Source organism: Pteronotus mesoamericanus, unplaced genomic scaffold (genome assembly GCF_021234165.1).
Source record: "Pteronotus mesoamericanus isolate MK-2021 breed Mesoamerican mustached bat unplaced genomic scaffold, CSHL_Meso_final contig_221, whole genome shotgun sequence".
Lineage (NCBI taxonomy): Eukaryota > Metazoa > Chordata > Mammalia > Chiroptera > Mormoopidae > Pteronotus > Pteronotus mesoamericanus.
In genome coordinates, this window is record NW_026555092.1 from 5,516,168 (window position 1) to 5,641,918 (window position 125,751).

Sequence of the window (125,751 nt, forward strand, 5' to 3'; positions counted from 1 at the left end):
AGGATTTTCTGGTTTCAAATTAAACAGAAAACTAAATTAGCAAATTAATTGTTAGATGTATTTTCCTTGGCCTTCATCAGCTGCTGCAGGACCAGTAGCCAATCAAAGAAGAATTCTGGCTGCCCTGGAGAGGGGGCAGTGTTCAGAATCAGGTTCTGCTAGCTACCAAGTGTCAGACATGTTAATTTTAAATTACTTTTGTACAGCTTGGTGTCAAAATGATTAAAGCATGAAGGGAAAAACAGGACCAAAGGAGAGAGAAGGGAAATCATTTACCTTGCATCTGGAGCAAGGACACATACAATTCCCTTTCAGTGGTATATCTCCTATAAGTTATGGATGTCCTAAGCTTTAAGCTCTTTAGTGACCAAAGGTGGGAAGGTTTTGTGATCATCATGGCTCTCCATTCCCTTTGTTTAATGTCACTATGTCTATACAGCAGAATCTATATCACAAACACTAATATGGCCACACTTTCTTCCCTCTTCCCCAATAAAACTTAATTCTGATATTAGCCACTGTCATAAGTATATTTTACATGTAATATATCATATAATTCTCTCAACAATATTATTATATTGGTGTTATCATTTCTAGTCCACAGATCAGAAAACTTTGGCTAGCAGAGGCAGAGATAGAATTCTAGCCCCAGGTTTGTTCTATTTTACAGCCGCAGTGCCTTCTCTCCATTTTCCCTTTTGGGTTGAAGGAACCAAGATAGGTTGTTAAGACAATTTCATTGTCCCTTTTAACAGTTGTGCATGCTTTCTTTTTGTTTAAAGATGCTGCTGAGGTCAGTCTTATCTCCATGAAATAGCAAAATCTTTACAGAACTAGTTTCACCAGTTGGCTTTTCTTTGTCTTTGTACCGAGCTTTACCCAGTTCATTCCATGGGCTTCATGACAACTTTTGCCTAAGATGAGAGCCATCTCATCTGAATATTGTATGTGAAATATAAGGCTGACCTCCTCTGCTATTGCTTTTCAAACTTCAACACAAAGCTGTACTGCTTGAGTTCTCTCAGTCTGCCACTGATTTTTAAGTATAGAATTCACAATATTGAGCTCTGGATGCTGTAAATAAGTTTTAGTTACACCAGAATATCCAAAGGGTGCCAAATGATACCCAAACTACCAGTCAGGATAATATATTTTTTTAAAGATTGTATTTATTTATTTTTAGATAGAGGGGAAGGGAGGGAGAAAGAGAGGGAGAGAAACATCAATGTGCAAGAGATGCATTGATCAGTTTGCCTCTCACATGCCCCCCACTTGTGACCTGGCCCACAACCCAGGCCTGTGTCCTCACTGGGAATTGAACTGGCGACCTTTTGGTTCACAGGCTGGCTCTCAATCACTGAGCCACACCAGCCAGGGCTAGGATAATATTGATAATGCCAAAACAGTTATCTGTAAACACAAGACTTATATAATTGCTCACTGACAAATTTAGAAATACCAAATCTTAGAACTTCAGAATGTTACTATCAGTTGACTTTTAGTGAGTGCAAATTGCTTTTCAACAACCTAATGTGGTGGTTTATATTGTTTTCCCCTGTTTTAATGTCCAAATGAATGAAAGAATGAGGATGAAGGGTACATTAAACATTAGTCCATCCACCATGGGCATTTTGAATGCTTATAGCAATGGATGTGGAGCATGTTACATTTAAGACAGTATTTCATATTTACATGACTTTTTCCATATTCTAAGGTAAGGTGTATATCTCTGAAACTCCTAACCATCAGTTTTGGGGAGCCTCTTAGGACAAATCTAATTATTTTTTTTTTTACAGAATAGCCTTTCAGATATTTCAAGATGGCCCTTCAATCACTCATAACTTCTTTAAATATTTCTTACCAGCCAGGGTTTCAAGTCTCTTCACTATTTTGGTTCGTTGCTCTTAATTACATCCCTCTGAAAGTGAACATGTTACTTAGTTGTGGTCTAACAGAATGAAGTGGAGCTCTTTCTTTCCTTGTTCCAAATGCTGTATTTCTATTAATCCAGCCTAAAATTGTATTTATCTAAAGCTCTATATGGGAGAAAAAAACCAACCTGATTCCCCACCACCTCCCCTTGCCATGTACTTGGTTTTTATGTTTATGTTCCTTTTCTAATTCTGTCATAACACGCCCACATGCTTCTTTTCTGCATGACCTTGATCATGTTTTGCTTTTTGTACAGTAGTACTATCTATGTGCACATGTGTTACATTTATTTTCTCTAGGCTTCCATCACCTTATTTCTTCCCACTTCAACTTCTCATTTCTACCTAGTTCAGCATCAGAGAATGCAAATCATTTTCTAACCATTTTGTTTCTTTATAATGTCAGGTAGGCACGTTCTGAATTTGGTGAGGCTGGATGTGTCTGTCCTGGTTAGCTTTTACAATGCAAATGCGGACAGTTTGAGGCTGGCTTCCAAGAGAGTAATCTGATTTGGGAATGCTTTTCCTAAGCAAATCTCAACAAACTTCACTTTACTGAACTTCCAGAGGAATAAACATGGCCCAGGACTTGGTCATATCTAAATGTAAAAGATAGCAAATTAATGGCGACTCCTCAATCTATGATAGTCAAGCTGATAACCAGCTTGGATAATAAGAAGCATAATGGATGCAGCCTGGGTTCAAGATCCAAGTTCAGTAGGTTCCAGCTTGGGTTATCTTGTATTAGTTACTTAACTCCTTTGTTGCCTCATTTTCCTCATCTGTAAAATAGTGGCAACAATTGTACCCACATTTTAGGCCCTTCGTGAGTTCATTCATTCATGCCAAGAACTTTGAATAGTGCCTGGCTTACATATAGCAAAGGACAGATATTTTTATTATATTATTATTATTATTACTACTATTATTATTATTATTATTCCTGCCTGTTGGAAGACAATTTATAGGTAAAACAGGAGAGAGTATTTCTCCCAGGCACTTAGGTTTTCTGCCTGCATCTTTACAAGCCTCAATTCATTGAGCCAATGTACTGAGGTTTTGGCTTTATAAGGATGCAAACATTCAGGAGGCTCCTAGTTATTTGTGAATGAATGCCCCTCAATCTAGGGCTGGTGAGAAGCTGGGTAGAATAGTTACTTAAAGGGAGAGTACAGGTTAGAAGATTGGAATCTATCGGGGGAAGAGATCCTTTTCTCCCTACTGCGGGGAGTGTGGGGGGAAGCTTTCAGACAAAAATGAGTAAATGTTGGTCCTAGTGAGGGTTGTGGAGTTACAAATTCTACTAAAAGAATTAAGTGGTCTACAGTGGCCAATCTTTTAAAATCTTTATTTTAAAAAATGAAAACAGGTCTTCTTCCACCCCTCACCAACACCCTCCAAAGGACCCACTTTTTAAAAAATTTTATTTATTGATTTTAGAAAGAGGAGAGTGGGGAGAGACATCAATTGGTTGTTCCACTTTATTTATGCATTCAATGGTCCATCCTTTTATGTGCTCTGCCCAGGGATGGAACCCGCACTCTGGCACATAGGGAAGGTCCTTCAACCAACAGAGCTACCCAGCCAGGGAACAAAGCCATTTTTTTAGTCTTGGTTATAGGGCAGTTTAGTATGGAATTCTACAAAATGTCAAGGGTTCCACAGAAACTTAAGTTTGGTTGTTTGTATCGTTTACAGTTTAGACGCTACACTAACAGAAGGAATTAGTTTAGGTTGTGTCAAATTGCGTTAAAATACATTAAATAAATACAAAGAGCCCAGAACAAAGAAAATGATTAAGAGCTGATTTAACTGCATTCAACCCACTATGCTAAATCCCTGCAGGGGACTCGAATTAAACAAATTTGGTTTCTTGGCCTAAATTTTTCTTCGAGAGAAATTTTTCTTGTAATTCTGATCAGTTTGTTTTCATCTTCCTCATTTCTTAGTCCCTAGAGAAGCTGGGGTGAAAATAATCTCACTGATTGGGTGTTAGGAAGACATCCACTGTGAGGACTGGAATAAAGGGCACTTGGTGATAAAGCAGAAGCGTTGGACAACCTGAGGCAAGGGAGGTGCGTGATTGTTCAGTCCCAGAAAAAGGCTCCGGCAGTGAATCAAATAAGGCTGCGAGGGAGATAATAAGGTGTAATTATAGAAGTGATGTTAGTGCCTGTTTATGGGGTCTGGCAGCAATTTGGTCGAACACCCCTCATTTTGAGAAATTTGTAATTTTGGCAGTAAAAATTCTTGCCTTAAAATTTGGCACGAACCCTCACAGTTTAATGTTGCAAAATCTGGGAACTGTTGAAATGTGGCTGCTATTCTAATTGGACTTTTTCAGGCTTTCTTTTTTCTTTTTTTCTGTTGGATTCAGAAACAAGCGCTTATCTTTTTAAAAATTCACAAAGGTTTTTTTTTTTTGGGGGGGGGGGGGTGAACCACAAACTCGTCAGCTTACCAGCAGATGTACTTCTGTAATAAACTTCCATGACTTAAACCTTTATATACTTGCGGGGAGGAAAAAAGCCTTAACTTGAAAAACCCGAGTTGCTTCTGCTAGTAGCCCTTTAAAACTCCTTACAATCAGTATTTTAATTTCGAATCAGAGCGATACAACGTGCTGTTGCACTTGGTTTTTATCAAACAACTGCTTCCCCCAAGTTTATTCCCCGTCGTTTTAAAGTAGAAGGATCACCAGGCTGTAATGAAATGTGGCCAACTCCGGCTGGGACTAAGTCCAACGAGCTTCTCTAAAGTAACTGCAAGTTTTCTGACAGATTTTATTAAAAGTTTCCTCTCCGGTTCCCACGGCCCCAACGGCTGTGGTGCCCCTGACCCCCCCACCCCTCGCCCGCCTTCCCCCCGGCTCGCAGACCGGCCAGGGCGCGGGGTACCCGGCGCTGTGGGCGGCAGGGGGCAGCAGCGGGAACCCGTTGTTCTCCAAGCAGGGGGTGGGGCGGGAAGCCGCTACTCCCGTTTCCGCGCCCGTTCCCTCGCCGCCTCCTTTCACGCCTTCCCTCCCCTCCCCACCGGGAGGGTGGGGGAGCGGAACCTTCCCCCGGGACTGAGGGGCGTGTGCGTCCCCTTCACTCCCCTCCCCCCGGCCGGGCTCTCCTGGCTCCCCGAGGCGGGAGTTTCCAGGAAGAGCTTAGAGAGTGTCGCACCACCGAGCGCACGGAGACATCAAGTAGTCCCTCAGAGGGACCTTATTAGAGAATTCTAGCTGCCAGGAGCTGTCGAGGTTGGAAACCCGAGAAGACAGGGAGTAACAGCCTGACCGAGAAAATCAGGGAGAGAGGTCGAGCTCGCACTTTCCTTTCCTAGGGAAAGATGTGTGGGGGGAGGCGGAACGAGTTCCGGCGGAGGGCTCGGGCGCGCCCGGTGAAACGCCGCGCGGTCGAAGTGCTCACAGAGTTAAAGTGGGCGGGAAAACCCGGAGCGGACTCTCCCCGACACGCCCAGGACCTCCCACCCCATTCTTCGTGGGAGAGGAGAACGGAAAGAGCAAGGGGGAAAAAGTTGCTACTGTTCCCTTCTTCCTAAATCAGCGCTGGAGAAACAAGTGTCGACCCGCCACCGCGAGGGAAGCGCGGCCGGACGTGGGCCCCAGCAGGATGGGAAGGGGCCACCTAGCTCCTCCTCCTCTAACGTCCGCACCGTCGGCACTGGGTGTGCGGTCCAGAGGCGCAGGCCTGCGAACTGCAGGAGCTGGGCGCGCGCATGCGTGCGGTGGGCGCGCGCTTCCCGCCCCTTTCCTGAGCGCGTTCGCTTTCCCCCCTCCCCCCAGTTCCTCTGCTGCCACCTCCGGGCCTCCCCGCTCCCAGCCCTCTCCTTTTGGGGGGAGGTAGCCCGTCTTGCCCGTCTACTGACTAACCCCTTCACCCCAGCTTCGCCCCGCCTCTTCTGAGCTTCGGTACAAACTCCGCAGCTAGGGCTCGGCTTTCACATTCCCGCCTCCGCCCTCTATCTCCCCTCCCAACCCCAAAGCACTTCCTGCAAATTGCTCAGTTCTCACTCCTCTCAGTGCTGCCTCCTACGTGCCCTAACTAGATGGCTGCTTTCACGTTGGCGGGGTCGCCGGTTGTAATCCAGTATTCTTCCTTCCTCCGAGTAGTGCTCGCCGGCTCCGTTTTACAGATGGAGAAGTTAAGGTTCACAACGCTAACATGCTTGACTCTAGCTGTTTCTCGAGTCGTTCTCAAATTCGGACCTCCTGACACTGAGACGATCAGCCCTCGACCTCCGTCCTGCAATTTAAGTAGCCTCGCAGGGCCAGTCCCCAAATCTTTGTCTCGGAACCCTCAATCCCTCAAGCCAAACCACAGCAGACCAGTCAGCAAAAGCCTCGGAAGAAGTTTACTACAAATAGACTACGTAGCGATTTTTACGTTAGAAGGGCTCATTGGAGATCTTAGTCGGCTTTTAGAGGTGATTGCAGGTGATTTGCTCACAATGTAAAGTCACTTTTTAACACGATGTGTAATGTTTTCTCTTAGGTTTTGTACTTTTATTATTCCTTTTCCCGTTCGAGGTCATTCTCTACGTTTTGAAAATATTTTACAGAATTTGTCTCCTTGATTTAAAAAATATTTATTTTAAAAGATAACTTTGTTGTTGTTAAAATGATTGGTTATTTTTATTATTTTGAATCCCCCCTCAACCCCAACTTCCAAAGGCAGTTCTTCCCTGGGCTTCAACTCTGATTAAAGTTATCTTGAGTCCACGAGAGGCTTGCAAGAGAAGTCACACAGAATCTTAAAGCACTGCCTCTAACCTTTTTGCATACCACAAATTTTGAATCTACACCTGGGAATTAAAGGAAACAGGAGACTTGTGTAATTTTATGTACATCCAGAGAGTCATTATTTCAGGTTTAAATGTTTAAAGAGTCTAATTTCAAGTATCATAAATATAGGTGTTTTATTTAAAAAAAAAGATTTATTAATTTTAGAGAGAGAGAGAGGAAGGGAGAGAGAAACATTGACTTGTTGCTCCACTTATTTATGCATTCATTGGTTGATTGTTATATGTGCCTTGACCAGAGATCAAACTCACAAACTTGTCATATCAAGATGATGCTCTAGAACCAACTGAGCTACCTGGTGAGGGCAAGTTTCATTTTGTTTTAAATGACAGTTTTATAAAGATTTCCCCCTGTTGCAAGTATTTCTAGATTATTTATTAAACTGATGTCTTACAAGCATAGATGATCTGAAGAACCAGTCCAGGTTTGTTACCATTTTTGTTGTTTTTTGTTTGTTTGTTTTGTTAAGCAGGCTGAGAGGGTTGCATGCTAACACTTTCTGAACCATTTGTTGAGTAAATGAATGCCTTCTCTGTGCATAGCACTATGTTAGCTCTTTTTGTGAAATATAAAGTTGGACAAGACAGAGCTATTTTTAAGAAGTAATCTAGCCCTGGCTGGTGTGGCTCAGTGGATTGAGCACAGGCCTGGGAACCAAACAGTTGCCAGTTCAGCTGCCAGTCAGGACATGTCCCTGGGTTGGGGGTCAGGTCCCTGGTTAGGGGCATGCAAGAGGCAACCACACATAGATGTATCACTCACTCTTTCTCTCTCCCTTCCCCTCCCTCTAAAAATAAATTAAAAAAAAAAAATCAACCTAGTAGTGGAGATAAAACTCTCCACCACAGGCTCAGATCAGTAAAAATCCATTATTTTCCAGATTATTTCCATTTTAAAATCATTTAAGTTATGTATTATTTGAGGTTTCCAAAAATTTTCCTCCCTGTTCATGTGCAGTTCTCAGGTTCTGAACATGTAGATGAAGAGATGGGAGCAATGAATAGTTAAGCATCTCAACAGAAAGGAGCAGGAACAGGCAGTGATTTAAAGGCAATATGAATAATGACACAGACCAATATTGAAAAATAAGAGTGTAGGAATGACAGGAAAGAGAAATTTAAGTGTAAAGATATCCAGGTCTTCGGATGTTAAATACCGAAGAAAAATGAGAAAGCTTTAGGAATTATCTACTGTTTAACTTTGCATAAGTGTTCACAAACACAGCTTTTATTTCAGGAAGTATAAAATAGTCTTGCATTGAAGCACTAGCCTACATACATAGATTTGATGAGGAGTTTTAAAGAAGGCCAGTGGTAGAGAAGTAAAATCTGGTTGGCTGTGGAATTCCAACTTCCTAAAGTAGTAGGGGGTGGGGAGGGGGAGAATCTTTTGATTTAGGTTAGAACCAAAACCCTTACCCACTCACCCACTCCCGAAGAAAAATCACTTACAGTCAAGAGATTTAATATGTAACTTAAATCTAAATACTTTTTGAGCAATTTAGAAAGCATTGCATTTGAAATTGATTATTCAGATTTACCCTTCTATAGTGATTTCATACGTTTTAGCGTCATTCAGCTATTCTAACTGTTTTTGCTGAGCTCTTGCTTCTACTTGGAGAATTCACTGCAACTTCAACCTTTGCTGTTTCATCCTGGGCTGCAAACTGAAGCCTCTCATGGGGTTGGTGCTATAAGATAATATAACTAGGTTTTCTAGCTCAATCCTATTTTATTTCTGACATTTAAATTCAGAAGTTAAATTGTAAGAACCACAGGAACATGGTCTTTCTTAAGTAAAATGAAAAAAAATTACATGAGAAAATATTACTAAAACTAGGGATAATTTTCAGAACTCTTCTATGTGAATGTATTCATGTTCATAACCTGTAACAGTGCCTCACAGACATTATAGTCAAGAATCTATGGTTTCTCATCACTGAACTGGAAGAACAGTGGCACTATCTGATTTCTTAAGGGAAAATCACATTGTACTAAAAGCTAGAAAAATTGACACAACTCATCAGCTTCATAATAATGGAATTGAGCCCTTGTTTTCCCCTTTATTTTCAACCTTTGTGCCATATAGTATAAACAGATCCTTATTGTTGGTCTTGCACCCAAGCTGGAATTCATAAGGCTTTCTATTTCTTCAGTCACTTTAGACTCGACAGTTTGAATAGATACTCATTAATTAAGTCTTTTCATCACCAAGCCTTCTAAAGATGACTTTTCTGGCCATTCTTTATCAGATCCTGAGTAAGTCATTACTTTTCTATGGACTTCAGTTTCTCGCCTTGGGTCTTGCTGGACCCACAGCAGCTCTAGACCACTCTTCATAGGGCTACATCTTTCCCTTAGTGCTATGGGACCCTGGATTCTTAAAGTAGTTTCTTCTTTTATGCAAATCTGTGTCCTTTTGAGTCTTATTTAGGTGTTTTTTTTTTTTAAGATTTTATTTATTTTTAGAGAGGGTGAAAGGGAGGGAGGAAGAGAGGTAGAGAAATATCTATGTGTGAGAAACATCAATGGGTTGCCTATTGTACATCCCTAACCGGGGTCCCAGCCCACAACCCAGGCATGTGCCCTGACTGGAAATCAAACGGGCAAACTTTAGGTTTACAGGCCAGCACCCAGTCCACTGAACCACACCAGCCAGGGCTTACTTAGTTTTTATAGATTGATGAGAGAACTTTTATATTGAGGGATTGAAATTTTGGGCTTGAAAATAATGTGGTCCTAAGGTAGGGCCTTAGCGAGGTTAGGGGCACACCTGACATCCAGAATAGAATTCACTGAGCCCATGATAGAACATAAATAGAACATAGATAGGGGGAAATTACATCTTTATTTTCACTAATTCATAATTGAAATTTTGCTTTTCCTTTTAGTATAAATGTTAGTAACAAAATCACAGCAGTATTAGCAGTATCTTACTTGTGACTGCCAGATAGCAATCACTGATAATTTCATATTACTTTGCAGTTATTGCACACACATTGAGTTATGTAGTTTACACTCATTTCTAGGTCTTGTTATTTAATGTGTTGTTAAACACATCTATTACTGTATCATACATTTTTAATATTTCGGTATAATAGAAAATCTATTGTAAACCTGTGTAATATCCTTATAATTATTTTGTGCATTAAAAAACATTACTCTGAGAAGAGGTCTACAGGCTTCTTGACACTGCAGACAGGCCCATGGTACAAAAAAGGACTAAGAACCCCTACTTTAATCAAAATAAATACTATTAGCAATGGGCTATAAAGCATTGAATAAAATAAGAATCCACAAGTCTACACCGATATAGATAAGTAGGTGAATCATATAAATGAAGGAAAAGTGAAAGCTTTTCCTTTTAGTAGGATGATAACTAATACATGTAGATGGGATGATAGAGTAAAAAACTCGTTCATAGTGGGGGGAGGTAGAAGAGGGTATGGGGGGATAAATGACGATGGAAGGAGACTTGACTTGGTGTGGTGAACACACAATACAATATACAGATGATGTATTATAGAATTGTACACCTGAAACCTATATAATTTTATTAACCAATGTCACCCCAATAAATTAAATTAAAAAACCGCATTCGTGGATGCTTAAACTGATGGGTGAAAGTTTGATGAACAGTAGGATATTTATATGGTGAAGTGTCTCTTCATAAATTACTTAATAGTTACAAAGGGAAAATAATGGAGGAACCTCATTAATCACCACTTCAACCAAGTCATTAAACCTACATCACTAATACTGGGACAAATTGATTTTATGTGCTTCAATAAAAAGCACTGGGGACGTATCTCTTCAGTGGTAATCCTGCCCAAAATGCACACAATAAATCCACTTATAAAGAAATGTCCAGCAAATCCAAATTGAGAATCATTTTGTAGAATAACTGGCCTGTGCTCTTCAAAAATGCCAAAGTCAGGAAATAAAAAGAGGTTGAGGAACTGATCCAGATCAAAAGAGACAAAATGGACAGGACAACTAAATGTAATGTGTGATCTTAGATTTGATCCTGAACCAGAAAAAAAAAAATAGTCCTAAATAATGTTTTTAGGACAATTGACAAAATTTAATATGGACTGTGAATTACATAATAGTGTTGTATCAATGTTAAATGTCCTAATTTTTATATCTATACAGTGGTTATATAAGAGAATGGCTCTATGAGTCTTTCCAATGTGGTTCAGTTGGTTGGAGCATCATCTTGTGCACACAAAGGTTGTGGGTTCCACTCCCCATCAGGTCATGTGCTTAGGTTGCAGGTTTGGTCCTGGTTGGGGCATATGGGAGAGGCAACCAATTGATGTTTCCCTGACATTAATGTTTCTTTCTTTCCCTTCTTCTCTCTCTCTGGAATCAATAAATATATACATTTAAAAAGGAGTTTATGATGTCTCTAAGTCTCAGATGGTTCAGAAAAAATGCATATATTTATAAGTATGTAAAGAGGGAATAATAAAGCATAAGGAGGAAATTATAAATAATTTTGAATTCAAAAAAAGGACTTAGGGGAGTTCCTTCTGCTATTCTTGAAATTTTTCTGTAAGTTTGAAATTACATTGCTCAAGATAATTTGTTTCACCTTCTTACTTTGAAGAGATGAAAATTTAGATTTTGAAAGGTGAAGGCTTGTTCGAAGCCACACAAGTTAGTGACAAGGTTACTGCTAAAACTCAGATCTCAGATATGGGTCCTCAACTGAATCCATAGGTATTTGTGTTTGAATGGCAAAAGCTGAGCCACCCCTTTTTACTTCTCTTTTTATTTTCTTGGTTCCTTAGAGCTAGTTCCTTCTACTAGAGAACCAGAGTAACAACTGAATACTTCTTTCAGTTCCTTCATGATTAGGCAAAGATCAGTTTGGGATATCCCTTTTCTCTTATAGGTTCAACATTTTTCTTATTGCCAGCCTTGGCTTCTTTTATATGGCACAATATTATTTGTATCCTCTCTCCCAGAGAGTAATGGTATATTATTTTTTTTTGTTGGTTGATTTTAGAGATAGAGGAAGAGTGGGAAAAGGAGAAACAGATAGACAGACAGACAGACAGACAGATAGACTTCGATTTGTTGTTCCACTTACTTATGCGTTCGTTGGTTGCTTTCTTGTATGTGCCCTGACCAGGGATTGAACCCGCAACCTTGGTGTACTGGGACCATATTCCATTGAACTGTGCTACCTAATGGGGGCCTAATGAGTAATGGTTTATTATTGTTTAAACTTCTTTTCATAGGCCACTTCATTTCAAAGTCTCTTCAGTATTATGAAAAGAAAGTTCTGTTTTCATTTCTGTGAATCTATGACTCAGTTTCCTTGATTGATGGAAAATGAAGGCACAATATAATGAGAAGAAGGGAACACAGCATCTCAAAATTATAGTCTTGAAATAAGGAGATTAACCACAATAATAGATGGGGGGACTATTTAATAGTTTTACTAGTTGCTGACTAATATCAACTTTATCAAAAAATTAAATAAAATCTATAGTTTTTTATTTAAATTAGTATAAATCAGGTAATTGTTATCAGTGTGAGGAGTCTTTGTCTCCAAATGAGATAATGGAAAATATTAATTGAACCATATGAAACTGTAATTTTTTTGTAACAATTGGATAGCAACAATTTCATATGGCTCAACCTAACAGAAGCAAGGTTATAGTGATGTATTTTCTCTTATAGCAATGGTAGAAAAATGGAGATAGTTCATGTGGTATCTGCTTTTGACTCTTCAACTTCTCATTTTCTTTTCCTACCCTGGCTGTTCTGTCCTGACACACTCTGAGATTCTTTCTAGGCTTCAGATTCCTCCAAATTTCCATGTTGGCTTATATTAGTTTACAGCACCTGGGAGGCTTTCAGTTATTCATAGAAAGTCAGAAATGGAATATCAAAGGCAGTTTGTTCAGTTTCCTTATAATTCAGATGAGAAAACAGAGGTTAGCATCATAAAACTGTTATCTCAGAGGTGTGGCAAGAATGCAGTTACCCAGCCCAGGCTGGTGTGGTTCAGTGGCTTGAGCATTGGCCTGCAAACTGAAAGGCCGCTGGTTTGATTCCCAGTCAGGGTACACACCTGGGTTGTGGGCCAGGTCCCCAGTTGGGGGCATGTGAGAGGCAATCAATTGATGTTTCTCTCCCTCTCTCCCTCCCTTCCTCTTGCTCTAAAAAACAAATAAAATCTTAAAAAAAAAAATAATAATGCAATTATCCTGATTCCAGTATAGTGGTCTTTCTATCTCAGCATCCACATTTCCGGACCTTATATTTTCCAACAGCCCAATTGTACAGACTTGGGTCTATCTGTTATTCTCAGTCTTTCCTCCCCCTGTCTTTTTTTTTTAGCTGTCACGTCTTACTTAGCCCCCTGGATCTTTCCTATTTCCTCATTTTTTCCTTTTTTTCTATTCAAGAGCAGCCTTTGCTTGTGCATTCTTTCTCTTTTGATCTGTGCCATTGGTGAAACGTGAAGAAACAATTGTATTCCCTAATTTTTACTTCCTGGATTGATACAATGGGGAGTAGCTGGGATAATTTTATTTTAGGATAATGAAAGATGCCCTTGTATATTTGTATATCTATTGTGCATTGTTTTATACTTACAGACTTCTGAAAACAACCTAAGAAAAAATAGCAGTTGATAATATTTGTCTTTACAATAAAAACTTCCATAGCCCAATGGAAACAATTGAAAAGAATGAGTATTATTATTTTTCTTAATGAATGAGTGCTCTTTTGTTAAGCCTCAAAGAGTCTTGAATTGCCTTTTGACTCTGCTGAAAATATACCATATCTTTTTTTTATTGTTGACACTATTTGTCCCCCCTTTCCCTGCCTTTGTCCTTAATATGCCATATCTTTATTCCTAAAATATTGAATTGTTTAATTGAAAAGACCTTTAGGAATCATGTTCAGGGAAGCTGAGTAAAATATCAAGAAAAAATATTTAAAGCCCTGGACAGGTAGTTCATTTGGGTAGAGCATCATCCCAATAGGCCAAGCTTGTGGGTTAAATGCCTGGTCAGGGCATATACAAGAAGCAACCAATGAATGCATGAATGATTGGAACAACAAATCTCTCTCTTTCTCTGTCTTTCATCCTCCTTCTCCCTCTCTCTCTCGTCGTCTTCCCTCTCCCTCTCTCTCTCCTTCCCTCTCCCTCTCTCTCCCCTTTCTTCTCTCTCCCTCTTCTTCTTTCTCTAAAATGATTCTTTATATTTTTAAAAGATTTTATTAATTTATTTTTAGAGAGAGGGGAAGGGAGAAAGAGAGGGAGAGAAACATCAGTGTGTGGTTGCCTCTCCATGCCCCCAACCAGGAGCCTGGCCACAACCAAGACATGTGCCCTGGCCAGGAATTGAACCGGCAACCCTTCGGTTTGCAGGCTGGCACTCAATGTACTGAGCCATACCAGCCACAGCTCTAAAATAAATTTTTTTTAAATTTAAAAAAAAGGGAAAAAATTAGCATGAGGGGAAGTGAAAGATTTTAGGGTAATGAACAAGTCTTTGGGTCCTAAGAATATTGTAACAATTTGTAAGGACAGAGCAGAGGTAATTGCTCTCTTCTCCTGTGTGTATTTTTATATTTTTTAAAGATAGTTCATCTGGGGACTCAGTCACTAAGTAGCAAAACTTGAGAATGAATGGTGTATCAATCTGGAACCTTGAGGAGTAAGTACCTCAGGTTTTCTCTGCCTTTAAAGACTTCAGTAGCTGTTTATAAGAAGTTCCCTGTAAACCATATATTTTGTCAGCATTTTGCATCTTTGCAGCCCAGGAATTTGGTTTTGTGTGCAATTTTTTTTTTCCTGCTTTGGGACAAATTGACCTTATGTCAGTAGGTGTGCTGTATGCAAGATACTACTTCAGCCTGGAGTTTGGATAAGCACTGCCTGCTGCATGTGAATCAATGGAGGTTTTACTTTTAAAGAGAAAAAATCAGTGTGTGTATTTTCTTCCTTCTGCTATGTAACTTTTCTAGAAATAGTATTTGGGTTTCTTTTATTAATTTCTCACTCCCACCCTGTACCAACCTCCATTTTCACCTCTCCAACCATCTTTTTAGGTGTAAACTATTGCTTTTTGTTTAAAGCAATTTATGGCAAAATTGTATAATTTTCTTTGGAAAATAAAAGATGGATATGTATGTGAATATCTCTGGTTTCTTTTCCTTTTCAAACTTTAATCACCGTGTTACTCATAGACCTGATCTGAAAAAACGTAGAAGAGAAAGACTTCTTCATCTGAAGTAAATGGAGTTACCTTCAATTATCGTAAATGATTTTAGAGACTTAATGATTCTGTCTTTAAAAAGTAAAAACACTTAATTCTCTCATTTTATCAACTATAAACTTGCAGTTTTCCACAGGTATCAATTGTTCCTGTTAGATAGCTAGAGCTGAAAAGATGTGGTATTTATTTTAGGGTACATTCACAATTATATAATGAAGCTGAGATGTGACAAACGCATTACCAGCTACCTTATTAAATATAAAGGCAACAGTTACTCATTACTCATGCCTCTATTCTGCAGGTATTTCCTACAAATACAGCAGGCAATACATTTTAAATTTTTTCACTTTAACTTACTTTACTAATGGTTATGCTCTTTTACTTGTTGAATTTGCTCCAGGACCTGGTGGGGAGTGGGGGTGTGGAAGTTACTGATAAAGTTTAAAGAGTGATTCACCATAATGACTACCCTTTCAGATTCTTCTTGACTAAAGAGCTTAGCTAATAAACTTGACTTAGTCAACAAGCTACCTAGATCTATTCTAGTTGTTCAGGGTTTACTAGTTGCTTAAAATTTGTCTTAAATGCCATAACCTTTATACAAATTTCCTAATAAGTGGGCCAAGTTGATCTTACTCTCTTCTGGCCATCCATTAACACACTATACATACTGGTGTTTCAGAAGCCAGCTGGATTCTGTAAGATATTATTAGGTGTTCAGGATGAAATAAATTTGGGAAATACTGTATATTATATTTCTCTTTTGGACATATTCACAATTCATGTTATGAATATATTATGAGTGAACATTAAAACCTCTGAGTACTCCAATAAAAAATTCTGCTTAATTTTGCTTAGCCCAGTGTATTTAGTTAAATATTTTCTAAATTGTGAGTTGTAATTCAAAAGTCACTTTCTATATGAAGTCTTTCATGACTTCCACAGAGTATCAAATGTATCCACCACTGAATTCACATAGCTCAGAGTTATATTATAAAGTGTTATTGCCCTAGCTGGTATGGCTCAGTGGATTGAGTGCTGGCTTGCAAACTGAAAGGTCACTGGTTTGATTCCCAGTTAGGGCACAGGTCTGGGTTGTGGGTTGGGTCCCCTGTTGGGGGCATAATCGATGTTTTTCTCCCTCTCTTTCTCCCTCTCTTTCTCCCTCCCTTCCCCTCTCCCTAAAAATAAACAAATAAAATATTTAAAGTGTTATAAAAATTAGTTGTTGTTACCATTATGATATAATCTTTTGATTATAAGCAACAACAACAACAACAACAAAAATCTCAAACTGGTTTCAACAATTTCAGTCATCAGCTGAAAACACAGATGAAGTTTTGTCTTCAGTGTTGAGGCTCAGTGATGTTACCAAAGACCTGGTTTCTTCTTCTAAAATAGTTGATTTTGTACAGTTTGCTCTTTGATCTCAATATGACTATAACATTTTCTAGGAAAGCTGCATGTGCTTCCCTCACCTCTAGTAAGGAGAGGACATCTTTCAAGGAAGTTACTTCAGAATAGAAAGGAAATATCTTTTTCAGAAGCCCCAGCAAAGGTCATTTCATATCCCATTGGCCTGAATTAAGGTCACTTGCCCATCACTAAACTAATCAATGACCATGGAGGTAAGATGTGCTGATCTTTTTTTTCAAATTGATTGATTTGAGAGAGAGAGACATTGATTTGTTGTGCCACTTATTTATGCATTTGTTGGTTGATTCTTGTACGTGTCCTGACAGGTGATCAAACCCACAACCTTGATGTATCAGGATGACACTCTAACCAACTGAGCTACTCAGCAAGGGCTGATGTGCTTGTCTTAAGCCAAGTAGGATCTACCCTGGATTTGGGTGTGGGGTCAGCTTTCTTGGAAGCTTCTCTATGTGATTACATGTAAGAGAATATGGGTATTGTTACTAAGATGAGGGATGAATACATGCTGGGCAGCCAAAACCAATAAAAATCTACTACATGATGCTTATCACATTCTATTATTTCTACATTAATTAATATGTAATTAGTAAATTAATTAGTCATTCTGTGTTAACTTTGTTTACACAAATATTTGTTGCATCAATATTCTTAATGGCCAAGAAGTGGAAACAATCCAAGTGTCTGTAAACTGATTGATGATGGAGAAACAAAATGTGGTATATCCATACAATGAAATATTATTCAGAAATAAAAAGGAATAAAGTATTGATACTTACTACAACATGGATGAAACTTGAAAACATTATGCCAAGAGTGCAAGAATCCAGTCACAATAGGCCACATATTGTATGATTCCATGTATATGTAAAGTTAAGAGTAGGCAAATCCATAGAGACAGAAAGTAGATTAGCGGTCACCAGAGGCTAGAGGGATGGAAGAAATGGAGCATGGTTGCTAATAGATGATGCAAGGTTTCTTCTGGGAGGTGATGAAAATGTGTTCTAGAATTAGACAGTGGTGGTGATGCTGGCACAACTTTGTGAATATACTCAAACTATTGGATTGTACACTTTAAATTTAAAAGGTAAAATGGATGGTATGTAATGCTCATACACCTTGAAGTTAGGAGCTCATTTTTACCTTTGTATTTTCAAATCCCTTCTCCCCAATCCTAGTGCCTTACACATTACAAGTGCTCAAAAATATCTGAATGAATGAAAGGAAAATTAAATTGAAACAATCGATTGTGTTTATAACATAAAGATCCAGAAAGACAGTTACCTAATTCTCTTTTTAAATTAGCAATGCATACAAGTGCAGATGAACATCTTTGCAACTAAAAGGTCTAAATTATTTTTTTAAATGATTGATTTGAGAGAAAGAAACATCAATTTGTTATTCCACTTATTTTCTAAAAAGACTTTATTTACTTTTAGAGAGAGGGGAGGGGGAAGAAAAAGAGAGGGAAAGAGACATTAATCAGTTGCCTCTCATATGCACCCTGAGCACCCCAGGCCAGGTATCAAACTAGCAACCTTTTGCTTTGTGGAATAATGCCCAACCACCTGAGCCATGCTGGTCAAGGATGTTGTTCCACTTATTTATGCATTTATTGGTTGATTCTTATACTTGCCCTGACAGGGGATTGAACCCACAACCTTGGCAAATGGAGATGATGTTCTAACCAACTGAGCTACCCAGCCATGGCTATTGTTCATTTTTGGTTTATTTTATGATTCATTACATGAACAGATACCATTTGGTCATATATTATTACAGAATTAAACTGATTAGTCCATGTTTTCTTCACTTTCACAGTATTTATTTTCCTGATTTCCTTGTAAAATTTGCTTTTTTTTTTTTTTACACATAAGAGAATACATATGTGTTCTCTTTATTCTTTACACATAAGAAATCCACTGAGCCACACCAGCCAGGGCTAAGTTATGTTATTTTTACACACTATTACTTTGGGTTTGTATTTCCTTCCCAGAGGGTTTTAATCATATTAGCACCATTCAACTTAGTCTCTGTATTTAGCCCCACAAAGGTGAGTTATGGAGAGACTTATATGTGCAAGTGGAATAATTGGTGATGCAAATGATCATGAGTCTGAAACGGGAAATTAGCAGAGATTATCTCCTAAGGTCTTTCTGGCTTTAAAGCTGGTCAGTCTACCTCTCTTGCCACCCCAGTTTCTAAGTAAAATACGGAGTCTGCTTAACCCTGCCACTCAGAAACATTAGATACTTTTCAGAGTCGTTCCATCTAGATGGATGAGTCAGGGAAATAAGGCAGCAGGTCCTGCTGGTTTTGATTTAGGACTTCCAAGAAGCTTTTTGAAATAACTGTCCTGCTTCTAATAACTGAATATATAAATATATTTTTAAGTAAATATATTTTTAAGCTAGTAAAATACTCTTTTATTCCTTTTTCCAAACTTTTAGTTTTTACAAATTTTAATTTTACCTAAATTTGGAAAGAAAAAGTAACAATCATGCCATATAAACTTTATCTAAATTTATCAATTGTTAACATTAATATTTTGCCTTATATACTATGTATATGTATGTGTATGTATGTATGTTACTTCTTAAACTTGAAAACTTTGACAGAGAACTAGAAACTATAAAAATGACATAAAAAAACACAGCATATCAGATTTATAAATGAACAAAATGAAAACTCTAGACTGAGACAGTGATGAACACTGAAATTTGTAAAGTCAGTGAGACTCAAGCCTGGTGACCTTGTTGATCTATCTGCAAGTCCAGCCAGAAATACATACAGAAACAGAGATAAGAAAACATGTTACTTCAGGGAGAGAAAAATACAGAGAGAATAGCTACCTGACTATTTTTCAGTTCAGCCTTTCCACTACTAATGATGACACAATAAATATCTTTGTTCATGTATGCTTATGCACTAGTATTTTCATTTATATAGAAAAGATCCCACATACTACATTAAAATGATGCCTTATATTGTGAAAAGTACTGCCACATTACTTTCCAAAAAGGTCAGAGTAATTCTCATTTCTCTCAGCAACGTGTGAGAGTTCTCATCTCTCCACATTCTTTCCATTACTAAATGTTATTGATGTTTTGATATATTGCCAATCTGGAGAGTTAAGAATGGTATCTTAAAAAGTCCACTTTACATTAAAACAGATATAACCAATAGAATAAAAGAGAGAATCCAGAAATAAACCTTTACATATATGGTCAAATAATTTTCAACAAGTGTATCAAAAACATTTAATATACAAAAATGAACTCAAAAAATGGCTCAAAGACCTGAATATAAGAACCAGAACTATAAAACTCTTAGAAGAAAAACATAGTGGAAAAAGTTCATGTCATTGGATTTGGTAATGATTTCATAGATACAACACCAAAAACACAAGCGACAAAAGAAAAATAGAGAAATTGAACTTCATTGAACTTAAAAACTTTTGTGCATCAAAGGATACTAGCAACAGAATAGAAAGGTAACACACAGATGGGAGAAAATATTTGCAAATCATATCTCTGATAAGAGATAATACCCAGCCCTGGCCGGGTAGCTCAGTTGGTTAGAGTGTTGACCCCATATGCCAAGGTTACGGGTTTGATCCCTGGTCAGGGCACATAAAAGAATCAACCAAGAAATGCATAAATAAGTGGAATAACCAAAGGATATTTCTCTGTCTCTGTCTCTGTCTCTGTCTGTCTAATTGCCTCTCTCTCTCAAATCAATAAATAAAAATACAAGAATAGAGGTTAATATTCAGAATTCATAAAGAACTCCTACAATTCAACAAGGGCAAAAAAAAAGAAACGCTCTAATTAAAAAATGGGAAAAGGACTTGAAGACATTTCTCCAAAGAAAATATATAAATGGCTAATAAGAACATGAATGACGTTCAACATCAATGTTCATCAGGGAGATGCAAACCAAAACCACAAATGAGGATGGCTAGGATGAGGATGAGGATGGCACATTCACTAGCAGAAAGACAGAGATTAACAAATGTTGGTAAGACTGTGAAGAAATTGGAATGCTCATATATTGTTGATGGGAATGTAAAATGGTGTAATATTTTAGGAAGCAGTATAGTCATTCCTCAAAAAATTATACATGGAATTACCATGTGATTCAGCAATTGCGCTTTTGTGTATATTACACAAAAGAATTGAAAGCAGGGTTCATAGCAGCAACACTCAAAATAGCCAAAAGATGGAAGCACTCAAGAGTTCACTGACAGATGAATGAATAAACAAACTGTAGTAGTAGATACATACAATGGAATATTGTTCATGCTTAAAAAGGAGTAAAGTACTGCCCTGACCGGTGTGGCTCATTTGGTTGGGCATCACGTCCCACAGAGCAAAATGCCAATGGTTCAATTCCTGGTCAGGGCACATGCCTGGGTTGTGGGTACAGTTCCCAGTCGGGATGCCTATGAGAGGCAGCTGATCGATGTTTCTCTCCCTCTCTTTCTCCCTCTCTTTCCCTCTGTCTGAAAGTAAATAAAATCTTACCAAAAAAAAAAAAAAAAAAGGAATGAAGTACTGACACATGCTACAACATGACGAACCTTGAAAACATCATGCTGCTTCTGATTGGTAGTTCACTCGGTTAGAGCATTGTCCCAAAGCCAAGGTTCCAGGTTGGATCCACTTCACGGTTCATAAAAGAATCAACCAATGAATGCATAAATAGGTAGAACAGCACATTGATATTTCTGTCTCTGTCTCTGTCTCTCTCTCTCTTTCTCTTCTCTCTCAACACCAATTTTAAAAAACATTATGAAATAATAAGACATGCAAAAGGACAAATATTTTATGACTCCACTGATACGAGGTACCTAGGATAGTCAAATTCATGCGGCAGATGATACAATAGTGGCCAACAACGGCTGAGGGTAGAGGGGATGGGGAGTTGCTGCTTAATGGGTTCAGAGTTTCAATGTGGGATGACAGAGTTCTGGAGGTGGATAGTGGTGATGGTTGCACAACAATGTGAATTCACTCGTACTTAATGCCATTGAACTATATGCTTAAAAGTGGTTGAAGTGATAAAAGGTATGTAATATATATTTTACCACAATTAAAAGAAATCTATTTTGTACATACCTGACTACTAGTGAAGTTGAGCACCATCTGGAATTTTTGCTTTGTTTTGTGTTTTGGGATATTATTATTTCATCATTTATAAATTGCCTGCTCTTATCTTTTGCCCATTTTTACCCCTAGTTGGGTTGTTTATCATTTTGTTATTCATTTTAAAAAATATTTTATTTATTTCTATTTTAAATTCAATTTTATTTACATTTATTTATATTTTAACATATAATATTTTATTGATTATGCTATTACAGTTGTCTCAGTTTTTCCCCTTTATTCCCCTCTGCCCTGCACACCCCCTCCCACCAGCATCCCCCTCTCCCCGTAGTTCATGTCCGTGGGTCATGCATATAAGTTCTTTGGCTTCTCCAGTTCCTATGCTATTCCTAACCTCCCCATCTATTTTGTACCTACCAATTATGCTTCTCATCCCCTGTAGCTTTTCCCACACTCTCCCCCCACCGCCTCCCCACTGATAACCCTCCATGCGATCTCCATTCCTGTGATTCTGTTCCTGCTCTAGTTGTTTGCTTAGTTCGTTTATGTTTTTGTTTTCTTTAGGTTCAGTTGTTGATAGTTGTGAGTTTGTTGTAGTTTGCTGTTCATAGTTTTTGATCTTCTCCCTTTTATTAGATAAGTCCCTTTAACACTTCACATAATAAGGGCTTGGTGATGATGGACTCCTTTAACTTGGCCTTATGTGGGAAGCACTTTATCTGCCCTTCCATTCTAAATGACAGCTTGGCTGGATAGAGTAAACTTGGAGGTAGGTCCTTGCCTTTCGTGACTTTGAATACTTCTTGCCAGCCCCTTCTCGCTTGCAAAGGTTCTTTTGAGAAATCAGCTGATAGTCTTATGGGAACTGCCTTGTAGGTAACCGTCTCCTCTTCCCTTGCTGCTGCTAAGGTTCTCTCCTTATCTTTAATCTTGGGTAATGTGACTATGATGTGCCTTGGTGTGTGCTTCCTTGGGTCCAACTTCTTTGGGACTCTCTGAGCTTCCTGGATCTCCTGGAAGTCTATGTCCTTGGCCAGATTGGGGAAGTTCTCCTTCATTATTTTTTCAAATAACTTTTCAATTTCTTGCTCTTCTTCTCCTTCTGGCACCCCTATGATTTGGATGTTGGCACGTCTGAAGTTGTCCAGAGGTTCCTAAGCCTCTCTTCAGTTTTTTGAATTCTTGTTTCTTCCTTCTGTTCTGGTTGAATGTTTCTTTCTTCCTTCTGCTCTAAATCGTTGATTTGAGCCCCAGTTTCCTTCCCTTTACTGTTGGTTCCCTGTGTATTTTCCTTTATTTCACTTTGCATAGCCTTCACTTTTCCCTCCATTTTGGGACCATACTCAACCATTTCTGTGAGCATCCTGATTACCAGTGTTTTGAACTGTGCATCTGATCGATTGCCTATCTGTTCATCACTTAGTTCTGTTTTTGGAGCTTTGATCTGTCCTTTCATTTGGGCCATATTTCTTTGTCTCAGCGTGCCTGTGATGTTGGAAGGGGTGGAGGCTTAGGATTTGCCAGGGCTGGGCAACTCATGTCGCTGGGTTGTGACGCTGTATGTGGGCGAGGGGTCTGAGAGGGAACAATGCCTCTTGCTCGGCTCATTGGCCGGCTTTCAGTCACGTCCCCCTCTGCCCGCAAGCAAACTGGGCCCCTCTAGCGCTGATTCCCAGGCGGGTGGGCTTGCGTAGGTTCTAGAACCCCGTGGGTCTCTCCAGTGAACTCTCCTGTGAGGCTGGGAGTTTCTCCTGCCACCACAAGCCGCACAGGGTTTTACAGCCAGAGGGTTTGAGGCTTTCTTTTCCCTCGCTGGAACCCTGAGTTGCACAGTCTGTCTCTCTTCCCAGCTGTTCCTGCCAGTTCATCCTCATGTAAATGTGGGACTGCCAGGTCCCCCAGGCGCCGCCTCGCCAGCCTGGTCCTCCAGCTGTGCCTTGCCTTGAGCCCTCTCTGACCCAGCTGCCCGTCTCCGCCCCTCCTAGCGGTCTGGATGAATGTTTCTTCTTTAACTCCTTGGTTGTCGGACTTCCATACAGTTCGATTTTCTGGCAGTTCTGGTTATTTTTTGTTTTTAAATTTGTTGTTGTCCTTTTTTTTTCTAGGATCATATGATAGTTTTATTCTTAACATTTTTTTATTTTAAATCACACCTGTTCCTTGATCTGACCCTTCCATTTCCCCTCCCTGCTACCTTATCCCTCCCTCTCTCCCTCCTTCCCATCCCTTCGGTTTCTTCTTTGTTTCAATGTTGCTGGTCATATTTTCCTTGCCTGCTTGCTTTGCTGATTAGGTTCCACTTATAGGTGAGATCATACGGTATTTGTCTTTCACCATCTGGCTCATTTCACTTAGCATGATGCTCTCCAGTTCCATCCATGCTGTCATGAAGGGTAGTAGCTCTTTCTTTCTTTCTGCTGTGCAGTATTCCATTGTGTAAATGTACCATAGTTTTTTGATCCACTCATTTACTGATGGGCACTTAGGTTGATTCCAGCACTTGGCTATTGTAAATTATTCAGCTGAAAGTTTTATGGGAGCTCCTTTGTAGGTAACTCTTTTTTTCTCTTGCTGCTTTTAGGATTTTCTCTTTATCTTTAACCTTTGGTATTTTAATCATGATGTGTTGGTGTGGTCCTCTTTGGGTCCAATTTGTTTCTCTCTCATGGGCTCCAGCAATGGCAGGGGCAGAGTGGGCCAGAGATGCCCGAGGAGAGACTGGGGAAGGAGGCCCCAGGAAGAGAACATAGAGAGTAGCTGGCAGGGTCCTGGCGCTGACCCATCCCCCATGCAGCAGCAGCCATCCTGCTCAGGCAGACCCTATTGTCCTTCTTTTGGTTGTGCAAGGAGGCAAAGTGTAACTACTTATACTTCCATCTTGGCTGGAAGTTCCGATTTATTTATTAGAGAGAGGGGAAGGAAAGGAGAAAGAGAGGGAGAGAAACATCAATGTGTGGCTGCATTTCGCGTGCCCCCTGCTGGGGACCCAGTCCATAACCCAGGCATGTGCCCTGACTGGAAATCAAACTGGTGACCCTTTGGTTCACAGGCCTGCGCTCAATCCACTGAGCCACACCAGCCAGGACTGGCTTATATTTTATTTTTTTAAAAAGACTTTATTTATTTCCCTTTAGAGAGAGGGGAAGGGAAGGAGAGAGGGAGAGAAATATCAATGTGTGAGAGATACATCAATCAGCTGCCTCTCCCATGCCCCTAACTGGGGACCTGGGGACCTGGCCAGCAACCCAGGCATGTCCCCTGACTGGGAATCAAACCAGTTACCTCTTTGTTTGCAGGCCAACCTTCAATCCACTGAGCCACATCAGCTAGGACTGGATTATATTTTAAAGGTAAAACTGAAAGAACTTGATGATTGGATGGATATAGGTATCAGAGAAAGGAGGAATCAAGGATGATTCCTAGGTTTTGGACGTGAGCAACTGTGAATATCCAGAAGAACCTTTTACTCAGCTGGAGAAAACTGACATAGACATTTCTAGAAGAAAAATCAAGAGTTCTATTTTAGCTATATTAAGTTTGACATGCCAACTAGACATCCTAGTAGATTTGTCTGGTATATAACATGAGTCTGGGAGTTAGGGAAGAGAAATGAGGCTGGATTATAAATTAGGTGGTAAATGGCAGTATTTAAAGCTATGGAGCTAGATGGGATTGCCTAGGGCAAAGTTTGGGTAGAGTAGAAAAGAGACAAACACACAACCAATCTTTAGAATGTAGGTAGAGGAAAGGGAGGATCCAACTAAAATGATTAACGGGTGACCAAGGAGGCAAGAAGAAAATAAGAGAATGAAATAATCTAGAAGCAAAGAAAAGAAATTATTTCAAGGAGGGTGTCATAAACAGTGTTGAATATTGTTGAGAAGTTAAGATGAAGGTAGAGATATGGCCACTGGGTTTGGCAAGATGGAGGTTATAATGACCTAGGCAGTTTCGGTAGAATGATGGAGACAAAAACTAGGTTTGGATAGGTTGAAGAGAGAATAGAGATGAGAAAGTAGAAACAAACCTTTTGAGTAGTTTTGTAAAGAAACAAGATGATAGCTGAGAAAGAAACTTTAAAAATATTTTTAACAAAAACAAAATTTGGAATAGATTATATTACATAGTACAAAATTTTATTTTTTATTTTTAGTTAAAGATTTTATTTATTTGTTTTCAGAGAGAGGAGAAGGGTGGGAGGGAGAAAGAGAGGAAGAGAAATATCACATCAATAATTGATGTGTGGGAGAAACATCAACTGGTTGCCTCTCGTTTGCCCCCAGATGGGGACCCGGCCCACAACCCAGGCCTGTGCCCTGACAGAGAATTGAACCAGCAACCTTTCAGTTTGCAGCCCAGTGCTAAATCCACTGAGCCACACCAGCTAGGATGAAATTTTAAAGGTACTAAAGAGTATATGGTGAAATCTCACTTCCACATCTTTCCCTCAATCTGTGTTTTCCTTCCTGATTTCAATATTCCCAGTACCTCATGAATTCTTCTGGAAGTATTCTCTGTATATACAACCAAATATTTATATGCATTCTTCTACCTGTTATCCTTTTATGTTAAATGTATTGGTTTGAGAGAGAACGAGAGGGAGGGAGGGGGGAGAGAGAGAAAGAGAGAGAGAGAGAGAAAGGAATATTTGAGCTACTCAGCCAGGTCCCCTTCTTTTAAACAAATGTACAAGTGGCAGCTCACTGTATACTCTGTTTCTGCCCCTTGTTTTTCTACTCATCGTCATGTTTTGGAGGTTGTTCCATGAAGGTATACAAAAAGGTCTTCTGCTTTCTTTATTCATGGTTCCATTCTGTTATTATACCCTAATTTATTTATTCAATCCCCTAGTGATCCTTACTGATGAATATTTAAGTGGTTTTCAATCTTTTGCTATTATAAAGCTGCAATGAATAATTTTGTACATAGGTCTTTTCACCTGTGTGACAATATATCTGTAGGATAAAATTAATTAGAATATTGCTGAGTGAAAGGGTAAGTACGTTTCTAAGTTTGATAGATATGGTTCCAAAATGCTCCTATAATATGTACCAATATGTCCTACCAGCAATGATGAGAAGGCTTATTTCTCCATACAGTGTGATCAAATTTTTTATCTCTGCTAATCTAGTAAGTGAAAAATGGTCTCTTGGTGTTGCACCAAAAGGGTCTCTTTTAGTTTGCATTTCTTTTATTTTGAGTGAGGTTGAATATATTCTCAAAAGTTTAAAAGCTATTTGTATCATTTTTTCTTTGAATTGTCTCTTCCTATCTTTTGCTCATTTTTCTAATGAGTGTTAGTTTTCTAATTGAATTTTAGGAGCTCTTAATATATCAAGCAAGTTAACCCTCTCTTTGTGATATGAGTTCCAAATATGTCTTTTCACTTTGTTTATAATGATTTTTTGGCAGAATTTTAATTATTTTATTTTATTTTTTAAAAAGATTTTATTCATTTTTTTTCCAAAAGAAAGGGGAGGGAGGAAGAGAAACATCGCTGTGAGAAACATTGATCAGTTGCCACTCGTACATGCCGTGACCAGGCACCAAACCCATAACCCAGGCATATGCTCTGACCAGGAATCAAACCAGGGAACTTTTGATTTGTGAGACAATGCCCAACCAACTGAGCCACCCCGGTTAGGGCTTTGCAGAATTTTTTAAAACATAGTTGAATTTATGTGAGTTTTGTGTCATACATTTAAAATCTTCTCCACTCCAAAAGGATTTTTTTAAATATCCCAGAAGAGTTTTTTAAGTATGAAGAAGGAGATAATAGAACATGCTTGTATGTTTTCAATAGAAAGGGAGGAATTGGTGATGCAGGAAAGATTAGGGAAAATTTCAGGAGCAATGTCCATGACTGGGATAGAGAAGATGGGATACAGAGCCTAAATGAGATGATTGAACTTAAATAGAAATAAGAACACTTTCCCCTTTGTCACAGGAGAGAAAACAGAGAATATGGGTACTGATACAGATATTGGTGGATGTGATGGAGAGATGAGAAAGTTTCTATCTGATTACCTGTGTTTTCCCAGTGACATAAAAGGCAAATTCATTGGCTGTGTTCAGAACAGGAGGGAGTTGTTAACATTAGAGGAAAGATGAAGATTTAGAAGGTTTGGAGTCCTTAATGGATTATATAGTCTAACTTCTGTTTATCTGCCCCTCCCCACCTCAACCTTGGAACAAAAGATAATTTATTTAAAGTTTTAATGGAGCCCTGGCTGGTGTGGCTCAGTGAATTGAGTGCCGGCCTGAGAAACCAGGATCGCTGGTTGATTCACCGTCAGGGCACAGGCCTGGGATGCAGGCCAGGTCCCCAGTGAGGGGCGCATGAGAGGCAACCACACATTGATGTTTCTCTCCGTCACTTTCTCCTCCCCTTCCCCTCTCTCTAAAAATAAATAAATAAAACCTTTAAAGTTTTTATCGATACGATTTGATCTGATGGAATGACTTGATTTCCCTTTGAAAACTCCTTTATCCTTGGAGTTAGTATGATTAGATTAGCATAAATGACTTGGCTTCAATGTGCTGTGCATGTGTTGCTAATGGGGTGACCTTGTCTTCAAGAGGTATTTGGGTTCACTCTTTGGGTTACAATTGAAAGCTTCTCCACAAATAATGAATTTTCTGTACTTACCACACAGCTGCTGAAAGCTCAACAATTTGGGCTTGAATAACTTGCCTTCTCTTTGTTCATGTGGCATTTATATGTCTGTAAATAAAGAATTTGATTAGGTTGATTTGTCATTACTTGTTATTAAGTGCTGCTTTTGAATACTAAGCTACTGCTACTGCCTTAGTGGTGGTTGGCTAGTCTGTACATATATATGTTTGGCTCGTGTCTTAGCTGCTGGTTAACCAGCTATGATAGCAGGATTTGTTTCATTCAAAACAGGTTGTATGAGTCATATCACTTGAGCAGGAAAAAACAGTTTATTTTGCCTAGAAGGGCACCATGTACCTGGCAAGCCTAGATGGCTGTATGGACACCTTCAGCCCTTCCAGTAAATTTTTCATATCCTTAGTCTCAGTAATTAATTCTACTTCTGGGAATCTAACCTAAGGAAATAATCCCAAGGAGTCAGTATAGCAAAATGGTTAAGAACATGGAGGCTTTAGAGTCAGATACACTTAGAACTGAATTCTAATGGTGATAAGTATTTACTAGATTTTCATCTCTGTTCCTCAAGCCATCACTATGCAATTAAAATAAAAACCTTCATTGGAATATAATTCACATATCATAAAATCCATTCATTTAATGTTCAATTTAATAATTTAAATACATTCACAGAGTTGTGTAACTGTGATCACAATCAATTTTAGAATATTTTCATCATCCTAAAAACAAACTCCCTGCATATTAATCACCCCCCATTCTATAGAACTACACAATCACTAATCTTTTTGTCTCTATGCTTTTTCCTATTCTGAGCTTTTAATATAATGGAATCATACAATGTGTGGTATTTTGTGACTGGATGCTTTCATTTAGCATAATGTTTTCAAGTGCATCCATGTTGTAGCATATATCTGTACTTGATTCCTTTTTATTGCTGAAGAATTATTACATTGTTTGAATATACTACTTTTATTTATCTATTCATCAGCTGATGAACATTTGGATTGTTTCCATTTTTTAGCTATTATAAAAAATGCTGCTGTGAACATCCATGTACACCTTTTTGCACACAAGTTTTTGTGTGGACATATATTTTTATTTATCTTGGATTTACCTGTAGACCTAGAATTGGAATTGTTAGGTCACGGAAGGGGCCCTGGTCTAATAGGAAAACTTTAAATTTTTTGAAGAACTGTTAAACTGTTTTCCAAAGTTCTGTACCATTTTACCTTCCCACCAGCAATATATGAGGATTCCAATTTATCTACATCATCACCGACTCTTGTTATTATCTGTCTTTTTCATTATAGGTCATCCTAGTGGATATGAAGTAATTTCTCATTGTGGTTTTGATTTGCATTTCTCTAATGGCTAATGACTTTGGGCATTTTTTCATATGCTTATTGGCCATTTATATACCTCCTTCTGAGAAATGTCTATTCAAGTCCTTTGCCCATTTGAAAAATTTGAGTTGTTTTTTATTGCTGAGTTGTAAGAGTTTTAAAAATATATTTCTGAATACCAGTTCCTTATCAGATTTGTAAATATTTTATCCCCCGTTGTAGGTTGTCTTTTTGCTTTCCAGATGGTATCATTTATAGCAAAAAGTTTTTAAGTTTTGCATAGTTTAATTTATCTATTTTTTTTTTTTATTTTGTTGCTTGTCTACTCAATGTTTTGAATTTCTTCCTTTCCAATCTGTTCTGAACATACTCCAACCAGGCTTTGCCCTTACCACTCCACGGAAATTGCTCTTGATAAGGTCATCGGTGACTTCCATGTTGTTTATCCAATGGTCAAGACTCAGCCTTCATTCTTACTTTACAGAACTCTCAAACCCTCCTTCTTGAAATGCCATGCTTTATTCACTAGGCTTCCAGGATACTACACTCTCCTGGTTTTCTCATACCTCATTCACTGACTTGGCTACTCCTCAGTTTCCTTTGCTGCTTCCTCCTCATTGGAGTACACCAGGATTTAAACCTTAGATTTATTTCTCTCCTCTACATTCTATAATCACTCTGTTGGTGATTTCATCCAGCCCAATGGCTTTAAATATCATCTATATTCTGACAACTCCTTAATTTATATCTCTGGCCCAGACTCTGCCTAAAATGTTCTTCCCTTAGCCCTGACTGGTGCAGCCCAGTTGGTTGACCGCAGTCCCGCAAAGCAGGTTGCCAGTTTGATTCCCTGTCAGGGCACATGCCTGGGTTGTGGATTTGGTGTTCTTCTCATATTGATATTTCTCTCCCTCTCTTTCCCCCCTTTCTAAAAATAAATAAATAAAATATTTACAAAAATAAAAAATAAACAAAATGTTCTTTCCCCAGGTATTTATATTTCTCACTCCCTGCTACAGGCTGAATTGTGCCCGCCCTCCTTCAAATTTGTATGTTGAAGCCCCAATGTAACAATTTGGACACAGGGCTTTTATGAAGGTAATTAAAGTTGAATGAGGTTATAAGGATGGGACCTTGATATAACAGAATTAGTATCTACATAAGAAGAAATTGGGGAACCTTGGGTGGGTAGCTCAGTTGTTTAGAGCATCATTCCAATATACCAAAGTTGTGGGTTCTATTCCCCATTAAGGCACATACAAAAAACAACCAACAAATGCATAAATAACCGGAACAAATTGATGTTTCTCTCTACTTCTCTCTTCCTCTCTCTGAAATCAATTTAAAAAAATAAAAAAAGAAGAGATTGGGGAGAACTCTCTCTCCATGTACACACATCAAGTAAAAGCCATGTGAACACACAACAAGGTTATAATCTGCAAGCCAGAAGGAGAGCTTTCATTAGAACCTGAGCTTGCTGGCAGCCTGATCTCAGATTTCCAGCCTCTAGCACTGTGAGAAAATAAATGTCTGTTGTTTAAACCACCCAGTCTATGGTATTTTCTTATGACAGCCTGAGCTGGTTAATATATTACCTCACTATCTCCTGTTTTTTGCTCAGATGTTCCCTTTTTACTGAGGAATTTTCTCACTGTCCTGTTTAAAGTTGCAACCTTACCTAACCCTGGCATTTTCTTTCCCTTTTTCCTTCTTTATTATTTTTTTTCTGATGAATCATCTAACATTTTAATTATTATTTTACTGTCTCCCACCACTAAAAAGTAAGTTGTTAAGGTTAGAGACTTTTGTTCGTTTAATTCACCTCTGTATCCTTAACACCTAAAATAGTGTCAGGCAAAACTAGACCTTTAAAATATATGTTTTTAAAAATATATACATGTTGAATGAATGATTACCATTGTAGCTTGAGAATATGTAATAAAATTGGATATCTTTAATTGAGATATAATGAAGTTGGCCCCTTCTGTGAAGGGTAGAATTCAGGTCTTCATGGTTATTTCATAGGCGTAGGAACTGTTAACTGCCAGCTTTGTTGGCTTTATCAGTAAACAGAGCTCATTCCCTCATGACCATTGCAATGAAAGACTCTTGGTGAGCAAGCCACAACTGGAGCTGAGATGCTCTTTATATGAGCCTCATATGAACAGAGCCCAGTCCTTAGAGCATTGCGCTTGAATGTTCCATTCAAACACCATGTATACATTGGTGGTTTCTCTGACTTTGTTCAAACCTGTGTGGTCCACTGATGACATTACTGTGCCCCCCCAGCCCTCCCCCCTTTTTTTTGGCTAGATATGATCTAAATGAAAATGTTTGAACATGGGAGTACCTTCAAGGAGTCAGCTTAAATGTTATCTTTAACTTTTTTTTTAACCAGGATCTGTGTTTTGTGCTGGTCATTGTAGTTTGGCAATTTAAGATAAATTTGTTTTTGATATTACTTTATGGCAATTCTCTGTAGGTGGTATGAGGAGGTCCTCAACAGGCAGAGAGACCACCAGTGAAAGATATGACCTAATTATTTTGTTAATATAAGTTATATTAGTAGCCACTGCAATAGGAATTATAAGTAACAGGAAAAATTTAACTGAGTCAGCTCTCAGTAATCTCTAAGTCAACTGATACTCTTGCTAGTTTTAATTAGTGTATACACTTAATAACACTTTGTATCAGCAGCTTTGGTCAATTAAAGTCAGGACAGATCATGTTGGTTATGTTCTATAATAGTATAACATGATAGTTTAGATGTACTTTTTCCACTGAGAATTACTTTAACAATTATCTTGTAAATTTTCACAGTAACATAAAATAAAAATTAATTTTAAAACTATCTACTGACTTCTTGATAGCACGATAATGGTATTTATACCCATGACCATTTATGAGTATTAGTGTAAATACTATACAGTCTTGAGGAATTTTTCTCTGGGTTTAACTATTCCAATATCATAAATCATTCAAATCCTGTTATCACTTGGACTTTCTAGTATTTTGAATGGCATTACCTCTCAAGGGAGCCCTTCTAATTGCAGAATCTGTACCTAGTATACTGGAATTTGCTGGTTCAGCATAAACAGGGATAGATTAGTCTATGGATCCACATATCTTATGGAATGTGTATTTCCTGTGCTCTACCTGCCAAATTGGAACACCATTTGTACTAGAAAATGCTACTCTCCTTCTTCTGATTTACTACCTCTCTAAGTAGAACCTTTTATTTAAACTTTGTTTGGTCAAGAAGCTTTATTAGAGGGATTTACTTACTTACTTACTTATTTATAGAAAGGGGGAAGGGAGAAAGAAAGAGAGGGAGAGAAACATTGATGTAAGAAAGAAACATTGATGTAAGAAAGAAACACCAAATCTGCAGCCTAGGCATGTGCCCTGACTGGAGATGGAACCAGTGACCTTTCACTTTGTGGGATGTCACCCAACCAACTGAACCACATCTGTCAAGGCTATTTTTTTTAAATTTATTGATTTTAGAGAGAGAGAAAGAAACATCAATTTGTTGTTCCACTTATTTAAGCATTCATTCGTTGATTCTTGTATGTACCCTGATTGGAAATCAAACCTGCAACCTTGGCGTATTGGGACAATACTGTAACTAGCTGAGCTACCCGGGCAGGGCTGGGGGTTTTATTTTTAATTCAGTATAAATGATAAAACAACAAATCAAAGAAGCCACAAAACTGCAATAATGAGTGAAATGACATAACTTCAAGTCTTGAATAGCATCATGGGAAGTCCATATTTAGTCATTCTGCAAGTGGATTACATCTCTTAATTTATCATTCAATAGCATTTATTGAATACCTTTATGGTGAACTTTTGCAAATATTGGAAATACAAATGTGATATACTAAGGTCCTTACCCTCATGGAGCTCACAGGCTGCCAACGATTACTTGGTGTGATGGTGGTACAATAGAGGAACACAAATGTTTTAATCCTATGTGAAGAATGACTTTGGAAAACGTATCATTGTGATATATCTTAGGAATACAAAAGACTGGGAGAAACACACTTTTGGGTATAAGATTCTTTATTTTGTTTGTTACTAAAAAAATGAATGCTGGGAGTTGTGCATGATGAAAAATTAGATATCATCTCTGTCCCAGTAAAGGATATAGATAGGCATTAAACAAATACAGAATTAGATATTTCAAACACTTAGAAGAACAAGGTGTTCTTAAAGACTACAGGAAAGAAGGAAAGCTATTTAGAGTATTGTATGTTATCTATTGCTATACAACAAATAATTTCCAAAATTGGCAACTTAAGACAATAATAAATATTTATTTTTTAAAGATTTTATTTATTTGTTTATTTTTTAGAGAGAGGGGAAAGGAGGGAGAAAGAGAGGGAGAGATATATTAATGTGTGGTTGCCTTTTGTGTGCCCCTCACTGGGACCTGGCCCACAACCCAGGCATGTGCTCTGACTGGGAATCAAACCAGTGACTCATTGGTTTGCAGGCTGGCACTCAATCCACTGAGCCATACCAGCCAGGGCAGTCCTTGCTTTTCTCATCAGGGATGTGTTTATTGATTTTAGAGAGAGAGGAAGGGGTGGGCAGAGAGAGAAAAACATTGATTGGTTTCCTCCCGTAAACGTCCTGACCAGGGATTGAACCCACAACCTAGGTCCCTGTGCCCTGACCAGGGATTGAGTTGCAATCTTTTTGGCACACGGGAACAACACTCAAATCAACTGAGCCACTCTGCCAGGGCCAAATGCCACCATTTTATAAACAGCATTTGTTTATGTTACTAAGGGAAGGTCATGTTCAACTGCATATTAGTAGAGGATTTACATGGTCTGGTTTCCTAATTAATTAGGAACTCCATCTCTTCCTAGCGTTCTTTCCCACTTTCTCCCAGAAATGTTTATAGAGTACCTATAATCATTAGGAGTTTGGTTTTGTTTAGTTCAGAAAGGTGCAAAGACAGAATACTTGCCCTCAAGGTGCTCATGTTTTGACAGAGGCAAACTTACAGTACAAATATGATTATAAAGGTATGAACAATGGAGAAGTATCGAAGTAGAGTTGGGGTCAACAAACCGAAGATCATGTGGCAAATCTAGTGCACTGCTTATTTTTGTAAATAAAGTTTTGCTGTACTGCAGCCACTCCCATTTGACTATTGTCTATGGTTGCTTTTGTACTGCAACAGAACGGAATCATTGATACATTGACCTTACATAGCACTCTCATTGCTCTTGGCCTATAAAGCCTAAAATATTTACCTCTTTTTTTTTTTTTGGTAGAGAGTAAAGTTTTTATTCACTTTCCAAGAAAAGAGAGGAGCATGGTGTGGAGAGATACACCTGTTTTTCAAAATTTATTGATTGATTTTAGAGAGAGAGAGGAACTAGGGGAGAAAGAGAGAGAAACATCCATTTGTTGTTCCACTTATTTATGCATTCATTCGTTGCTTCTTGTATGACCAGGGATCAAACCCACAACCTTGGCTTACCAGGACAATGCTCTAATCAACTGAGCTACCTAGCCAGGGCTATCTGGTTATTTACAAAAAATGTTTGCTCACTCCGGGTTAGAGGAATTAAAGACTGCTCCCAAAATTGACATGAGGCTTGGGGGAACTATAGAAGTACTTCTGCTGAAGGGAACAGCATAAGATAAGGTATGAAGAGACATGTCATAAAACATTGGAGAGGAGCCTTTATTGTGGCAAGACTATACTAGGTTAACTCCATTCTCAATCACTGCAACTTAAAACTATTAGAGCTAAAGGGACAAGAAACTAATAGGAAAACCTAACACACAATATCAAGATGGTGCCATAGCTCATGGCCCACATCCTCACTTCCTCCTCCTCATACAAAGATTCAACGCAAAGCTTGAATGGTGAATTGTTGACCTTTGCTGACTGTTAGTTAAACTGAGTTTTGACTATGGCTGAGTTTTGCCCCCAACTTTGATGTGGTAGAGAGTCCAAAGAAAGGAGAACCCCTAGAATTCCAGCCTTGTTTACTACAAGGAAGATGAGATGTTTCACATCTTCTAGGTAAAAAGGTAGTATGTGCACAGAAGGCCAAGTAACTGACAAAACTGTAAATTTGAAAATATGAATTAAAATTAAGTCATGAATACAATAAATATACAGATGATGCATTATAAAATTGTACCCCTGAAACCTATATAATTTTATTAACCAATGTCACCCCAATAAATTCAATTTTTAAAAAAGTCATGAGACAAAAACCCCCAATGGATGCAGTTGGCCAGGGAATCATGCAATATGATAGCACACTGAATAGAAGCAGTTTGGGCAGAAATGCTAATAAAGTATATATAATAGTTTTCATATTATATATAATACACATATTATATATACTGTATATAATATTATATAATTAACATATATTAATTATAGCATAAAACTAACCTAAAGCAGAAATAGAAAACGAAACAAAGGTCATGAATTAATTGAGGCAAATCAGAATTGGTGTTTGTCACAATTAAAGGAAGAAAAACTAAAGAATCAAGGACTTTAAAAATCTCTTATAAATATTAAATGTTAAGTGAGAACAGTGAGAACGCAGAAAAGCACAATTCTCACTGTCATTTACTCATTAGGAAACTACGTCACTGGCTGACAGAACTTATGAATGGCTCCTATGAGTTAAGTCATCTCATATATCTTTACAGAAGATCCTGTCTCTTTTTAGCCAGGTTGACACTTCTATATACCTTGTAATCACAAGTGTTTTAGGAAATTGCCTAAGATTCCTTTTTCTTTTTTTTAAAGATTTGATTTATTTATTTTTAGGGAGAGGGGAGGGGAGGGAGAAAGAGAGGGAGAGAAACATCAATGTGTGGTTACTTCTCGCACGCCCCGAACTGGGACCCTGGCCTGCAACCCAGGCATGTGCCCTGACTGGTAACCAAATTGGTGACCCTTTGTTTCCCAAGTCAGCACTCAATCCACTGAGCCACACCAGCCAGGGCCTAAGATTCTTATTAAAGTACTCCTCTAATTGTTCTCATGAAAGTCTTAATTCTACATTCCATCAACCCAGTAATTGCCTTTGCACTCTGGATGGAGGTGTTCATATCCCTGATGGCCATTTGGCTTTCATTAATTAGATGGTTTTAGATCTGCTCTTATGGAACCCAATCCTGGCCTTTAAACTATTTGGCCAATATGGGCCAAACCAGCTGGGCTAGTCCAAATCACTTGCAAACTCCTTCCCTCAGCAGGAGATTCTGGTAGCTGGGAAGAACCACTTTTACTTTATACTTATTAGTAATTGCTGATTACAGACATGGCTGGTTGGTTAACATTTATTACAAGTTTAGCCCCATTACCAAAATACATACTGAATACCCTCCTGTTACCTCTCAGCAAAATATAAGGAAGCTTACTTGATTTAATAGAAAGGAGAGTAGCTTTCTACATTTGGGTACTGGAGGGATGAAACTTGGTTGGGGTGGAGAGATGGGCAACCCCAGTCGTTAACCCTCCTCATTCATCCAGGGGCTCCCAGATCCCCTAGTCCTTTCGGTCAACATACAGGCACTTGAAGGGTTCCTTGGCTACTCTTGTCTAGCTACTGCTGCTCCACAGCAAGCTGGGTGAGATGTGTCTGAGACTGAGCTTTGACCATGCAATGGAGGCAAAATCCTTAAGGAAGGCAAAGCAATAATATGAGAGGAAACTAAGTCCCTGACTGACCACTGAATTTGTATCTCAGCTTTACACTTACTATTCCTTTGACCCTGGTTAAGATACTTAACAGTGTATTAGCTTCAGTTTCCCATAAATTTAAAGTAGGATTGTTACATACTTTGAAGCACTGTTCTATGTATAGGCAAGAAAATATGTACAACTGGCCTGTAATGGACACTCAATTTCAAATGGTAGCTGTTACCTTTTTTTAAATTGAATACATTGGCTTTAATTTTAGACTACAACTCGGACCATTTTCCTCTCAGAAAAATAATTGTATTTGGAAGGCTCCCTGTAATCTGTAAGAAGATCTTTAAATCTTACCAGGTTTCTAAGTTATTTAGGTCTTTTTATGCCCATATTGTAAAGATTAATTGTTTGAAATCAGAAATCAGAAGGCACCAGGAGAACTTCTGATGGAGAAAATAATGTCTGGTTGAATTGTGTTAGCAGAAAAGTATTATGATAATACTTCAGTTTCTTACAGGAGGTAATTTATCCAACAATCTAGGGCATTTGTAGGGGAATTGAGAATACTGAAGCAAGTGAAAAGGAACATGGAATTGCTTTTGAAAAGCCAATACTACTCACTTCTAAGAAAGATTCTTATATTCAAAAACTATTTGTTCTTACTTTACACACCATGCTAATAAACTTGGTTATCTGTTTTACTAGGACACAGATTAGGAAGAGAACTGCCAAAGCCAGGCACCTAGGAAGTAGCAAGGACTATCTAATAACTTAACAAAAGAGAGGGGGCGGGAAACCAGAAAATTATTAGAAGGACATAAAAAAAAAAAAACTGGGTTATTTGAAAGTGCCATCGTGTTTCGTAGATGTAACACACTAGCCTTGGATCATTTCAGGTAGAGCAAAGATTCTAATATATTTTAATATTTCTCAAAGATCCATTACTTTGCACTCTAGTTCTGAATACTAATAATGACCAAGAAAATTACAGGTTACATTTTATTTGCTTTACTTTTCAAACAGGCAGGGATCTATTTTACTTAAACCTTTTGCATCTAAAGGGATTAGTTTCAATTATTTAGAAATTTAAGTCAGACTTTTTGTATTCTCCAAAGGTGTTAATAAATGAAGCTTTTCTAAATTGTAATAGCAAAGTCAAAGTAAATATCAATATAAACCCATTTACATTGACATGTCTTCCAAATGTGTCTTTAGATCTGGTTGGTTGCATTGACCCCCAAGCAAGAGAATAAATAATGTATTCCTCCACAAGCTGACCAATTGTAAAAGTTTAACAGGCTCCCCTTGTTATGCCCAGCTCTGTGGAAGAAAAAAAGAGGGGAAAATGGGAGTTATGCAACACCTTGCTCTGAGTTCCCAAGGCTCAAAGGATGATCATACAAAAAAACCACAATGTAAATTATTTATACTGTTAAATAATATAAAAGTATATAAATTAACAAAGATTATATATAGGAACAACTTCTAAGTAATGCCTAATACATATAAGCTTTGTTTAAGAATTCAATAATGTCATGAAGTCCATTAATGCTATGGTTCTCAACCTTTTTGATACCTCTACTGTTCTCAGGGAGTTATTTAAGGGCCAAAAGTTGAAGGCAGAAGGATCTGCAAGGCTACCAGCCAGGACTGCACAAGTCCATCTGCTTTTTCTTCCTTGCTGTCCAAAAGAGCAAGGTCTTTCTTGCCTGCCTCACTAAGGAAGAGCAAGATTCACCAAGACACGCTGAGGGAATTAACTAAGCACATGACAGGTCTATTAGAGTGGCTATCTACTATTATATATTCTCTCCCACTCCCAAAACAAAACATCATGAGAGCTGGAACATTGTCTGCCTTATATATAGCACGGAGATGGCATGTAATACTATCCAAACATTGCTTGGATGAATATGGTAGAGTAGCAGTGATAGGTTGAGATATCTGAATCTATCTGAAAACTTAATTTGGAAAACCTTTCCTAGAAATAAAGTCATGACCTGTGGATATTTGAGCTACTCAGGGAGTACCGGGTAATGTACAACAACCTGTAAGGGAACTATAGGCCCCCAAATGAGCTCAGACAAGGTCCCAAATCCAGGGAAGGTACTTTTGTTACTATGCTAGTTCCCCCCCTCCCCAGGGGGAGACTAATAATTTATGTTTCATAAGAAAAATTTGGCTTTGGATAGCTTCATTTATTGAAGAAGTTATCTTGATTTTGGAGCACAGAAAACTTTTTCCTTGTTTTTCTGTTCAGTAGGGCAGGATGTTTAGACTGACTCTTTTTCGTAGACGTAACTTAGGGTACTCAAATGTCTGAGTACACAACTGTTGTGCTACTGGAAGTGGCAAGAGCAAATAATTCAGGTAGAAATGAACAGGGAGAGAAAAGTTTAGGTTCCCTATTCTATAAAGAATAACATAGGGAAATGAAAGTGAACTGAGGAGAGGAAGAGAAATGGGAGCTGAAGAAACAGCCAAGAGACTCAGGAAGAAAGATTACAAAATCACGCCCCCCCCCCCGCCCCCTTTAGCTCCAAGTGCATTTGCACTTGCTCTTTTCTCTGCCTCTGGGTTGTTTGAAAGTGCCAGGCATGCATTCCCACAAAGCACACCCTCAACCTCTCCTGGTCACACTGCAATGAGTCACAACTTTGATTGCTGTGGAAACAGCAAAGAGCAGCGCTCGTAGGAAGGAAGACAGCATCTGACCCAGTGTCCACTACTTCAAGAAATGGGCATAAGGTGGCAGCACTAGTAGTGCCTGCAGGTGTTGTACAGAGAAACTTGTCCAAGGGCCAGCTATACTTAAGCTGTTAAGTTCCCGAGATGGAAAAAGGGAACTCTGTTAAAGAAGTCCTTATTAGGGTAGTTAGTAATGGGAGGAGAAAGTCTTCTAGGGGAGTGGAGGCACTCAGGAGCTTCATAGAGAGGAGTGGGTGATGGAGTCATATTGCCTGGCACTCACACATCTGTTGAAAGAATAATAGCCACTTACAAAAAAGATTAAGATGAATTGATGAACGATGTAGATGAATCTTGAAACATAGTAAGTGAAAGAAGCCAATCACAAAAGACCATATATTGTATTGTTCCATTTATATGAAATGTCCAGGATAGGCATTATCTATAGAGACAGAAAGTAAATTAGTGGTTGCCTAGGGCTTGGGGCTGGGGAGAATGGCAGGGGGTTAGAGGGTATGGGTTTTCTTTTGGAAGTAATGAAATGTTCTAAAATTGATTGTGGTGACAGTCGCATAACTCTGAGTAAGCGAAAAAACACTGAATTGTGCACCTTAATAATGAATCGTAATTCTATCTCAGTAAAACTGTTACTAAAAATGCCTGAGATTTCGCATTTCTAAGATGCTCCTAGGTGATCCTGAAGCTTCTAGTCCTGAAATCACGCTTTGACCACAGAGGTTTTACGAGACCCAAGAAATTATATTTCTTCTTTGGGATCAATATTGTGTCAGCTCTGTACTGAAGTTAAAATACCAATTACATATTTTTATTTTTCTCATACATGCTAGTGCATTATATATATAATGCTTCTAATAACAGTTAATACTAGTATCTTGAAAAAATACTTTTCTAACATGTGGGATTTATTATTCATTTTATTGCAAAGCTCAAGATTTGGAATATGTAAGAGAGTTGCATTTGAGTCCTGGCTCTATCATTTACCAGTGTCATGGCCTTGGATTACTTAACCTACCTGAGCTTCAGTTTTTCCATTTATAGAATGGACATAATAATACTCAGTGGATTTTTTAATAAGTACTAGAGACTATATGGCACATACATAATAGTCACTCATGAAATAACTACTATTATTGTCATCAAATTTGAGTGAGATGGGAGGATCTAGCCCATTTTCCTTTTCATGTCTGCATCACTCCATATTTTCTTTTAAATCTCCTAAAATTTTAAATTTTGGTTGTGTAGGACATGCTTCTCTAAGATTATTTTTCTTCATCCATTTGAAGAAAGCCTTGTTGTTTGGAACTCTAGTAAAATCCAAATGAAATACATATTTTTCATAGGTTTTATTTATATATTTTTTAGAAAGAGAGGGAGGAAGGGAGAAAGAGAGGGAGAAAAACATCAATGTGAGAGAGAAACATCAATCAGGGTCCTCTTGTACATACCCTCTCTGGGGACCAAACCCGCAACCCAGGCACATACACCGACCAGGAATAAAACCAGCAACTTTTCAATTTCAATTTGTGGGACAACACCCAGCCAACTGAGCCACACCAGCCAGGGCCACATGAAATGTAATTTTTAATACATAGATGTGTGATTTTGGGGGGTGGGGGTCGGTGGGTATTGTTTCTGATATTGAGGGATTCAAAGTAAAAGTTCAGGACATTCAATAGGAATTTTAGTCTCGCAGATTCTTAAGTGCAAAGCTGAAACGATTTTTATTTTTGTTAATTTTTTCAGCCTTGGATGAGTAGCTCAGTTGGTTAGAGACTGTCCCAATACACAAAGGTTGCAGGTTTGATGGATCAGGGCACATAAAAGAAGCAACTCATGAATGCATAAATAAACTGAACAACAAATGGATCTCTCTGTCTCTCAAACCAATACAATAAAAAAATTAATTTTTTTCAAACTGAGTTACTTAATTTTGTTTTAGGACCTTTGCTATTTTCCTTTTCCTTTACAGGTACAGCAGGCAAATTCTCCTAATGCCCAGTCCTCCGGGAAGCCTACAGAGTGAGGCAATTTGAAACACCCTGTTTTGGAACGGAGCTGCTCCTCAACAGCTCCCTGTGGAAGAGGGATTCCTGCTGCAAAGTACATGACATCACAGGCACACAGCTTAGGCTAGAGTGAGGGCTGCTGCTTCTTCCTTCTGGAGGTACTCTGACCTGGGGGTCCACGGACTCCAGCCAAAGATGACCACCAGGCGCCTTGTTCCCCTATTACACTTGGCTATTCTCTGAAAGTTACAGAGGTGCAAGAGGCTGTCCAATGTGTTTATTTCATTTTGTTTTTATATACTTCCTACTTTTAGGCTGATTTTACGTCCTTGGTTTTCCTGATTTCTGGAAGAAAATGTGCAAATACTAATTGTCACTGGCAAGTTCCTGGCATGCAGCATTAGTGAATTTGTTTCTTCCTTTTTGTTAAATCATTCATTTTTAAAAAACTTTTATGAATTTAACCTCTTGCCAACACCTTTCTATCACTGTGTATTCAGCATTACCTATATGAAGGCCTAAGCAGTATGAAGACTTCAAAATTTTTCTTCTCTATTTGTTTTTTAAATTATAGAAGAGTTGAACGCTATCAGCTCTAACGTACACATTCCAACTTTTATAAGTACCTTTATAAAAAACTGTTTTTGGAGATGCCATTTTTAAAAGCCTGCTTTGTAGTGAATTCTGTTGAACACAAAATTTCAAATTTGAAAGAGAAAACAAGGAATTCTGCCTGTTCACTGCAGCTTTGAATATTTAGGATTTCTTCTATTAACAATTCTGCTTTGTGTCACTGCTGCTATGAGGTGCTCAAGAAGGCTGAACTGGAGGCACCAGCTCCCTGAAAAGGATAGCTGCAGGTTCATGGAGTGAGGAAGTGCTAGCTGGTGGTTGGGGACTTCCCAGGTCACTAATTTTGAAACCCCCCCAAACACTGATCTAAAGATCAAATTCTCGTCTTCAATAGCAAGGATCAAAAGGTTGGCTGTGTATTCTGTTTCCTCATCTCGCACCATAATTCTGTGAAAGAGTTGCAATTAAATGGACTCTAAGTTGGGTTTGTTCTTTCCTTTCTTGTCTGGCCAATTAAGGACATTATTTGATTTTGTGCATCTTAGCCATTCATTTTGGTGGACAGTTGTTTCTCTTTTTACAAAGACCAAAGACCATTCTAACTCCAGAGTTGGCCAAATAGGTAGAACAAATATCTCATAATTCCATGTAGCTGCCTTAGGAGCACTGGGTTCCAATCTATGCAGGAATCTCTGGCATGAGGGCTCTTATGCCCAGGAGCATGAGCTTTGACAGCAGCCAGTGAGACATAAATTGTACTTTGTAGACATTTTTGTGTCATTTAGTGCAAGTACATTTTACCCAATGTGAGAGCCTATGTGACAGAGACAAAAAAAAGAGAGAGAGAGAGCGAGAGAGAGAGAGAGAGGAGGGAGGAGCAGAAGTTATTTTAATTCCTCCTCTGGGGAGGAAAAAAATAACTAAAATATAACCTGAATGTAAGAGCATTAGTAATATTAATAATAATATCTTTGTCCTGGCTGGTGTGGCTCAGTGGATTGAATGTTGGCCTGTGAACCAAAAGGTCGCTGGTTCGATTCTCAGTCAGGGCACATGCCTGGGTTGTGGGCCAGATCCTCAGTTGGGGGTTTACGAGAGGCAACCATGTATCTGTCACACATTGATGTTTCTCTTCCTCGCTTTCTCCCTCCCTTTCCCTCTATCTAAAAAAGTAAATAAATAAAATCTTGAAAAATATTTATCTTTGATAATTAGGTCAGTAAAAAACAAACAATAAAAAGAGATAATTGGGCCAGTGATCTCAAAGTCCTTTAAAAAAGCTTTTTTTATTTATTAATTTTAGAGAGAGAGAGGAAGAGTGAGAGAGAGACAGAGATTGATTTTTGTTGTTCCACTTATTTATGCATTCATTGGTTGATTCTTGTGTGTGCCCTGAACAGGAAGGAATCAAACCCACAATCCTGGCGTGTGGGGACAAAGCTCTACCAACTGAGCTACTCCAGCCAGGGCTCAAAGTACTTTTAACACCCATTTTCTTTGTATTCACTGAAACCTCTTGAAGTTCCCATAGAATGGGAATTGCCATGTCTTAAATTTTTCCTTGTTTTTCTTTTCTCTTTGTTCATCGGCTTTCTTGGAAAATAAGGAATCTTGACCTGAATACTAGGAACTTATACTTTTTGAATGAAAAAGGCCTATACCATTTGGGAGATAAGTCTTTCCTCTTAGCTAGACATCAGCCTACAATGTACTTTATGGGAGGCACAAAGGTAGTATATATACAGTGTTGTACACTACAGCAGGGTAACCTCCCATTTATAGTAAACTGGATGAGAAGATTGACATCCAGAATTAAAAAGTGAAAAATTCTAGACTGGATTGAAGCTTCACAGTAAAGAGACAGTTATTTGGCTCATGGGAACCTCTACTTTGATGCTTCTGGATATACATAGTCCATGTGACTAGATTTTGCGAGTCCATGTGAAATCTTTTTTTAAACAGATTTATTTATTTATTTGTTTATTTATTTATTTATTTATTTTTTAGAGAGAGAGAGAGAGGAAGAGATGGAGAAAGAGGGAGAGAAATATTGATGTGTGAGAAATACATAGACTGGTTGCCTCTTGCACATCCCCAGCCAAGAACCTGGCATGCAACCCAGGCATGTGCCCTGACTGAAAATCAAACTGGCAATGCTTTGGTTCACAGGCCAGTGCTCAATCCACTGAGCCACACCAGCCAATGCTATTTGAAATCTTGATCATTACACTTTATAAATGAATACAGCCATTTGGAAATTTGGCGTAGAATGAAAGTCCGGGCATTTGCTTCAAATGCTGAGATAGCTTTCAAAGTGTAGTCTCTTATGTGTGACCATATCACCCTGAACACCCCCACCACCCACCCATCTTCTCAAAGTGTAGGATCTTTGCCTTGAATATTAGGTAGGTCATACTCCTTTAATTCTTTTTTTCCCTTTTGTCTTTCCCCACCCCCCACTCACCTCCAACAGAGTTTTCATCTGTCTTTGTAGTGCTCCCTTCCTGCAAATTCCTTCTCCATGTTTTTGTTCTGTTTCATTAAGTTGGAAAATGGCAATGTAGAATATGTTTGGTATAACATTAATCCTGGCCAGCCTTTGGGATCCCATCTCTCTATATATAATTATATATGTAAAATATATATATAACATTTATATACACGGTGTGTGTGTTGTTCTGGGGGGTGAAAGTATAGAAGTAAAAATCTTAAGTAAAATAGAAAACAGGCAAAGGGAAGTGGGGGGAAGAGGCAAGGGAGAGCCTAGGTCAGACAGCGTAGTGTGTGCAATGGTGAAGAATTTACTAACTTAATCTTCAATTAGATCACTGAGGATATGAATCACTCACAAGCAGTGAAAAGGTAATGTCAGTGAATGGTTATGGCTCAGCATGATTGCTCCTGTTTTTCTATTGCATTTAGTCCTATTGCTATTACTATTGCAGGGCTCTGCTGTGAATTTTATTTTGGGACTTTAGAAATGTCTACTACCAAGGATAGTATTAATAAGTATTCCAGGAGATAGTTAAAGCAAGGAACAAGATACTTAATGAAGTTTATAAATATGTCTTTGGAATGATCTTATTATTAGCAATAGTCATACTATTAATTTCTAGTTGAAAGAAAAACATGCTCGCAATATTTCTAAACCTCAGTAGATCTGTTTTGGTGAAAATTGAGTCAGAACAGCATATGCAACTGAAGGATTACTGAAGAAGGACAAGTGCAAAGGGTATGATTGCTTCATCATGAAAGGTAAGTATTAAGGTGCAGACTGTGTGACCTGGGTCTGTCTGCAGTATTTGGTTAAGTTTATAAAATGGTTTCTATCTAACCTGTCCATGATTAGTTACAAATTGTGCTAATGATAGATTACTAAAAATCTTCAGTAGCCAACCAGGTTGAAACCTCCTTATCTCTAAGCTTCTTCCTAGAGGATATCTTCTTTTTGAAGGCCATGTAGTACCTGAACTCTCCTATGATTCCATCTTGGACACACTGGCTGCTGGGTCATACAAAAAAGAGAAAGTAGGTGTGGAGTTAACTAGAATCCTTCTTTTCTAGAATACTCTGGACTTTCAACTTTAGCTAGACTTAAGGGGAAACAAAACATCATCCATAAGCTCCAGTATTTGCTGGACAGAGTGCCCATATTTTTATATAACTGATTGGGGGGAAAAATACTTAAATGAGCTCTTGGACTTTATTCTGAGGTCAAATGGGACGTCACATTAAAAAATGTGTATTCTATATCCTGGTCGTGGTGTTTGGGGCAAAAATAGTGCCTAATGTTATAGGGCTCTCTGTACTCTTTTTTTTTTTTTCAGTGTAGTTTGTAGTATGGATGGGCTCTGTTAAAAGAGAGGAATGCGTGTGTTTCAGCACCGTTTTTTAAAAGGCCTGTTGGATAGACTTGATGAAGTGTGTTGGGCTATTTCCCCTTTGTCTCTTGTTCTTTTCCTCCACAGCAAGACTGGAAGAACAACAACACATTTGTACATAGGCCTCCAGTACTCTCATTGGAGGGGGTAGGCCAATAAGAACCAGTGGGCTGTTCCCCACCCAAAAGCCCCTCTGGTGGCTTCTGAATTCAGTTTCAATGTTGTTAAATTTCAGGGTAGAAAGTAATAATTTGGAACAGTGCCAAAACCCAGTTATTTTTCCTGGCAGCTTTCACTTAGTGTCATTGGTAAACTCTACATTTCACTGGAATGCCACACCACTACTAATAGTATCCCACAGGTCACTTTTCCGTTTGGTCCAATTTTCTTTTATCTTTGGAAGAAGTTATTTTCTGTAGGGATAGATAGGTGTAAACTCTATTAAAATCAGTCAGAATGCTTTCCCTTAGGGACCATTTACTTCCTCTCCTATGCCTAGTAGACTTCTTTGGATTTTCTTTGATTCTTACATAAAAAGCTTGGGATGACGATGCTGGAGTATTCTCTTGAGGTGGCTGTGTTTGCAGAGAACAGGCAGTATCCTATTTCACAGGATTGCATGACTGCCTCCTTCCATTTTGTCAGTACTCACACCATTTTTCCTTCTCTTTCCAATTCTCTACAGAACTTGTGTTGGAGCAAAAGACTCCATTCCAGATCCATTCCAGAGTTGCTATGAGAAACTTACCCACTCTGATTCTTTTTCCTATCTCAGTAAAATGTCAGTAAGAGAGCTTTCTGCAATCAGGGTCGAAAGAAATACCCATTAGAATATTTGATGTTTCCTCTGATTCTCTTCTCAACTTTCAAAAATGTTTCTTACAATCATTTTATATGTGTGAGTTTTTTCTAGGTTGGTTTTGAAGAATAAAGCAAAACAAAAGCAGTCTTCATTGGTTTAATATGCGAAGTCAAAGATAACAGACTTTTCCTGTTTTTGAGCAATAGCCTTCAGTAGTAAGATTGGTGGCTTTATCTTTCCTTGGTAAAATAAAGCTCTCCAAATCTAAAAACAGCTTAGTGTAATAAATGCCATAATCAAAATTGTTAAGTTTCTCTTTTGATGGACTAGAGTGGATTTCAAGCTTTGCAAGTAGGTTTTTCATATATTATTTTTGTACAAGTTGGTGAATATAAATCTTCAATGAGGTTCAGCAGAAACATTCAAATTTCTGATCTACTCAGTGGTTTTATAAAGCTCCAGTCCAGGTTTATTTGGCTTTAAAATATTATTAGTAGTTTTACTCTGTCAGGAAGCTCATCAATGATATTGGTAGATAAGAAAAATATACAAATTAGAGTATAAGAGAGTTGGTACCTCTTTCCTCATATTAAATCGGCCCTGTGTGTTAAATATTTGAAACTCACCACAAACCAGACCAGCCTGGATCTTGATTTAATTTTTGATTTTAGCTTTTTGGGGAGGTAATGGTGAGGATAATTCTTATTTTATATGGGTACCAAAACAAAAAAACCAAGTTGACTTTAATGTCTAGGTATTTTTGCAGAGCTACTTGTGGAAAAAAACTCATTCAGAAAATAACTTTTCTCTAAATGTGCTCATTATTCTGAAATGCAAATTCCTTCAAATTGTTTAAAACTTTGAGATGAGTGGGCAAAGTATCATCTAGACAAACGGTTGTTGCACTCCCACTAAACGTGATGACTCTGGAGTTGCTCTTTTGAAATGCTAGGTGCTGGGCAGGCACACATTTAACGCGAGGAGCCGTGGAGCTCCTTTCAGACTCCATTCCATTTTTTCCGTGCTAATCCAGTTCGTATATTACAGCTTCTGTCTGGGAGCCGGTAATATAATGAATTGCCTAGACTCTCGCTTCAATCCACTTTCCTCGCTTAATGTGCAGCCCAAAGTTTTGCAGCTCGCTGTCAGATGGTAGTGCTAGACTTTCACAGCGCTCCCAAGCCTCCACTGGAGCTGTTTCTGAACACGGAGTTGCAAACTTTAAGAAACAAACAGCTCCAGACGGAAATCCATGCCAGGCTTTGAACTTCGCTTCTGGTTTCCGTCAACTGACATAGTTGCCCTTTTGCTCAAACTCGCAGCTCCAGTTCTCACTGGAGAGAGCTCCGTTGGGTGTTTGCTGCTTTGCCGAGGTGGGGACACGTGTGGGAGCCACAAACCGAAGCTCCGCAGACTCTGCGCCTTTGTTCAGAACCGAGGCAAATCCTTGCTGGATCTCTGGGCTTAAAACTTCCTTCCCCAAAAGGAGCGGGGAAACGAAGGAGCCGAACCCGATCTTTTGTTTATTGAGTTTTGTATTTGACACTCATGGAAAACACACTGCCGAGAATGGAAAGACTGTCTTCCCTGCAAACGTTTCCCTCTCTTGGCAAACACTTCAGGCCTCGGTTCCACATTTTGCAGTTGACCGCGTGGATTTTAATAGCTTGTTCCCTTGTTCTCCGGCCCAATTCATGCTTACGGTGCAGCCGGATAAAACAAGAGCACTTTGCTGCCATTTTCAGTTGGTTTGTCCCGGCAGCCCTGCCCCCCTCCTTGGCTGCCGCAGCCGCGGGAGTTAGTGCTGCGCGCAGAAATTCCGCTGATCCTCCCGGCCGAAAATCCAGTCCACGTTTGCTAAATGCCCTGCGGTCGGGGATGGTGATAAGAACTCTCTTGTGAGGGAGCGAGCGAGACTTTAGTCCGGTTTCCATGTCAACGATTCAGTCCATATTTGCCATCAGGCTGTTGGTGGCAGAGGCGCTTTCGCGAGGGTACGCGCTGTCCTAGTCCTAGTTCCCTAATCTGCGCCGGGATTCCTGAGCTGCCTGGGTGTGGGGTTAAAAGGCAGGGGCCATAGGGGAGAAAACTCCACCAAGGGGGAAGACCCACAGCCCCAAACCCGGGCTTGCAGCTTCGACCAGCCACGTGCCCAGCTCCGCCCCTCCCCCTTTCCCGCTGCCATTGCCCCTGGGGAAAGCTGGTGGGCCAGTTTCTAGGAAAGTTCCCTTCAACTCGTCATTCCCTGGGATAGTGGTGTGGGGCTCTAACGGTAGGGGTGGAAGAGGGCAGTAAAGGTTTTGAGATGAAAAAATAGTGGGAATGGAGAAATCCCCCATTACCTCCTCCAAGCCGGGTTAATAGGTTTGGGGTGGGGGGGGGGCTTTATTGCTAGATAAAAATGGTGGCTATTTTCTAAACAACTTGGCCACGGCTAGGAAAAAGATTTTGGTACTTGCCGAATTTCACAGCCATTGAAGAGAGGGGATGAAGGCTTCCTTTGGAGACAAATCCATTCTGGCTTCCAGATTTTTACGGGCTCCAGGTTTCCCATTACTCTCCAGCTCTGAGGAGAATGGCAGGGTAATTGCATGTAAAAAATTCCTCATTTGTGTGCACGACTCAGGACTGTTTGCCAGCTCAGAGGCAGTTGATTAAATAGCCAAGCACCATTTATGAGGCAGCCTATAATTTGGTTTCTAGGACCTAATGCACCAGGAGTTGTTGCCCTAAAGGACTGTGAGTGAAAAGCGACCACTGGCCCATTCCAGTCAGTCAGATCCTGGTAGGCTGGTTTGGTTCTTGGCTTGGGTTGCCTAGCCTAACCACTTCTAGATTAACAGGAAGGTTTTGCCTTCTTAGTGTAAGGTGATCTTAAATTTTCTGTAGTGGGGAGGAAAAATGAGTTCAGGTTTTGGAACTATTGACAGTGACCAGTGGTACAGCCAGAACTCCAGGGGTCTGCAGGAGTTATCTGGAAGTTCTGTGGCCAAGAAAGTCTCCATTTATTAAAATCAGGGAAGAAGGGGCCCTGGTTTAGTTACTACCAAGGCCTGGGCTTCTTTCTCCTAAGGCAGCGTTGGGCCTGTTAAGAGCTGGAATTCCCTCTGGCTTTTGTAGTCTGTCATGTCAGAGCATTCCAAGTCCGCCTGAGGAGGAAAAGGCTGCTCTCGGATTTGGTGAGGCCTGTAGATCTGGAGTTTTCTATGTAAGCCTCCAGCTCAATTTGCATCTCTTGGAATGTGATAGTAAAACTTTGAAGAATCTTTTCAATGCAGATAGGAAAATTTGGGTTGCGTCATTTTCTAAGTGAACTGTTAGACTGCTCCTTTTCTCTTTGTAAGGAGAAAATGGTTTCCCTCTGGCCATCCCTTTTCTACAGTGGTTTCTCCAGTTCTTGGAACCTCTTCTGTGGTCTGTTTACAGTCTTACAGGTACTGTCTTTGGAGACTGGGGTTATTGGTCACTGTAGGCTAAGTTCTCTTAGGCCACAAAGATGAAGCTTGGGTTATCCTGCTGTAATATGTTACCTAGCGGCTATCATATGCCACTAGAGTAACTTCGGTGACCATTTAAATCAGCGTTGAGATGATCAGCTTTGATCTCAAACCCATTCTCATATTGATCCCATTGTTGTATATGACAAAACTTACCCTTTTTTTTTTAAGGCGAAGTAGACAGGGGCAACTTTAAAGCCACCATCCTTTGCCCTGTATAACTTTTAAGTGATGGGACAGTCCCCTCTCCTCTTTCAACTCTGTAAAATGGGGATAGTCTGACCTCATGCTCCTAGAGCTTTGTGAGGACTGGTTACTGAGGGGAGTGGAGAGGAAAAACGGAAAGTCTGAACAATGATCTGCCGTTCCATTTGGCTTGGTTGGTAAAAAGGCGAGGGGGGGGGGTGTAGAAAGGCGCCCCCCACCTTTCAGCTGGGTCTTTAGAGTGGATTTGTAAAAGGCTTTGAAGAAGAAAAGTGCTGTAGAGGTGCTAAGTAGCAGCCAAGAGACCAGGCCCTTTGCCAGGGGGTCAGGCCTGGGCCGAGACGGCCGCGGTCTCGGGCTCAGGCCAATTCTGCAGCCGCGAGTAAAGTTCACGCGGTCCGCTCCCCTCGGTGTGGCCTGGAGGGAACCGACTCTGATCTGAACGCCAGGACGGAGGCAGCACAGGCTCCGAAAGCGCGAGCTCCGGGCCGGGTTTTCCCCGAAGCCTTCGGCGTCGGGGCTGCCGAGAGAAAGCGGCAGAGGGCCTGCCGCCACCGCGACTGAGTCTCTCCCCTCCTCCTTTGTGAGGGGAAGGGAGCGAGTCCGTTCCAAGGTCTGCGCCCGCTCCGCGCTCCGTTCCGGGTTTGCCAGGCGGCCGCGACGGCGCTGGGTAAAATGGCAGTGCAGAGCCTCGTGTCGGAGTGAGGGGGACTCGGAGGAGAGTGGGGCGCTCTAGCCGCTCAGTCCAGCCGCCCGCCCGCCCGCTCGCCTGCCCGCTGCTGCGCAGCATCCTCGGCCCACTTCGCGGCCGGGGAGGGGAGGCAGGGCGCCCGGCTCGCACTCCGACTCTGCCTCCCGGCGCCCGGGTTGCAGCCGCGCGCCCTCCAGCCCGCCCGTCCCGGGTCCCCCTCCCCCCGCTCCCTCCCCGCCCCCTCCCCCCTCGCCTCCCTCCCTCCCTCCCTCCCTCCCTCCTCCTTTCTCCGGCAGCAGAAAGCGGAGAGTCACAGCGGGGCCAGGCCCTGGGGAGCGGAGCCTCCACCGCCCCCCTCATTCCCAGGCAAGGGCTTGGGGGGAATGAGCCGGGAGAGCCGGGTCCCGAGCCTACAGAGCCGGGAGCAGCTGAGCCGCCGGCGCCTCAGCCGCCGCCGCCTCCTCCTCCTCCTCCGCCGCCGCCAGCCCGGAGCCTGAGCCGGCGGGGCGGGGGGGAGAGGAGCGAGCGAGCGAGAGCAGCTCAGCAGCGGAGCCCCGCGAGGCCCGCCCGGGCGGGTGGGGAGGGCAACCCGGGGGACTCGGCCCCGGGGTGGGGTGGGAGGGGGGGAGACGACGAAGACAGGGCCGGGTCTCTTCGCGGACGAGACAGCGGGGATCATGGCCGCGCAGGTCGCCCCCGCCGCCGCCAGCAGCCTGGGCAACCCGCCGCCGCCGCCCTCGGAGCTGAAGAAAGCGGAGCAGCAGCAGCAGCGGGAGGAGGCGGGGGGCGAGGCGGCGGCGGCAGCGGCCGAGCGCGGGGAAATGAAGGCAGCCGCCGGCCAGGAAAGCGAGGGCCCCACCGTGGGGCCGCCGCAGCCACTGGGAAAGGAGCTGCAGGACGGGGCCGAGAGCAATGGGGGTGGCGGCGGAGCCGGCGGCGGCGGGCCCGGCGCGGAGCCGGACCTGAAGAACTCGAACGGGAACGCGGGCCCTAGGCCCGCCCTGAACAATAACCTCACGGAGCCGCCCGGTGGCGGCGGCAGCAGCAGCAGCAGCAGCGATGGGGTGGGGGCGCCTCCTCACTCAGCCGCGGCCGCCTTGCCGCCCCCAGCTTACGGCTTCGGGCAACCCTACGGCCGGAGCCCGTCTGCCGTCGCCGCGGCGGCGGCGGCCGCCGTCTTCCACCAACAACATGGCGGACAACAAAGCCCTGCCCTGGCAGCGCTGCAGAGCGGCGGCGGCGGCGGGGGCCTGGAGCCTTACGCGGGGCCCCAGCAGAACTCGCACGACCACGGCTTCCCCAACCACCAGTACAACTCCTACTACCCCAACCGCAGCGCCTACCCCCCGCCTCCCCAGGCCTACGCGCTGAGCTCCCCGAGAGGTAGCACTCCGGGCTCCGGCGCGGCGGCAGCCGCCGGTTCCAAGCCGCCTCCATCCTCCAGCGCCTCCGCCTCCTCGTCGTCTTCGTCCTTCGCTCAGCAGCGCTTCGGGGCCATGGGGGGAGGCGGCTCCTCAGCGGCCGGCGGGGGAACCCCGCAGCCCACCGCCACCCCCACCCTCAACCAACTGCTCACATCGCCCAGCTCGGCTCGGGGCTACCAGGGCTACCCTGGGGGCGACTACGGCGGCGGGCCCCAGGACGGGGGCGCCGGCAAGGGCCCGGCGGACATGGCCTCGCAGTGCTGGGGGGCTGCTGCTGCGGCGGCGGCGGCCGCCTCGGGAGGGGCCCAACAAAGGAGCCACCACGCGCCCATGAGCCCCGGGAGCAGCGGCGGCGGGGGGCAGCCGCTCGCCCGGACCCCGCAGGTACCCAGCTGAGTGGGGAGGGGGCTGGGACGAGTGGGGTTCTGGGGGGTGGGTGGCGGCTGCTGGGATCAGGCCATAGCCGTGGGCTACCCCCTGTCCGGGGGCCCCCACTGCTGGGGAGCTGCCATTGTCTAGCTCTTCTCTCTTAAAATGGCTGCCTGTCTGCCTTCCTTTCCTTCCCTCCTTCAGCCTTTGTGTGGGGCTTTCCCTGAGGTATCTGCTCCCCTTGTTCCTCTCCCTTGGTCCCTTCGAACTCCGGGGGTCTTTAAGGGGGTGCGGAGCAAAATGTGCGGGGAAGGGCCTGGTCCGGGTGAGAGGGTGCTGGGGCTCAGGTTAGGGGTAAAGGCAGTGCTAGAAGCTCGGGAGTTGAGTGAACAGTTCTTTGCTCACCTGCCGCTCCTCTTTGCGCCCCCCCTGCCTCTCTCTAGGCCGTCCCCTATTTGTGCTTTCAAGAAGGGGCCCCTCGGGCTTGGGGGACCTCGAGGGAGGGCAGGGGCCTGCTTGGGGGCAGCTAGAGGCCGGCTGCGGCTCACCCAGAGCAGTCCGGGCCATCTCTTGTCTTAGTCTCCGTCGGCCCAGTGGCCTGGTCTTCTCCCTGGAAGTGCTGGTAAACAGCTGAGTGATTGGAGTAGTAAGTGCAGATTGCTTTGGTTTGGGATTTGAATTATGGAGGTAAAATCCTTCTGTCAAAGCCAGGAGACAGTTGGTCTTAGGTTGACATCCTATCTGTGATCTGATTGGCTCCCCATCTCCTGCTCTTGGCCATTTATAATTGCCTCTGATGTAATGGTACAACAATCCTGATGAGCTCATAAACTTTTACACTCTGCTTTTCTGCCAGTGATAACCCAAACCATCGCTGCCACTATCTGCCTTTTATTCCAGAGCTGAAATTGGCTGTGACCTTGAGGAGGGAGGTTTAAGCAGCAATACTGTATCAGCAGGAGCAGAGCCCCAGACAGCCTGCCCTTGTTACATTGTGCCCGAAACAAAAGAGGAGGCGGTGGCATTTTGCTTGTACCTTGGATTTATTTTGCTTGTTATGTTTTATGCAGCCTGAAATAGATTCTGTGTTGTTAGAACAGTAGCTGGGTTTTTCTCTACAATGGGTTTGCTGTTTGTTTTGGTTTTGTGACTTTCCTGATGGTATAAATGACTTCTTTGATGGCTCTGAAGATGCATTTGTCTTGAGTAATTTTGACCCTGTTCACTTTGCAGAACTGAAATTATTTTACTGGTTTTTTTTTATTGTGTGGCAAATTTGGGGTCTTTACAGGAGGAGGGTAGGAGAAAATTTTTTTTTGAGAACTGGAGGCTTTCTGGGAGAACTTCATATTAGGTTCAAGTATTCTGTTTTAGGAAAGGCTGGCGTCATTCTTTGTTTACATGTTGAATGTTGTTAACATTTTACTTTTGTTAATTGAACTTTGTGAGTGCAGCTTAATTTGAAGGGAAGCTGTCATCTTTCATGATCTTGAGAGTGACTTTGTCTCAAAGGCTTGGTTTGGTGAAATATATCATTTGTTTATGGAATATCAAAAGGACTAGTTTTCTGTTTTGTCATCAATCATTTTAGAGCTTTAAACATTGACCAGTTTTTTTCTTTGCATTTTAAGGTATGTTCCATATTTACTATTTTCCAAGATAATAAAAGTAACAGTCTGCAATGATATTTTAAGATTGATTTAGAAATTCAACTTTTAGGCCTGTTTTAAAGCATTTTGTTTTGCTCTTCTGTTTCCATCATGTTCTCAGTACTCAAAGTGTTTTCAATACTTTGGTCAGAAATATTGAGTATTTTTATGGAGTCCTGTATCTTTTCAGAGGAGTAAACGGTCCCTTCATATATCTTCCCCACTTCAGCAGTACCCAGTTGTACCTTTGTGGTGTGAGATTTTGTTCACTTAGGTGGCCTAAGGAGCTGTATTCCCTCTCCATTTAGAACTGCTTTTCTACCATTGAGTTGAGAATTTTGAAAACAGTTGTGTTAGATGGAAGGTTTTTTTAGAGCTCTGTGCCTTGACTCCGTGTCTTCCATGATGTGGTACATCTGGACAAGAAATAGGGGAATTTTCAATTGGATTTCTAGTGTCTGGAGGATAAGTTCTTTTGTCTTAGTAAACAGAACATCCTGTTGTCTCTGGGTCATTCTGTTGTCTACATCTCTTTCCCTTCATTCCTCCATTTTTTGGTGGGGGTGGTAAGTAATTTATCTTTCTTAAACTACTAGAGGAAATAATTTTGGATAAGTTACGGGTCAGTTTAAAAGCAAAAGTTAATTTGAATTTTACTGGTTTATTGGTTTGGCAAACACGTGTTTGTTTTGATAAAACCAAGTTTTGCCATATAATTCCTGTTTTTCAGTCATTAAACAAATATTTGAAAACTTTCTCTGTACTAGGTATTATGCTTTGTGCTCGGTAAAAAGTAGGAAAATACATATAGTCCCTGTTTGGAAACTTATCTGTGCTGCCTTTGGGTGAATTTTCTGATTCCCTTTTAACATCACCAGACCTGGCACTTAACACACTGTAGATTCCTGTTCGAGTTCAGTTGTCTATTACCCTGGACACAGAGAGTGGGTTGGTGAGCATTCTCTTGTGGAAGTCTGTGAAACATCCAGTTTTGTGGGCTGTTTCAGTTCGGGTGGATTTTGTTTTGAATTCCTGTTTGCTACATTAAGGATAAACTTCTTGTCAGACCATGATGCTGTATTCTTAAGTGTCCTTAATAGGGTAAAATAATAGGGTCTTGTTCTGTCTCCTTTCCCTAACTCAGTCTTGGGTTATGAGCATTTTGCAGAGACCTGATTAACACAGCTAAAGTGGTAGTGATCTCATTTGACTCTTGCCTTTTTCAAATAAAGATTAGGTAAGTATGTATATTGTGGCTATGTCTTTTTCACAGGAGCTGGGAGGATCCCAGCAGACAAACATTTTCTTTATCCCTTTCTGTAAGTACTGTATCTCAAGCTATTGAATCCTCCTACTGATGAAATACTTTTCAGTAGGTCACCTATGTGCTTGAACCTGATGATTTTTAGTTGGGATGCTCTTAGCTGTAGTACTTTGAAAACAGTACCACTTCATCATAGTAAAAGATGAAAAAGAACATGTAGTCCAGAAGCAAGCTTGATTTGATTGTAGAAGTTTGGCTGTTAGTTCCTGCTATGGAAATATCAAATGATATTTTCAACTACTGGGAAACAAAATACAGGAATCCTGGGCTTATTATGGGAATGCTTACTGGCAGAAACTCTGGGTTGACTGAAATACAGGACTCTTGGAGTTCTCTCAAGTAGGAGGGATCCGGAAAACCACACTGAGATGACACTTAGTTTTGGGGGCTTCATGTTTCTGTACTGTCATTTAGAGTACTGGTGGTGATGGGGGTTGGAATGGTGGCGAGAGAAAAAAGAAAGCATCTAGGACCAAAGTTCTCTTTTTTGTATTGGGCTCTGTGAGGACTTTTTTTAGGTTTCTTCCATTGTTTATGACACACAGTAACAATGATAAGTGGTACCTGCTGTAACAAGATGTCTTGGATTGCATTAAACATTTATATGTTGGATTGACTCCTGTAAGGTGTGATGTCTACAGTAAGCCTTTTGTAAAAGAAGTTAGTGAAATTTTTTTAAAATGTAGAAATAGGCTAACAAAGTAATGGTCAGGGACCCTTCCTATTCCTATCCCTCCACCCCAAAGGTTGTATTGATTGGCTTCAAATCCCCAAATTTTAGAAGCAACTGAAGCATGCAAGTACGGTTAAAATATGATATTCAAAATAAATGACACCAAATAGTTATTTTCCTGCCAGTGAGCTGAGATACCTCCATCTCTGAATGGAGTCCTGATTCCCGTGGCTTTTATCTCTGGGTTTTACCTTGTTTAGATTGGTTGTTATCATTACTGTGTGGCACAGCAGTGACGAATAAAGAGCACAGGACTCAGGAGGAAGAGGTGGCCTTAGTTCCACATGCAGTTCTGGATGAAGCTGTGTGACTTTGGGCAAGTCATTTGCCCTCTCTGTTTCATTTTTTCTTCATCAGTAAAGTGAAATTAGAAAGCTGCACGACCTCTCTCTGTGATGCTACACATCTCTCTGTGCTTCTGTATTAGGGTTGTTACGAGGATAGCATCTTCCTCTAATTTATAACTAGGGGTCTTGAGACCATCTTTCTTACCCTGGGCTTAAGGAACTCAAGGCTGTTTTCTGAGTATTTACAGGAACAAGCTCTGAACAACTGGGTGCCATGGTGGTTTGTGGCCCTTCACAGAAAAAGCCATACCAGACTATTTGCCATGGAACTGTTAATGACTGTCATTAGTCATTCCACCTGGCTGGTGGTTTAAAAACACTAAATAGTAATTGAAAAATTAGGCAGACTTCGCTAAAGAAATATTTGAGAAATAGTTGCTTCAAAATCTCCCAAGAGGAAATTTTGGGAGTGTATTAGGGGTGGGGAGTGGATATTTATAAATTCAGCATTAGCACTGAGTATTTTGGGGGGATAGGAAGGTGGGGAAAGGTGGCATTAAGCTCTCCAGACTTTCTGGTGTTTGGGCAGGTCTATGTCTGGTTTGGGCAGTTGGTTGTAATCTGAATGCCTGAACTTGCCCTGCAGATTTTGCTGAGAGAGGAGCAAAAGTTCCCGAGACTGGAATAGGAAAAGCTAATAGTGTCAGAGTCAACTTCATAGGTGTGTTGCCTTTTCTCATGCCCCTGGTTTTTGAAACTATGTGGTGTGGTTTGCAAGTGGTCCTGGAGATGCTGTTTCTCTTCTCTGGCACACCTGAATGTCCATTTTTTCCTCCTCCTGCCTTAGTAGTTTAGAAGTGTAATTCAGGCATATTAGGGGTGTGCTAGAAGGAAGCTTCCCTTTATAAAAGAGGGGAAAAGGTAGCGGGAAAGGTGTTTGATAATTCTTTGCTTCATGCAGGAGCTTCTTCCCCACTGAAGGAACCAAATGTTTCAGAGCTTTGTGTAAATTCTTGCTGAGCTGTCAATATGTACCCAGGAGGTTTCTGTAGTAAGACGTGAACGGCTCTATAGAATGTTTGACAGGCAAATTAATAAACAGTTTTCAAGCAAAGATAATGCTACTCTCTTCTCATGTGGTGGAATAAAAATAACATTGGAGAAAAACAGACTAGGGAAGAGGATAGGTAGTGCTGGGGGGCATGGAAAGCATGGAGGTAAGGAGAGATGATCCAAAAGAGATTTGAACTTAAAAGATGCTGCCCTGGAAGAGACGCCTCTGTGACCCTCGGCTCCATGCTGAGTTCAGGGCATGTGGAGCCCTGTTCCAAACCAATAGCAATTTCAGAGTGAAAACAAATAGAAGTTTGGAAAGAAGTCCCTAAATTTCAATAATGAGGTGTGTTCCAAAAGCTTGGTTTATGAGACTTTGAGCTTTAAAGCCTTGTTCTCTGAGAAAGGTTTTGTAGTTCGGTGAGATGTTTTTAGGGTTGGGTTTGCATTTTTGGAATACCAGAATGTAGAAAAAAGATCTACTGCAACTTCAGCATCGTCTTCAGCCTCTGTCCTGCTATGGCTCCCAGGATTATAAGCCCACACTGAGGGCTGGGTTTATTTATATGGTTTTTACTGGACTCCTGTGTATTACTTATATGTATATTAAAATTAATGCCCCCAGGTTCCTGGGTCAGTGCAAAGTCCCAATGTTTGGGGACTCACTAAATCCTCCCTGAAGGGTTGTGTGAGTAGATTCAGACTTTGCTTTTGAAATTGACATTTTAGGATTAAAAACATTTCTGGGTTCCTTCAGTGAAACACTTTTTATGGAGGTATTTTAGAAGTACCGTATCTTAGCTTTCTGCCTGTGGTTTACTTTCCTTTGGTAGCCTTGTGAGATGACCAGATTTACGTTTCAAATTCCACTTTTTAAACTAAATCCACTGACTGACACCAGTTTTCTTCACATGAATTGTTTGAGGGACCAGAGTCCTGGAAGTGCCTTTTTGAGCCACCATAGTAGTAGGGAATATGAACATAATTATGGCCATGACCATAATTTTTAGGTTCAGCTAACTTACCAAAGGCTATCAGTTTTAAAACAAAATATGAAAGCTGGGTTGACACTAACATTGGTTGCCCAGGCCTTTCCCAGTGTGGTGGTGGTGAGGGTATGAGAACTTGAGACTTGTTGCTGAGAGCATGATTTATATAGTTAAGGGAGATCTGGGGATTCAAACAGGGGTGAGAAATTGCTCTGTGTGAACACACCAATTGTATACTAAGAAGGAAGGAACTTAAAAGGGAGTAGCAATCTCTGCTTTGGAGGAATTTAGTCTTCTTGGGAGGAACCGTGCTTGTGTGTACACATCTGGAAAACTTGCGAAGTAAGGTTTTATAAATGGATGTATACCAAGTCCATGTGCTGAAGGACTCTGAGAATAAGGAACAGAGTTAGACACATTACCTTCGGTCAACTTTTCAGAGGCAGTGATTTGTGAAGCTAAATGTTTAAGAAGGGGAAAATTAAAATACTAATTTGTTTTTTCATAATGCTACTCTGAGTTCCATGGGCTTTACAGAATCCAAATTACATATCTATCCACAGACCAATAGTTGCCTCATTCCAGTGACTTTGGAAATTTGGATTCTAACTATAAAATTCCATGAAAGCAGTTCCAGGATCTTAGTGGTCCCTGTGGTTATGTAGGGCCTTTAGTACAACCTGCCAAATTGTTGGCCAGTTCAGGGGCCCTTTTGTTGTAATTCTGGGTTTGGAAGGCCATGTCACCTTCAGAGTTGTGGGCCCTGGACAACTGTGCAGTGACAGTAGTTCACCTTTGGTTGGAGAGTCTGAGTTTTTTATTTTTTTTGGCAGAGTTAGTTGACCTTTCTCAAAATGTGCCATGAAGTACCTGTTGGGACGGCTGCTAGTTTTGAAGGGCTGAGAGCTGACCTTGAACTGAGTTGCTTGGTCAGGCCTTACATTGAGGGTTGATGGGTGGGTAAGCCTGCACATATGCAGTTTGCTCATCTGTTCACAGAAATGGCTTTTAATATTGTTTTTCATGAGGTTAGCTATGGCTAAGAAGCTCATAAATGCTGCAAATCCATGTTTATTCCTTATGGAAGCCTCTGAAATGTAGTGATTTTTAGTTTCTCCCTGCATGCTGTTCTGTGTGTGGTTGGACTGCACATGACTTCTGGCACTTTTTGAGTGCTGTAAGTGGATGCTGAACAGCTGAGGATGCTTGGAGTGTGTCCAGTGCCAGGCTACAGTGCTTCCACCTGGAAGAGAAGGATGGGTTACTCTGTTCCAGTATAGAAATTTGGAGTCTTGAATACAGATTTTAGTTTAGGAATATTCTAACTTCTTTTGCCTTGCCATTTTGGCATTTTGCAAAAGTGAGTTTCCAATAACGTAGTAGCATTGGCACCATGGTTCATCTGCCACAGCAGGTGTGTAGGGGCTTGAGCTAAACTCCTAAGTCATTCCCAGGTTTTAGAGAAATCCAGGTTAGGGTGAATGTTGACTTAGCTGTCTTGACTATCCCTCTCTGCAGTTGCTCCCCCTTGGCCCACCTGCACCCCCATTTAAATGGATGGAATTAGTTTTTATTGACTATGAAGGGACATCTGAGTGAACTTTTGTTTTTGTTTGTCAGTTTTGCCTAATAGAAGATGGTCTTGGGACAGGTTGAGTATTTCCCAGAGGCTTCTGCATTTTCTAGGGGTGTACTGCAGTGGGAAGAAGTCTGATGCCAAGAATGCATTCCAACATGCTGCAGAGTAGGAAATTTGATCCCTAAAATGTTGACTTAGTGTTGGTTATGGTACATATTAGAAATCACCCAGTAATCCAGGACAGATTTTTGTCGCCCTTCAGGAAGTTAATGTTGATATGAAATACTAAAGGGCTTCGGGCACTGAGGCTAGTGCTCTGCAGGCTGCTTGAATTGCCACCCATATGAAGAGGAAATGTGCCATGTGCTTTTTTTCCCTCTTGCATTTGGGCTTCCTTATGGCTTCATTCCCTCTGGGTTCCCAAGTCTGCAGTGTTAGATATTAGATTTCCTCCTCCCTTGGCCCTGGCACATTCATGATTTTCTGTGGCTCATCACCAGCAGCCAAAATTTTTGTATGCTTTTCCTTCTTAAACTTGTTAGCTTTAAGCTTATTTATAGACATCTGTGTTAAAAGGAATGCCCCCCTCCCCCCGATCTAGCACCAGCATGGTGGCAGCAGGGGAGTTTAGGGATTGATATAATATTAGTTATTTAAAAACACATTTGCTGTGTGCTTGGTGGTGTGTTTTTTTGTTTTAATATTTTGCCTGCTGTTTCCTTGAGGTCATAACTTCCTTGCCAGGCATGAGTGCATCTGGGTCCAGCTCTTTACTCTCAACTAACTCATGCCTGGTGTACTTTGCCTTTTAAGAAAAGTGTGAGTTCAGCCACGAGGTAGAGAATTAAAGACTAAGTCATACACGTTGCTTCCTTTTAGAGGAAACAGATATGTCTTTGGGCTCTTTCTTGCCCAGTGATTTCCCTTTTCTCTTGTGTAGACCTTAATGTGGCTTTTCATAGAGAACAAGTCATCTGAGCAGAAATGCTGGGAATTAGTTGCTTTTTGTCCTCTTTGGCAAATATAGATGGATTTCTGTCTTCCCCTTTAAACAATATTCAGTTCTGGTCCTACGGTGGTAGAGTTTATGAGTTGGTCCAGCATTAGTTTAGGAATGTGAAACTTTTTTTAGTCTTCACCCGAGGACATGCTTATAGATTTTACAGAGGGGAAAGGAAGGAGAAAGGGAGGGAGGGAAACATCTATGTGAGAAAGAAACATTGATCGGTTTTCCTGTACACACCCTGACCGGTGACTGAACCTGCAGCATAGTTATTTGCCTTGACTGGGAATCGAACCTGAGACCTTTTGGCTTATGGGACGATGAGCCACACCTGCCAAGCCAGGCGTGCGAAACTCTTGATAATTTAGATTTGAATAACCTGCCTTTCATCTCCAGACTTCTTTTTACTTGTGTAGGAATCTGGGCTGCCAAAGATAACTGTTATAAAGGATTTGGAGAGTAATTTTTATAGGTAGTTTATCTACAACTTTGTACTGGGTCAGTGGCAGGTGAAGAAATTTGCCCTAGGGCAAATAGCTAGTAAATGGTACAGTTTGGATTTGAATCAGGTTTGTCTGATTCTCCAGAGCTGTAATACTATAAACTACTAAAATTGCTTCTCCAAAATAAATTATTCAAGCACTAAGGCTTATTGGGACATTAGTTTTGCAATAGCCTGGAACTCTTAAATGCGGTGAAAGACTGAAAAGCCTTTAGTTACAACTTGACATTATGCCTAGATTTCTGTCCCGTTTGTCCCTTCCATTTAGGATTTTACTTAGGCTTCTGATGAACGGCTATGTGATCCCAATAGTGAGAATTGGCAGCATTTGGTCCCCGGGCTCCTTTCTTGGGAGGGATCTTGGAGAGAGGGGTTGGGGTGAGATTCAGGTTCAAAGATAGAGCCCGTCACTTACATCTGAGTGAGAGTAACTTGCATTATGAAAACATTTGCAGAGTGATTTTACTTTCTGTAACTTGGAGCATTCACTGAGGAGGCAGGGATTATTGTCTTAATTTTCCACTTGGGGAAAGTGAATACATAAAGGTTAAGTGCCTGTATATACAGAGTTTCATAGCTGATGCAGCTCTAAAACCAAGATTTAAAGTTCCCTTAGGTTGTGTGTCTTTAGGCAAGTCACTTAACTTTTTTTGAATACGTATCCTCAATTATATTGGGAGGAAAAATATCTACCTGGTAGGCTGTAGTAAATATTAAATCAGATATATGAAAGTATTATTATCAAATAAAGTTCAAACATGACTCCTGTTTGGTAGAGGCCCCTGCTTGAGAGTGGGATAGAATCAAGTGGTGTAAGACAGTATTGGTCTTTATTAAATATAAAGCTGTCCCATAGTTCCTAGCTATATCTGAATTGTATTAATGCTTTTAAAAAGTTTTTATTACCCACCTGTTATAGTGTGAAAGCTAGAGTAGTGCAGTGGTTGTCAGTGTGGTCCCTAATCATCAGCATCGACATTACCTGGGCCCTGTTTAGAAATGCACATATTCAGCCAGAGCTATCAAACACAAAGCTGTGGCAAACTCTGGCTAGTGTTTGTTTGTTTTTTTTAATCCTCACCTGAGGATATTGGGGGGAGGGGGAGAAACATGGATGGGTTGTCTCCCATACACACCCTGGGCATGGAACCCGCAACCTTTTGGTGCATGGGGTGATCTCCTCCAATCAATTGAGCAACCTGACCAGGGCTGGCTGGTGTGTTTTAACAAGCCCTCCAAGCAATTGTGATGCACGCTGAAGTTTGAGAACTACTGGGTTTACTCATTTTATGTTCTGGGCTACCGAATATGTCTGAATTACCTCAGGGGCTTCTTCTAAGTTATATCATAGGCTAATGTTTCAGATGTATGTATCTTCCCTTCCCATGATTAAGTGTTCTTTAATGGAGAAAAGGTTAAAAGTGCTTGAGGCTGGGGGAGAAGAGAATACTTTTGAGATGGATCTTCTATGCAATAACGATAGACTAGTGACAAAACATGTTTGCTTGTTTACAGGACTTGGGGACTTCCCTGCCTTCCATTTTATCTCTTTCTCTTTGGTGATAGCATGAGGGTAACCTGCACCTGTGGTCCTGGTTGTTTGATGAAGGTGGAGAATATACTTTAGAATGATTGCCTGTGGTATTTCTCCAAGTTGAGTAAACTGCATAAGAAAGTGATTCTTGAAAATGTTACTCGAAGGCCAGTATTGGAGTCTTAATTAAATGCCATGATGTCCTGCCCTGGCTGGTGTGGCTCTTGATTGAGTGCCAGCCTGCCAACCAAACGGTTGCCACTTTGATTCCCAGTCAGGGCACATCCCTGGGTTGTGGGCCAGCTCCCCAGTAGGGGCAAGCATGAGGCACCCACATGTTGATGTTTCTCTAATGAGACTCCTGACAACTTGTCCATGTCTGATGTATATGAGGTCTCTGAGGAGTGGACATCTGAGCCAAGACTTGTTCCCAGTTGTACAACTTAATTAAGGATTGTGCTTGCCCAGGCTGGTGTGGCTCAGTTGTTTGGGTGTCATCCTGCAAACCAAAAGGTTGCAAGTTTGATTCCCAGTCAGGGTACTTCCCTGAGTTGCAGGTTTGGTCCCCAAGTTGGGGTGCATGCAAGAGACAACTGATCAATGTTTCTCTCTTTCTCCCTCTCTAGAATCAATAAAAGAAGAAAAAAAAAGATTATGCCTGGTACAGAAATGGTTAGGTAGTAAACGTTAACAATGCAAAGACCAAGTGGAGAACCAGTGTTCTGGTTCACCTGGGTTTTCTGAAAACCTGATGTGGTTTCAGTATCCTTCTCACTATAAACAAGTTTCCTAGTACCGGATCTCTTTACGCTCCTGCCTGAGATGTGAAGCTGTGATCGCTCTGATCCGGCTATGATGAAGACAGAAGCTTCTAGGAGGCAGTATGCTGACAATTAGATTTGTGATCTAGTACTTGTATGCACAGACAGATACTCCAGTAGGGGTTCTTATGTTCTGTGTGTGTTTTAAACTCACTTCATCATCTCTCTGACTTGTAGCTTTATTTTCCCTGTTCTTATTTTTTCCTTTTTCATTCTCATCTTTGATGTCTTAACTCTGTTAGCAGAATGCAAAGCACGTGGAGACCTCAAACTTTACCACACCAATGCTGGTACTATGTCTCATTTCAGGACTGTAGATACATTTTTTTACCACTTTCAGATCAATGTCATTCAGTGAAGATTCCTAGTATCTGCTTACCTCTCTCTGTTGGAATGGCATGGCTAACTAGAGGCAGAAAGTGCCTTTGTTTAACTAATAAACAGGAGTTTTCTTATGATCTCTACCTCTTCTCTTTTTCTGCTTTGTCTTTGGTCCAGAGACCATTCCTTAGCCTCCCATTTTAGGGGTTCTTTTGGTTCAGGACAGACTTGTAACTTTGTTGTTTTTCTTACTAGTCTGTGATTGGAATCTGCTTTCCTAGTTCAGCTCTGACTTGGCTTCTTTAAAACCTCTACATAAAGCCTCAAGTGACCAATATGTGGTCTCATTATGGTATTTTGGGTTAAAATAAAATGAGATTAAGATAGCTGGGTTCACCTACCCAGACACATTTACCAAAGGGAAATTCTGTGTGCCTTGCATAAGGCAATCTCAAAAGAGAATATGAGCTAAAACAGATGTGGGGGTGCAGTGGGGGTTGGGATACGTTTTAGCTAGATTTCCATAAGTTAGCATGCCAAATCCATCCCAATTTGATTATACTGGCCAGAGATAGTAAATAAAGAAAAGAGACAAATAAGCTTCAGGAGAGACAGCTGGCAACTTTGGTCTGGTCCCATGTGTGTCTGGTATAAATAATGAAGCCAGGGTCTCCTGTACACATTTGTGTGGATAATGGAGTAGAGAAGATTGGTACCAATGTACTACTTTTGGATCTTCGAAAAGAACTGGAAAATTTTACAGGACTCTGGCTTTTCATTTAGCGTATTGCTGACGTTAAAAAAGCCTGAGGATTTGGGGACACTTACAATCTTAATAAGGTTGGCTGTGCTCTGGGCCATTCTTTAACTTATGTAATTGTGCCTGTTACAGTTCAGAGTGGACTTAGGGCGACCAGGTGAAAGATTGGCATTTTTGGAAAGTGGTCCAAGGTAGCCCTAGGAATTAATGAGATAACAGTGGTATTGCTGCTTCTTAGTGTCTTTATCAAAAGACAGGACGATTAGATTGATAACAATCAAAGTGTGATAAATGGAATCCCTGACTGCATGTAAATCAAGTTCCCACAGTTCAGTGATGTGTCACAGATAACCTTTTTTGGTGTAGAAGGAAAAAACGAGCAGGATGTAGAACTGTGTGCACTTAGAGACATTAAGGATCTTTTTATATAACCCCCGCAAGATGTGTCCAAGTTTGGAGTTATAGGTAAAATAAAAGAAATGGGGGGAATGAGAGCTTTAAAGAGAGAACAAGTGAGGCTTAAAGTTTTGTGGCTTAGGAGCAGTTTTTGCCTACTCTTTTTTGTTTGTTTTTGAGCAGTATCTACAAAGCAGTTTAATAGGGAAGAGAGGAGTATTTAAGAAACTAGGTTAGAAGAACTAGGTATGATTTAGAAGTATTGTGTTTATTGAAAAGTTGGTATTCCACCCTCCTGGGTGAAGCTCTGTTGGGTTACTTGACCCTTGCCTCTACATCTATTCCTTAAGCATACCGTATCTTTTAATCATAAATGACAAACAGGGCATAAAAAATGTAATTAAAAACTGCCTCAATCGGTTGGGCTTGTGGTCCATCCACACTAAGGCCCTTTCCTTAGTTGAAGCACCAAAGGATGGTTTGTGGGAGGAAGTACCTTTCTCTGGTGTCAACCCATACCATTTCATGTGGTAACAAGGTCTGTACCTTACAAAGTTTTTGATTATTGAGCATGTACTAGATACACTATATAAACCTATATTTCTTGCGTACCATCAAGATTTCCTAGACTTGAGTCATATTCCCCATTTCTCAAGAATTTCCAGGACGAGAACTTGTTAAAAGCTCACTTCATTGCCTAGTCCTGTTGCTGAAATGTCTGATTTAAAACATACCATACTGGGGCCCTGGCTGGTGTGGTTCAGTGGATTGAGAGCCGGCCTGAGAACCTAAAGGTTGCCGGTTTGATTCCCAGTCAGGACATATGCCTGGGTTGCAGGCCACGCCCCCCCACCAATGATGTTTCTCTCCCTCCCTTCCCCTCTCTCTAAAAGCAAATAAATAAAATCTTAAAAAACAAAACAAAAAAACATACTGTACTTGGGACTTGCCAGTGTAAGAAATCTTAAAGCAAAACTTTTTTGAAAAACCCAGGACTGCCTACCATATGCCAGTTGCTTACAGTAATCCAATAAATACTTACTGAGCTTCTGTAGTGTATCAGGCACTGTGTTGTGAACATAGGCTTCATAATTCCTGTTTCCAACAGAATACTCTGTAGTGGGGAAAGATTTAAATAAATAATCACAAATAACTATATAATTATAATTGTAAAAAATGCTCTGGAGAAGTACAACCTTCAATAAATTATCTTCCAAATATTTTTTAAAGTTATGATTACCCTGGCTAATGGGTGGCTTTGTACTACTAGGTTCTTGGGATGGTTACCAGTCAGTTCTTTCCCTTAGCTGTTCCAGGGTCAAATGTTACAGGAAATCCCCCATCTGAGATTGGTCTTGCGTCCATTAACCTCTAGTGAACTCTAATGGGCTAGAGTCCATTGTTTCTTAGTGAGACTCTTCTTTGTGTAGAGATGCATTGCAGGACATTTGGTATCCTGCTCCCAGGTAATAAATGCCAGTAGTACCACAGAGTTGCTATGATAACCAAAGGAGGTACCTTCATACATTATTTCCAAACACTTCTCGGGTTAATATTGCCCTGGTTGAAAACTATTGGGGTTTACTGTCAGGATTCTTAGAAGGAGCTATTCAACAGATTCCGTTGGGAGAACAGACTGAAAGTAGGTGGAGCTTGAGAATTGGACTAGTCAACCCTTTTGATGTCTAACTTGTGTGTGTGTGTTTTTTTTTAATTGATTTTAATTTTTATTGTTGTTCAGTTAAAATTGTCCCACCTTTTCCCCTGTTGCTTTCCCCTGCCCTGCCCCTGCACTCCCACAGTGTTCTTGTTTTTTAGGTATTTTGAAACTGCTTTCAATCCCATTCTTCTTTTTCTCCTATTGAGGGTAGAGAGAGGGAAGTGTCTGTTATAAACTGGTACTGTAAAAAGTATTTCATATCCTTATCATTTGAACTGCCTTATATCTTTGTTAGACAGTTTTTAAATTCCCATTTTACAGATGGTTCTGGTGCCAAGGGATGAAGTGACTTGCCCAAAGAAATGTTAAAGCTTGTGCTTTCTCTTTTTAAAAAGCATAACCTTAACTTGATCACTAGTTAAACTCTAGTGTACCACTCTGGGGTTTCTGATCTCGAGGGACCAGATCTTAGCTGTTGTGGTTTCTGGGTTTTCGTGCTAGAAATTTGGGACTTGTGTAGATGATGATAGCTGACATTTTGGGGGCTGAAGGATAAAGCAAACACACAGACACATACGTACCTTTTGGGGCTTTATTCTAGACTAGGATATAGGTATTACACAAGATAAATAAGTAAACCATATAGTATACTAGTGATACATGCTCAGGAGAAAAAGTTTATCAGGGACCAGGTATAAGATGCAGGATTGAAATTTTAGATGGGTTCAGCCAGGAATGTCAAGTTGAAGTGATATTTCATACGAAAGAGTGAGCTATGCTAAAATCTGGGAGAAAGAAGTATTGCAGGTAGAGGGATCAGTGAATACAAAGGTTCTGAGGCCTGAGCATGTCCAGATGGATTGGGGAAACAGTGTTTTGTTTTATTGTATTGAACTCATTCAACCCTGAAGGGGCTACTGTTATCATCACTGTTCTGTTGATGTGGAAACTGAGGCACAGAAAAGCTGAAAGCATTACTGGGGCAGAGCTCTTAACCTTTGCCTAAAGACTGGCCGTGGAGAACCAAAGCATTTCCTCAGCATGAAAGGGGCTAGGACTTGCAAGACCTCTAGAATTGTATTTTCTCTTCCACAGTCCCTTTTCCTTTCCTACTTTTAAAGTAGGAAACTTTGTTTTACACACAATCTGTACTTCATGGAGCTTATATTCTAGTCTAGGGTACAGACAGTGACCACAATAAATAAGTAAAGCATATGATATGTTAGTGGTATGAGCTCAGGTGAACAAGGTAATCAGGGACTGGGTATAGGAATTTAGGAAAGCTTTTCGTTGACTGTGAATAGTACTTTTCTGAGAATTTGGGACTCTGAGGTGCATTACTGGTTTTTCTCTTGGCCATGCACTGCCCTCTTCAGACAGATCACTGTTTGCCTCTGAATTCTAGAGTCACTCTGTGCTGGAGATGGGAGGAGCTTTGGAGGGAAGGCCATGTAACCCAAATGTTCTCAGACTGGGCATAAGAATTGCCTCAGATTCCTGGCCACATTCTGGGGCTGCTGATTTAAAATCTGGAGGGCACGGTTCAGTTGCATAGCTGAGAAAGTTAAGGTAAAACCTGGTTAGTGCCATGCTTAATTACCTGCCCAGGGAGTTGATCAGAGAACTAGGATTGGAACTCAGGTATTCTCTCAATCTAGTACTCTTTTCACCATAATGTACTGTTGCCTTATTCTTGAGATTAAAAAGTTGGTTAGAGCGTTGTAGCCATGTGCCAAGGTTGCACCATTTGATACCCTGTCTGGGCACAAACAGGAAACAACCAATGAATGCATAAGTAAGTGGAATATCTCTCCCCCCTTCCTCATCTCTCTAAAATCAATACATGAAAGAAAAAATTTTTAAATCGTAAAGAAGAGGATGTTTATGGCAAATGGTATTTTGGTTCCTGTTTAATCATCATTTTTTTTATAACCCTGGGTTTTAAGCAGTACCTAAAGAGGAATTCTTTCTTGGGTTGTGTGATTCCTTAGAGTCTTTTGTAATTTTTTGGAAATTGGGAGAGATTGGGTAGCTAAGTTTGGTCTTCCAAAAAAGTTATCTGTATCATTTTTGGAAGAGCATTTTTCTCTGTTGAAAGGTGGCTAATGAAAGTGTTCTGGAAGAGGAGAAGGGCTTCTCTCACTTGTCGAGGAATTCATTAGTTTGGTACTCCAGCTGCTTTATTTGAAGGATTTTTCTGGAACCAAAGAAAAAAAATAAAATACTTGCCACCTGGTTGTGGTTTTCTTGCATGCCTCTTTTGGGTGGACAGCTGTGAGATGGTTATTACTGTTGGCTCTCATAATCTGAGTTTTGCTAGATGATTCAGTGACTCTTCCCTCTTTGGTTTCTCTTTTCTACCCTTGGTGAGTGTTCTCAGATCTTCTGGTCTGGAAGGATGGAGCATAGTAGCCTACCTCTAAGCCTGGGAGGGAGCTAGGATTCTTGTTTTGTTCTCTATCACTTCAGAGACAGAGTCGGGGTTGGAAGGTCCCAAGTCTGATGTCTGTCTGGTTGCATTCCCCTCCTTAAGGAGTTTGGTCAGGCAGGCGCTGTGGGTGATGTCTTTGAAATTGGCTCTTAGGTCTATAAAGGGAATGTGCTTTGATGTAGAATCATTTCTGTAAGCAGAATGGGATAGCTAGAATTTTTCTCTGATTTTGGATATTTTATTTATACTCAAATTGAACACTTATGGAACTTTGGAAGCATTTTTATCTGTCTCTTTGATGTGGTAGTTGCCAGTTGTTGATAATTTCTTTCTCACCATAGGCAGAACTGGAATGAACTAGAACTAGAATGAAAGAACTGTTTTCCATCCCCTGTGAAGTAGAAAACTGGGGTGTGATTCTCCTGTTATGAATGATAAAGATCATAGGCTGAGTGGGTTTGATTTCCTGGGTCAGGTGTTGTCATAATCTGATGAGATTACTTTAATATCATCAGTATAACTTCAAGAAATCTTTAATAATGTCTCTATTGAGCCCAAATGGGAGGTAAGGAACCTCTTTTTTTGTCCTAGACGGGGAAACATGACTTTAAAATAAATGGAAAACAACAAGAAGGGAGTCGTCTTAGTTTAGGAGGCTGGGTCTGGGGATAGAATTAAACAAGCAGGTTCCTGGGCAGTTTCTCCTCAATTGGGGTAGGAGTCCTTGACCCATCTTAAAGGTCATGAAGTACTGGAGGAGTGAGAAAAGACAGGAGGAGGGGGTACTGGCTACAGATCTCAGGCGGGGTCGGGAGTGGGTACAATTAAAATGATATACACTGGTCAACTCATGAGTATCAAGGTACAAAGGATGTTCTTTTATGGCAGTGTGCTCTGTACGGCCAAAGATTTGATTGGAGCCCTGATGAGCTAGCACCTTAGTTAGGTGAGGCCTTAACTTTTTCCTATTTGTTCCTGTTTGGAATGCTCCCCAACAGAGGAGGGCCCAATACGGGAACTGGATCAACAGCTGCCGCCTGTCCCAGTAATCACAGGAAGCTCAGGCCGGGTGCCTTTGTATGGGAGCTCCACAGCCAGACAATAGTTTGTGCTGGCGGGGCCATGTGGCGAGTCACGTGACCCGGGGCTGTTTTCTGCCGGGGTCCTTACCCATCTGTTCTCTCGGCTCTTTCTGGGTTATCAGGCGCCAGTCCAAGTCCTCCCAGGCAGCCAGCTTCATGGCCAGAGATTACGAGCACTAACCTTCCTGGCAGGGGCGGTGTGGCTTCGCGTTTATGCAGATTAGCCATGTGTTTCTCACTTCGAGGCGTTCCACAGGAAAAGGCTTTTCCTGTGTTTGGCTCTCAGTGGGCGGTTCCCAGCTTACTGTACTGGGACTCGGCAAGCAGCAGGCGTTCACAAGAGGGATCACAGTACACTGGCCCCCTCCCATTCCACCTCCAGTGCTACGTCACCACAACACAACCGCTCGTGCTCTCATACTGTTGGTGTCATTCATTCGGTGCCAAGATTGCTTTAAAAAATTCCCTTGGCCCCAGTTCAAACAGGAGTACAGCTGGGATGTGTTAGATTTTAGGCAGTCTGCCCTCAATTTGAGATGAGTTATAAATAGCAGTGCCGACTTCCTTAACTACCGCTCTCTGAGGTAAAATGCAGGTTAATTACTGTGGGAATCAATTAGGGGGTTCTTTCGATTAAAGAGCCAGGGATGCTTTTTTAATTGTTATTATTAAAAGTCATACAACAAATCTGGCCAGGAATAAATTGAAAGCTCAAGGAGTAAGAAGTAATATGTAACTGTCCAAAATCCAAGATTAGGGCTCTCTAATCAAGATTAAGTTTATACAGGCCCTAGCTAGTTGGCATTTAGGAGGGCAAGAGCAAGTGGTAGTCAGGACTTCTTTCTGATGGAGGGACACCTTTTGGCAGTCCTGGCCCATTCTTCTGTGCTGCATTCTTGCCAGTCCAAATCAGATTCTTCAGGGTTGCTGCCCGGTCACTTCCTTGCTGCATTTTTGGATTGGGACAGGGGCCTAGAGCTTTCCTCAGTTGGACTTTTATTTCAAGAAAATTAAGAAGTTTCACTTTCCCTGATGCAGTAGCTTTTTGCTTGGAAAAGTTTCTGGCCCTATTTTTGTGGCTTACTTTTTAGTCGTGGTCAGAGGTTGGAGAACTTGAAGTCTTTGTTATATCTCAGCAACTCCTTAGGGTCATTATGGCTTTCGTTGGTGCAATAAGAAGTTGTAAGAGATTCCATTAGCTCACTGGTCTGGAGGGGCTTGTAATTCCATTTGCTTGGAACATAGGAACTCTTTTTTGCAAGTGGTTAGTCTGCAAGCTGTTCTGAATATATTCAGAGGGACTGGCCTGCTAGGCATCCGTGCCTTTGATGCCCCTAAACTGCATCTTTTGATGAATTTCATTTGGCAGCCAGTTTGTAACACAGCCAGTGATCTGGAAAGAGATAAGTGGTGGATGGAGGTGGGGAGGTTCTTATGGCTCTTTCCCCCTTTTTTATTTTTATTTTTTATGAATGTAGGAGGGTATATAACAGGGGGCCTGACTTCCCTGATCAAGGGGGCAGCATTTTTCTCTCAATTATGTGTCTTTATGGCAGAGCCTTTGCTTTTGAAGTGTAATCACAGTAATCTACGCCTGTGGTTTCCCATTGAAAGGATTTCCTCTCTGTCTTTCCCAGAGAGGAATCTCTTGCCCAGAGTGCAGCCAGGGTTTGGTGTTTCCCATCCATTGCCTTTTCCTTGGTGCCTGCAGAGTGCTGACATTGGCTTTTCTTTCTTGTGTGTGGCAGGGATTTTTCTGGCCTGAAATGGCTACTTTCAAATAAACTGATCAGTGAAGATTTTAGGCTCCATCTCTGTTTTGAGAGATTGGAAGATGGCATTTCATCTATAACTTCAAATCACAAATCTTTCACAATGGTTTCAAATGTCAGAAGTGTGAGTTAGGTCCCTGACCACCTCCCCTTCTGATATGAGCAGGTATTTAACTTTAACATGAGAACAGAGTAATCTGATTGTTGGAGCTGAATATATTTTTGTTTGCTAAATTGCATATTCTGTTGATTATAATCTTTTGATGAAGGGAGGGGGTCCGAAGTCTGATGTCTAGGAAAGGGAAATGTCTGTCTTTCTTTCCCCTCCCGAGACAGATGGAAACTTCAACTTGGTGTTCCACTTATTGATGTGTTCATTGATTGATTCTTGTATATGCATTGACTGGAGATTGAACCCACAACCTCGGGGCATCTGGATGATGCTATAACCAACAGAGCTACCCTGCCAGGGCCAAAGGGAAATGTCTTAATTTTATTTTTAGAATAAGAACGTCTTTGAATTGTGTTTATTTTTGGTCTGCAAAGATTTCCTAAAGTTGATGGAAGAATCCTTGAACTCTATTAACTATCCCCCATGTAAGTAGCTGTCCTCTAACAAGAGTACAGCCCTCCTGCTGTGAGAAGACAAGGTAACTTGCCTTGAGTCTTTTGTTTTTAAGCAGTCTCTTGGGGGATGCCTGTATAGTTTGAAGACCTCTCTTGTATAAGATGGCACATAAGATTCTTCTCAAAAGTGTGCTTGTTCTCTGTTGATTGTTTATTCCACCCGCCTCTCTTTCAGTGCTATTCACTATTTTTTTCCTGCCCTCAAAGTCATAACCTGATTTAGGGTGTGCCCCTGGTCCTGTGGCTAGATGATTTGATCTGGGCTTTTTCTCCATGGTATCCCCTACCCTCTTCTTACAGTAGGGCAGCGTAGCACATTGAAGTTACTAAGCCCTAGCTCTGCATTTGGGATCTTTGAAATACAAGACCTGATCTCTGTCTTCCTAGAACTGATTCTTGAGAGATTCAGTCAGTTAGCTGGACAACTAAGTGATAAACTTTATCATTCTGACTGAATTTGCAATAGGACATTTGGAAATGTGAGAGATCAGAGTGTGCTGAAGAAGTACGAAGTGGCTTCATGTTGAAGGGTTAGGTTTTTGCTAGTGGAAGCCATTGTGGGCAGGAGGGCAGGGCAGGAGGGTACCATTGCATAGAGCTACATATGCTCCATATGTGGGGGACTTGTGTAAAACTGAAAACGTGTAGAACTGGGGCATGCTATGGTGGGCTTTGGAGTCGGGCCAGAAGTGTGCTATTTATCTTTATTAATAATAAGTACTGTTTATTGGACATTTAAATACCAGTCATTGTGTGAAATGTATTATATGTATTTTGTATGCAAAACTGATATGTTTTTCATCTAGGATTTGAACCCATGTCTACTGATTTATTACACTTTGTTCTTCCTATGTGATGCTGTATAGAATGTAGTAGGTAGGATAATCTGTAGGAAGTTTGGAGCTGTAGAGTAAGGAGAGAAGAAAATTATTTGAGAGCATTGCTCTAGAACTGTGTGGTCCAGTATGATAGCCACTAGCTACATGTAGTTATTTCAATTCAATTAAAAGTAAATAAAAATAACTCAGTTCTTCAATCACACTAGCTATATTTCAAGTACTTAATAATCACACATCATAGAAAATTTTATTAAGTGTTTCTCTAGATCACTTGTTCTCAGCTAGTATACAGTCATCCAAGGATCTTAAAGGATGAGGGGAGCCCAAGCCCTTCCAGACCCAGTAAATTGGAAATCTCTAGGGAGAGGCCCAGGCATTTGTGTGGTTAGTAGCTACTGTTCCAGAAACTCTGTGGTAACCATGGTAACAGCTGCCCCTCAAGTGGTGTGGGGAGATTGGGACTGACAGAGATACCCATAGTGGGCTTGTCTCTGTTCAGTAAATGTAGCCTCTTCACCTGGGGGCCACATGGACAGCAGCTGCAGTCTGGGATGAGATGAAGATCTCCTCGTTATGTGTGGCATGAGGTGGCCCGTGTAAGCCCCCTGGGCTCTGTACAGGAGAGAATGGTGATGTTTTGGTTCCAGGTGTATGTGGGGAAGACCACATGCTATTCATTACTTACCAGCCCAGTTGTAGTTAAATCTGAACTTCCTTAACAGTCCCAAAAGAACCCATGGAGCTCCAAAATTATGATTGTGAATATTATTGTAGCTTCTGCTACAGAGGCAGTAATTGGCAAAAGTTGTTTTAGTTATGTTGGAAACAGCACTTTAATATTGATATGTAGTAATGATTTGGAACTGGGTTTTTCTATGATTGTAGTTTAGGTGAGGGTACTCCTATCATCACTGCTACCTTTTTAGCTGAGATTTCAGCTTCAACCTAAGAGACTTGGCTTCTACTTTTTTCCTCTTGGTATTTAGAAGAATAGTCCTGTGGTGTTTTGTCTTACTCGTTTTCCTCATGACAGCTTGACTTCCTCTATTACAAAACATTTAAGTAGTATTCTGCCCCCACCCCCACAAGACATGTTCAAAGAACCAGTTGTTTGAATGATCTCTTATTTTGGAGGGATTTTTATTTTTTAAGGTCTTCTACCCTTACATTATTTATTAATTATAAAATAATACAGTTAGAAGGGACCCTACCTATAATCTAGACCCATGGTTCTCGAAGTGTGGTCCCTGGACCAGTAGCATCAACATCACCAGGCAACTGTTAGAAGTACCCATGCTAGGCCCAACATGAACCTACAAAATTAGAGACTCTGGAGGTGGGTCTTGGCAATCTGTGGTTTAACAAGCCCTTCAGGTGCTTATGATGCATGCTAAAATTTGAGAACCACTGGACTCCTTGAGAGTTAATGATATCCAAGCCCAGAACATTAATACCTATCCTCACCCCCAATTTAAGATTCAGTTTTCAAGTTTTATGTTAGGTCCAGGCTTACTCTCCAGCCTGGTATACCTACTTGTAAGGTGTGCTTAGGGAAACTCTTCCCTCCCCTCCACACCACTAGTAGATATAGTTCGGCATCTCTGGCAAGGAAACGTGTTCTGGGGGCTCTATCCTATTTAGCTCCAATAGGTTGAAGTTAATGTCAAAAACTGAATGAGCTGATTGAACCTGTTGCTCCACAAAGAGCTGAAAAGAAACTGTAGCCAAATACCTGTTAGTTGAACTTTTGAGCTTTTATTATTTGTGCTATGCTGTACCTCTGTGTCTTGTTCTTTGAAGAGACAAAAATTCTATCCTTCTCATACCCTTGAATTCTAGAATATTAAAGGAGATGAACTTTTTGGGTGAAATGCACAAGGCTATAAACTCAAAGTTGCAATTCCCTTAACAGTTGTAACTTAGCCATGTTACCCATTTGGAAGAAAGCATGAATTTAAGTGCTTGTGCCAAAGTGCAAATAGGCTATAGATAGGCAAGGAAAAAAGATTTCACTATTTAAAGAATAGAAACGTCTAGATGCCTGTATATTTGAATTCCCAAGCACAGTATTTTGAAGCATCAGTTTTGGTGTTGAACAAGATAAGATCATGGCAGAGTATAGCAGCACCATCCTCTCCCAGCTACAGGGACTTTGATTTTTACACCATAGAGTATCTATATTCATTGTTCTACGCCTGGTCTCTCCTTTGGATCTCAAATAATACTACAAAGTAGTGTGTAGTTTGAAAGATACTGTTGCAGAGTGGTGGTATTTTCATTTTACGCATGATAAATCAAAGTTCTAAGGGATTAATGGGTCTGTACTATTACTTTTTCATAGTAACTGTTTTTCTGTGTGGTATACATACAGACCTATATGTTTGGTTATGTGTTCATATTGGCCAGAGGCCTGAAAGTTCCAGGTTAATGAAATGTTCTTTATTTTGTAGCCATCCAGTCCAATGGATCAGATGGGCAAGATGAGACCTCAGCCATATGGTGGAACTAACCCATACTCGCAACAACAGGGACCTCCATCAGGACCGCAGCAAGGGCATGGGTACCCAGGGCAGCCATATGGGTCCCAGGCCCCACAGCGGTACCCAATGACCATGCAGAGCCGGGCACAGAGTACCATGGGCGGCCTCTCGTATGCACAGCAGGTAGATGGTGACTCCTATTACCTTAATCCTTAATCTGTCCAGGATCTAGTCTTGAGCAATAGAATCAGAACATATCTTTGGCCTTTTGGCTGGAACTGCCATCTTCCAGTAATCTCATCAAAATGATAGCACAAAGGAAAAGAAGAGAGGCATTTGCTATATGTTCTCTGTGTCTTAGAAAATATGGAGTTGTTCCTTTGGCCACATATATGGGAATCTACAAGAAAGGTGATACTGTAGACATCAAAGGAATGGACACTGTTTAAAAAGGAATGTCCCACTAATGTTACCATAGCAAAACTGGAAGAGTCCCAGAGGTGTCCAGCCTGCCGCCCAGGGTGCCTATGAATGAGGCCCAACACAGAATCATACATTATGCATGGACCTTTTTTTTAGCTCACCAGTTTTCATTAGTGTTTAATGTGTGGCCCAAGACAACTCTTTTTCCAGTGTGGCCCAGAGACGCCAAAAGGTTGGACACCTCTGGACAGTGTCACCCAGCATGCAGTGGGCATGGTTTTAAACAAACAAGGGCAAGATTCTTGCCAAAAGAATTAATGTATGTATTGAGCATATTAAGCACTCTTGGGAGCTGAGATAGCTTCCTGAAACATGTGAAGAAAAGTGATCAGAAAAAGAAGGAAGCCAAAGAAAAAGGTACCTGGGTTCAACTGAAACACCATTCTGTACCACCCAGGAGAAGCACACTTTGTGAGAACCAGTGGAAAGGAGCATGAACTGCTAGAACCCATTCCCTATGAATTCATGGTGTCACAAGTGTAAAAAAAATAAAAAACTACCGTATTGGTAGAAGAAGAACATGTATTTGGCTTCTAAACCTCTTGAAAGAATCATAGGCCAACTGGCTATTAGTTACAATGTACAGCTTACAAGGTCAATGTTGAAGGCACCATCCCACATGTGCTGGAAGGAAAACTGCTCCTTGGCCACAAACTATACATATGTCTTCTTCTTTGACCTGGTCTACTTGTGCCCACTGAATGGTAATCTCTGAATGAGGTGGGAGAAAAGAAAAGCAGTGTCTGAACACCTTACCTACTGCTACCACAAAAAGCGCTCATAACATGTGCCCTGGGGATGGAAGAAGCCCTTTACATTTCTTCAGCATACAGCTGTATGTTTCACAGTGAATGTTGAGGAGGGACTTGGGGTGGGGTGGAGGTTGAGAAGCAAAAGGGAAGATTGAACAGTAAGGACTCTAACAATACCCTTTAAATGTTAAGATTTCTCTCTTCTTCTTTTGTCTGGTCATCCACACCATTATTTTTTATTGTTATTTTTGTTTTGACAGCTTTTTCTAGCATTTGAGTGAAATTCATACTGACAGTGGTGAAGGACAGAGTATAAAATCTAACTTTACTCCTAAAACTTTAAAGCAAAATATGCCTTCAAATGTAAAAAATGGGATACTTACAGTTATCGTTGGGGGTGTACATATGTGTGTTTGGTATTCCTAGTGTCTAGAATGGTTCCTAGCACAAATAACCAAGTAGGTTCTCTAATATTTTTTGACTGAAGATTAAATGAAAAAGAGAACCAGAGTAGCCTAGTGATTTGCACACTGTCTGGATTGCTAAGCCCTAGGTTTTCAGTCGGCGAGCCAGGCTGCTGTTGACTATTCATTGTGGCTAGGATACAGATTCCTAGTGCTTACAAAAACAGACTAGGCTAGGATAAAAAGAGTAGGCTCATTGGTGAAAACAGCTGCTCATGAACTCTTGTAAATAGCCCAAGTATTAAATAGTGTAAATTTTCAGTGGGTGAATGCAATCCACTTGTAAACAAACCAACTAGTAATCCAGCTTGGCCATCCTTCTTGGCTCAGTTTAGACAGGAATGGTAGAAAAACTCTGTGCCTTCTAAGTGTGAGGCTTGGCTTGCCTGCTTTCTATACCCATTCTCAGAGCATAGCTTCTGAGAGAATATCTCAGCTTCTTTCAGAAGAGTCTAAATGCTAAAAATTTATCTTTTCCTTTTCCTCCAGATTCCTCCTTATGGACAACAAGGTCCCGGCGGGTATGGTCAGCAGGGCCAGACTCCATATTACAACCAGCAAAGTCCTCACCCCCAGCAGCAGCAGCCACCCTACTCCCAGCAACCGCCATCTCAGACCCCTCATGCCCAGCCTTCATATCAGCAGCAGCCACAGTCTCAGCCTCCACAGCTCCAGTCTGCTCAGCCTCCATATTCCCAGCAGCCAACCCAGCCTCCTCATCAGCAGTCTCCAACTCCATACCCCTCCCAACAGTCTACAACCCAGCAGCATCCCCAGAGCCAGCCCCCCTACTCACAGCCACAGGCACAGTCTCCCTACCAGCAGCAGCAACCTCAGCAGCCAGCTTCCTCAACGCTCTCCCAGCAGGCTGCATACCCTCAGCCCCAGTCTCAGCAGTCACAGCAAACCGCCTATTCCCAGCAGCGCTTCCCTCCACCACAGGTAAGGTGCCTGTCTCTTGGCCTTCTTTACGTGTGACCACAGACAGTTTGGGGTTGGTGTCATGAGAACTTTGCCATACAAATTGGTTCTCTAAAGTGCACTTAATAACCGGTTAAACTTTGGATAAACATGCTAACTGGATTAATTGAACTAATGAAGGCATAATCTTAACTGCATAAAAATCTCTACCTCTCCTTGCTGACGAAGAAATGGGGCGGTGGAAAGTTACATAGACAAATAAATTGAAGATAATGGGACTGATTTTTTTTTTTTAAACTAGCATTTAGAACTTGAGCATCCAAGTAAGTTTGGTCTTTTTTTAAAACAATAACTTTGGGAGGCAATACTGTACATCCATTCCAATTGCTATTCCATTCCTCTATTGCTCAAAAAGATTTTGGACCCCCCCATATGAAATTGCCATCAGAGATGATAGCCCATTCTTCAGAATATTCTCAGTGATGGCAAATCCTTTTACTTTTTGAGGATAGATTTGGTTTTTGGAAATAGCTAAAATTCATTTGTTACCATGTCTGTGAGTAAGGTAGATGATGAAGCCAAAAAATAACAACTTGGACTTTTATTCTTTGAAGAGTGAAAAGAGGAGAAATGACAGAATGATGATAGATCCACTAAAGATTTTGTGCATTGTTGAAAAAAATATCTCATCCCAAGGGGATGACTTTGAAGGACAAGGTAGTCAGTTTAAAGCAGAGGTTCCTAATATGAGGTATTTTTGTTGTTTTTTAATAAATTAATTGGCCTCATTCCTTGCTAGGTTTAACTTGTAGTTAGCCATATTTTAGAATTTAACCTCAGGGAACACCTCTCTGTGGGCGATGATAAATGGTCAATAGTGCCATCAGAAAGACTCTTATACCCACTGCTGACATTCTTGTCTAGAGAGCCACAGTTTGTATTTTTCTGCCTTCAGATGACATCGTGTGTACAGTTGGGCAGTCTTTCACACCTAGCTTCCCCTGTATGAAAGTCCCATAGCCCTTTCCCCAGGAAGCAAGCTTGCCTGGTTTGTCAATGCCAGACCTTCACAGCTTTTGTTTTTCTTGTTTTAGGAGTTATCTCAAGATTCATTTGGGTCTCAGGCATCCTCAACCCCCTCAATGACCTCTAGTAAGGGAGGGCAAGAAGATATGAACCTGAGTCTTCAGTCAAGACCCTCGAGCTTGCCTGTGAGTATGCCTGCCACCCTCTCTAAAAGATGATAGGGGGCAGAGAGAAAAGCAAAGAAAACCCATTCCTGGTTGGATGTTTTGATGTTATTAAGCTATGTGAACAATGAGCTGTTTCTTGATTTCAGGTGCAAAATTCTGAATAGGAATTTATGGATTGACTTTGTAAACTATCTGTTTTGACTCTGCCTGAAAATAGATTTGTCATCTCTGTTTAGAAGTTTCTTTTTGTTTTTAAATCATGGCCTCTTAGGCATAGACCATGTAGGAGACAGAGGAAATGGAGATGTTGGAAGCACTCTCTGCTCTCCATCAAAGTTTAGAGAACTCTCAGTTTTTTAGGTTTTTGTTGTAGCGCTTAGCTGAGAGGTAGGATTTGTGGTGCATTCAGCATGGATTGTCACATCGAGCCTGAGCAGAATAAAAGTAGTTTTTCTGGTTGGTGTTTTGTATGAATAGGTGCTTTTGTCTAGTAGAATGTTTGTTGTCCAGATGCTTAATTAGTGTTTATGGAATGGACTGACTGTATCCTGAGAAGGGCAGTATAGTCTGCTGGTTAAGAGCGTGGGCTCTAGAACCAGAGTTCCTGGATCTGCATTTTGACTCTGCTGCTAACTTTGTAGCCTTGAGCAAGTCACTTAACCTGTCCATGCCTAAGCTTTCACATCTGTGAAGTGAATATAAAAGTACCCAGTTCAAGCCCAAGCTCAGTTGGTTAGAGCATCATCCCAATACGTCAAGCTGCGGGTTCAATTTCTGGTCAGGGCACGTACAAGAAACAGCCAACAAATGCATAAGTAAGTAGAACAACAAATTGTTGTTTCTCTCCCACTTCTCTAAAATCAATTTTAAAAACTTATTAAAAATGATAAAAGTACCCAGTTCATGGGGGTGGTTATTAATATTAAAAAGATTAATATAGAGTGCCGATACAGTTGTTGGCATTCCATAAATGTCAGCTGTTATCATCCCAGAGGGCATAGGGATTGTACTTGATACCTGAAAGGCAGTTTGCACCAATCACTTAATAGTAGGCTGGTTCTGGGAACATTTACCCTTAGCCTTAGCTCTGCTACTACATGCAAGCAAGTGCTAAAATATTGAAAGTTAATCTCAGGAGTGAAATGGGCTGCTGAAATCTAGTAAGACAGTAGGTAGCAAACCCTTCCATTACAAATCCTGTTCCAGATAGGAAATGGAAATTTAGCCACACATGCCCAGACAATAATAGTCTTTAGAAATTTCGATTCTACTTAAAATCGAAGCCTATCTCTTTGGTTATTTTGACTTGGGAAGAAATGATTTCTGGATCTTTAAGGAATAGGTAGGAGGCAGGAACACTCTTCATCATGAAGCCTCCCCTGGTTTTCCCTGAACATCTCTGAGCCATAACCTTAGTACAACAATGTCTTTGGATTCCCTTAGCACCTGTCATTCTGGCTTCTGAGGTCAGGATGAAGAGCCATTGTCAGATTGTACTTTTGAGACTGTTGACTTGTCTCAACTGAGGATTTGAGGGAGGAAGTGTCTGAATAAGGCAATCTCCCTTTGTTCCTTTCTCATTAATGTCTGTTGCAATTCTTTTCTGCATTCTGAACTTCACTGCAATGTGCTTTCCAGCCTGATTTAGTGAGACATGTGTAACCACTCCCTCATCATCTATCGTCTGTGGCTAAATCTAGGTGAGGTGCTATTGTGGCAAAAACCCAAATTGGTGGATTCTGTCAGTGCTGTAAGTTGCTCCCCATCAAAAAGTTTCTGCTTGCTCCTAATAACCTTTTAACAGAGCTGTAGTTGGTATCAATTTTTAGTCCTGAGGAACCTAGCATACAAACCCATTGCATGTTTTCTAAGGGTTGAGAGCCTTTGTACTATTGAGACTAAAAGCTTCTGATTTGACCTGCTGAAATGAAGGTGCTGGCAGCTTCATGGGCCCAAGGGAAGATTGTTCCTGGGCAGCCAATCACAAGGAACATTCCCAAATTCAGGCTTCTATAGATTCATCCAAATGGGTCATTTGCTCTGTGGTAGAAGCTCCATGTGGGAGGTGAGCTGGCTGGGTTTATTGGCATCTTGTTTGTTGAATTGCTTTTTATTCCTCTGCTACTTGGACCAAGAGGGAAAGGGTAGTTTTTTCTTTTAAATTTTGGTTTGATGCCAGATTTGCCAAGCCAGGCTGGGAAACAGTCACATCTGAGGAAAGGAGAAGTCGGGATTCCCTGCAAAGGGCCTCGCCTTTCTTAGGCAGCTGTGTTGAGGGATCCTGAAAGTTTGCCAGTGTATTCCTTTACTCAAACACCTGTTTATGTTTGGCTCCGTAGAAAATGCTAGGCTGACTAGAGGGACAGCCCCTCCAGTTCCACATCACCCTCTTTACTTATTCACCGTACTGCTTAGCCCCAAAGGCAATATGATTGTGACTCTTGATTTAAAGACTCAGTATGGTTTTGGGTCCTGATTATTGCAAAAATTAAACTTTTGAGGAGCTTTTGCTCAGTTATTAATGCCAAACCATTTAACTGCTATTATCCTGATTGTGTTATCTTTCTATTTAAAACCTCTCAATTATTTTTTCCTTTTTTAAAGATTTCATAATTTTTTTTTTTTTTTTTAGCGAGATGGGAAAGAAGAGAGAATGAGAGGGAGAGAAACACCTATCGGTTGCCTCTTGCATGTGTCCCAACTGGGGACCAATCTGCAAGCCAGACATGTGCCCTGACTGGCAAGTGAAGCAGCAACCTTTTGCTTTGAGGGACGATGCTCAATGAACTGAGCCATGCTGGTCAGGGCAAAAAACTTCTCAATTATTTTGCGTTAATCACAGAGTAAAATCCCAAATCTTTAATATTACCTAGGCTTTTCCTCCCCTTGTCCCCTCCCTGCTTCCCCACTTTTGATTCAGTAGGCCTGGTGTGAGGCCTGCAAATTTGCACTTCTAGGATTCTTTGACGGTGCTGATACTGGTAGTCCAGGGATGGCACTTTGAGACCCTCTACTGTGTCCTCTTTTGCTCCCTGCCTTGCTCTCAGCTTTCTCTCAGTTTTTATAAGGCCCCGTGCTTTTTTTCTTCTTCCAGGCCTTTCTTTGCACTCACTCTTCTCTTTGTCTAATACACTTTTCTTTTTAACTCCTCCAGTTCATATTTCATCTCATCTTCAAGATCATTGCCTCAGAAAACTCCTTCCTAATCAAGCCTCAAAACAACTTGAATGATTTCTATGATGCCTTCACTAACTAAAGACAGTTTTTATTTTTCTAAAACCTTCAATATTTAAGACAAAAAAATATAAAGAATAATTCAGTGCCTAAGTACTTATCTGTAGAAGCTAAATCTTATTGACATAGGTAAAAGTACCTTATACGTATAACCCTCTGGGATTACTTCCACAGAGAAGCACCATCTTGTATATGAGGTTTCTTTGCTCCATGTTTCCAAGAGCATTTTGCTGATACCTCTACTTATTTGGGTCTCTTCCACTAGATGCTCCTGGAAGGCAGTAACTGTGTAAACCTCTGTGGCCCCAATACCTATCACATGACTTCCAAGGCTCGTGGTTCTCTACCTTGGCTGCATGTTAGAATTATCTGGGGAGTGAATGATTTTTTAAATTAATGGCCAGGGTTCACAGAGTTCTGATTTGTTTGATTTGGGGTGGGACCTGGGTTTTAGTATGGTCAGAAGCTGTCCTGAGTGATTCAGATTTGTAGCCCCAGTAGGGATCCACTAGTCTAAACTGTTAGGTTCCTTTGCTGTAATAGACTGTCTTAGCACCCATGCTTCTTGTATAATGCTTATCTCAATATTAATTTCAGTAACTTATTTAATGCAAACTTAGTGAGGGGTGACTCGGTCTGTCTTGCTCATTACCATCATAGTACCTGGCAAATAGTAGGTTCCAACTTACTGAATGAAGGAACCTGAGCAGTATCCGTTACATTGCTCATTCAGAAAGTGTATGTCTGACAGGGGACAGCTTGACCATAATACCAGATTATTGTTTTCACTGCTAGGGCAAGGCAGGTATCACAGACTGTATGGGACTACTCAAAACTCCATTTCAGAGAATGGGTTGATTTATTTGTGATTCCAGGCAGTGGCTTAGGAAGAATTTGAGGTTAAGGTGTCGCCCCCCCCCTTTTTTTTTTTAATTTTTATTTATTGACTGGGGGAGAGAGAGAAACATCTATTTGTGGTTCTGCTTATTTATGCATTCATTGCTTGCTTCCTTGTATGTGCCCTAACCAGAGATCAAACCTACAACTTTGGTGTATTTATTTGGACAATGCTTTAACCAGCTGAGTTACCCAGCCAGGGCGAGGGTTTGTCATTTACCTTGTAAAATAGCTACCACTTCATCTTACGTTAAAGGGATGGGTTGAGCAAATCTCCAGGTGTTCTGTTAAGTTTTAATTTTATTTATTTTGGGGCAAACTCTTTCAGGGATGCTGGAAATTGGTATCTGACTTTTGATTATAGTCATTTTTGGAGAGTGACTTGGAGTTGCATCTTTAAAAGTTTCTGTTTAACCCTGGCTGGTCTGGCTCAGTGGAATGAGCGTGGGCCTGAGAACCAAAAGGTCGCCGGTTTGATTCCTGGTCAGGACACATCCCCGGGATGTGGATGAGGACCCCCAGTTGGGGGTGGATATGGGGCAACTGATCCATGTTTCTCTTGCACAGCGATGTTTCTCTCCCTCGCTTTCTCTCACCCTTCCCCTCTCTCTAAAAGTAAATAAAATCTTTTAAAAAGCGTCTATTTAAGTGATTCATCCAAGGGTATGTGGCTTCCCTAGAATAGTGAATGCTTCCCCCATTTTTTCTACTGAGGCACATTTGTAAATTTGCATTTTAGTCGTGAGTACCTGGAATAGGGTTTCCATTTAGTGGTGGTGACTTGATACAGGACTGAAAGCCTTGATCTGGAAGGGTTAGCTAGATTAGTGCCTCTCAAACTTTAGCATGCATTAAGAGTTACCTGGAGATAAATTAAAACGCAGATTACTGATCTCTATGCAGAAAGATTTTTGACTCAGTAGGTGTGGGGTGGGACCCAAGAATTTGCATTTCTAGCAAGCTCCAGGTGGTGCTGAAGTTGCACAAACCATACTTGAATAACAATGAGCTTAGGTAGTCCTTTGAAAGGGGAAGGAAAAAAATCACTAGACTAGGAAGCCTTTGATAACTTGAATAATGTAACTTACACTGTAGTTGTAGTTTGGCTATTGATAATCTGGTGGGAAGGCTGTCCCTTTACAATGGTGGAAAGAAAAGAGATTTGAGAGAATGGCTTACTTGTAGCTGTGGCCTCAGTAGAGTTTATTCATGAGTTAGGACAGTCCTTGCACTGCCAGCACCACCGTGAGAGCAGCCCACTCTGGCACACAAAACTGAATTCCTTCTGTAAGTTAGTCACTAAATCCCAGTTTACCTCAGAAATGGCTTTTGAATCTGGATTCCTCTCTCCTTCCCCACTGCCTTTTTTTTAGGCCCCTGTTATTCCTTACCTGGTGTCTTGCCACAGCCTCCTGATGTTTTCTGTCCTTTTCTTCCAAATCAGTCCTCAGCATAATTACCAGAATGATCATCTTCAAAAATTAAACCTGGCAAGTAACATTACTGCTTTAAAACCACTGACTACCTGTTGCCTATAGGTTTAAGCCCATGTGTGACATACAAGTTCCTTGGTAATCTGGAGGATTAGAATATTTTAAAAAATGGGGTTTTATTGTTTGTTTGTTTTTTATTTTTTTATTTTTAAGTAGGCTTGTTCCCTGTCCTTGGCGTAAAACCTGGAGCAGTATTTGCTGTGGGTGTTATATAGAAAGGCAGGTAGGCAATAGACAAGGGTTGAACTTGATGACTTCTAAGGTAACACGAATTCTTGAATCTGTACTTCTGACTATGACATGACTGCAACCTTAAGGATCCTCCTTTTTCATTAGTGAAATAGAAGAATGTGTGCCTGAATGTTTCAGTGAGTGCTGTCAGAGTTTGGTAAAGTCAGTGATCCATTTATGTCAAAGTACCTGAGGGAAGACATCCTGGCAGAAGTTTGGAATGAACTAGGTACGGACGTACTTTTGTGGTTGAAAAGGAAAAGTACAGCCTGAGCAGAGGCCAGGTGGGGATGTGCAGTATAGATAATAATTGGGGCTGGTCAGAATCAGGCTTCTTGAAGAGGGGTAGGGAGTTAAGTCAGGAAAGCTGGGTCACAGGGATTGGGGCCCTGGGTAGGCTAATAAACGAGGCATTTAGATCTGATCTTACAGGCTTGCTGATACATGATTAGAGCAGTAACATGATAAAACTAATGTTTTACAAAAACCCATTGGGTCTTCACTAGTGTGTCTCAGTTGAAGTGTCGTCGCATACACCAAAGAGTTGGCAGTTCCATTCCCTGCCAGGGCTCATACCTAGGCTGCAAGTTCAGTCCCCAGTTGGGGCGCATATGGGAGGCAACCAGTTGGTGTTTCTCTCTCACATGTTTCTCTCTTTCTCTCCCTACCTCTCTCTAAAAATCAATAAACGTTTTTTTAATTATGCTTTTAAAAAAATGATCCATTGGTGTGTAGTTGCTGTGAATGGGGGAGAGTCTGGAAAGGGGATAAGTAAAACTGTAGAAATATTGTACTGCTGGGAAGAAATGTGCAGTTCTATCCCTCTCTCTTTCATTTGCATAGCTACCTAATCCCAGTTGTGAGATGTGCAGGGAAGACTCTATAGAACTGAGATTAAATTGGTTCTGTTGGGTGGAAAATTTAATGAGCTTGATTGACTGGGCAGGAAAAAGAAAGGGAGATAGGAAAACTTATTTTTGAGGATAAGTTAAGTTCCCTATAGTGAAATGTCTAAAAACAAATGCTTAGTTACTAGTTGGAGATAGGAGACTGAAACTTGAGTAACAACTGAGTCTGAATAAAGTGAGAGTTGTCTGTTTAGTGGTTGATAGTTAAACCATGAAATGAAATAGGCCTCCCAGGCCATGGAGTATGAAAAGAGGAGCCATATAGAGGCCTCCTGAACAACGCCTGAGGTCATTGTGTAGAAGCACCCAACATCTAGCCAGAGAGATGGGAGGAGGATCAGGATTGTGTCCTATTTCTGGAAGCCAAGGGAGGGAGGAAGATATTCCACATCATACTTATATTTCAAGAAATACAGAGTTGGATTTGTCATGAAGAGGTTATTGGGATCCTTTTTAGGCAGGGAGAGGACCTGGTTTCTGAGGATTGGAGGAAAGGAGTGGAGCAAGGGTGAGGTGTCAAGGTAAAGAGCACTCTTGAAAGTCACTGAAGGAGTGATCCCAAATGCCTCAGCTTCATCTCAAGACCTGCATGTGTGTAAGACAGATAGCAGGGTGAAGATGCTGGCAGAATATTGGGAGGGTATAAATGGGCATGTCTTTCTGGAGTCATGAAAGAAAGGAATCAGGGGCACTCACTGAGCAAGTTTATAAGGGGCACTGTACCCTTGACTAAAAAAAATCCTAGAGGCTGATGTTGAAGGTCTAGATAGATCATATTTGTTTCCTCTGGTTAGGTAGGCATGGAGGTTATTGAAGGTAGCAGTGAAGTAGAGAACAGGAGGATTAGGATCTTTAATGTCTGTTAAATTATCTATACTCTTTATCATTTGGCTTTCCAAACTCTTTAGATTTCACTTAACAACAAAGTAGCTATTAGCACTCCATTTTTACTACTGTGATGCTCTCCGGCCCTGAGAAGTTTGGGTTACAGGAATCCAGAAAGAGGAAATGGAAGGGAACTATGTTTCTCTAGAATCCAAATCTTAGAGGGCAGGAGTAAGGCTAGGCTAAGAAGCTACAGTCTATACTAATTCTCCTAAAAGGGCAGGGATTGAAATGTACTGAGTAATGCCTTCTGTTTTACCTTAGAAGAAACTAAGGGTCAGAATCAGGATTTGAATCCAGCTCTTGCTGATATTTCAGATGAAATAACTTCCTACAGCATCCCAACCAGCAGAGGAAAGGCACGGACAATCTGATCCTCTCTTCATGTTTGCCAAAAGCCTCAGCCCCTTTGCCATTTAACATTCACTAGACTTGTCCTAAAAGAAGGAGTGTAAATGGATTTCCATCTCCCTTTTGTTTTCCCAGATCTCGTGATGGAAGTATAGTGAGTTGTAGAAAAGACAGCCGAGGGACAGGAAGGGGTAGGAGATGGAAGATGAGTAAATTCATAGGGCAGGGCTGCTGAAGGAACTATCCAACTAGGGAATCACCTAGAACAGTAGAAAGTTGACTAGGGTTTGGTTCTTTGGTTTCCCTTGTGTTGTGGATGGGAGCAAATCCTGTTCTGTGCTTTTTTTTCTTAGAACACAGTGTCCTTGTTATTGAAGAAATGTGGTCCATTATTTAGCAGCACAGACATCACCTGGGAGCTTGCTAGAAATGCAGATTCTTGGGCCTCACCCCAGCTTTATAGAATCCAATACTGTTAACAAGATCCCTAGGTAATTTATTTGTCTAATGGTTTAGAAGCAAGGAGTTAGACTCCAAGTACTGAGAGTAAAGTTTTCAAATCTGAGGACTTTGGAATAATAACGATTTTGCTGTGCTTAGTAAAATTTAAATAATTTCTGAGTGGGGGGGTTATGAGCGGGAGACCACCACCATTTGTTTTGTGGATGCTTTGGGGGGCCCTTGCATCCCATGCCTATAGTCCAGACCCCATTGTTGGGCCATCGACAGCTCCCAGCATACCTGTACAGCCTCATCTCTGGCCACTCAGGTGTATGTTAAGCTCCTTACAGCTCCTGGTCCTTCCTGCCATTTTCTTTTTGCTTAAAATGCTGTGTGTTTCCTTGTACCTCCACCCCTTGCACGTGCACAGACTCCCTCCCCCCCCTCCCTCCCTCCCTCCCTCCCTCCCTCCCTCCCTCCCTCCTCCTCCTCCTCCTCCTCCTCCTCCTCCTCCTCCTCCTCCTCCTTCTTCTTCTTCTCCTTTTTTAATGAGCAGCCAACTTCTACTTTGGCTTCAAAACCTAGCTGAAATACCCTTCTCTGGGACTTCTTCCCTATTTTCTTCAAGCAGTTTCTTCATGTTCACCAAGGTTATATTCTGCTGGAGGACTTATGTCTGTATCTGACTACCTTGTATCACATACTCAGTAAACTTGTTGAATAGCGCCTGGGTTCTTGCTACCCACCTGAGCTTAAGAGTCAGCTTTTTGTCATCTGGGTTTTATTGGGGCAGAGGGGTGGTGAGAGGAATCTTCTAAAAACTTAGGAAATTGGAATGTTGGAAGGATTTTAATTTTATACTGTTTATGTTCCCTTTTGTCACATTTCATGGTAAAAGGAGGCAGGGCCAACGGATTTTACCAGCTTATTTTTAAAGGAGTAACAGAAAGGCCACTAGTAATTCTGGTACCCGGAGAAGCTAGGCTGTTCTGTTTCCTTTATATCTGACCATGTATCTGTACTTGTTCCCCTTGAATTGCAGCTCAGGTACTCTCACAAAGTCTGAAAAAGGAAATCTCCACCCCTTGTCATATTTGCCCAGAATGTTCAGAGCATCGTGTACCCTGTGTAGGTAGCTGTTCCTTCTCTAGAAAGCTGGTTCTCTGGTGGGGCCAGCCGATCCTGTTCCCCATCTTAGTAATGCTGCTCCAGCCCTGATACTAACTGGTGCCTACAGGAGCCTCTGGTGCTTGCAGCAGATTTCTGTATGCTTGTTCCTGGGCCCATTTCCTGTTTCTATTCTAGTCGCTGGTGGCTCAGCTCAGCTTCCTGCTTGTGTGTCTCACACAGATTCCTCTTGCTGGAACCTTTTGTTTTCTACATAAAGCTTCAGTCTGAATACTAGTTGAGCCTTACCTCTAGTGTGGTGGCCTCTGGGGCCAGTTACCTACTGAGGACTGGTGGGAAGTTACATCACTTCCCCACCAACCGTACCACTTGGATTTGACATTGTTTTTTCAGTTCGTCTGTAGCCCTGCTATAGAAAGCTCCTGGTTTCTACACATTGGTATAAAAAGATAAACTGGGATCTTGTGTGGGCCAAACTTGTCTTCACTCATAAGCTGCACAGGGCTGTCAGGACAGATGTGCCCTGGTTCTTTTGTACCTGGAACTAATAAACAAACATTTCCAGCTCCTGAGAAAAACACTCAGTACCCTGTCTCTCCCAAGCCTCCCTGAAGCCTAGAGAATACTTACTTTGGGTTGGGCAGGTAATACTATCCTCAGCAGACCAAGAGCTTGCAGAGAATATAGGAATGAAAAGGAAAGCATGTGCTGATTCAACCATCATCTTGTGAGCAGTTCAACCTTTGCAGAGCTTAGAGTAGAAGTGGAAGGAGGGTACAACAGGATTGGAAAAGGGGAAGAAGGAAAAGTGGTTTTCCTGGACAAATGTATTTTAAAGTTTGAGGGCTCCCCGATCTTGCCCATTTTCCCCAAAAGATGCTGGCTTAGCAGAGAATATATTTGTGAATAATTATTTTCTCTCTCTTTTACAACTATTCTTTTGGGATCATCTGATAGAGTCACATAGAGTCGGTTTTTATATTGAACCTTAGACCTAGGTATGTTTAATTGGAATTCAGTATTGGGAATTGGTCTTAGAAAATTGTTGGAAGGACTGAAGGAGCAACCTCTGGGCTTGTTCTTCAGAAATAGAATCTAGACCTAGATTTGACCAACCAAGGAACTCCTACTTGTGAGCCACTACCAGATTGATTGCTCTAACTCTGCTATCTGGGGATCCGTAAGCTGGAATCAAGAAGCAGTAGCAGCCGCTGCCACCAAAACCAGCACCCAGTTAACTGGGAGATGAAATCGGAATGCTCCTGCAGAAACAAGTGAAGAAGGTAGAAACATGGTCTCTGCCATACTTTAATCTTGAGTCTGCTTCTAATGAACAGAACATGAGTTGTATTCAAACCCCCATCCTCAGGGGATTCTGGGAAATGTAGCTTTCAGCTTTTTAAACCTCTACAAATTAGGAAAAGAGTGGAATAGGGGCACCTTGAGTTTGTCTACAGGATATTTACAACACCTACTCCGCCTTACCCCTCACTTTATGTGTGAGGAACCTAGAGCCCAGAAGGGGTAAAGGACTTACCCAACGCCAGTTTAGTAAATGAGAACATTGGTTCCCTGACTTCCAGTGCTTTTACTATTAGGACCAACTACTATAAAGGATCAGCAAAAAGCTCCTTTAAGAGAAGGAAGAATGCAGAGAGATGTCACCTCAGATGGCAAAGGGGTAGTTTCAGACAGGCAGTAGGGGTAATTTTCAGACAGGCAGAGGGGCAGTTTTCACACAGGGGGGGAAAAAAAGGAAAGGAAAAGAAAAAAAAAAGAGAAGGAAGAATGCCACATTCAGAAAATAGACTTTGTCTTCCATATCTTCTTCTCTTTGGAGAAAGGGAAGAAGGAGATATGGAAAGATGTAGGATTGAGATTTCTAGGCAAAGGTCACTACTTTGCCTAGAAGTCTGTGAGTGGTATTATGGTTTCTGGATAGGTCTACTCTCCAGGACAACATGTAGGAAGCATTTACTCAGGAAGGAAGAAACTTAAAAAACTAGAATTTACTGAAATTCCTGAGTCAACATACAGATGAACTCAGTTGCCTTGGTGACAGGAGCTTTCTTCACCCATACTCCTTATCCCCCTTTCCCTTTCCCTCCTATTGGTGCTGTGTGCAAAGCTGCCGTTGTTCTCCAAAAAGGCTACCTAAAATCAGAAAACCAGCCTACCAGTTATTGCCAAGCTATTTTTTGTCCTGGGGTCAAGGGTGGGAGCTTGAACTTTTGAACAAGATAAAAACCAAGACCCTGAACCCCACCCCCACCTCCCGAAATACTATCCTTTCAGAAACTACTAGGGATCCTGTGCACCAGAGTGAGAATATGTTCCTCTGAACTTGGTCCTGATGGGAGGACCCTTAGTCCTGGAACTGTTAAACTACCCGATAAATTAAGCCTAGAATTAGCTCTGTTGTCTTTTTTTCATGTTCCTAAACTCTTTGGTGTTCTGCCTGATAGCTGTGGTGAATCTGGTACATGATCTAGTGTTGTCCCTTTGGGGACGAGTGAGTGCTTGGTCTCTTGCTTTATTCACTTCCAAGTCCTGAACCTATTCCATCTTCCCCACCTGTGGTGTCAGCATGGAATTGGCTGGTATTGTGACATAATCTCTGATTGCCATGAGGCAGAACTCACCTCCAAGCTTCCCTTCCATTTGACCTTTCCCAAGGAAGCTAAGAAACTGTGTCTTGTTGAAGATGGGAACAGGGGGTTGAAGGCTCCAGTCAAGAGTCAGCAAACTAGCCCCATAAGGCCAGCTTTGATGTGGGATGAATATTGAATATTGTTTACTGAGATGAGTGAAGGTAATTTCCTGACATTTTGGGGAAGGTAAGAGAGAAACTAAGTTCCAAATAAAAGAGATCAGTGTTCAGAGGAACTGCTATCAAGAATATTCATTCCCCCTCCCACCATTTTCTACTTTTAGAACTTGACTGTGTCTCTTTTATTTTCAAGTTGTTCTTTTTGGTTTTAATGGCCTGGGAGGTTGATGTCTGTCTTTTCTGGTTTAAAATTATTATATCCGTTCCCTGCTCTCAGGTCTGCTTGTTTCTCTCCCTCCCCCAATTGTTTAGATTTAATTTAGACCAGTAGACCCATAGTGAGAAGACCACTGGCAAATATAAATTTAGGGCTTTAAGTATCAAACCAGGGAGGCCATGCAGCCCTCTAGACCTTGGTCTAAGCTATGTTGAGCACAGTGCCAACTTTGTCTTCTGCAGTTGTGTACATTATTACATCTTTGCTTTTTTCTGGTTGCTATAATTTTGAAGGGGCAGTCAGATGAGGCAGAAGCCTAAAACAATACCCTCCTCCCCCTTACGCTTCTCATACCTAGAATTCTGCTTTCTTTTCAGTGTTCCTTTCCTCTCCCTTTTCCTGCTGTCCTTGTTCAAGTTCTAGGATTCAAGCTGATGGTCTTGAATGGAACAAGGTCTGTGTGGTTGGGCTTCCTGAAAGGGAATGCTTGACTTGAAGAAAGTAGGAAGTTCTAACTTCTTTGCTTTCTCTAGCTTTATCTTGCTTATTTCCTGCTGGGATTAGAACAGCCCTATTCCATAAATATGCACTGCTCTTGACTGCTTTAACTCAGGCCCAGCTCTGACCCACTTTCATTTTTTTTTTTTTTTTCCCATATGCGGAATGAAGAGTCTGTTAGTTAGTGACCCTTAAAACAGTGTGCATTTTTGGCCAAGAGGTGGTTTCTGACTAGATGAGACATCTCTTCTGGCCCAAGAGAGAGAAGAAGCCTTTGCATGGGAGGGTAGTGTGAGTTGGAAGGCGGTCAGGTTCAGGTTGATAACATGGTATTATGCAGGCATGGTCGGGGCTGACAAACTGAAAAGAAAGGTTTCAACTGTTGAGTGCCCTGTGGGAGTTCTAGGATTTTTTAGTTGGAACCTGGATATGTTAATGTCAAATTTTTAAATTAGTAAAAGGGTCTGTGAAGGAGTGTTGGGCAAATGTTCTCTGGGCCTTGTGGATCTGTTCCTGCAGCTTCTGTTAAGGACTGCCCGTGTAGCTTTGGCTCCTTTGGAGTTGGTGCTTAGAATTTCTCTGGGGGTGGGGGCCAGCTATGGGGAGCACCATCTATCCATTGCCAACTCTCATTGTGTTTGGTGTTTGTTTTATTGGTTTGGGGAGGGGGGAGTGCAGAGGAGAGGTTGAGCAAAAGCACTCAATGTGATTAAACCTATAGCTGAGCAGATCTGTGGGAGCAGAATATCGACCTATGGGAAAAATCAATGGCTACTGCAGTGGCCAAGCTACTGCTTGCAGGGGCTCCCACCACAGGAATGCAGGCCGCATAACTGTCTTTCTCTTCCCCTTTTCATGTCACCAACACCCTCAGCCTCAGCTTCCACCCAGAGGGTCGGATCCACCTCAAGAGATTTTTCTGGGGTGGATTAGAACAGTAGGGTTTTGTATTTTTGTAATTAAATTGAATATGCTCCAGTGACACAGAGCCACACCTCCTGACAGCCTCCTTTCTAGACTGTCTTTCCCTGCACTGCAGTTCTATCAAGAGCTCTTACCCAAGTAGCAAAGGCCCATTCAGGGTTGCACCTTTCAGTGCTAGACAGCGGTCTGTTCCCTTGATGTCATCACCCAAGAGTACCTCCCTCATTATGGAGTTCTAGAGTTTAGGTGCAGGATTAAGGTGGGGGACTGAAGACCAAAGGAAAGAGAGAGGACTAGTAGAGATTGGGTCTGAATAGGATGCTTTTGAGTAGATTATTGTTTCGGCAACATGAAGCATTTTGTCTTTTGTGTGCCTGAAATTTTTCTGGTCACTAATAACCGGGAGAATGTAGCCTGGTCCTGCTCTGGTTCCACTGGCTAGTGGGGGAAAGCGCAAATTCAGCATGGTGCCGTTAGTCCTGTAACACTGAGTCTAGAGGAGCATTGTAGGAATTCTGGGCCCTGCTTGTGGGTTGAGGATCAAGGGAAGTTGTATTATGACTCTGGAAGCTTTGCCTCCACAAAGCTGTAAAATCTTCCATGGCAAAACCTCGGGAGATTTTAGTCTATGGTTGTTGCACCTAATGTGCGACTTCAGGCAATTGGTTTTCCCACCCATTTCTCCTCTTTGGCTGGGAAATGGGTTGCCTTGCTGTGTTAGAGGAGAGCTCTCTTGCCCCATTGTTGGAACAAGACTATAGGCAAAAGATTAAACCTTGCTTGGCTTTTGCCCTCAGAGAGGAGCTTTCCCATCTTGTAGTTTGGGGAATGAGGCCTCTTTAAAAAAAGGCCTGATCATCTTGAAGTTTGGAAGGGTATCTGCAGGGCTGGGTAGGGAGGAAAGTGTGAGGTTTTGAAATTACCTGAGATGAGACCACATAGAGGCCAAGGATGTCTGACTTCTCTCTTTGGGCCACCCTTTGTGCTTGATAATAGGATTTGGGCATATTCAATATGAAAACCAGTAGAGACCAGATACCTGTCTTCATGGGATTTAATTTCCTGCTTGTCTCCCTAGAGTCTAAGTCATTCTCTCTTCTTCTCTCCCCTTTGTACATTAAGTACCCTTCTAAGGACCCAGAGAAAAAGTATTATACTCTCTAGTATAGAAAGTGTAGATATAAATTAAGAGTTAAAGTGAAAGGACTAATTTAAAGTAAACCATGAAAGAAGGTTTAGAAAGCAAGAGTGGTTTATAGGAAGAATGGCTAAGAAAGAGGGGAATACGTAGCATTGTAGAGTTGGATTATCTAGTTTTAGTCCTTCTTTCTACAGAAGTTCTAAGTGAGACCTCATAAGGTTAGCCCGTTAAAGTTATGTAGCTCATCACCCAGCATGGCTGGAGACAAGTTGATGCCTGACCTTGTTTGGAACATGGAGTCTTTGATAGTGGCAAGCTTCCACCTATGATGGAAAAAGTGTGAAGGCTTTGGAATCAGAGGAATATGGGCTTGAACCCCAGTTCTTCTGTCTAATAGTTCTCTGTCCTTGGGCAAGTCATTTAACCTCTGAGCTTCCTGCTTCTATGTTAAAATGGAATTTTTAAAAAAAAAATATTTATCTTTTTATTTATTTATTTGGAAAGGAAGAGAGGGAGAGAAACATCAAGGTGTGGTTGCCTCTCACATGACCCCTACTGGGGACCTAGACCACAACCCAGGCACGTGCCCTGACTGGGAATTGAACTGGCGACCCTTTGGTTCACAGGCCTGGTTCTCAGTCCACTGAGCCACACCAGCCAGGGTGAGAATGGGATTGATATGTACATCAGAAGATGAGTATGAGAACAAAATGTGAGTCAGTCATGTACCTTAGGGTTGAGCGCATGATAGTCACATTTATTTATGTCTGTTCTGCGTCCCTCTGAGAGGGATACAAGAGACACAAAGGGACTTGCGTTATTCCTCTTTTCAATATCCTTTGAATTTGGAGATTTGGTCTTTCAGAGCTTTTTTTATGCATTCTGATGTGTATATAAAGGGGATTTTTCTCTTGGAGGTGGGCCTCTAAAAAACATTCTGAAAAAGAGTCTAACCCTTTTCCACTCTGTGTCCTCACCAGGCAGCCAGAAGGTGCCAGAAAGAAATGATCCATTATCCCCAGAACACTAGCTTATTGTAGAAAGAGAAAAGGGACTTTGGTGAGGGGTTTTTGGAAACTTGGGGTTAGGGGTTAGGAAATGGAGTTCTCTGAAACTTTCCTGGAGTGATTTCTCCTGTTCCAAACAGTGAGTGTAGTTGAGGCAGGAGATGGTGCTTGATCAATCCTAAGCTAAAAGGATGATGTCAGCCTCTGCATCTTTTCTTTCCCTTTCCTTACCACCTGCTTAACCCCTGATGTGGAAGTACCACCAGCAACAAGAGGCAGCCTATTCTGTGTGTTGGTTTGTTTTTGGCATTTAAGCCAACATAAACTAGTCTGCTTTCTAGACAGGGATGGTTGAGACCACACATTGGAACAGTGCAGGATTTCTATACTCTGGAGCCCCTACCAGTGTGGGGTGGGTCAGATCACCCTTCCTTTTATTTAGCAAAGACTGAGTTGGGGGTGGGGGAGGACCCATAGAACCTACAACTGACACTTTATTGTACTGAATATGTTTTAGAAATGTTTGATAGAGAGATAGCCTCTTCTATGCCTGACCCGTGACATATAATGTTGCTTAAGGAAGACTTTATGGAAAAACCAGGTCTCCCAGAAACTTAGGTGCCTTAAGTAATTCCTGTATCATTAAATTTGTCTTGAAGTTTGTCAAAGCTGATGCCTCTTTTCCTACCATCTGCCTTTCTTCAAGAGTTAGGTTTCCTAGCCTTTCTGTGTTCTTAAGGATTTCCTCCCATTCTCCAGCATGGGAGCAGCCTCCTGCTGTGGTCATGAATCTGTTAGGCAAGGGAAACCCTTGACAAATTGTTAGTGCAGATTTGGTCATTTCAAGCTGTGCGTTTGGACTTTTCATTCAAGGATCGTCATCTAAGTGATTGAACTGTAAGGTTCCTACTGCACAAACACATACGTACAAACTTACTACAAGCGTGTGTGGGATTTACCTGGCTTTCTTGGTGGGTGGTTTCCCTGCCAGTAGTTAGCACAGCTTGGCAAAAGCTCTTCACAACTGAAAGAATATAAGAACCCCATCTGGGGGTTTGCAAAAGCTCCATTTCCCAAAGATTCAGCCAAATTTATGAGAAAAAGCTGAATCTGAGCATTGCCATGAGCCTGGTCTTCAAATTTACCTGTTGATGTTATTTAATCTGCTCAGCAAAATGAACTGATGTCATCCTCATGAGGCTCTGTTGGGAGATTGTTTAAATCCCTCTCATCTAACCCTGAACTGGTATCGTCCTGCTTGAAAATGTGCTTCATCAGGCAGCCAATTCATGTTAGAACTTGCAGGCCTTCCTGTGAGAGCACTAGCAAACCCGTTCCTGCACACACACACCACCATCCCCCCCCCCCCACCGCCGTCCTTTACACATACCCCCAGTGTGGTATGGACTATGTAATTTTGGGCATGGTTTTTGTTGTGGTGTGAAGAGAAGGTGTTAGCTACTGAGTTCTGTTTGTCTGCAGAGCCTGACAAACCCATGCTGGCACTCGCTGGGACTGGGCATCCAATCACAGCTGGAACAGTTATCGTCATGGAGTCCCTATGGGCTTTCTCTATCAGGTCACATCCCAAAATAACATTGGGCAGTATTTCAAGTGAAGAAACGAAGGTTTTCAGGGCTGTAGCCAGCCTGGAGTGTGAGATTCTGTGTGAAATAGTTGGACCTGCTCCAGTGCTTTTGATCTACATGGTAGATGAGCAATAAAATGCATGAAACACATTGGAAACACGTGAGGAAATCCTCCCTGGTCCTGTTGCTTCCTTGGAACTGGCAGGGCACTGAGTGGGCTGATCCTCACCTCCCATCTCTTAGCAGGATTATGCTTGGAGGAAAGCAAACCCAGAGAAACAGATCTTTACATTTAGAAGGCAGTGCTGTAATTCTCCCAGCAGTCCTCCTAGAAGGTACTTGTTAGGCAGAACCTCTTGAGAGAACTGAGAACCTGAGTCCTGAAAATGCTAAAGGTGGCCCCCACTAGGGAGAATTGGGACTGCGATTGATTGAACTTTGTCTGTGTTAAGTATGTTGCGGAAAGCCAAACTTATTAAGTACATTGAGGTCTGACTCAACGGCCAGACATCCGGCTTTTTGTGGAACAAAAGACTTGAAAAACTGGCTTTTTGTAGGGTAGAAAGCAGAGGTGTGTCCTGTGCAATAAAAGGACATAGAGTTCAGAGCAGTATCTGTTCATGTAGATAGAGGGGGGGAGACTTCTTTTGGAGTCCACCCTTATAACTCCCTCCCATTTCCCAATAAAAACAATTTACTTGTAATTAGCCACAGTGACTGAAGGGTATGTCTTACATCTTACGCTTGTGTGTTGCCATATCTCTAATTCCAGGGTATTGCAACTGGTATTGTATATTTCATATGGCCCTGACCATGTAGTACCAGTGGAGTTTCATGCATATGCCCCAAGGGTGTCTCAAACTTAGATTTATCCAGTCCTTTCATTGTATAAGTGAGGAAACCAAAGCTGGGTTTGTTGCCAACTTGTCCAAGGTCACAACTGATAAGTACCAAGAGCTTAGCCTTGGTCTCCCAGTTCGTGGGTGTGGTGCATTATCCTCAGTACATATAGTATCAGCATAATGGAGAGACAAGGAACATAGGCTCTGGGGTTCAGCAGACTTGGGATCAAAATCTAGTTTCTGCCGTTTTTACTTGCTGGATGACTTGGGCATGTAGCCCAATCTCTCTGAGCATGAGCTTACTCATCTTCAACATGTTAATGGTAGAATTATGTACTTCCAAAAAATGTAGAAAATCAAGTAACTCCATAAAGGGCCTGGCACATCATAGATGCTCAAATGATAGTTATTGTTGATATTGACGTAAATTATCTGTCCCTTCCTGTGTCAACATTCAGGTTCTATTTTTTAAAATTTTTAAAAAAGATTTTATTTATTTTTAGAGAGATGGGAAGAGAGGGAAACATCAATGTGTGAAAGGTACATTGACCGGTTGCCTCTTGCATGCCCCCACCTGGCGATGTGGCTTGCAACCCAGGCACATGTCCTGACTAGGAATTGAACCGGCAACCTTTTGGTTTGCAGGCCAACACTCAATCCACTGAGCCACACCAGCCAGGACTTCTTTGAATCAACTGCCCCTATGCTGACCAGTTGCCATCTGATGAATATCACAGTTTGAGAGATTGGCCTCAAATCAATCAAATCAGAGAGATAATGTTAATGCTGCTGCCTTCCCAACAGTTATTCGTGCCTAGGCATCCCAGCCCACTTGTGGCTGCTGTTGGCAGTGCTTTATTTAGCACTTTTTCTCCAAGGATCTCAGGGCACTTTCCCAAAACTGACAGTTTTCCTCAGAGTCCTCTGTGAAGGAAGCCACCACCTTGTCACCACAGATGCTTCCAGGGTACCAAGATCCCACTCTCAGGGGTTTTCTTCAGGCTCCTGGGATTCCCTCAGTTGAACTAAGACATTCACCTGTGGATCTACGGAGAGCATGGTTTTTCACAGAAGTGTGGCTGAAGGAACATTCGCAGGCCCTGCCCTGACTCTGGAGCAGTGGTTGGTGGGTTGTGGTTGGGTTTTTTTCTTCTTTTCCCTCCTCAGTCCCTCAGAAGGAGTCCAATGATACCAGATTGAACAGGGTTCTTCTGTTCTTCTGTTGAAGGCATCAGAAGAGCAAAAGGGGACTTTGGCTCTACCTATACTCTCTGTTTTTTATGAGAATGTTCATGTTCTACTTAAGACAAATGTTCAGGACACTTAATTTTTTAAAGCCATTTAGAGCCAAGTTCTTGTCTTATGGATGGACCCTTTGTTGCCTACTGTGTTCCAAAATACACTGATTTGTTGCCCTGACTGGTGTGGCTCGGTTGGGCCCATGCCTGGGTTGTGGGTTCAGCCACTGGTGGAGCACATTCGAGAGGCAAGCGATTGATATTTCTCTCTCACATTGATGTTTCTCTCCCTTCCTTATTCCCTCTCTTACCCCTCTATAAAAATAAATAAAACCTTTAAAGAAATAATGCTGATTTCTTTTTCATTTTAGCAAGTAGCTTTTATTAGTGGAAGCTGGTGGTTTGATAAGGAATGGAGACTGTAGGAAGGAATGCTGAGAGAACCTACTGGACCCTAAAACAGAGCATTGGGCTGTGGTTTCTGTTATAGACCAGATATTAACAGGTGGCTTTTGGGGCCTTTTCTGACATACATGGTTGGCTCCTCTCATCGTCTTGCTGCCTCTGAGTTTTCCCTTGGCTGAGATAGCTTAGCCCTCAGCACAGAGATGGAATCCTCCTCTCTTGGGATGAACCCAGGGTTCTTTACAGCTCCAGGTACTTTAGCCCGTTGAGGGGACAAGGCTCTTTGATGTTACGTGGAGGAGGACTTCTGGAGCTCCATTCCATGCTGAGACTTACAGCATTTTTTTAATTCTTAGCCAACAGTGAGAACTGGACATGGACACACATGCACACCTTGTCTTCAGGGCAAGCTTTGTTTCCATAGACCTCAGCAGAAACACTTCTACCGTAGTGGAGTAATCAGCTGGTTTATAGAAGGTCCAGCCAACCTGGATACTTGGGGGAGAGCCTAAAGGTGCCCTCTGACCTCCATCCAGTGTTATTGTCAGAGTCACCTGGAACTGATATTGCCAAGGGGAGTTTGTTGTAGGAATAGACTCAAATTAGGCCACTTTGGATGTCCTTCCTCTTCACATGTGTCTCTTATTTAAGATAACTCTTAACCCAGACCTGAGCCCATACCCAAAGCTCTCATCCTTTCTTCAAGGTACAGTTAGTTTTTAGTGTGAAATTAATGTGTGGTCTTGAGCCAGTGGTATTGCTAGAGAATGAACATGGGACAGAGGGTAGAGTTGGGGGTGCGTTTCCTGGGGTCAGTATTTTTCATATTGAGCTCCTGATTGCTAATCTTGGAGTTTATTGACCCAGAGTAAACTCTTACTGATTATTTCAAGACAAGCAGTGCCCTCAAATAAACATCAGGTCCTCATTGAATAACTTAGAACTAGGGAAAAAACTGAATTTGTTTCATCGATAAAGGTTTGTTCATCCCTATTATAGGCCAGGTGTTAGGAATATAGCCCCAGGCCCTCTCTTTCCTGTGCAGTGTATCCCTTTTCCACCTCGTACCCCTTATATTTTAAAATATGGTATCTTGGGGAAAGTGAGTCCTTGGTTAATTGTAGTTTATAATAATCTGATGAAAAGGGAATCTGTGATTATTGCCTACCTTGTTCACATACTTTTGTGGCTCCTGGGTACTTTTCCTGCCAGTGTTTTATAAAGGTTCCTTAGTGGAAAAGAACTAAGTGCTCACTGAAATGCTGCTCTCTCATGACAGTGGAAGTTGAGGCTTGTAAAGAAGATAAAAGTACTAGATCTAATTCTGGTGGCTAGACCAGAGGTCAGCAAACTACAGATTGTGTGTGGGCCAGTTACTTGTTTTTATAAATAATCAAATGCATCGGACTATACTCCAATAAAACTTTATATATATTATCTGTGATTGCTTTTGCACTACGGTGGCAGAGAAGAGTAGCTGTAGTTGGAGACTATATGGCCCTTAATAGAGAGCTTGCCATATGTAAACTGTAGTATTATGACAACATAATGTGTGCAGTGTGCTTGCCTGCCCTTGGTTATTTAAGGAAAATGTTAATCATTTAGTAGGATTGTTGAAAGGAGTATCTCTGCCTAATATTGCTAATCCATGTCTTTGTGTGATATGTTTCAGGATCTGTCTGGTTCAATAGACGATCTCCCCATGGGGACAGAAGGAGCTCTGAGCCCTGGAGTGAGCACATCAGGGATTTCCAGCAGCCAAGGAGAACAGAGTAATCCAGCTCAGTCTCCCTTCTCTCCTCATACTTCCCCTCACCTGCCTGGCATCCGAGGCCCCTCCCCGTCCCCTGTTGGTTCTCCCGCCAGTGTTGCTCAGTCTCGCTCAGGACCACTCTCGCCTGCTGCAGTCCCAGGTACCCTCAAGTGCTGGGTTTCGGGGAGAGGGAACGGGGACTGGCTTCCAACAATATCATGGAGCCCCAGCCATCCACCGGCAGAGAAAGCGTCTCTGGTCCTATCTGCAAAGTTTCCCTTTAGCATTTGAAGAAGGGAGATGGGAGCCCCTTGGTTGGAACACGCTATATGTGATCCTGGGAGGTGCGTGGTCTTCCCAGGAGCCATTTTCAGCTCTGAATTGACCTCCTAGCTAGAATTTCCAGGCTTAGCCGTGATTGGCTTACTTTCTCTGTCTGGAGCAGGCAATCAGATGCCACCTCGGCCACCCAGTGGCCAGTCGGACAGCATCATACATCCTTCCATGAACCCATCGAGCATTGCCCAAGATCGAGGTAAGAGCCTGGGCTTTGAGGGAGGGCTGGAGGCCTAAGGCTGACACTTCATTATCTGGTGCAATAGCTTTTGAAGAACTGTATGACCGTGACGCTTAGGACAAATCCCAGTTACAATTGTGAAGTTAAGAGTGGGCTTAGCCATGTTGTGGCTCCAAGCCTGTGCTTGCCCATAGTCATTCTTTGTCTCTCAGTATTTGTGTTTTTGATGGATTCTCCCCACATATATTGTGTCCAGTTTGGTCAGCAACTGCTAAAACTCAGCATTGAATCTTTACTCTTTAAATCCTGCTCCATTTTATTTTTCTGTAATTGCTGTTTGTCTTTTCAAACCACCATTTAGTAGAAAGAGTTGGCATGATCTGGTTAATAGCTATGTCACTTTGAAGGATTCCTGAAATGGTGTTCAATTATATAACAAGGAAGATAGAGACTTGTTCAATTTAAGTTGCTAAAGAAAATATAGACGGTGAAGTCCTAGGATAAGGGAGAACGTTTCTTCCCATCGTACCATGGTAATAACTATATGGGCACTACCCACAAATAGGTTACATGCAGAGGAACCCCCAGATGCCCCAGTACAGTTCCCCCCAGCCCGGCTCGGCCTTATCTCCACGTCAGCCTTCTGGAGGACAGATGCACACAGGCATGGGCTCCTACCAGCAGAACTCCATGGGGAGCTATGGTCCCCAGGGGAGTCAGTATGGCCCACAGGGTAAGTATATATTCAGGAATGCATAGAGATGAGACCAAAAACATAGTTACTTGATACGCTGCTCTCTGGGGTATAAAAGTAGGACTGATGTTTGCCTTTAATTCACCAAGATCAGTCCCTAAAGTAGGAGAGGAAGGACTGTCACCGTGGGAAAGTTCTTGAATATCTCTGAGCCTCTGTTTCATCTATACAATGGGGATATAAAGTGTTTAGCTCAAGACTGAGCACAGGCACTTAATAAATGGTACTTACTGGTTATTATACTTGTTTTTAGTAAATTAGTCCCAATAGAAATGGTTTTTCTTCAAAATTAGCCCTAGATGAACTAAAGCTGAATATTTCTCATACAGCATGGGACAGAAGGTGAGAATGTAGAAAGGAAAGAATTCTGGGAATTGTTGAGCCTGGATAGGAACAAAGCCAGCTTTGCCTGCCAGCCAGTCTTGCTCTGTGCTGTCTTTAAGATCGGGGGACAACTGAGGCCTGTCTTTATATGCTTTTACCCTCCCCTTTACTTTTTTTTTTTTTTTTAAATGGGGTAAAGGCTACCATGAAGTTGGTCTCTTTCCAGACCAAATCTCTAATGATTCCCTTTGTTTATCATCTTTGGAGTTTTAGAGTTTGAGCAATATTAGTGAGTTGCTAATGAATCACTAACTAAGTCTCTGTCTTCTTTCCTTCTTCCTCTCTCAGGAGGCTACCCCAGGCAGCCAAACTATAATGCCTTGCCCAACGCTAATTACCCTAGTGCAGGCATGGCTGGAAGCATGAACCCTATGGGTGCTGGAGGTCAGATGCATGGCCAGCCTGGCATCCCACCTTATGGCACACTCCCTCCAGGGAGAATGAGTCATGCCTCCATGGGCAACCGGCCATATGGCCCTAACATGGCCAATATGCCACCTCAGGTTGGGTCAGGGATGTGTCCCCCACCAGGGGGCATGAACCGGAAAACTCAAGAAACTGCTGTCGCCATGCATGTTGCTGCCAACTCTATCCAAAATAGGTAAGGCCTGGGAAGTAAAGAGGGTGTTATTAGTGCAAGGAAATTGTTGAGTCATTCAAGTCATTGAGATACTTCTGAACCTAAACCATATCATCTTGATAAATAAGCATTTTATTAAGAGCTCTTTAAAAACTAGGTTTTCTTATAGTAAAAAATACAAGAGTTCTGATTCTTTTTTTTAATAGTAAATACCAAATTTTTTTTTTAAAGATTTTATTTAGTTCTTCCTAGATAGAGAGACAGGGAGGGAGAAAGAGAGGGAGAAAAACATCAATCATTTGCCTCTCACACATGCCCTCATGGGGAACTGGGCCTGCAACCCAGGCATGTGCCCTGGCTGGGAATCAAACCTGCGGGACAACACCCAACCAACTGAGCCACACCGGTCAGGGCAAAAGTTCTGATTCTTAAGCATCCTAGATTGGTATCAAATTTCACGTGACCAGATATCATATGTAAAGAACTTTATAAAACGCAGGTTATTTTAATTAGTAAAAATAAGTCTTCAGTGTTTCTTCATTTCTTATGTCATCCAGTTTCTTAGTTTCCGAAAGGATTTTTAATGATACACTTGACTTGGATCTGTGGTGCGAGAAATAAAGAATGGTAGGGTTGTGGTTTGCAAATTCTTCTATTGTTCTATGTGGTCCTGTGCATTTGACTCTGGAGCTAAAGTGAAGAAGACACATGTGATTGGGTTTAATGATTTGAAGATTCATCTCTTCTTCCTTGGCCATGGACTTCAGTGAATATGATTTCTCTGTTTTTGAAGGCTCTGTCCTTGTACTACATTGTTAGTGCCTACAGTTCCTAAAGTGACTGATCTTACTGGGCTGTTGATGAACCAAGGTAGAATAGGGTGATTGACTGTAACTGTAAATAGATAGATTTGGTTAGTACTTCAGAATAATGAAAGCACAAAGTTTATAGTAAGCCCATCAAGAAAAAATGCAAAAGCAAAGCCTCCCATGCCACTTCCAGGTGCTTTGCTGTTGAGGGCTCCTATTTGGTTGGGGTTTGATGTAACAAAGAGTGGTACAATTAATTGAGCAATATAGGTCCTTTTGGCATAGAGAGGGCTCTTAAATGGAAACATACTTGACTTTGCAGGTGCCTTAGTGGCTGGGAGTACTTAAGAGACAGGATAGACCTTCATTCCTCAAGGAGTGTTTTCCTTTCCAGTTAACTGTGGTTTCCCATTTGGGGCTTGAATCCTCTTAAAACCTTTTATGGGAGGCAGAAGATAAAAATATCTGGGTCAGGTAGTGCATGATTGTGGTTTGGGGGTCCCAAACACCTTTTCCTTATAAGCCTAACTAGATGATCTTAGCTCTTACAACACTATGTAGCTCAAGTCCAAATCTGAAAACTCAATGTCTCTAACTGTCCTCTCTCTCTCTCCATTTCCTTTCTCAGGCCACCAGGCTATCCCAATATGAATCAAGGGGGCATAATGGGAACTGGACCTCCCTATGGACAAGGGATTAATAGTATGGCTGGCATGATCAACCCTCAGGGACCCCCATATCCCATGGGTGGAACCATGGCCAACAATTCAGCAGGTAAGTTCTAGTCATCGCTTACCCCAGGGATTTCTTCCAGAGTGATCATGTCACAAACCTATTAAACTTAAGAATTTTTTTCCCTCTTTTATAGGGATGGCAGCCAGCCCAGAGATGATGGGCCTTGGGGATGTCAAGTTAACTCCAGCCACCAAAATGAACAACAAGGCTGATGGGACACCCAAGACGGAATCCAAATCCAAAGTAATGACTTACATCTTGATTCCACAACTTTTTGTCCCATCCTTTCCAGTGTTAGGAAGGAAAAAGAAGAGGGTGACTAGACACTATTTTTATGACACCAACTAGATTATCTCAGAAAAAGGTTGTTGTTTCCTTTTGTTATCATGAAGGGTCCCATGATAAGAGCTCATTGAATTAGGTTTAGTTAGTCTAAGGGGTCCTGATGTAAAACAGTCTTCTCACAACTGTCTGTTGTAGAGGAAATGTCAGACCTGCAGTGCTGAATTCTCTGTGAAACTGTCCCCTGTCCTTGTACATTGAGAGATGGTATGTGCCATTGGCAAGTAGTTGCTCTTCTCTCCTTGGACCATACTAAGAGCAGCAGGAATGGTTGGTGTCCTATGTTTTATAATGGGGAGATGAGGCAGGTGGAGTTTTAGTCCTTGGCTCCCTATAGGTTGGTCCTAAGTGTCCTCTCTGTTGGCCCATATGGCAAACTGGGGACTTGTTCAGTGTTTGAGTCATTTGAAATATTTCTGCCCTTTGTCATATCTCATTTTCCCTATATAATAAAGTAAGGAAAATAAAAAATCATAGCTACCACCTTGTATGGACCTTCACTTCTGGCTCCCAGACCCTTTTAGTCATTCTTCTCTCTTGGGTAGGATACTGTCCAAAGCCTTCTAAGCAGTTTAAAGAAGACTCTTTCTTGAGAGGAGGTAGAGTTTCTTTTCGTTTTAGTCCATCCCATTGTCTCAAGATCATGTTTTGAGTTTCTTGTTCTCTGAAACCATCTATAAAAATATGTCCAGGCTCCTGGGTAAGTAGTGTGAGAGCGGTAGTGACATTGATGTCAGGTGGACAAAGAGCTGGCACTCACCCCTGCTACTTGAAAGCTGGGAGATTTTAGGCATGGCCTCCTTGTGCCTGCTTCTGTATCATATAAGAGGAGGATAATTTATAATGCCTCATATGTAAAGGCATCTAACATAGCACGCAATGTATAATATATAGCATTTTTCTTCCTTTACAGAAAGAAGGTCTAGCTCCCTTTTGGCCTTTCAACCTTATGAAGGCAGGGCAGGTGTTAGTAACCACCCCAGAATAAGAAGCTTTATTCTTGTTCTAATTAAGGGACTTCTAAGACCCTTAGCATAGGCTTTGAACCTAACCAGTTCCTTAGAATCTTTACTTGCTCCTTCCAGAAATCCAGTTCTTCTACTACAACCAATGAGAAGATCACCAAGTTGTATGAACTGGGTGGTGAGCCTGAGAGGAAGATGTGGGTGGACCGTTATCTGGCCTTCACTGAGGAGAAGGCCATGGGCATGACAAATCTGCCTGCTGTGGGTAGGAAACCTCTGGACCTCTATCGCCTCTATGTGTCTGTGAAGGAGATTGGTGGATTGACTCAGGTGAGTGCCTGGCACTGTGGTTTCAACAAGCCTCTCTCAGGGCACTCAGTGGCTTCACCTGGTGTCATGCAGCTCCCAGGGATATTACCCTCTCTTCTTTGAGTCACGTACTGATGGACCTGAGAGCACAGGTTCCCGGAAGGCTGAGACTTCCCTGGCTAGGACGAAGTATTAGCATTATGTTTACCATATGTCTAGGATCCCATGGGGTTGCAAAGATAGAAAAAAAATCTGTAGGCATTCTGATTCCATGGGAGGCAGTCTGACCTAGGAGACAGGGCAAGATTTGGAGAAATTACTTGGTTTGGAATCCTGTCTTAACCACTTTATTATATGACCTTAATAAAGGTTTATAACCACTCTGAGCTCTAATATTTCTTATTTGTCAAGTAGGGACAGTGTACCTTGCTAGACCATCTAAGGCTAGAAATAATAAAGCTTTCAGCAAGATTCCTACTACATAAATTGGTCTGCAAGATGGTATAGGGGCAGCCAAAGTAGTTGCTGTCCCTTTCTAAGAAACTTCCCAATAAAGATGGGATTTCAGGAGCTGTTTAGTAGAAATTGTTTGTGAAGGGAGAAGTAGGTGGAAAATAGTGTTTTGTTCTTCTGTGCGGAAGACTGAAGTGAATGAATTCACCTCTGAAATCTCTGAACTGAACACCACCCTGAGCCTCTGCCCTAACACTGTACAGCCTTGTTTTGCACTTAGCCCAGGAGGCAAACAGGTGAGGCAACCCTGACAAGACAGCACACTGTGACTTGAACACTTTCCTTTATGTATGTTCTGTACTCATTAGCCAGGAGACTGCTGTTGGTTCTGAGTTCGTGGCTGAACTCAGGGGAGGTGTGGCTGGGAGGGATGTATTCCAAACCTTCTAAATCAGAAGAGGAAAACAGCTGTCACCAGCAGAAAAGAAAGTGATTGGAATGAAGCCAACCAACAGTCAGTTACGAATTCCTTCTCCCTTCAGGCTTTATTTCCCTCCCCCACAAAGGAAAACAAAACAAAACAGGACACGTGCACACTGCCACATAAGTGGCGTGGGAAGCGAAGCCACAGAGGCTTCTGAGGTGACCCTGGACTTATTCTTGTCGTTCTCCCTGGTACTAGATCTCACACACAGGCCTCTACTGGTTGTAGGGCAAAGGAGCATAGTTTTAACTGAGTGGGCATCTGAACTTAAGATAAGGTGCAGGAGGGAATCTCAAAGCCTGGGCCTGTCTTAGTTTGCAAAAGGATGCCAACCTTTTAGATGGTATGATATAACTGAACTTTAAAGGCAATTCAGAGGGAAAAGATTGCTGTTATAAGCTGTTTGTGAGGCCTCCAGGAAGGCAAAAGATGAGTCCTGAGCTTTTCTAAAGGATTAGTAGGGTTTAGGTAGGGGGGAGGGGCTGTTCCAATTGACTGGCCCAGATGGCCTGGAGATGGGAGAGAGTCTGGAATGTACCAAGCCAACACCATCTCTAACCTTCAAGACTCAGCGCAGATGTTACCTGCTCTAGGAAGTTTTCCTGGTCACCATTACTCTGTTTAGTTCTTTTCTTTGCTTTCTTGTCACTCTTCTCTCTGGTATCATAGGTACCAGATTAATGGGTATCACAACATACTGAGTTTCCTTTGTCAATTGGGACTGGAAAGCCAGTGTTCCCAGCCCTTGAGAGCGCAGTAGGCTTGCCACGTGGTGGGTGAATAAGCATAAGAATTCATGGAGGAGACCGGCCTGACTAAAGCAGAAAGAATAACCCTAGGAATTGGGAATCCTGTGTCCTGAGGCTGAGGAAAGGAGGCAAGACTGCAGGTTGCCTTCTAGGAAGGTACAGAAGAAGTCACAGGGCTTGGTGCATCTGGGCAGTCAGGACAGTGGCTGGTGAGGGAAAGAGGTTTGTAGTTATATGTCATTGAGGTTTAGGAAAATAGTGGCACAGAATGTCAAATTTGCAAGTGGCCCCACACTGGGGGGGAAAAAAAAATCAGATGTGAAAACCACCAGTTTGACAAAGCAAGTCAAGCAGAGTAATTGTTACTACCACACATGTCTATTTTATAAAATGTTAATTTTTATTGGTGCATTTAAAATAGGAGTTGGATCTAATGATGATTTGCACATAATATTTCAGCTGTGCACATGTGTAAAGACCATATCTTCATAATCCCGCTCTCTCTTAACAGTGATATGAAGTTTGCCCTATTATATTTGCCTTGTCTAATTGTTGTCTGTGGATAGAGCCTGCCAAAGGTAGAGGAAAGCCAGCCACGAATTTAATGTTTATTGTGGACTGTCCACCAAGCCGGGTTAACTTTTGTGGTTAACTGATAATTGTGATTCCACAAGAGATTGGTATCTGGTAGTCTGATGGGGGTTGGGACTTGTGGGCAGGAAGATGTACCCTGACTCCTCTGGTTGGTTGTGCAGGTCAACAAGAACAAAAAATGGCGGGAACTTGCGACCAACCTCAATGTCGGCACTTCAAGCAGTGCTGCCAGCTCCTTGAAAAAACAGTACATCCAGTGTCTCTATGCCTTTGAGTGCAAGATTGAACGGGGAGAAGACCCTCCCCCAGACATCTTCGCAGCTGCTGATTCCAAGAAGTCCCAGCCCAAAATCCAGCCTCCCTCTCCAGGTAGGGATTGGGTGAGCCCTACCAAGGATCACCTTTCAAGAGTAGTAGTCAAGGGTCCAGGCTCATTGTTCACTGACACTAGCCCCCAGGCATGCATGCTTTTCCTTATCACAGGGCATACAGGTTGGCAGACTAAAGGGCAGGCAGTGGCAACTCCCTTCAGAAGTAGTCTGCAACAGCCTTTAAGTTTTAATTTTCATTGTGCACCTGGCATCTTGCCAAATGTTTGTAAACTAGTGAGTAGGAAGGACATCAGAGGAGTGGGAAAATCTGACAAACATCAGTGAGATCATCTGGGAGCTTTGGCCCACTGATGTCAGCACCTCAGAACGCAGCTCATATTAGAGCCCTGAATTCCCTAGGGAACTGAGATGGTACTGAATGGGAAGGAGGAAGCAGGGAAGGGATATGAGTGGAACTCTATTGGGAGTGTCTCTGCCCACCCTACTTTCTGAGAAGAGGCTGGTGCCTGGGCAAGTACAGGAAGGCCAGGGCTCCTAGAAGGTCGGTGGAAACACATGTGCTCTGGTGTTGACCTCTGGGGGTGTAATGAATACCTGAGATGATAACTCATCTGCCAGGGAGGCCCAAGCAGTAGGATATTTGCTTCTGGGGATGATAACCAATGGAAACATTAATTATTGGTAATGCTGTGCTCATCAACTTAGAGGAACATTTGAACCTGAATGGCGACACTACTAGATGTTTGAGAATAGGAACTCCTGTGTTCCTAATGTACACGGCTGGTTTGGGGCCTTTATACTCGTGATTCCAGGGGCTTTGAATGGGAGCTAGTACACCAGCATTACATGGTTAGCAGGGTCCTGGGGTGTGGGGGGTAGTAAAATAGTCAGGAGTTGGAGACTCGAGGAATCAACAGCATGGTGATGGCGTTGCAATACTATTCCCATTCTCCCAATGTGAAATGGCAAGAACCACCATTGAGCCCTCAAGTTCCCTTTTTTATGATCTGGCCTTGATGAGATTTCCTGGAGAGAAGGTGATTTAGTCTTTAAAGAACCCTAGCTTTAACCTTATAACAATCTTTTCTGAAGAGATCCCAGGGCATGGTTCTCTATGAGAATGAAACACTTTCCTGCTCACCCTGCATCTCTGTCCACAGCTGGATCAGGGTCTATGCAGGGGCCACAGACACCTCAGTCAACCAGCAGTTCGATGGCAGAAGGGGGAGACTTGAAGCCGCCAACTCCAGCATCCACACCACACAGTCAGATCCCCCCCTTGCCAGGCATGAGGTAAGACCACAAGCAGGGGCAGGTAGTTCAGGGGACCCTGGGCAGAAGTGCAAGAGCTCCTGTGCAGCCTGATGTGGTCCCTGCTCTGGCTGCCCAGCTAGTGACTCCCATGTGTTCTGTGTCATCAGAGGCATTGCTTTATTTGGGATTTAATTTACTTTCCTTGCTCTGGAGCAGGAGCAATTCAGTCGGGATCCAGGATGCTTTTCCTGATGGAAGTGACCCCACATTCCAGAAACGGAATTCCATGACTCCAAACCCTGGGTACCAGCCCAGTATGAATACCTCTGACATGATGGGGCGCATGTCCTACGAGCCAAATAAGGATCCTTATGGCAGCATGAGGAAAGGTGACCAGTTTGCTGTTGGCCTTGTACCTTTGAGGACAGAGCAAGGGAAGTGGGTTGATAGCTTGAGAGTGAATCAGGGCTCTTGTCAAGCCATCTTCTGAGATGGGCATTTTCAAACCTAACCACCCGTTTTCAACCCTGCCTTCTTTCTTGTCTTCCTCTCCCTGGTCTCACCTTATTACCCCTTAACAAATACATGTTCTTTGTTGACTGGGGCCTCTTTAGGTCTCTGTTTTAACCCTATCAGGAAAACAAAAGGAACAAACTAGAGCTCTAAAGAAGGCATGGGTCTTTGGGGCTAGCAAGGGGTAGATCGCTAGGCTTGCTCATCTGCTAGTTTGCTCACTGCCTGCCTTTCTACACTCAGCTCCAGGGAGTGATCCCTTCATGTCCTCAGGGCAGGGCCCCAACGGCGGGATGGGGGACCCCTACAGCCGAGCTGCCGGCCCTGGGCTGGCAAATGTGGCAATGGGACCACGACAGCACTATCCTTATGGAGGTCCTTATGACAGAGTAAGGTAAGTACAGCCCCCACTCCTGTCCCACCCGAGAACCCCACAGCTACAGTGGACTCATATGCTTCTCCTATTTTGTTTAGGACGGAGCCTGGAATAGGACCCGAGGGAAACATGGGCACTGGAGCCCCACAGCCGAATCTCATGCCTTCCAACCCAGACTCGGGGATGTATTCTCCTAGCCGCTACCCCCCACAGCAGCAGCAACAGCAGCAACGGTGAGTGAAGCCTGATCTCAGTGCCACTGTGCCTTGAGATTTGCCACTTCCCACCCTGATCCTCTTGTTTTTCTCCCTCCTTGCAGACATGATTCCTATGGCAATCAGTTCACTCAAGGCACCCCTTCCAGCAGCCCCTTCCCCAGCCAGCAGACCACAATGTATCAGCAGCAGCAGCAGGTGAGGAGGGTATCAGGGTGGACTGACCCACGGAGCCAGTAAGAAATCTGAGGTAGAAAGTCTTAAGAACTTCCCACCCAAATAGCCAATTCTGCTTAAAGAGCCACATCCTCAATCTCTACTCTATTTGGAATCCAGTTTAGTTCCTAGTTCTCCGAAAGAGCTAGAAACAGGCCTTTTATTTTGATTTTTGAACTTTTATTTGTTCTTTTACTTAGAGTAAGGGAGAGGCAAAGGGGAAGAGAGAATAACTCTTGCTTTCAGAGATAATTTGGAAAAATAATTTGTGAGGACCCATGGACAAAGCCAAAGTGGGGAAGGATTAAAGGTGGAAGGTGGGGGTGGGGGAAGGTGGGGGAAGGAGGGAGAAGTGGTGGCCAGAAAATGGAGACCAATGTATTTGAACAATAAAAAATATATAAATTTTTAAAAGAAAGAAAAATAATTTGTGAAGATTATTCCTTTGCTCTCTTAGAGTCTGTGTCTCTTCTAGATGGGCAGAAGCAGAAACAAGCCCAGTGAGTGTCTGGTAGCCATCTTGGCAGCTGTAGTTCTTGTGTCCTCAAGTACAAAGTATTAACTTCCCCTCTGCTTGTCCCTGTCTTAGAATTACAAGCGGCCAATGGATAGCACATACGGCCCTACTGCCAAACGGCATGAGGGGGAGATGTACAGTGTGCCGTACAGCACAGGGCAGGGGCAGCCCCAACAGCAGCAGTTGCCTCCAGCCCAGCCCCAGCCCGCCAGCCAGCAGCAAGCTGCCCAGCCTTCCCCTCAGCAAGATGTGTACAACCAGTATGGCAACGCATATCCTGCCACTGCCGCCGCTGCTACTGAGCGCCGACCAGCAAGTGGCCCCCAGAACCAGTTTCCATTCCAGTTTAGCCGAGACCGTGTCTCAGCACCCCCTGGCTCCAGTGCCCAGCAGAACATGCCACCACAAATGATGGGTGGCCCCATACAGGCATCAGCTGAGGTTGCTCAGCAAGGCACCATGTGGCAAGGGCGTAATGACATGACCTACAATTACACCAACAGGCAGAGCACGGGCTCTGCCCCCCAAGGCCCCGCCTATCATGGTGTGAACCGAACAGATGAAATGCTGCATACGGATCAGAGGGCTAACCATGAAGGCTCGTGGCCTTCCCATGGCACACGCCAGCCCCCATATGGTCCCTCTGCCCCTGTGCCCGCCATGACAAGGCCCCCTCCTTCCAACTACCAGCCCCCACCAAGCATGCAGAATCACATTCCTCAGGTATCCAGCCCTGCTCCCCTGGCCCGGCCAATGGAGAACCGCACCTCTCCTAGCAAGTCTCCATTCCTGCACTCTGGGATGAAGATGCAAAAGGCAGGGCCGCCCGTACCTGCCTCGCACATAGCACCTGCCCCTGTGCAGCCCCCGATGATCCGGCGGGACATCACTTTCCCACCTGGCTCTGTTGAAGCCACACAGCCTGTGTTGAAGCAGAGGAGGCGACTCACCATGAAAGACATTGGTAAGGAAATCTCCCTGATTAGGTTGTGTAATGTGCCCCTTTCTATCTTGTCCATTGTTCTCTCTCCATCCTGAATCTGCATGAGGTAAAATCTGGTCTAGTGTTAACTAAAGCAGAAAGAAAGAAATTTGTGTAAGGCAGAAATCAGCTGATTTCATGCTTTTACTTAAAGGAATTGGTACACAGTGGTGTCCTAAGAGGACCCACAAGCCTTGAGGGGCACATGTCTGCCATCTCCCAGACAGGAACTGTCTTCATTTGTTATCCTCATAGTAGCCTGACTGATGGGCCATCCCTAGGGACAACCTCCTGCCAGCCCGGGCTTGGTTGGTGGGTGACATGGAAGTTTTGTTTCAGGAACTCCAGAGGCATGGCGGGTAATGATGTCCCTCAAGTCTGGGCTACTGGCAGAGAGCACATGGGCATTAGACACCATCAACATCCTATTGTATGATGACAATAGCATCATGACCTTCAACCTCAGTCAGGTGAGTACAGGTGCCTGGAGAAGGTTGGGAGGGCCTGGGAATAAAGTTGAGATATTAAGTGACACAGGGAATTTAAGCTATCCCCAGCCAGCATGGTCCCCCACTCTCGTTCTCTCTCTGATATTTTCCATGCCAGCACTTTACCACTGGCCGGGGGCCCAGAATACTGAGAACAGTAATAATTTGTGTAAGGTGTCAGGATTGACTTCAAAGGGATTTTGAGAGAAACTCTTCAGTATTGGTAAGAAATGCAGATTCTGTTGGTGTCAACGAGGACACCATGTTTTCTAGACTACCAAGATGAACCTGTAGTCTTCATCAGTGAGCAGAATACTTTCTTTGTTCCCTTTCTTATTTCATCCACTCTGAAAAGAAGAGATTTTTGTTGATCCCATCTTCCTAAGGTGCAGAATGGGAAGTGCTTGGGGTGAGCAGTCAGGTCAGGGGTCGGGGGTGAAGAGATTTCATAATGTTTTTGCAGAGGTGATTCTTCAGACCCCCTTTCTGTATGACATGCACCTTGAGTTTTCCCAGTAACTGGGAAGAATTTCTGCTGCACCATCCTATTCTTTCTTTTGATCATCCTTAGTGCCTACCAACCTTTCTGTCTAGCAGGGAGCTGACTAAGGAGGCACTGTTATTGTTACCGTTTACTTTGCCCTCACTTTGTGCCAGGTTTTTCGTATTTTCTTTCATGTCATACAACAGCCTTCTGAGGCAGATGTGGCCATAGGCTCAGAGTCTTTAGCTTTTCCTAGGTTCACACAGCGGTTGAGTCTTTTTTTCTTTCCTTCTTTTTATTTATAGATTTGAGAGATGAGGGGGAGGGACACAGAGAGAGAAACATCACTTTGTTGTTTCACTTACTTATGTATTCATTGGTTGATTCTTACATGTGCCCTGACTGGAGATCCAGTCGGCAACCTTGGCATATTGGGACAATGCTCTAACCAACTGAGCTAACCAGCCAGGTACTAACAGAGTCTTTCTGATTCTAAAACCTGACTTTATGTCTATTGCATGATATTGCCTCCCGTGAAAAAGTAAAGGAACAGATATTTATTGAGCAATTTTCATAGTTTAGGCATTTGATATATTCCATTTAGACCTCAGAACAACACTGTGAAGTTTAGGAATTTCTGGAAAGATGGAAAAAACTACAGCTTAGAAAGATAAATCACATAGCTAGCTCCTAGAAAAGCCAGGATTGAAACCTAGATCTTTCTAATTTTAAAACCCTTACTTTTTCTGTACTATTCCACTAGAAATTGATCTGATTGGAAATTAATGTTTTCTTCTAGAGGTAAATGGCCTGTACAGGATCCAGGCTGGAATTTGGGTGTCCCTGAGCACCAGCTTGGACTAGTGTTTGGTGAATCAAAGCGTCATCCCACTCATTATGTTGCATGATTTATGGAGGTCCAGGCTCCTATAATGTTGGGGAGCTTGGAGAGGAGAGAGCAGATAACATCTGTCCATACTGTATTTCCTCTCTTAGCTCGTGTTGTGAGGGGTCATCTCACCATGCCTAGCCTTGTGCTCCAGTTGGCAGTGGGATATAGTATTCGAAGAGGGACATTGACAATGACCAATGGTAGGAAACTGAACCTGGTAAAGAAAAGCAGAAATTGGTTGCAAGAGAGGAGGCTGAGAGATGGTGGCACTGGTAGTGAGGTGTCAAGCTGTTGGTCAGCATTTCCATCTGGAGGCAGGCTCTTGTGGAGGTAGGTTGATTGGGCAGAAGGAAGAACTTTGTGCTGGTCTTAGGAGAGATTAAAGGAGTCACTGTGGAGAGTCTTTGGAAGGAAGCACCTCTGCCTTTCCCAGTGATACAGATTTCTGACCTGGAAGGAAAGGGGGAAAATCACATAGAAGACCCTTGGAGACCTCTCAAGTCAAAGATTCTTATCTTAGCCCACTTTTCTCTCAATTTATTTCCTCTTCTTTCTCTTTTAGCTCCCAGGGTTGCTAGAGCTCCTTGTGGAATATTTCCGACGTTGCCTGATTGAGATCTTTGGCATTTTAAAGGAGTATGAGGTGGGTGACCCAGGGCAGAGAACACTACTGGACCCTGGGAGATTCAGCAAGGCATCTAGTCCAGCCCCTGTAGAGGGGGAGGATGAGGAAGACCTTCTAGGTCCTAAACTAGAGGAGGAGGAAGAGGAAGTAGTTGAAAATGATGAGGAGATGGCCTTTTCAGGCAAGGACAAGGCAACCTCAGAGAATAGTGAGGAGAAACTTACTAGTAAGTTTGACAAACTTCCAGTAAAGATTGTGCAAAAGAATGACCCATTTGTGGTGGACTGCTCAGATAAGCTCGGGCGTGTGCAGGAGTTTGACAGTGGCCTGCTGCACTGGCGGATTGGTGGGGGGGACACCACTGAGCATATCCAGACCCACTTTGAGAGCAAGACAGAGCTGCTGCCTACCCAGCCTCATGTGCCCTGCCTACCAGTTACCCGGAAACATGTCACAGCAGCAGAGGGTACACAAGGGACAACAGAACAAGAGGGCCCCCCACCTGATGGCCCTCCAGAAAAACGGATCACAGCCACTATGGATGATATGTTGTCCACCCGGTCTAGCACATTGACCGAGGAGGGAGCTAAGAGTGCAGAGGCTACCAAGGAGAGCAGCAAGTTTCCATTTGGCATCAGCCCAGCACAGAGCCACCGGAACATCAAGATCCTAGAGGATGAACCTCACAGTAAAGATGAGACCCCACTGTGTACCCTTCTGGACTGGCAGGATTCCCTTGCCAAGCGCTGTGTCTGTGTCTCCAATACTATCCGAAGCCTGTCATTTGTGCCGGGCAACGACTTTGAGATGTCCAAACACCCAGGGCTGCTGCTAATCCTGGGCAAGCTGATCCTTCTACATCACAAGCATCCAGAACGGAAGCAGGCACCACTAACTTATGAGAAGGAGGAGGAACAGGACCAGGGGGTGAGCTGCAACAAAGTGGAGTGGTGGTGGGACTGCTTGGAGATGCTCCGGGAGAATACCTTGGTTACACTAGCCAACATCTCGGGGCAGTTGGACCTCTCCCCATACCCTGAGAGCATTTGCCTGCCTGTCCTGGATGGACTCCTACACTGGGCAGTCTGCCCTTCAGCTGAAGCCCAGGACCCCTTCTCCACCTTGGGCCCCAATGCCGTCCTTTCCCCCCAGAGACTGGTCTTGGAAACCCTCAGCAAACTCAGCATCCAGGACAACAATGTGGACCTGATCCTTGCCACGCCCCCCTTCAGCCGCCTGGAGAAGTTGTATAGCACCATGGTGCGCTTCCTCAGTGACCGAAAGAACCCGGTTTGCCGGGAGATGGCCGTGGTACTGCTGGCCAACCTGGCGCAGGGCGACAGCCTGGCAGCCCGTGCCATCGCAGTGCAGAAGGGCAGCATCGGCAACCTCCTGGGTTTCCTGGAGGACAGCCTTGCTGCCACACAGTTCCAACAGAGCCAGGCGAGCCTGCTCCACATGCAGAACCCACCCTTTGAGCCAACTAGTGTGGACATGATGCGGCGGGCTGCCCGTGCACTGCTGGCCCTGGCCAAGGTGGACGAAAACCACTCAGAGTTCACGCTGTACGAGTCACGGCTGTTGGACATCTCGGTATCACCATTGATGAACTCATTGGTTTCACAAGTCATTTGTGACGTACTGTTTTTGATTGGCCAGTCATGACAGCCGTGGGACATCTCCCTCCCTGTGTGTGTGTGTGTGTGTGGAGAACTTAGAAACTGACTGTTGCCCTTTATTTATGCAAAACCACCTCAGAATCCAGTTTACCCTGTGCTGTCCAGCTTCTCCCTTGGGAAAAAAGTCTCTCCTATTTCTCTTTCCTCCCAGCCCCCCTCACCTTTCTACCTTTTTGTTCCTTGTCCTCACCTGACTCCCCTCAGGACCTCACCCTATTTGAAAAGACAAAGCTCTGCCTACATAGAAGACTTTTTTATTTTAACCAAAGTTACTGTTGTTTACAGTGAGTTTGGGGAAAAAAAATTAAATAAAAATGGCTTTCCCGGTCCTTGCATCAACGGGATGCCACATTTCATAACTGTTTTTAATGGTTAAAAAAAAAAGAAAAAAAAAACAAAAAAAAAGCCTCTGAAGGACAAAATAAGGTGACTGCTGAACTGTGTGTGGTTTATTGTTGTAACATTCACAATCTTGCAGGAGCCAAGAATTTCACAGCTGTGGACATACCCTGTTCACTGGAGAGGCCTGTGCAGTAGAGTGTAGACCCTTTCATGTACTGTACTGTACACCTGATACTGTAAACATACTGTAATAATAATGTCTCACATGGAAATAAGAGAAAAAAACGCTGGGTCAGCAGCAAGCTGTAGTTTTTAAAAATGTTTTTAGTTAAATGTTGAGGAGAAAAAAAAAAAAAGGCTTTTCCCCCAAAGTATCATGTGTGAACCTACAACACCCTGACCTCTTTCTCTCCTCCTTGATTGTATGAATAACCCTGAGATCACCTCTTAGAACTGGTTTTAACCTTTAGCTGCAGCCGCTGTGCTGCCACGTGTGTATATATATGACGTTGTACATTGCACATACCCTTGGGTCCCCACAGTTTGGTTCCCCCTCCCAGCTGCCCCTTTATAGTATGACGAGTTAACAAGTTGGTGACCTGCACAAAGCGAGACAAAGCTATTTAATCTCTTGCCAGACATCATCCCTCTTGGCGCGATGCTGTACAGGTCTCTGTAAAAAGTCCTTGCTGTCTCAGCAGCCAATCAACTTATAGTTTTTTTTTTCTGGGTTTTTGTTTTGTTTTGTTTTCTTTCTAATCGAGGTGTGGAGAAGTTCTAGGTTCAGTTGAAGTTCCTGATGAAGAAACACAATTGAGATTTTTTCAGTGATAAAATCTGCATATTTGTATTTCAAACAATGTAGCTAAAACTTGATGTAAATTCCTCCTTTTTTCCTTTTTTGGCTTAATGAATATCATTTATTCAGTATGAAATCTTTATACTATATGTTCCACGTGTTAAGAATAAATGTACATTAAATCTTGGTAAGACGTTTGTGAGGCTTTTTATTTTCAAACTATTTAAAAGCTTGACCTTTTTGGGGTGTGGTTCCTGTTCTTGCAATTCTTTCTTAGTGTGCTATCTTTCCTAAAATAAGTCATCCTGGACCCTGTCATTTCTGCACCATATTTTCACTTTACTTTCCACAGTGTAAGTTTAAGAAAGCTGAGATCATGTCACCTGCAAGAGAAAATTTTAGGCATTAAAAGCATGCGATAAATTGGGTTTGGCTATTTAGCCAAAGAAATTGATGATACTCTAGAACTGCTGTTTTCTACCTTTTTGATCTCACGGCACACACAAACTAGTTACTAAAATTCTGTGCACACCAAAATACTTTTTTTTTTTGTCGATCTGACAATAAGTACAATTTTTAAAAAGATTTTATTTAGAGATAGGGGAAGAGAGGGAGAGAAACATCTATGGTTGAGAGAAACATTGATCCGTTGCCTTTCGCATGTGCCCCAACCTGGGACCAGCCTGCAACTCAGGCATGTGCCCTGACTGGGAATCAGATTGGCAGCTCTTCACTTCGCAGGGAAACAACCGAGTCACTCCAGTCGGGGGTGGGGGGGTGGGGGGGGGAGGTGGTAATTTTTATTCATTCATACCAGATAGGCATTGTGTTGGCTGTTGTCATTTTTTAATTTGACAGTCTTAAGGGAAAAGAGCTCAGTGCCCCAACTAGTTAGGTATTAACATATTTTAGAGTTTTTTTCAGCACACCAGTTGAAAATCACTGCTCTAGAAACTTTTGGAAATAATTGGCAAAAGGGATGAGCTCTATTTTTCTTATAAATTGTCATGCCCTGACTGGTGTGACTCAGCAGATTGAGCACTGACCTGCGAACCAAAGGGTTGCAGGTTCAATTCTCAGTCGGAGCACATGCCTGAGTTGCAGGCCAGGTCTCTTGTGGGGGTCACGTGAGAGGCAGGCACACATTGATGTTTCTCCTTCCCTCCCTCACCCTCTCTCTCAATAAATAAAGCTTTTAAAAAATGTTTTTAAAGAAAGATTGTTACTGAATGGTAATGGGAAAATATATAATAAAGATTAAATTTTAAAAAGAAGAAATTGTTAACAATCAGACTACCATTTATCTGGAAGCAGCCTCCAACTTAACCATTAATTTCTCCATACTGACTGACTCCCCTGATTCCAGATGAGAGCATTCAGCTGCTTTCTTGACATCTCTTTTGGAAAGTTTAATTTGAACATGCCCAAACTAAAGTGCCATCTTCTCCTAGAAACCTGCCTCTCCCATTGTTTTCTCAGTAAATGACAACTCCATTGCTTGGCAAAAAAGCCTTTGATTACTTTCATTTCCACATCCAGTTTGTTAGCACTCTTCAAAAAATAATCCTCAGTCCAGTCACTACCACTGTAGTTTAAGACATTATCATACCTTCCTTGAGTTCTTGAAATATCCTCCAAACTGGCTTCCCTAATTCTGCTTGGCTTGGTTGAACCTATTCTCTACATAGCAACCTAAATGCTCCTTTTAAAACCAAGTCAGATCAAAATCTTTTAGCGCTTCTCATTCTAAGTAAAAGTCCAGATTATATATATTGACTTTAAAGGCCCTCAGTTATCTACCTTGCTGTTCCCTGTCTGGTCTCTTTTCCTCATTACTGACTGCACTATACAGGGCTAAGTCCACCTTGGGACTTTTCCACTTACCGTTCCTCTGTCCAGAATACTCTTACCATATAACTCCATGGTTGAAGTTCTCATATCCTTCAAGTCTGCTCAGAATACATCAGTGATGCTTTCCCTGGCCACCCTGTTTAAAATAGCAATCTGCTCCCTTGCCTTATTTCCCTTTTCTGCCTTAATTTTCTTAATAGTGCTTGTTACCATCTGGTGTATTGTATGTTGTGTTTACTTGTCATCTTTACACTGGAATGTAAGCTCTCTCAGGGCAGGGGATTGATTTTTTTCACTGTATCCCTGTGCTACAGCACAGTCTGGCACATAGTTGATTAATGAAATGTAGATGTTGGCCAGATGCAATTTCTTTTATTGGCCTGTGTTACAATATATAGCTTCTCTGTTCATCCACTTTGAGAAACAATGAAAAAACCAGAACCAGTTATGGAGAAATAGTACTGTGGACACTTAGAAGTGAAACTTGAAACAACCACTCTCTATTAAGTACCTACTTGTGTACCAGACATAGTATGTAAAACAGTCCCATGCCTGTGAGATCAGTATTCTGGCTTCCATTTTATAGTTGAGGAAAGTGGCTTGTATGAGCTCACACACCAACAGAGATCTCCCTGACTCCAAGGCTCATGCTCTTCCTAATTGACCAGGCTGAACCTTCTTCCTGGATCAGAGGACAAGCAGACTTAACTGGATCTAGTAGTGGAGCTCATCAGGCAAGATTTGTTTTTGTTGTACTTAGCATGAGGTAAAATTATCCCAATAATTTCAATCAAGTGTTCATCAAACTGAAAATTATTGTTAATATTTGGGTCAGGGACAGGAATGAATAGTATTTCTCTACTGGAGTGGGGGGGCGGAATAGAGACCATTGGCCAACCTTCATCAACCAGCATGACTTAAAAGGATTCTTCAGGAAAAAATAAATGAGAAGCTTTTCTTACCTATATTTTAGTGTGCAATAATGCTAATGGCTAATTTTGCTCTGGGCCTCTTGAACTCTACTTTCTAGTGTAGAAAGTGCATTTCTGGGCTATGTGTGGAGCATTGCCTAGGAGTTTGGTTTCCTGGGTTCCTTTCATCCGCTCTCTTGCAATGCAGGGGGAGCCTAGCCTGGTCTTCAGTTTCTGACTGGAGTTTGCACAGGCCAAGAACTGCTAGCCACTGAACTGTGAGTAATTTGCTTTTGAGAAGTAAATAGAGCCTTTGCCAGTAGAGAGCCCAGGGGTGTGGCCAGTAGTTCTTTTCCCAGGCTCCTCCCTCCCCACCCCTTAAATGACCTTAACCTTCTTTCAGAGCTGGAGAGCAGCCAAGTCTGGCCTAAACAATACTCTCAACCTCATTGGCTCTTTTGCCTTGCAGCCACTGCCACCCCTAAGTGGCTAAGGCCCTTCCCACTAGGCCTCTCAGTGGGGTCAAGGTTTTCTAACTACTGAAAGGCAAACACCAAAGAAAGGGTGAAAAATAACCTCATGTCCATGGCCTTTAAAGGATCAGTGTTTGGGTCCTGCATTTGGGAGGTAGGGTAGGATCTTCGTCCTGGGATGGATGGACATCTTCAAGTGGTGTAGCTGATGCCCAAAACAGGCTTTTGACCAATACAGGTTTCAGGATGGATGTAAATGTTACCCAGCATCCTTGGAAACTGCCAGTGAATGCCTTTTGTCCATAACAAAAAGAAGTAGCATGAAGTTTTGGTAAGGCACAGCTGCCTATCATCACAGTCATTAGTGCTGCCTGCTAACAGTTGGCAGTGACAGGTATCAGAGGCCTGTGTGGTCACTTTTGTCCTATAATGACATGGCCTCAAAGCCAAAGTCCCAAATCAGGGTCAGCTTCTCCAATATTCAAATAGGAATGAGGTCATGGAAAGTTTAGTGTCTGGAAACTGAGCTATTGAGAATAGATAGACTGGGCTGTTCCTCCACTCAGCCTGAGGCCAAGGCCACCTCCAGATGTAGCAGGAGCAAGGTAACTGCTAGAGAGAGAAATGAGTTGTCAGATTGCTTCAAGGATGAAAGTGTTCCATAAGAACTTTCCTCCATACCTTCAGTGAAAAAATCACTCCTTTTTTCATTCAGAGAGGTATAACAGCCCATCCTTACTAAGCACTTTATACCAAGCGCTATAAAATCCATGAGGTAGATATTTCCATGAGGACAAGAACTGTATCTGCCTTGCTCGGTGTTACATCCTCATTCCCTCTGCCAGAGTAGACCCTCCCATTTTGTTGAATAAATCAAGCAGGTAAGAGGAATTCAGTGGAGGAAAGAGTAGTTAGGAATTGGTGTGTCCTGTGTAATATTCTTGGCATAGCATGTAAAGACTTGGTCATGTGAAAAAAAGAGAGGAAGAGATACACTTGAGAAACCTTAAAATAGGAGTTTTTCTTGGGGAGAGGGGCGGGGGGAACAGCTTGGGAGGCTAGAAACCTCAAATAGTGGCCACCTCTGCCTCTAGCTATGTAACTTCAGGCCAGTCATTTCCCCTGAGTCTTAGTTCCTGCATCCATAAAACACAGGTATCAGGTTAAACAAACTGATTTATTCACCAGATCTTCATTGAGTACTTACAATGTGCAAAGCACTGTTCTAAGTGCTAGTAATACTTTGAACAAGGCCCCCACTCAGAGCTTACATTCCATAACAGGAAAACAGACAAGTAAAACTCATGGACAGGACAACCAAGTGGTGATGAGTGCTATGAAGAAAACAGAGCAGGGTAATGGAAGGTATAGGGTGGTGGTTGTGACTGGATAGTCAGGGAAGGCCTCTGTGAGGAAGTGACATTCAGCTGACATCTGAATGCAGTGAGCTTGCCAAAGGGTGGTCTTGCTGTGAAGTGTTTCAAGCAAGAGCAGAGCCAGGCAATTTCAAGAAACAGAAATGCTGTAACTCTTACATTCTAGGATTCTAGAAACAGTGATGCATTGTTTGTGCACTGTTTAGGTCAGGGATTTGTATTATGAAATTGTTTCTTGGTGGTGCAGGATATTTGCTTCTTAATGGAAGTGGCTGGGTGGTGTAAAGTCTTTCTGCAGCCTTGGGATACATCTCTGTCTCCCTTGCTCTCCCACAGTGCTGGTCGCTCAGCTGGCTCACTGTGTAGATGCAGGCTCCATTTTAGCTGCTGACTCTAAAAGCAGACTAGAGAAAGTTGCCTCTTCTACTACTTACTCACAGCCTTGGAGGCCCAGAACCCCCTCCCATCCCACCTGCCTAGCCTTCTATTCTAACAAGCTAGGATTTTGAGAGCACAAGATTCCGCTTCCTTGTTTTCCTGTTAAAGCAGGAGCCAGAAAATGAAACAGGAAACAGAGTGGGGGGGGGGGGGATGGGGAGGCGTGGATAGCAGAGAAGGAAAGGAAGGAAAAATTGCAGGAAGGTAGAGCTGAAGATCTGGACAAAGTTCTACCTCTAAAGGGTGACAGTTGAGCAGTTGAGCTTTTAGAAAACATTCTGACATCACAAGAGACGTTTGTCCTTTTTACAAATAAATTTTTGAGAGGATTTAGTGTGGGGAGAGGGAAATTTAAGAATGC

The 125,751-nt window shown here is 42.1% G+C and overlaps 1 protein-coding gene across 2 annotated transcripts; it reads left to right on the forward strand.

Moving 5' to 3' along the window:
• Positions 1-52,208: 52,208 nt before the first annotated feature.
• On the forward strand, positions 52,209-120,496 carry ARID1A (AT-rich interaction domain 1A). Of its 2 annotated transcripts, none has more exons than XM_054571790.1 (20): positions 52,209-53,360; positions 77,158-77,370; positions 79,376-79,828; positions 80,902-81,018; positions 102,872-103,112; positions 103,398-103,487; positions 104,035-104,202; positions 104,896-105,208; positions 106,625-106,770; positions 106,865-106,974; positions 108,159-108,368; positions 110,789-110,996; positions 112,120-112,252; positions 112,427-112,602; positions 112,970-113,120; positions 113,201-113,335; positions 113,422-113,515; positions 114,123-115,014; positions 115,372-115,502; positions 117,459-120,496. In XM_054571790.1, the coding sequence occupies exons 1-20, from the start codon at positions 52,230-52,232 to the stop codon at positions 119,184-119,186; spliced, it is 6,840 nt and encodes a 2,279-aa protein (XP_054427765.1). In that variant the 5' UTR covers positions 52,209-52,229; the 3' UTR covers positions 119,187-120,496. The 2 variants fall into 2 exon arrangements, with proteins under 2 accessions (XP_054427765.1, XP_054427766.1); XM_054571791.1 differs by having other exon boundaries at positions 112,430-112,602.
• The last annotated feature ends 5,255 nt before the right edge of the window (positions 120,497-125,751 follow it).

Bases quoted from the DNA above. Each gene is read 5' to 3' on its own strand.
- ARID1A (XM_054571790.1), top strand. From the start codon at position 52,230: ATGGCCGCGCAGGTCGCCCCCGCCGCCGCCAGCAGCCTGGGCAACCCG. The intron at 110,997-112,119 runs GTAGGGATTGGG...CTCTGTCCACAG, and splicing joins AATCCAGCCTCCCTCTCCAG to CTGGATCAGGGTCTATGCAG. The intron at 115,503-117,458 runs GTGAGTACAGGT...TTTCTCTTTTAG, and splicing joins TGACCTTCAACCTCAGTCAG to CTCCCAGGGTTGCTAGAGCT.